Source organism: Chiroxiphia lanceolata, chromosome 8 (genome assembly GCF_009829145.1).
Source record: "Chiroxiphia lanceolata isolate bChiLan1 chromosome 8, bChiLan1.pri, whole genome shotgun sequence".
Lineage (NCBI taxonomy): Eukaryota > Metazoa > Chordata > Aves > Passeriformes > Pipridae > Chiroxiphia > Chiroxiphia lanceolata.
Genome location: NC_045644.1, coordinates 8805130 through 8949308, shown reverse-complemented (window position 1 = coordinate 8949308; position 144179 = coordinate 8805130). Strand labels below are relative to the sequence as shown.

General features: G+C 39.4%; 3 protein-coding genes across 15 annotated transcripts; 2 read left to right on the top strand and 1 right to left on the bottom strand.

The window, feature by feature from the left end:
• Positions 1-41126: 41126 nt before the first annotated feature.
• HABP2 (hyaluronan binding protein 2) lies at positions 41127-74119 on the top strand. Of its 8 annotated transcripts, XM_032694574.1 has the most exons (15): positions 41213-41292; positions 49245-49281; positions 53227-53373; positions 54272-54397; positions 55483-55590; positions 56019-56135; positions 56488-56607; positions 57610-57781; positions 58204-58292; positions 58417-58642; positions 59181-59323; positions 59662-59796; positions 61284-61429; positions 62304-62496; positions 63465-64613. In XM_032694574.1, the coding sequence occupies exons 3-14, from the start codon at positions 53289-53291 to the stop codon at positions 62478-62480; spliced, it is 1644 nt and encodes a 547-aa protein (XP_032550465.1). In that variant the 5' UTR covers positions 41213-41292; positions 49245-49281; positions 53227-53288; the 3' UTR covers positions 62481-62496; positions 63465-64613. The 8 variants fall into 8 exon arrangements, with proteins under 8 accessions (XP_032550464.1, XP_032550463.1, XP_032550467.1 ...); XM_032694573.1 differs by lacking the exons at positions 53227-53373; positions 63465-64613 and adding an exon at positions 73929-74119 and having other exon boundaries at positions 41127-41292; XM_032694572.1 differs by lacking the exon at positions 53227-53373 and having other exon boundaries at positions 41127-41292; positions 63924-64616.
• NRAP (nebulin related anchoring protein) lies at positions 63671-114147 on the bottom strand. Its single transcript, XM_032694569.1, has 42 exons — positions 113911-114147; positions 113550-113644; positions 112731-112818; positions 110463-110567; positions 109818-109922; positions 109048-109155; positions 108093-108197; positions 107457-107564; positions 105835-105939; positions 103031-103135; positions 101038-101154; positions 99191-99295; positions 98145-98252; positions 97342-97446; positions 94860-94958; positions 94247-94351; positions 92666-92773; positions 91743-91844; positions 91039-91236; positions 90712-90816; positions 88365-88463; positions 86755-86859; positions 86177-86284; positions 85243-85554; positions 84113-84217; positions 81946-82044; positions 80027-80131; positions 79528-79635; positions 78963-79076; positions 77416-77613; positions 75393-75497; positions 74290-74388; positions 73391-73495; positions 72921-73028; positions 71000-71311; positions 69304-69408; positions 68553-68651; positions 68331-68435; positions 66689-66796; positions 65730-66041; positions 65329-65481; positions 63671-64093 (listed from the first exon to the last, which is right to left on the bottom strand). The coding sequence occupies exons 1-42, from the start codon at positions 113980-113982 to the stop codon at positions 63992-63994; spliced, it is 5214 nt and encodes a 1737-aa protein (XP_032550460.1). The 5' UTR covers positions 113983-114147; the 3' UTR covers positions 63671-63991.
• A 5648-nt stretch (positions 114148-119795) lies between these two features.
• CASP7 (caspase 7) lies at positions 119796-143563 on the top strand. 6 transcript variants are annotated; one of them, XM_032695530.1, is made up of 7 exons: positions 119796-119816; positions 121230-121330; positions 138013-138161; positions 138987-139115; positions 139612-139787; positions 141270-141408; positions 141957-143563. In XM_032695530.1, exons 2-7 carry the CDS (start codon positions 121230-121232, stop codon positions 142178-142180), a joined length of 918 nt encoding a protein of 305 aa, XP_032551421.1. In that variant the 5' UTR covers positions 119796-119816; the 3' UTR covers positions 142181-143563. The 6 variants fall into 6 exon arrangements, with proteins under 6 accessions (XP_032551421.1, XP_032551424.1, XP_032551422.1 ...); XM_032695533.1 differs by having other exon boundaries at positions 121230-121334; XM_032695531.1 differs by lacking the exon at positions 119796-119816 and adding an exon at positions 119881-119937 and having other exon boundaries at positions 121230-121334.
• Positions 143564-144179: the final 616 nt, after the last annotated feature.

Sequence of the window (144179 nt, the reverse complement as noted above, 5' to 3'; positions counted from 1 at the left end):
TAGTGTAGACAAAGCCCTTTGAAGCTGTATTTAACCAGAGCTTTGAATCTAGACATCACCCAAGTTGTCATCAGACCCAGAGGAGTTTTTCATCCACTTGAATGGGAGACAAAGGTCTTGACCATTGTCAAAAGGTGTTAAGGCCACAAGTGGTATGACTTGTTGCAGACTAGAACCAGGCATCCTGAGCACTTCCAGTGCTGGCAGTCCTCTTCTCAGCTTCTGATCGCCCAGGTTGGACCTGCTATGGCTCCTACAAACCCACCCTCTTCTTCTGAGGCAGGTTCACCTGGCACCTGAAAGTCCTTCTTCCCTCACCCCTAGCATTTATCCTTATCTGTATGTTTTCCTGGAGCCTCTGGCTCTGTGCTGCTGGCAGTCCCACCGAGGTCCCACATGCGCAGCCGCTCCTGATTTGCATTTGTGTGCATCGCTGCCAACAAGCTGCTGCTCGGCCGCCTGCACTGACCCTTCTTGGTTGGTTTGGATTTTGTTTCTTCTAATGCTGCTAATCCCCAAATCTTGTGTAGGACGAATACAGGACAGCTAAAGAATGATTCTTTTTTTGGCGAGAAAGCCTTGCAAACCCCTATAGTCAGCATGTGAATGCTATCTGGATAAGGGAAAAAACAGCTGATCTTGGCTATGTCTCAGGGTGACTGAAGGTTTCACATTAGTCTGAGCTGACTTGTTCGGAGCTCTTTTGCACTCGGGTTCTTGCAAAATTTGCTATACAAACATCTTCTGTGTGCTTTTATGGACATGTGTTATTTTCCATGTTGCTCTTAAAAGGATTTCCCTTTGCAACTCATACGCCTCTCCCTTTTGGGTGTCATTGCCTTCTGCCATGCTAATTAAACGAAAAAGGGAGAAGGGGTCAAATAACTATACAAATGAAAAATATAGGCTTGTCATATTTGACAAAGGCATAGATGTTAAAACAGGTTTTCAATATCATAGGTGCTTCCTTGTTGCACTTAACTGAGGGAAAATGCAACTGATGTTGTGTTTTTTAGTAATTAAGTGGTTAATGATTTAATGAACCAAAAAAAATCTCATTTGTTGCATCCCTTGGACTCAGAAAAAACCTCAAAGAGCTGATTTTCTGTGTACCTCAGTCCAATATTGCTACCTGCTGGGATATGAACACAATCTCTAAATAAATTGCAAGTGGCCTTGGGCAAATGGAAGAGTTTCGCTTTGATCTTGCTAGAGAGAATGAACTCAAATGTTCAATCAATCAAATTCATAACTTCTAGCTACAATCGGCCTGACAACAGCCTATTATTTATTTTTAAAATCATATATTTCATTATTGCAAAACACACAGTCTCTCGTGGGGGGAAAAGACTAAATTATTGATAAGCCTTGTATGTGACTGAGTTTGTTGGTTTTGACATGCTTGTCACTAACTATTGTCAGAAAGAATTTACTAAGATGTTTATTCTGAAAAGTTGCCCAGGAATGTGTGTTGTGCCACATTTAAACTGGATAGAGGAAACTTTAATAGCTTCTTTCTTCTTGAATTCCTAGTTGGTAAAGACAGCTGAAGGCAGACTGGGCTTTCTAGTGTGAAAACAATGCATTAGAACAAGCACCCTTTGTTTTAATTGCTGCAAACCAGATGATTCAGCCTCTAAAATTATCCATGAGTAGGGGATATGAAACTTTTACTTGATTTGTATATTTCTGGAAGTAGCAATTCTCAGTCTGCAGAATATTTATACTCATAGAAAAAGGAAAACAATTAACCCCACACTACAAGACTGTTTTCACCAGTGTTTGTCAAAAGCTTCTGAAGAGAGGGTAAGAGAAGAGGGTATCAGAGAAGCCTGTGGGGAGACTGACTTCTCATAGTCATCCTATTGAACATAGAGATGTTATAATGAGTAGTTTTTCCAGCCCAGCTGGAGTTTGTGAGGTAGCTGTGCAGACACCTGGATGCAGGTCCCACATGGCTCAGGGGACCCCATGACTGACCTATTGCCATGTGCCTAGTAATGGATAGAGGTTTTGTAGGAGAGCCATGACCTCTTCACTCCCCTACTGCTATTTATGTGACGTGTAAGACCCATATGGGTCTGTAAATAAAATAGCTACTAGTTCTCAAGAGACCTAGGTCCCTGGATACATCTGAGAGTGCTTGCGGTAATACCTCAGCACAGCGGAAAGACAGCCCTAGCCCTTCTGAAGTCAATGGATTTTTTTTATAATGGACATCTTAAGGTTAGGATTTTGTCTGCCTGTGCCTTTAGTTGTTACTGGGCAGAGCAAGGAACCAAGGTGTGCTATGACCCCAGTCCAGTTAAGATCCATCAGCTTGTATCTTTAATGCAACAAGGGGAAAAACAGTAACCAGGATAGAGGAACTGAGGAATGGAGACTCTAACCACTATTAAAAACATCCACATATGTATTATATGTATATACATACATATTCTTGGTGCACTCCTTGTCTGCATCCAAAACCAAGTCATAGATAAAGTCGTAAGCATTTGAGTGATTAGTATGTAAAGCATCCAAAGCCTTAAAAAGGCAGTCAATACACAAGAGATGCAGCTTCCACTGTACCCTGTATAAACAATTAATGAAAATACAGCATCTGAATTTTTTTTCCAAAACAGAAATTGTTATAAACTTTTGCCTTGCAGATTGCCTGAACACAGAAAAATTCATTTCCTCCTTCTTGCTAATACAACTCCTGAGCAGATTGAGGGAGGAAGATTAGTAATACTGCTCTCCTTTTGCTGTAGAGAGTCAGGGTAGGCTCCCCCAAGCCTGCAGCCTGAGTTCAAACCCACAAACCTTACGTTCTTTACTGTGGTGATTTTCCATCATCCTAAGCAGTGCAGGCTGAAATCGTCCCTTCTAATCTGCAACAGACATCCTTTGGATCAGATGCTTACTCTGCACCAGTTCCTCAAGTAGAAGTTTGGTGCAGAAAAATGGGGCAGAATACACAGAAAGCATCAAAATGGTAGATGAGACCTGTTGTTTTATGTCCAATTCCTGTGCTCGTCCTAAATAAGTGCTAATTATTAGATTCTATTCTATTATTATATTTTTTATTTATATTATTATATTTTTAGTTCAGGAAAATGAAGCCTGTATTTGTAACAGGATTTTTTTTTTGAGCAAGTCTGTTTAAAAAAAAAAGACAGAAAAGAGCTGAGGTTAAGGTGGGCTACTGAAAAACTTACAGGTACTTCATTTCATGTGGGACTTCAGGGTTAAATTCTGATCCATGAGTACAATATAAGTATAAATCTGCAGAACTATCTAGAACTCTAGTATCTCACGCAGTCACAGGGCTTGATAGAGAATTCTGGAGATCATTTTAATGGGAAGGTGATGCTATTACAAAATCAAAGTGATTGGAATAAGACTTGCTTTCCATCTAAATGCTGCTCTCTCTGCAGAGTCTAAATAAGTAATTTCAGCTTAGTACAACACTGATCTATTTTTGTTTTGGTTTTGACATGTCTTGATTCGAAATGAAATATTTCAGGTCACTGAAAGAAGAAAAGTTAGATGTTTTTATAATCCCCAAAATGTTTTTTCAGTCAGATATTGAAATTATCATTTTAGTACTTCTGGCTGTACTTGTTCCCAAACAATTTGTTCCATGACCTCTTGGATGATATTTCATCATTTTCTATTGATTTCACAACAGTAGAGTTACACGGGTTAGAAGTTCCATGGGAAGGGAATGGAAAAGTTGAGCAAGAGGAGTGATTTAACCAAACTTTAATAATCTGAAAGCTGAGAATCTCACGCAGGTCTTCCAGGGTGCCTCTGCAGGGAGTTTGTCCTGTTCTGAAGCAGTTGAGCACCTTTCTCCACAGGAATGGAGATTACCATTAAAATTGCAATTTTAATTTTGACGTCTTTCTTAATGTCCTTGTTTTAACTGCCATTGTTTCATGGTTTGTCAGAAGCAACAGTGCAAAAATCTTCAAGACTTTCCAAGTCCCTCTGTTCAGACCTGTTGGAAACACCACCATAGGTGCAACAGGAAGCTCAATTAAATCTGGGTGGCTTTGGGAGCTTCCCTTCCTGGTGCTTGCTTGGCAACACTGAGCATGAATTCATACCATTTGCCTGGTTTGTGTCAGATATGATAGTCCTATCTGGACCCACCTAGGCTTGGGTCCAGACTGTGAGTGCCTTTTAAGCCTCACACCAATTCACACTTGTTGCAAAGCTTGGAAAATTAAGCCTTTCCTGAGTTTTACTCCTGTGGCATCATTACACCATGTAATTACAGACTATAATGTTATGTTATTATGAAGGTTTAGCAAGATGAGCAGTTTGGGACACACTTAATTCCTAACGTGCAGTTCAACTTGGCTTTGATTTCCGTTATGAGATTTATTATCACAGGGAATACACATTGCACTTGACACTGCCTTGTGCCTGTCTAAGCTGAGTACATAGACTTTTTAAGGCTAGAAAGATTTATCTGTTCTTTTTAATGTCTGGGACTAAATTTTTGCATGGAATGAATGTGTTGCCTAAATATGCTCTGATCCCTCCAGATATAAGAGTGGGATAGAATAATTTCCTCTATTTCTGTTTTTCTCAACCATCTGAGAAATATTTCAAAGCTCTTTCCTGTCCAGGTTTCCAGGGCTATGAGCAACTGTTGTCTGTTTTCAGAAGTTCACAGGTATATCAAAATGTACAAATGGTATCTCTTCCCTCTTAGCACACGCACAGGCTCAGATCATTGAGGGAGGACAGTGCCAACGTTGTGTACTTTGCCAGATGCTTAGCTGCTGTGATAATGAGGGCTACTAAGGAGCAGGGATACTAGCTGCTGCAATCTATGATAGTGGGGGACTGTGCTTGATGACTCAGAAAGGTCTCCTCGGCTGCTGTGTTCCTGTGTTTAAGGGAGGTGGTGTTTGTTACCTGCCAAGCAGCCTCTGATTTACAGTCTCAAAGCACTGTGAAGTGTCAATACCAAATTAATTTTTTCTGTGTCGGTTGTGATCTCAGACAGCCCCTTCTGATTCTTGGTGGTTGTGAAAGTGTGGTAAATTCAACTCTGAGGTTGTTCTGGTTTTTTGGCTCAGCTGAGCATCAGAGGAGATCCTTCTCTTTTTACTCAACTGTGCTATTGAGAAAAGCAGGGAAATGGCTCAGCTTTGCAGCAAGAGTCATTGGAAGTGTTTTCAAAGGAAAAATAGCACTTGTAAACTGGATTGTCTTGTGATTTCTCTTAACCAGGTATATTTTGCTGTTAACTATATTCATGCAATCCCAAGTAAGCCACTTACCATCTGTTTACCAGCTTTCCCATTTGGAAATGAACAGGCATCAAGCAATTCTGCTGCTGTAGGTGGATCAGCCGTGAGATCCCCAGAGACGATAATTATCAATGGCTTCTGTCTGAATTAAGATACCCTCTGTACCAGATCACAACAAGAGCAGATGTTGAAAGTCAACTACACACACCTGCACAGGGGACTATTAACATGGGTTTGTCACAGAGGACAGGATCCTGTTGCCATTATGTGGGTCAGAAATTTTTCATTGACTTCAGCAGCCACAGGCTTTCAGCCATGGCTTGGAGTGCACATAGCAAGGATTTCTTTATGATAGCAAAGCATACCTACTGCCTCTGGGTTTGGGAAATGTCACAGTTGGACATTTTTCCAGTGAACTTGTGTATGCTAGTGCCTCATCCTATGCTGGTTTTGCTTTCCCATTCTAGTAAATTATTGCGGTATTTCATGACTCTGAAACCTGGAGTTCAAGGACACCTTTTTGCCCAGGCAAGTAATTATGTGTCTTACACAAATATCATATTTGGGCACTTCTGAAGGAACCAGAAGTGCCATCTGACTGTTTGCTTCTGGATTTTGCACATGAGAGGCTTCCCATTTGTAAGTTGGCATTTTAATATACTAAAAAAAAGAATGTCTCTAGAAAGTGGAAATCACACAGACAACCTGACACTTTCTCCATGTGGAAAGTGGAAGCAAACAAACTAGGCAGCGTAAGATGGCTCAGGTCCTTTGTCTTTAGCAATGTCCTTGCTGTGACGACTTTTCTGATATAATTTCCTCAGGTTCTTGGAATGCTACTCACCTGCATCTTGTGTTTATCAACATGTAATTCTAGGCAATTATCCATTTCCTCAAAAATATAATTATTGATGCATTTAGTATCCACCTTTATAAAAGTCTGGCCAAAATAAACTAGGGAAATAGAACTTTATCCCTAAAAAGAAGCTGATTCATTTTAGGGCTGTAGTTGCAATGAGACTCTGTAAACTACTAACAAAGGGACAAAAATTAAGCCAGGAGAGCATAATCAGTGCACACAAGCTGGAGGAAAGTCCCACGCTCCAGGTTTGGAGGGCAGCTGGGCCAGGCAAATAGAAAAGAGTGTGTGCTTTAGGGTGCCCAGGTTCCCAGCAGAGCTCCTGCTATCCCTGCCTGTGACAGCAGCACTGGGTGCTGTAGGAGCAGGGTGTACTGGCACAGGCAGTGGTGGGCTCCAGAGTCTACCTGATCAGAGCACAACCAGCCCTTATTCTGGTTATGATGCACACATGAATTCAGGTGTGATATGCCATGCTGGTTCATGAAGCTCCCCAGGAAACCTTATTATGTGGCACCATTGCCTATGCTGGTGGGTTTCCCACTTTGTGGAAGTGGGAGACTTTGTATTTTTCTATTCTGTGGCGTTGCTTTTATCTGTTCTGCTTTCAGAGAGAACAGAGTCTGAGCACAGCACCACTCATCAGTGTCCATCCTGATCCTGGCACTCAGCTTGGTGTTCATCCACCAGTTTTAGATTCAGTATATTGGTGGGGGACATGATTTTACAGGGTCAGTGGAAAAGATTGAACTTCATTCTTGACTTTCCTAGAATAACACTGACGAGTGTTGATGGCCAATTTCTGTTGGTCTCATTGTGCTATTTTAGTTGAACTTCTTAAATCATAAAGTGCTTATATTCCCATTTTTATCCTTGTGGTAGTGTAAACTGCAACTCATCTTCTGGATATAAGATGTGATTATCTATAAATGCATGGGAGAGAGTGGATTATGCAAATATGCTTGTTATTCTGTTATGGTGCTGGTAGTGGTTTGTTTATGTTTGGTTTGTGTTGTGTTTTTTTTTTTTAATTTGAGCTCATTAACACTTGAGGCAACATGTATTTTTCCCTGCAGTCTGAAGACAAAATCATAGCAAAGACAAAATCATTGCCACTTCTATTTTGTTTGGGCTGAGACATAAAAATAAGAGGCTGTAAATTGTTGACCAAGCTTCTCTTAAATCCCTCCAGCTCCTTCTCCTATCAGTCCTTTTTTTCTCACTCCTGAGCTGAAAGTATCAACTGGGAGCAAACATACGAGGTTTTTGTAGTTGTTCCCATAGAAATTAGGCAGTTTTTCTGCTACACCTTAATTGCATATGTCGCAGATCACGTCATAAGTCATTCTGACAAAAAGGACAGAGAACCTTAATATTTTTGTTTACAGTATGTTAAACAGATGTTTTTTTCAGTGCAGAGATAAGACTACATTAAATATGATTTTATAAATAGAGGCTCTCACAGCTCAGCGCCTCTCGGGATTGCTCTGATTTGCTTGTTGGATGATTTTAATGGGTTTTTAATTACACCTGTTAGCCAAGGTGTATATCAGAACTAAATTACAAAGCACCTTATAGTCAAGATTTTTCCAGCGTACAATGAGCTGAAAAAGGCTTTTTGTCCATAAGGACAAAGAAATTATTTTTCACATTATTAAAATTAAAGAAGCTTTGTGGGCAAACATAGTGATAACATGGAAGATTAAGACAGGCAAACTTTTTATTTGTTTATTTTTATTATGTATTTATTTATTTAGGAAGGTGCTTAGCTATTTCTTCCAGGCAAGTTTAACTCCTCGAGAGCAGCTGACAAAGCCTTTGGTGGTTTTCATACTTGGTGAAGCTTGAAGCAGGTTACTTTGTTTTGGTTTTGTTTTCAAGATTTTTTTTCTCATAAGATTGAAAAAGGTCAATTGTGTGATTAAAAAAACTAAAACAAACAAAAAACCCTACCAAAAACTAAAAGTCTTGTATTTAGAAGAATGAGGACAAATAATTTTCATCCTTGAAGGAAAGACATTTAAAATAGGTCAGTCTTTTCTGTGTCATCTGCAGCTGTCCCTTAGGTTAAGGGGTTATCTCTAGCCACCATGAGGAGTTGGACAGCTCACATCACAAAGAAGCGGCTATTTAGGTCATATATAGATGCTCAATGAAGTAACAGGAGCCCAATAATTCCATATAAACATGATTGAAGTAATATTTAGAATAGACTCAGTTCTCAAATGCTGTATTTCAAACATAAATGCCAGCTTGATCCGAGTCCTGCTGAGGTTAGTGGAAACAGGCCCAGTTTCAAAGTTTTGGTTTTGATTACCACTAGATCCAATATCTTCTGAATTTCCTCGAAATATGGGGTGAAGTTCTTGAAACTACTGATGTGAATTAGGCTTCCAGCTGCAGAAGGCTATTGAAATATTTTTGAGCGTTTTATACCTGTTATGGTGTGCATTTTTGGGGAGGATTGTTGTGTATTTCCATCCATTCAAGCACATGATGGTTTCCTGCTGCCTTCAGGAACATCAGAAGATCTGGGAAGGCCAGAAGAGACTTTCACAGAAGGAAGTTGATCTATTTGCTTGGAGACTCAACTACAAAGGTCTTAACCCAGCAAAAGGCAACTTTGTTTTAGACCATGGCAGCTGCTGAATTCCAGACTTTCATCAAGAGAGACTAAGGAGGGCCTGCAAGCTGTGTCTCAGGAACATCCACATGTGTTTGAAAAAGCTCAGCTGCACTGAGGGACTTGACTGTTGGATGATTATAAGGTTCCTGTTGCTTTTCCTTATTCTACATAAGTTTTTCCAGTATCATAGTGGATCAGTGAAGCCATCACTGAGCTCTCATACTTGTTTTTCACCTTCCAGCGGCGTTCCCAGGTGGCCCCGCATGCAGGGACACTGCTGGTCATAGGAATGACACAAACTGCCATACCTGGGAGCCCAGCTGCATTGCTCCAAGCACTTGGATATATGGAGAGGGCTGTGCTGCCACCGTGAGATGGAACAATTAACCTGTCTTGAATCCTGGATTACTGTCAGGAAGAGTCATTTCACTGTGCAAGTGACTCTTTTGCTCTGTCTTTCAGAAAAAAATGGTTTTGACTTACTGGTGGCTTTAGTGAACTGATTACAATAATTAACTCTGAATAGTACAAGAGCAGGTGCTCCCATAGTTTGTCTCTTAAATGCACAATTCTGCTCAGACAAGATTCTTGTCTTGTTAGAGTGTAAAAAGACATATTTTTTTTTGCCAGTTTGCTTGTTATCACCTCAGTAATGCTGATGCCCACTGTTTGCCCCTTCAGCAACTCAATGCTGCTTAGTGAAAAAAACAAGAAATCTCTTTTCCCCATGTGTTTTGAGAAGGGGAAATGTTGTTTCTCTACAAAATTTTGGGAAAATAAGGACTCTTCTATAAAGAAAGAAGAGTTGATGTCAAACAAAGGACTAGTTAAATGGACATCTATAGATACCATTGTGCAGTCCAAGGACTTCACTTTAGTCCAGCACAGGAAGGGAAAAAGTGCAAAAAGAAAGCAGATGGCCATACTCACTCTGTTGAGTTTACTGCCTATAAATGCACACATGCACTAAGCAGGCCGTATCACTATTCTTGCCTCGTATATCTTTCGGAAAATGAACTTGCTGTGTTTCCGAAGGTATTACTTAATGGCCCAGGGGTGAATGGACCACTTGAGATAAGCCATATTTGAAGGAGCCTGTAGGCATGCTGTTCATGAACTTTAATTTTTCCCTGAGTGGAACTGGAAGAGAATAAGCTGAATGTTGAAAGGCAGTGATGGAAAAGTAACTCAAAAGCAAAGGATAGGAGGAAAAGCAGGGCATAAGAATATAAGAAGAGATGTGTCTTTTCACACACTGGCTTCACCCAACAACAGTGTAAATGCTCATTTGAATGAAGCACTTAGAGTTTCATAGAGAAGAATGGAATGTGATCCCATGGGCTCTAATCTGACAATGAACAGTGGTGGTGTCCATCATACTGACTCTGGTTCAAGTGAAATTCAGAGGATTTGCACATCTGGGGTGTCATCAAGCTTCAGGAGAAGCTCCTTTTAGTACACGGTCAAAGGCTGACAAAAAAAGAGGCCAGCTATGTTTCCAGGGTAAGCTTCTCTCTTGGAAATTCCAAAATAATGGCTGAATCCTGTTTGATTTAGATGTGGCACATTAGAGCTGCAATGGTTGCAAATGTCATTGTAGTTGGGTTGGGGAGTAATACTTATTATTATACACTGTTCTCAATAAGGCTGTGAACATTGAGTATAGAAGGCTAGATCTGTAACAGGTATGAATTTTCTATACATAGGTCTTTTATATTCCATTGAATCAAATAACTCTCACTTGGTGAGTATTCACTACTTCTTGCTGGATGTTGATAGTCAGGACTCTTCCCAGATGTTCTCCCCATTGCTCTGATGACTTTGGGCGGTTTGTAATGGCTTGTACAGCCCCTCCAAAGTGAACACAGCAGGACTTCCAGTTTTTTACTTTTTTAAAATTTATTTTTACAGGGGAAGCATCAGGGCAGTAACTGTATAATTTCTGTGATGTTGCTAACTTGAAATGAACCCAGGTAGCATGTTTATCACAGATAGCTTTCTTTCAGAAATCAAATTACCTTTGATCTCCAAATACTCCATTCATTATCACTCAAGACCAGAAAGGCTGTTTCATAAAAATGAAGATACAACCATGTTCAAGAAGCTGGCTATGGCCTCTGTTTCTCCTCCCTTTCTGACATATTTGAACCCATATGAGGGGATTCACATGATTTAGAGGCCTCTAAATGACAAGAGAGTGCACTTGCAGTAAGCAGAGCCACACCATAGGGCTGTGGCAACTGCAGTACACAGCATTACAACAAGAAGCTCTCCAGTTGCTGTCAACCTTGATAAGTGCCCTGTTGCAATGCAGATGCCTCGTTGTTGCATCCAATGCAGGAAATTGTTCAGCCAGAGTACGCTAATGTTTGGCGCTAATGAGAAAGGGGAAAGGACGTGTTTTGATAATAATCGTCTCAGGTTGTCTGTGCCTCAGGATAGAGCCACATCATGCAGGTGTTTTGCACATTATTCTGTTATGAAATTTAATATCTGGCCTATCCTGCCCAAAGCCCAGCTGGGAAGATGCAGGGCTATCTGAGGCTAGGATTTGTTTCCTATTTTTTGACTTTGTGGCAGTTAAGTGGGAATGACCTCAGTCTTGACAGAAGATAAAATTTTATAACCTTTTGCCTACAGGTAGAGGATGTTAATAAGTATTTCTGGCATTCCAATATCCTTCCACTTAAGCATTTTTAGTAAAATCTCTCTTCTTCCTTTAATCACCAGAGCTAGACATTTTTGAGCTTTGTCATCATTTGAAAAGAGACAAACACACAACAAATCGCGCTTGACTAATTTTGTTAAATTCTACAGAAAAGTAAATGTGAAGTCAAGTCTCTAGAGGTGGAGTCTTTGGCAAGAGGAATTTATAAGCGGAGAACTATTTGTTCTCTGATTATTTGCTCCGCTGACAGTAGATGAAGAAAGGACGAAGCAGAAGATTTGTGCTAATTTAGAAAAATGTTTGAAAACGTTTGCCTTGCAAATCCAAATATATTAGCTAAATGTTATTGAATAATAATGAAAATGGGCGTTTATTGACCGAAGGACTATGGAACTATGCAAAATTAATTTGTATTTATTTAACACTGCCTTTCAATGGATCTTTGTTCGTGTTTCTGCAGCTTGAATTTCCTTACAAGAGCTGATCTCTTTTTACAGCACTTTTTTATTTTAGTAACCAGCCTAAGTGCCTTGGTTCCCTAACAAAGCTTGAACAAGAAACGAAGTAAATATACAAAGCAAGGGCTCGCTTCTCAGAGGTGCTATTGTTTGTACAATGGTAAAGCGCCGGCATCTCCGCTGAGGCCTGGGCCACCTCTTGCTGGATGTGCACTAACCCCAAATCTTCCCAGACAAATGACTGAAAGAAAAGAACTCTATTATCTTTGACGTACAAGCAGTGAGTTGAAGTGGGGTGCAAGCAGGAGCCCTGTCCAAGTCTCTAGAAGCAGTGATCTGGGCTTCCCCAAGCCGCAACCCCTTACCCCGAGCCTGTTTCCCTCCTCTCATCCTATATGAAACTCTCCACCTGATACCTTTTTGTTACAAAAAGAGAAATGTTACATCAGATCAAAATGAAGAAGGAAGAGAGTCGTAGGTAAGGAGATCTGAGAAGGACTTGCTAGTAAAGACTAGCTATTAAAAGCAAAAAATCAAGATCCTGCCAATATTTGCTGCAAAGATAACCTCCTTGTCCAGTCCCTACCCACAAACACCATGCAGGAGTTGAATGAGCTGACTGCATCGTCTTTCTCACTCTTCCAGCACCCTGGGTGCTTTCCTGGTGTTTATGCATCCCATTCAGCTGTGCCCTTGAGCACAGCAGCAGTCAGCCCTGTGTAGTACTGTTCCCTGCTGAAGGACACATACCTGAATGTAATTCTCCTGCAGGCCACTGTAGAGCATGACCGGGTGTTGCTTTACAGATTGCAAAAACCTCCATCTCTCCTTCTGCATCCCATATAAAGAGCAACTGGGCTTATTTCATCCCTGCACAGGCTCTGGGCAATCTGAGGAGCCTCTTTAATCCTTCTCCCTCACTGAGATGGGATTGAGCAACTCCTAGATCCTTTCTGATCTTTTCCTTAATAGCTCCATTAAGGGCATCCTATAGCTTCCTGTTGCTTCAGAGGGCTGGTGGCTAAGACTCAACATATCTTCACCTCTCTGCAGAACACAGAGGATTGTTACTCATTCGTCTTTCTTAACAGCCATTCACATGTGGAAGATTTTGCCCTCTCTGCCTTTTTGTTTTAATGCTAGACTAACCAAACCCACGTTTTTTTACCTTTGGTGTGGATGGACAGTCTCTGAGCTCAAGTGCTTCCACTTACCACCTCTCCATCACTACAGAGCCTGTGTGTCCTTCCTGTACTCTCCGAAGAGGTTAGGATCCTCCTCATCCTTCCCATTTTGGAAAATGCCACCAAGGACTCTTGGAGATGTCAGTGAAAATATTTCACAGCTGCTGTACAGCTAAAAACAAGAGACTAGGCAGCATTTGTCAAAATGAACAGAGAAGGCAGAATGGCATGGCATGTTCCTGTTCTTTACAGGCATAGAAGTGTTAAAGGCTTTTAAGCTTTGCTGAGGACAAGTTAAATGAAGTCCTCGGCATGTCTGTAATGGTTGCACCATTGCCTGCACATACATGCACTGTCTGTAGCTACTCAATACTTTTGCAGAGGGCTTTGGGAAGTGTTAGAATGAAACAGATTCTTTTTAATCTCATTTATTTCCTCAGGCCATCTGGATTTAGTAAACACTCAAGACAACTGACAGGACAAAGTTGAACCTTAGCACTAACAGGTTCACATGTGCATTAAGAGCCAGGACTGCCTGCACTCCGAGTGCTGGCTCCAGCACTGGCTCACTATGAACCCTTAATAGCTTTTCTGCAGCTTATGTATCTTGAAGTAGGTGCAGCTATGACTTTTTGCCTCATGGGGTGTTGTGAATGTTTATTACTTATTGCTGAGAGTGGACAGTGTTACTGGAAGAAAAGCTAGCGGTCTTATCCAAGGTTCATTAAAATCTTGCAAATTTGGCTTGTGCAAAGTCATCCTCGGGAATTAACTGTTGAATATGCTTTACACCTTCTTGTGTAAGAATGGCAGAGCTACGCCTTTTAAATGCTTTTCAAATTAATCTGCTCTCGATGTGGTCAGGAGAATCTTAAAACTAGCTTCAGTGGGAGCATGGGATGTGGTCCAAAGTAAAAGAATCGGCACACTGGGAGTTTGAATGAAAACTAGTAACTAATAAATGAAAAGTACTTTTGTTTATCCATGCTGGCAAGCAGCCTGTCTGTAGTGGGAACACCAGTGCCCAAGTATGTTCTTTATCCATTTGGATTTATACGATGCTAAAATGGGAGCCTGGCCAAAGCATGAGGTGCCCCTGCCACAAAAAGCAAGCTTAGCTCTGAGAGCCGTTTGTGAAATCTGTGTGAAACAGAACTCCTAACTCCATGAAATCTTTTCCTTTGCTTGTTCCTGTTTCTGTCTGTCTTGCCTAGACTTCCATTAAAGATGCTGCTACATTACTGACCTCTGTGCAATGCTGAGAGTATGGTGGGTGTTTTTGGATGTAAATTGTAAAAAACGTGAGTTAGAGGCCTGGTTATTTTATGCTCTCATAGTCCTTAAAGTTCCTCCACTGGGAGGACTCTCGGGTGGTTTAGTGATCTTAGCTCTTTTACTGCCTTCAAGTAGGACTGTGTCCAACCCACCGGCACTTGTGTGACCCTGTGCCTGCCTCTCCACTCACTGGCGTCAGAAAGGGGATAAGTAAAACATAAGTCATGTTTCTGGGCTTTAAAGTAAAGATTTTCAACCTTGATTTAATTTTATGTGAAGGTAGTAGAAGGAAGGTTAAAGTGGTATTTTTCCAGTATTCCCAAATTATCCGATGCTTTATCCTTATCTACAGCCCTGCTGTGAGTCTTGTGTAGTTTTTGTTGAAATTTGTGTTGATGTTAAGTGTCTTTGAGAAGGAGATATTCCTGTTTATTGGCCCTCATCCAGAAAAATAAGGATTAAAATATTCTACTTAGACTTCATGATGTATTTTAACATTAGGCAGTGGGGTAGGAAAGAGTTGTTTGATATGATGCCTTTTCTCAAGGTTTACACTCAAGATACTGGGTAAAATGGTAGCATTTGGTCTGCTGGAGGGAATTTGAGAAATCATTCAACTGAGCCACACCTGAAATATCTGCCTAGTTTTTGTCTGTGAGCATCTTAATTACAAAACTCTCCAGAGCTAAAATCTGTGTAAGATATTTTATTCGAGTCAGGCATATATTAATAGGTGATACAGCATAACAAAATGTAATGATAAGACAATCTCTAGCTGCAACTTCATGGAGGGGCTTTTTAAATCACAGACCAAATACTCCCACCTACCACAAGGCATCTTGGTCGGCTACTTAACGTCTTCCACTCGAGGGGGAGTGTGTGTTTTCATTGAGGCTGGTAAATCTGAACTCTGGTTTGACACCACCTCAGAGGTTGAGCCATTTGAATTTCACCCGTATGCAAAGTGATTGGGATGGAAAGTGTGGGGAGAAGAGGTTTTCAGCTAGTTAGAGCCTTGTACTATTCTTAGTATGATGCCTCCTGATGGGAAGCAGTCTAATAAAGCTTCCATTTTCAAGTTGAGATAAAAGCATTACCTATCCAATAGATCTGTGTGTAGAGACTAATACCTCTTTGCTTTGTTTTCACGTATTATATGTACAACTGGCATTAATTGTTACATTTTCCTTATGTTTTTTCAGTATGTTTTTAATCTCTGCAGGCTGTATTGATTTTTTTCCTGTGTTGCTTCTACACTTGCCACCAGGACCTCCTTGTAGATAAGGTGTTTCAATTCAGTGTGTGATATTTCTTGGGAAAACACTCTAAAACACTTTTTTTTTAATGTGTTTTTTTCTTCTCTCCCCCCTTTTGCGATGTATTAAAAGGAAGATGCTGGAAAAGAATTCAGAGCACAAAGCAGGGGCTTGCAATGCCCTTTCTCTTTCAGCAAACTCTTTTATTCTACTGTGAGGAATGAAACGCTTCTGTTACAGCAAACACAGACTTGTGTTTTACAGCAAAAGCTGTTTAAAAGGTTATACAGACTGTACACAGAGTTGAGCTTGGTAACGAGAGTGTTTCTGTGTTGCTAATATTGAGAAGAAGAGACCACTTATTCTGAAGTCACAGTTATTATGGAAGGAACCTTCTTTTTAGTGCTTCTGTCATCTGTAGTTCAGAGCTGAGGAGATTCTGGCTGGAGAGCTAAGAGTTAAGGTAAAATGTCACACTGCCCCTGCACAGGCTTGGGGGCTAAAGAAGAGCGTGTCCTTGGCCATTCCTCTTGAGTGATGGATGATGGCAGGGAATAACAAAGTTTGACATGGGATGGACAAATCCAGTAACCCCATACAGATAAATCACAGTATTTTCTAGGTTGTTAAGGTTTATGATGCATTCCTTTAAAAAACGAAGTATTACAATTCTTCATTAGCACATCTTCATCTTAGCACATACAAACAGCAGACATGAAACAGCCTGCAAACACTGTAGAGGTGAACTCAGCTGCCATCTCCAGGCAAGCAGCACTGTCAGGGATGACTTGGGGTATATTGTGGTCATCAGGGTTGTGCAGATGTGATTAACGTCCCTGTCACGCATCTCCCACCATCCCACCACACTGGGTCATCCAAGTGGTTCTGCCAGAAGGCAGCTTTGCTCCCCAGCATGCTGCCTGCCTGCTGCCAGCCCCCACCTATGCCCTCAGCTCCCTAAGCATAAGCCAAGTAGTTGAAACTTAGTACTGGCACAATTCACTTTGGCACAGAACATCTAAAAAATGTGCCATAAACTCCAGACACAAACAACCTGGCTGTGAAGATCACACAGAAGGGCAGAGGTGTTTCTGTCTCACCATCCTGGCTTTGGCAGCCAGCTTTTTTGGCAACCCTGGTCCAGGGGAATGGGAGCCACTTTGTTCAGAGCCACTTTGTTCCAAACCGCTGTTGAGTCCTCTTCACTTACTCATAAATTGAGTGTTTTCACTTGTCGTGGAGGCAAGACCTTTTCTGCCCTTTTCTGCACTCCCCTGAACACACACTATTACTACCCTCTCTCTTTTCCTGGTGTGGACTGCATGAGCCTGTTGCCCTGCCTCCTACCTGGACAACATCCTACTGGTTCCTGGATATGGTATAAACATGCTAACCCACATTTAGCAGTTAGAAAATTGTGCTTGGAGCATCATGCTGTGAACTTCCCACAGCCTGTGTATATGATGTGCAAGCCAGCAGCATCATCTGCATCCGCCTTGCATCGTTATCTGGGCCCTTCAGATCCATCACTGCTTATTAGGTGTCTTTCTTTAGCACAGCAGTGTCTACTTGGGCACCCACAAAATGTCAGGGACCCTTTGGCTGATGCTGCCAGGGTGGTGGACACACACAGTAAACTAGTGCTCATCGGAGATGATTTTGGCAGGCCACTAGCTGCTAGTACAGCCCCAGCTTGAGGCTGCTCTTGGGAGCAGAGGACAGGGAAACACAAACTCCTCATTACCAGGTGCACTAAAGACTCAAACCTGTTTCTCTCCTCTCCAGGTGCACTAAAGACTCAAACCTGTTTCTCTCCTCTGTCCCCTCTTATTTATGCCCTGTGTTTGAGTGGGTTTGGCTGCTTATTGATCCCTCACAATGCTTTGCATCCTTCACTCCTCCCAATACTTATGCAGTGAGATTGCTGTTCTAGGCCAGAACAGGGCAAGATAGAGCAGAAGAAACTCCCCTTCAAAGCTCGAGATTCAAAACCAGACCAGTGTCTCCCATAGCACTTCATTGCCTAGGAAGCCCTATATCAGCTGCGCCTCATCAGCCTGGGATGCTTCAGCACCCAGCCTCCCATGAGTGGGGAGAGATAGAGGACATGAACTTCCCATCAGGGATCAGGACAAGGGAAAGGGCAGCAGCCTGAGCATCTCCCAGTGATGCTCATTCTTTCACGTGCAGTGAAAGAAAATGCCACATGTAGGTCAAAGAGTCTAGGCTCTGTTGTCACAGACTGTACCTCAGGCAAAACACAGCTGAAGGAAAAATCAGAAACCTTCCAACCCTATTAACTTAGATCCTAAGCAGGGTGAACAATGTTAGAGCAGAACTATCCATTTCCATGTGATGTCCCCGAATATAACAATGATCAATTTAGAAAAGAATTTAATATTAAAAATTCAGCCACCTTAATCAGAAATAAGCCCTGATTCAACACAGATGTACAAAAAATTGTTTTGAATTTTTAGGTCTACACCCCAACCCCAGAGAGCTAAAGGCTGAATCGTCACCGCTCTGAAATGCATGCTTGGAAAATTCTGCAAAAGGTGAAATGTGCTGCGGTTTGTTTTGCTTCCAGACTGATCTAACTAACTGTTCAAACTTTCAAAGAAACTGTGTAGGAGTCTGACATTTAAAATAGTGGGGAACAAAAAAAGAACATGGGGAAGGAATTTGAATCTTCCTTGTGAATATGAAAAGAGATTTTTTTACCCCCTCCCCAAAGGAGAGTGTGTCTAGAGCACTGCTGGGATGGTGTTTGCTCCCAGCGGGCGGAATATTACCTAGTGTATTTCCCAGCGGTGCAAGAGAGAAATGTGTGTAGATGGGGGTGCTGATGTTAGGTTTGCTTCACTGGGTAGTTTGGTGGGAGGAAATCAGTCAAGAGATTAACTCTACCTGTGTCGTGAGATACTGCAGTTAACACTAGGAAACATTTGCAAAGATTTTATGGGCCATGTGAGATTCAAAGCTGGAAAATACTAAGTGTGCTACAGACTGGTTATCTGCCCAGGAGCCAGACAAATCTCGTACTCTCCTTAATCAATGTAACCAGAAATGTACCAGACTAAACTGGGATGCATTTTCAGTGTGTTGTTCTCCCTCTGCAGTATGCAGAATTTCCATGCATGCACACATATACAGATATATAATAGAATCATATAGAATATATACTGCTCTGATATATGCAAGTGTTTTCCCTATCTGTTGATGTACCTCCTCTATATTTTCAGATACATTAGGTATGCAAATCTGTTGTTTGGAAGCACAAGAAAAAATTTTCCAGTGCCTACGTTGAAGCCACGAAGACACGTCCCTGATGTCTTTTTACCTTGGTACAGGCTTTCTGAGATACAGTACAAAACAGGACAAAACCTGTTTTTTCCTTGGAAAGCCGTGACCAGGCAATACATATCCTTAGAGAAAGATTGTTTTCTTTTTCCCCCTACCATACTGGCACAGGCACACTCGCATAAGTGATCGGGACTTAGATGTATCAAAACTCCTGAGGTCTAAAGGTTTCACAAACGAATGGCAAAGTTCCCTGTAATCCTGCTGAGTGGGTGACCACAGGTTATTTGGTACTGCTGCGATCCCAGTGCCCTCACAGCTGCTAATGGAAGGTGCAGGTCCATGCTGAGTGCCAGAATGATGCTGTTACAACCGACGAGAATTTAGCACTCAGAAATTGAAATAAATTCCTCATTCAGGCTGAATGCGGTGGATGTTACTTAGTCTCGAGGTAGTGAGATATGGAAACAAGCTATTAGGTTAAGTCCTGCACAAACATAGTTACACTGATTCTTCTCACTTATGTGATGCTTCTTACCGAAGTAAAACCAAACTCTGATGCTATTCCTTCCTCTGAGCTTCCCTCTGTATCCTGTCTCTTTTATTTCTAACAGAGGTTAGAAATGCAGGCTGTTTGGGATTGGGGCTTTCAGCACTAAAATTTATACTTAAACTATAAATAGTACCATATCAGTGAGATGAGAGACAATGAATATGAAAAAGAGATTAAACATTTCCAGGGATTTCAGTAGAAAATGCAATCCTAAGAGAGTATTAATTGATACAACTATCTGCAGAAATTATTTTTAATGAAGTTAATATTTGGATTTGTTGGACAAATGTGGTTCAAAATCTCTCTTATTCAAATAATTTCAATTTTAAGCTTTTTATTTCATACAAGAAATCTGTGAATCTCCTAGTTTCTCTTTCTTTTTTTTTTAATATAAGATGAGCTAAGGTTGCTTAAAAAAATTAAAAGAAACTTAGTATGCATGAAGTAAAATAAAATATATTGTGTAGAAAAAGACAGTAACAGGCTCTCTTTTCATTCCTTTTTTGTTGAGGTTGTCTCCTGGAAAATATAACCTGTAAGGGTATAATTTATTAAAATTGTTTTCATACTTACACCTTACATAATCCCATTACATTTTAAAATATTTCATACTGTTTTAGTGGCATATTTTCAGCTATCAAGAATGATAGTCATTCAGTTCTGCATGTTTTTATTGTTGGGGTTTCTTACATCTGGTTTATAGTTAAAAAAAAGGTGTGAACTGATTTGCACCAAATTCCCTCATAACAGCGAGAGTTTATAATAAAATGATTGTGAAAGTGAGGGGGAATTAGGGAAGAATTAAAAATAATGGCAGGATAATTCGTGTAATCACTCAGGATAGGATAAGCATGAAATGCAGCTATAATATGAATGATAATCTGAAGGAGGAAGTAACAGCTGAAAGACTGAAAGAATTTCAATTAAAACATACTAAGCTTAACTGATTGTGCAGATAAAGCCCACCGATACAGTAATGATGGGCACCACATACGTGCCAGTGCAGATTCCCAGAGCACACCAGTTTAATTAAAAATGAATTTCGATACAATTATCATTTCATCCTGACAAACAACTGCAACAGAAAGTCCTATTTCATCTTACGAGCTCCCGACGCACGAAGCGTTTCGTTGTCAGGTGTTTACCAACCCCGGTTTTGTTTCAGACCTGCTAAGGGACAGCTGAAATGTGCCGCAATGAACATATCCTCGTGTTGATCCTTTGTTCTGGAATTTTATCTAAAGATATAACGAGAGGGAAGGCGGTGGCACCGCCGGAGACCCCCTGTTTGGCGCCGGAGCCGAGCGCGGTTCATCCCTTCGGTTGTGTTTCAGTGCCCTCTCGTGGCTCGCACGCCGCGGGAACACGGGGGACAGGCGGCCCCACGCGGGGACACCGCCACCCAGGGATGCCCCACGCAACACCCCCGCTGGGGAACCCCTGGCCTTCCCGTGCTTTCGGCCAAGCCAGCACCCCGAGGAACCGTGCGTGGGCATTGCCGCCTTGGAACGTCCCCGTGGGGCCACACAGGCTGGTGGGGGCGAGCCGTCACCCCACGCAGATCCGTGTGCCCCGGTCACACCCCTGTGGAGCCAGGGCCACCTACGCCGGAGGGCACAAGCCTTCCCGGGAAGAAGCACAGACAATCATCGCGGTCGGTGAGGCTGCTCATCGTTGACCCCGTTTCGGGACTGGGTCTGCTCTGTCCGGTCTCTCGCCGTGCGGTGATTCACGCTCTTGTCATGTACCTGGACATCAAAGGATGCTGCAGCCCGAGCGGTACCTGCCTGCGTGGGGTTTCTGTAACAGTCAGGGGTTATGCACTGTGTGATGGCTACTTCAATACTTAATCGTGCATTTCAAAGTTCCCCTGTGATCTATACATACGTGCCATTTAAAACACCTTTCATGTCTGTTTTGTTCTTATAACAATTTTTTTTTTCCACCAGCTGCTTCTGTCTGCCCCTTCTTCTCTTCCTAAACCGAGCAGTGCCTCTCACAAACTTCAGTGCTCGGAGCTGGTGCAGAGGCTGCAGGCTCAGGAGCAGGCAGGCTGTGGGCAGCTGCCCAGGGAACATTCCACACTCCTCACTGTCTACAACTTTCTTTCTGAAATTAGGTTTCTTATTCCCTCCTAGTCCCAAGTGTGCTGCCAGTCACACTGATTTGTACCAAACTGCAGTACATGCGCTCTGATACAGAAAATTGCGCCTAATTCTAAATCGAAGTCACTTATCTAAGACTGGTTAGGAGTCAAGCTGTGACCATTACATTCACATCACTTATGACACAAACTAGATTTAAACACGTATCTCAAGAAGCATAAACCTGTGTCTTCTGACTTTACTACAGTTTTAGATGATGGTAGAAGTCAAAACCACCACCATAATTACCCATCTATTTCTCACTGTGTTTTCTGTAGTGCCCATCACTGTAAAACCTAGGATATGATGTTTGAAAGTTAAATAAATGTGAAACTTAGATCTTTGTTTCAGCTAGGCACTTTTTACAGCATCGGAGCTTGAGTGCAGGCTGTAAGCCTTGTCTGTGCACCGTCTTTTATTGCTTCCTTGCTTGTACGGTGCAGTTTGGGAATTTTAAGACAGAAGAGGGTGTATAAATTGCACAGCTCTGTGCTGCATGTGCTGTACTGCAGACGGAACTGATCCCCGTTGTAATGTTGCTGAAGGAAGAAGAGCTGTAAATGAGAAGGGCTTTTGCTCAATGTTTGGTATAACCACTTCACCAAGCTGTGCGTTGCCCAGCCCCTGAAGCCTTGTGCTGAGAAAGACACAGCAGGCGGTGAGTATTGTAGGTTTTTAGAAAAATTTAACTGAGCAAGAGTCGTCTTTCTTCTATTTTTTCAGGTCTCCATGAGACTATGTAGATATCACTTTTCATTTTGAGGGACACAACAAATCAAAACCATACCAGGTCTGGGTAGAGTTTTTCCTCTGTTTCTGGTGTCCTCCAAAGGTGTGGTAATTTCCCAGTAAGACGCTGTTCAATCACTGGTTTTATGTTCTGCTGATACTGAACTGATGCTCCTAGTGTGGGGAGGTTTCTGATAAAGGTGTTTTTGCAAAAAGGAAGAGGAGAGGTACTGGGATTCTCTATGCCTCTGTGGGTTCTTACTGGTTGGGAATTATAATGTGTCAGTGGAACTGAGGCAGGTTTGGAGACATCCTTAGGCGATGCCCTGACAGCAGCAGTGACTTGCAGGTAGTTGCACTTCTGCCTATTTTCCCAGCTTCTCCAACCATGTTAAAAAGAAATGTGTTCGGTCTTTGAAGAGGGTGGAAGGGAGCAGATGGGGCCACAGGAGCAAGTGAAACTTCTAATGGTACCGTCCAACCAGTCTGGTCAGACAGCTCTGCTGCATTATTAATATAACACTGTGCACACACACTTCTCAGTCCTGTATTTTCTGAATTATAAAACAGGGGGAGATACCCTTCCAGGTACATACTAGGAGATCTTATCAGACTTCAGTATTTCAAACATCTCTAGTGTTTAGTCTGAAGTGGATGTGGCTGGAGAGAGAAGTTACTCCTCTGCTTGTGAATAAAATCCCAAAGCACCAAGGGCTAAAAGATGCTGAGCACCCATTTCAATAGGTCTTCCCACTGCAAACCAGTCAAACTTGTAGTTCATGCCACCCAGATGTTGGGTGCATGCCCAGTGGTGGAAAAAACTGAGGGACTTTGTGGCCACAGCCTGTTCCTGTGACAGTGAGCTGAAGTGCAGCTCCCTTTGCACAGATCAAGCCAGTGAGAGTTTCTCTATTTGCCCAGATCAAGGTGAATTCTGTGTTTCTACGACTTTGTTTTTCTGTGACTCCTGTCATATCTTTTTGCTCGCTGACATTTCCTCAAATGCAACTGTTATATACAGAACAAGAGGTGAATGCTCAGAAATGTTTTTGGGAGCCAGCTGCAAAGGCCAGGTTAATGGTTACTTGTGTGCTAACACAAACTCTGACCCACACAGTGCAGCCAGAGTGATGGAGCACATTGCTATCATCTGCTCACACAGCACAGGGTGGCTCAACACAGAGACGACCTGGAGTAGTGCTGTCTCCTCACTTCGCCTCATCTCTCATTAGTAGCAGCCTCTACAGCAAGAGACGCTTCTTTTGAAACTTAAAAAGTGAGCGTGAATGCTGTTCAAAAGCCTGCTTGTTAGAAGACTAGAGACAAATGGCAGCCTGAGCTGTAGAGATATAGAAGACTTTATATATATATATACATATATATATATGAATCATATATGCCGGCCTAGAAGCCAGGATGTATAGAAACTGACCTTTCTGTTTCATCACTGCAGAGTAAACAAACTGCATAATTTATGCCATCCCGTGAGTACTCGTCCCCTCCATGCTGTCTCTCCCAATGTCACACGCTGCAGCTGCATTTGGCAGCTGCACTCCCTTCCTCTTCCTTCTATTCCTTCTGTCCTTCTCTTTCAGCCAGCACAGCAGGACACCCTTTCTTCTATATTTCCTGTTTCTTCACCAAAAATATGGTCCAGTTCATTCAGGTGTAAGGATGAGCCCTGGTCAGTTGGGCAGAGGCAGTGTAGGTGGAAAAACATAGAAATACCTTGTAGGAGGGCAGTCAAAACAGTCTCAGTTTTATTGTCTCTCTGTTTTAGATACAGAGGTTTACATGGCTGGATGCTTATCTGAAAAGTCAGAGTTCCTGCTGCTGGTGGAGGAAAATAAAGTTGTGTCCAAGGAGAGAGAGAAGAATATAAAGATTTACCATGCAAAAAATGCAAGAGAATGGAGCTCTCAGACCCAGGTTAATACCTCAGTGCCCTGTTCAAGTACTAAGATTTGAGGTCAGACTCAATATGATCACATTTTCACAGTCTTTTTTGAGAATATATCTGCTCCAGCTTGAAGAAAGTCCTCAAGAGTAGACAGGGGTTTACATTTGTATTCCCCAACGCTGGACACTTTCAAGATTTAGCTGGACAGGGGCATATTGTCTAGACCACGCTTTTTCCAAACAAGGTTGGACCAGATCCTTGAGATCCCCTTCTAACCTGGTATTTATGATTCTATGATTCTGTGATTTGCTAGCTAAATTGCACAAAAAGTTGATGTTCTCCAAGCTGAAGATCTACATTCAGTTTGTCCTTGAGATAAGCAATCTCTGTCAGAAAATATATGTTCTTCACTCACAGAAGCAAACAATTATTCTACATGAAACTGATGCATAAAATAAGCTAAGAAAGCACCCTCCTGTGAGTACAGCAGCCTGCTAGAAGTCCTGAGTAAGCAGAGCTAGAATCTACTACTTCATGGAGAATGGGAAAAAATTGCTTAGTATCTTTAACCCAGTTGACAGTTTTGCTAACCTCTCTCCCTTTTGAACATTTTTCATGTAAATATTTTTCAACAGTAAGTATAGAGAAACAGTGTGGTAAAGGAGCAGGGAAATTTAAGAGGAGCACATGAAACTGGCAATGGAGAAGCTGAGACCTATCATAAAATATCTGTAGCCTGATCTCCATCTGCTCTCAGTGGGTTCCCACACAGAAAGACTTCAAAGTTCCTCTGTCTACAAATAAATTTGATCTCCTCTGGGCTGCACATGCATACCTCTCACATAATGACAACATACAGTCCACCTCAATGCATTTAGCCAGGAACCCTGACCCCTAAACATGTCTAAGAGTGGGCTCATGTGTTGCAGACATGCACCTCAGTGGTGTCCCTGAGCACCAGCCCCGTGGTGCCTATTGTGGTTGAACCCTGAAGGGCACAGGTAGGGCTCGGGATAGCTGGCTTCATTTCAATTTGACACTAAGATGTAGTCATAAAATAGGAATATGAGCTTTTCATTTGTTCTTGACTGCCCATTTCAGGCATTCACTGAGGGACAACCATCCATATTCTTCCCACACATCCCAGAAGCTGATAGGCAGTTATTTATCCAGCCTTTTTCTTGTTGTTCCAAAAGACATTTTTTCATATGTTTTCAGATAAAGGTGAAACCACGGCCACAGAGAATTACACATTATAGAAAGACCAGGCTGCAGAAACACTCCCACCTGCAGGCCCTGAATCCTATGCAAAGTATTTCCTAAACCAAAAGAGCAGGAGGAATGGTAAAGACTCACTGTAATGGAAATTTTGGACGTGTATTACCCATCAGGTTTTAATAGAGCTTTAGGTGATGGGATCGGGGAAAAGCATCACTTGTGGGGAAATTATATCATAACTGGTAAAATCATTCTTGCCCCTTCCTTTGTGATGAGGTCCAACATTGCAGTGAGATCGACGCTGCAAGGGTCTGTGCCAAGAGGCTGTGATGTCTCCACTGTACGAGGTCTCTGAGAACCAGCAAGAGGAGATTCCATCAGTGCTAGGGCAGGGGACAGATTGATGAAAATCATGTGATTTTTTGTGATATTTGCTGTTTTCTGACAGATTGGGTTGTTCAATGATTCAGCTATATGTAAACCTCCACCTCCTCCCCGCTGTAACATCAAATTACCTTCACTTCTCCTCTCTCCCTTCCTATGCTGCTCATTTGGATGGAGGTTAGGTGACCTGGCATCCTTTATTCATGAAAGGAGCCCTGTAATATATGTACATTTGTTCTATGTTCATGGGGTTAATTTAGTTTTGGCAAAAAGTGTAGAGGAGCAGCCCTGAAGACAAAAATCCTACATTTTCCTTCCCAGGAACAGACGGTGTTGTCCATGCCACAGTGGTTGTCCTGCAGGATTGTCTCCTGCCTCATCTTGAACAGCACAGGAAATTTCAGATGCTTGTATAATCCTTGGCCTTACTAAGATCAGGATAACAGTTCCAGCCCTCAGTTTACAGCTTCTGCTGCCTCCTCCTAGCTATAAATTTGGTTGGAAGAACCAAGTTTTTCTCTGGGTAACCACAGAGACTCACTAGTTGGTGTCTGATGTCGTCGTATTCTCGTTGCCCAGCTGTAAACAGGGGGCAGAAGACTTGCAGTACAATTTATACTTCAATCCAAATTCAAAGGTGGTTTAAAATTGGATATCTATCCCTCTTATAGCAGAAACTGTCCCCAGTTTAATTGTGAACCTTAACCCCAACAGAAAACTCCCGTTCATCCCACTTGAGCTATTATGCAACTTCTCAGAGAGAAACCATATTTGTCACTAGGGAATAATAAGTCTTATTTATAGAGTAGCCCATGCATGAAATCCTCTGGGTAACTAACAAAATACAGTCTGGCTTTTAAAAAAAAAATAAAAAGAAAAGTCTGAGAAAACATCTCCATGTAGTCCAATAAATGCCAAGAAGGGTGAAATATCTTACTGTTTTTAGACCAAACGTGGTCAGCAGTAAATGAGAGTCAAATGGATTTTTAACAGACATTTTCTGGAGTTGCCTGGCTATCCCACTCCAAACAGTTGGTAGCTGTGTGGGATGATCAGAAAAAGAAGAGAGAATACAGCTGAAAAGGTGATTATGTCTTGACCTTCAGCTCGTCAGAGCACCCCTTCCGTCTCTCAGCAGCTTTCATCTAAAACTACTGAAAAAAACTAATATAGAGGTGTCTCCCCTGAACACCAAGTGACATTAATTTTACCCTCAGATGTGCAAAATTAGGAGAAAAGGCCTTCTGTTTAAAATATTCCTGGTGAAGGCTTGAGGTCCCATCCCAAGGGAGGAAATTTTGGATTGTCCCTTCAGTTCATGTAAGCGGGGCAGTCTCTCTCCTCTGAAGGGGCTGAAGTCATGAGGGGATCTGAGGGGTGGCTGTACCACCCTTGAAGATTTGCTGATCCTCTGTGTCAAGGGTGGGTGTCACTGTGCATTAAGCAGACACAGCATTGGTGAAAAAGTGTGAAATTGGACAATAATATCCTTTTCACCCCTGCCTAGAATATGTGTGAAGATCCAGGGAAGAGACTGGGGACCAGAGCCAGGGCTGGTCTCCATGCCAGGGTTCTCATCCACACTTACTGTTTAAGAAGAATAAGAGCAAATTCAGGATGCTATTGAAAACCAGATGATAATTTATGCAGGTACAGTATATCTTTTAATATCGTCCTTCCAACTACATTTCCTGCATGTTGCAGCTTTTATTTTAATTATTGCATTCCAAATGACTTGCCTTTCAGTCAGCAAGACTGAAAGATCTTGAAAGATCCCAGAAGTAATTTATGAGCAATTATCTGATTTTCATTTTTAGCAGCCTGTACTGTTCCGATTTCTGTCACCTTGGAATATTCTTTGCCACAGTCTAGATAATTTAACTAATAGGAGGGACACCCATTTAAAAGGGGGCTTTCTAATGACAGGCCCTGCTGAGCCTGCTGACACTGGTGCGGGTAGTTAGAATTATTATGGTGATTCTCAGCATTTTCATTAATCTCTTCTGCATTCTCTGGGGCTTCTGAGCTGAAACTTGCCAGGCAAGGTCTTAGCAAAGTAACAATTTTTATTCTCTTTCCTTAGGGTCTTTTTTCCTATTGTGAGAGTCTATTAAATAAGTTAAAAGTAGTTCACAAAACTACAAATGAAGATGGTGACAACAGGCTGAAGGCATATATATAAGGAGAGCAATGACTGTCTGCTGGAGCAGCGAATTCCCCCTCTCCTGTACCCTCCACCTGAACTTCTGGGTCCAGCAGGGAAGGGCAGGGCAGCTTTTGGATGCGAGGCACTCCTTGCTCAGGATCATGGGTTTGCTGAGGATTGCGCTGCTGGTTCTACAGGGAGGTGATGGCCAACAGCAGGTCGTTCCAGAGATTTCCCATGGCCACGTGTGGGGCTTTTTGATGCAGTCTGACAGCAATCATGCTTACCCCTGGGCTCCTCCCATGCAGGGAAGGGTGATGGAGTGGCAGTGTGTGGGAAGAGGAATGAAATGCATGCCAAGAGCCCTGTGAGGACTCATCAGCTGTGGGTCCCCACCCCACAGGACACAAAACGGAGCCCTCCCCCTCTGGTTGCCCAGGTACAGCTGAGGTGTCCTCCAATGTGAGTTGGAGAGTGGGACATGACAGACTGCTGTGTGGGTCTTCATAGTTTTCTGTCCATTTTCCCTTCTCTCTCTGTTCACCAAGCACCCACTAAATGCAGGAAATTGTCCAGTTTGCCCATGTTTGACCAACCCTGAGAGGACAGGGAGCTCACAGAAGAGCTGGTGGAACCAAAGCTCTTGTATTCCCAAAGCACAAGCTCTCCAAAGGGAGAGCTTGCACACAGAGTGCCACAGAGGTGGCAGAACCCAAATATCTCTTGTCAGCACGTTAGCAGCTGGGGAGAGGGTACCTACACCTCTTGCAAACCAAATTAGCCCCAGAGCAGAGATGCCCTGGAAAATGAGCATTTCCTCACTCTGGTCACTAACAGAAATCATCTGTTTTCATCCCTCTTGGGTCCAATTTGCCTGTTGAGACTGTTGATGATTCAGAAGACAAGAAAATCTGACCTTTTACCTTTACAGCATTGACTGCAGGAGGTCTCATTTTTGTGTAGAGCATTTGGGAACTACCACAATCCAAATCTAAATGTCATTTTTGTGTTTATCTTGTCTTCCCTTTGATCTTTCCCACATTCTCATTCCTGATAGATTCAGCTAGCTTAGAAACAAATATTTATTGCTGCTATGCTCTTCCATAAATAGCAATTGTATACTTTTAGTCAGAACAACTTTTAAATTTATTTTTGTAAAGTGTGTATCTGGAAGCTAAAAGGAAGGAAATCACAAGCATTTAGAAAGGCACAGGATGTGGGCATGTGCATATGTCCCATGTCTGCACTACAGTGTGCAGAGCTGAGCACAAATATGACTGCTATTCTCAGCAAACATCAGAGTCTTTAGACATTTAAACATTCATCATGCAGAGGAAGAAAAGGCATGGCAGCTACCAGCTATCTGGGAGGTTTTGTTTTGTTTCTCTCTCTGTTCCTCTTGAATGCACATAGAGGGGATGGCTCAGAGGATTCAAACTTCCTGCTTGCTTGTAGAGAAAAAAAATCATTCCTGCTTTGGGAACCCAACTTCTCTACCCAAGTGGGAAGTCACAGATATAGCACATCAGTAGGTGAGAAAAATGCTTTTCTTGCCCCCACCCTGACATATCAGAAGTGAAACCTAGGTCAAATCTTTTCATGTGTTGCTCATAGTTTCTTTAAAATAGTGTTTCCACTGATGCACACCAACGTGATGAACATTTTTTCATGTATTATTAATGCATTTCTTTGTACCATGTTCCAAAAAAAAAAAAAAAAAGTTTTGATTTATTCCACACCTTAAACTCTATGTGATAAACTAGTGAGATGGCAGCGGGCTGTCTCTTTCTTTCTCCAAGATTTGAAAACTGAACTTAAAAGTCTGGAATTATACTCAGATGCATTCCACTCTTGTAATATTAACATTTTTTTTATTACCTGAACTATTTTCCCTGTCTCCCTTGACTCCCACAGCAGGGACTCTCGTATTATTTCCTGCAGTGTTCCACCCCCACTTTCAGAGACCTGGATTTGAGGAGCTGCCCTACCGTTTATCAAAGCCTTTCCCTTGGTCATCAGAGAGAGTCTTGTCTGGTTTGGGCTCTATGAAATTGTCTGCTTCTACTTTTTTCCTTGCTTTTTCTTCCTCTTCTTTGTATCGAGTTATCTGTTCACAGCTGAGTAATCTCAGTAGAACTGCAGGGATGGAGATCTTCTTGCCTCGCGTCAAAGATACAGAACCTTTTTCAGCTGAGCCAGGGATTGGCAATACGGACAGGTATTTATGAGTGCTCACACAAAGTAGGGATGAGGTGTCAGCTGTGGCAATTCCTGTGCAATATTGTATTGATCATATATACCTCTGACCTCCTTTTCTGCCCTCTAACCGTAGAGTTCACCTCCACCAAGACTAACTACTTTCAGCCTTCTTTACTGCTCAGTGTTTCTCAAGCAACAACCACCTTTCTGGGAAAAACAAAAGAAAAGAAAAGAAAACCCAAACAACACACACATAAATCAGAAACAAAAAGGAAAGTCTTTGTTTCTTTTCTTCAAGATGTAGGATTTTCTCCCAAAACAGAGGTGTAAATTATATAATATCCATTCTTAGATGAGCTGACATGTTTAAAGCTCAATAGGTTGTAAAACAGGTTAAATTGTCACTATATTTATCCAGCAGAGATTTGGGAAGCATTTGTTTGAGAAGAGAGAAAAAATAATTTTTAAGATAGAGATAGGTTGTGAGATAATACGTTTGAAATTGTCAGTAGTGGTGTGCAGAGAAAAATCACAGATCATTTCTCAGTGAAACCATGGCTACCAAATTTGTAGATAGACTCATCAGGAAATATTTTAAGGATATGCTATTAGAGATCCAACTGCAGAGTGATGTGATATGACTCTAAGCAAATGTTTTGGTTGGACTTGCTTGGGGGTTAAATTCTTCATGAGGTTTCAGTTGTCCTGTTGGTGCTCTTTTTCTCTCAGTATAAAGCCTCTGTCCTGCCTGTGCTTTACTTCTGAAGGTCTTTAAAAACATTTCTCCCTGCAAGTCTTTCTGTTGTGCATTGAGTTCACACAGGTAGAAATTGTCAGTTGTTCCTAATCTCTGTCCATTTGTGTGACGGTCCTCTGAGCAGCAGCTTTTCAGAATAGAAATGAGTCTCTCCTTCCTGAGAGTTTGGAAATCATGTAGCCCAAATCAGCATCTGCAATAAAGATGCTGACACCAGTGTTGTGGATGACTATTATTTATTTATGTTCTTATAACAGGGTAATGGAGGTCTCTCACCTAATATTAATAGAAATATCTTTTTACAGCAACTATATATATATATATATACATGAGTGCAGATAATGGGGACATCATAAACTATACTAATCAGTTCCACGAATATTTTCTTGAGCTGAAATCTAAATCTACTTTCTCTGTATTTCTTTTTCAGTTATTTGAGGAAAAAAATACCACCACCCCCAAACACCATTGCCACATTTTCCTCTAAAAAAAACAGCAAGAGAGAAAAGACCCCTAGCCTAGGCACTTGTGGAGAAGCTAATCACTTTCTGTGGCTGCTCTAGCTGACAACTGTAATCACGTAGCATTGATGTTTGCTTGAGATCCTGAGATACGTGCAGAAAGTAGATTTTGAATGCTAAAGAGAATGTAAGGAAACAAAATCTCATTCTAAGAGTAACATTTGACAATCTGCTAATCAGGAAGTGAAAAGGAAATCCATACGGGCTAGATACACCAAACCAAGATTTACCAGCCTTGTTTGATGTACCCTTACCAGAGGTTTATGGGAGACTGTTTTGCTAATGGTTACAGAATACAAAAGCTGTAAGTTATGAATGCACATTTTGTAAACAGATAAAGTGGGCAAATCTACAGAATAAATTATACATACTTTTCCCCCACTTCTTTAGCCTGCCAACATAACTCTGCCCATACTGTGCTGAAAAAAGGGTTTTCACAGATTTGTGATGTTAACTGTTGAATCTATATTTATGAGTTGCCAAGATGTTTCTGTAATAATAAGATTATTAATGTCCTTTTTACTTAGTATGGGGCACTAAGGCAATCAATGCATAAAACTCACCTGCCTGTAACAATAGCTGGTTCATTAGCCAGGGATTGGGTAAAGACTGGGGTGAACATTAAGGAGTATGCATTTATTTTTAGCAGGTACTCTATATTCTGTGCAAATCCAGCATGAGAAAGGGGAATAAAATTCTCATTGGCAAAGAATCCTTCCCAGAATGTAATCTTTCAAACATTTTATACCTTTCCTTTCTAGTCCCATACCCTCAGGTGCTGGTGAAAAAACTTGAAAAGTACAGAGAAGGGTTTTTGGTGAAACTGGTCCTCCATTTTGAGTGTTGTCCCCTGTGTGGTTCTACCAAAAGCTGTGTCCACATAATGTTTTGTCTTGTTCCCATTTTTGGTAATTAACTCATGAGAACATCAAGTCGGGCTCTTTCAAAAGCCTCATGCTGTCTTCAAACATACCCTCCTCGTGTTGAATTCTACTCTGTCCTTTGTATCTCTTTTTCTTTCAAGTGAGATTGGGATAGATGGGGAGGCAGTCCTTGATGTGACAGACAGAACCTGGATTTTTCATGCTTTTGAGAATCCCCAGTTTTGGTGACACCCAGATCCTTCGGTGGGCATTGAGTGTATGGTCAAAGAGGACAACACGAATCACACCTTGTCACTGTCAGGAATAGTTGCACACTGATGGCATGGTGCTGAATGTGTCGTTTTAGCTAGGACAGGTTGTGAACATACTCAGTTCTTGAACTTTATTTAATCAGATTGGAAGTCTGCTTGCTCAACCAAAGAGCTTGCGACAGCATGTGAAAGTGACAGCTGGGGAAAATGCCATCATTAGGAGTATTTCCATAGTGTCTGTGGCTCTCCATCAGTAGGTAGACATCCCAAAGCAATGCACATAGCATTTTCAAATTAATATAAAGTGTATATGAGTGGCCTTTGTAAGCTTGCTGCATATTCAGGGAAAGCTCAGGCTGAGGCTCTGGCCTGAATTTGGAATTGAGTGGTCCTTTCAGTTAAGTAAAAGCTCATTTTTCATGACAAGAATGCATTTATTAGGTGAACCAAAAACCCCACAAGTAGGCAGTTTTAGGATTTCAAAGTGCCTTCACACAGGTTCTAGGAAACAACTTGCGAAACATGCAGGAATTTATACAGAGATGTTTAATAAATCAAAGAGACACTTACAACAATGAACATCACTCAGTTTAGGTGATTAGTTCTTTACAGTCATTAGGATTGGAGACCAGAGTGTGTGGACTAGTCTCTTTTTATAGATGATTGATGGCATGAGAGAGATCAGAAACAATATTGTAGACAACAGATGAACAGAGAATATTAAAAAAGCAATGGGGGGAGGATTGAAGCCCTGCTGAAAGATTAAAGAATAGAAAGAAGTACAAATGAGCAAATCAATTATTGTGTGAAGATTTCTAGGATGTTGTTTAATTCATATTGGCCTGTTCTATATTTAGTTTCCTCACAGTTTCTTTTTTTATTGATGTTTCTTTTAGTTCCCTCTCTGGAATCTGATTCTAAGATGCATCATTGAATGATCCTTTGAGGGGAAATGTTACAAAATGAGACCCAATCTAGCAAACATTTTCTGACATGAGCCGTCTTGCCTTAACTAAGCAAAATTCAATGATGCTGTTTCAGAGTACAGAAATCACTCAAAGAAGCAAAAAGTTTGCAAATATGGGGCATGGAGCAGGTATATCTGCTTGGGGAGGGAAAGGCAGAGAAGGAAAGGGAAGGGGTAATTTCAGACGTGCTTTTTCCTTCACCTGGAATTTATTTGAGCACCGAATATATGTGGCAGGTTGCTGGAAGGACAGACCCAAGGATGTACAGAGTAAAGTGGATGCATTTGCGGTGTCTGTCTGTCAGACTCCATGCAATGCGAGGAACTGGGCAGCTCTCTCATGGGAACAGAAGCACTTTCAGGGACCAGGGCAAATGGGTTTCCCAGTTCATCCTCCTCCCTGGAGCCTTCTCTTTCAAAGCATCCTGTACATGATGAGAAAGCTCCTTTCCTCAAGGTGATTTTTGCTTCAATTTTTTTGGGTCCCACTCAGTTAGGTGCACAAGTGAGAGCACTAGCTCAGGCAAGGACAATACGTGACAGGTTTCCTCTGGGAGCTGGAGATGTGAACTGAAGGCCTGGGCTGAGCTCTTCCTTGAGCTGGTCCCAGCAAACAGGGCAGCTCCAGGTCTGCATGTGGGGAGCAGCAAGAAGAGGAGCACAGAAGAGAGGGACTAAGATGTATTGCTGTGTGCTGGATTGTGAGAGCTGTGCACAGAGGCTCTTAGGGGAGAGGAGAAGAGAGGAGAGAAAGTCTGGGAATGTGTGAGAGAGGAGAAACCCCTGTGCTACTGGCAGGCACCATGGTAAAGTGAAAAGAGGAAATAAATACACATTTTAAAAATCATGTACTCCAAGAACAGACCACAGACTTTAGAACAGTGCAACTGTATTGCTTTGCTGACTTCAGGTTGTCACTACAGAGCCAAGATTAGGCTGTTCAGGAATCAGTTCTACTTTGAAGCACATTTGCATTAAGTTTAACAATAAATTATTCAGTTTTGCAATGCCTGGCTTAGGAATGATTATAACATCACTGTAATTACTTTTAATGTAAACACTGGTATATGCTGCCACCCATACCAGCACCTCAACATTGAAAATTTGCAGTGAAAGCTTAGGGGCCTGTCTAAACTTACTGTAAAAAAAGTGCTGCTTTACACATAAAATATCAACTCTTTCCCAAAAAGTTCTTTTTAACAGCTGAAAGGATTCACTGATATCCTTTTAATGAAGCATTATATAGAAGCATAGTAACTCTTACCTCTTTCCTTCTTTTTAGGAGACTATGATGCATCACAGAAAGATTGTCAACAAGGATATTCACGTTACTACCAAGGTTTAGGAGAGGAGGCACTAGACTACTGTACCAGGAAACATTGTGATAGTAGGCTCATATAAAAGTTTCTCAACCTTAAAAATACTCAATTTTTGGTTTAGGACTCTGAAGCAAGAAAAGGACACTGACTTTCTGGTGAGCTGATACAGCTCTTGGCTGTCAAAAGGGGAAGTCTCAGTGGACACTGTCTGCATTTCCCTTTATGAAACCCAGTTTCTGATTTTTCATTGTGCTGGGTCTGTCCATTCCCAGTCTGGCCCTTTGGAGACTGTGCTGGTGATGTGGGCACAGAAACACACTGGGCTGGAAACATCTTTCTCCCATCACTTTCACTGGGCTTGGCTCTTGGTGCCTTCCAGTGTATCTTTAAAGCCTGCAAGGTTTGATTGCAGTGAGAAGAACAGAAAGTGGAGAGTGGAAAAGCGAAAAAAAGATATTTGAGAGCCACTTAGTTAAAAAGGGCCAGTTAAAGAGGATCAGAAGGAAGTAGGTAAATAGTGCTGAATGCAGTAAACAAGGGAGAGGAACAGCGGTTGAGGATTTCAAAAGAAGGTAAGGGGGAATTCAGTGGGAATAGGACACAAAATCCCTTAGGATCTGCTCACAATTCCAGTGACTAATTTACGAGCTATTAGTCCTGCAGTTATTGATCTGGAGCTCACGTTTAGTATTGCTGCTCAAGAAATAACTTTCTTATCCCAGACAGTCTTATAAAAACTATAATCAATTTTACTTGTGGTTACCACTGACACATGGAGAGAAGTGCAAACAGTGGTGTGCTGCTTCTGTTACAAGTTTCAGAAACTTAAATTAAAAAAAATACCTGTTTGACTCCAACTATGTGAAAAATGAGCTTGAATACTGGATCAGTGTCCTTAGAAAAATAGCTTTACAGAAAGAAAATCCAGGTCAAAGTATAGATCTGAGAGGATGGAACAAAAAGAGGAATTGTAACCTGGGAAAGCTAGGTTTGAAATGTAATCAACCTCTTTATGCTCAACTAAATTGACCCTGCTCATCACACTAGGCCAGCCAAGTTAAACACAAAGCCTAGGTAAACACGACATAAGTACTAGAGTTGTTATACACGTCATCACATCCATGTATGAGAACAAGGAACTAAGGCAGGGTTTACAACAGTGTGCATCCTTTTGGCTGGCCCTTCAGATGAGTAACTCTGTCAATGTTTAGTGATGACCATTAGAAAATAAATGAAAATTTAAAAACTGCTGTATATTCTTATTCAGAGTGATGCACAAGGAAAATTAAACACTTAAAGAGAATAAAATATTTGTATAGTTCTTACTCAAGTAAGATTTGTTGGCTCTATCAGAACAGCACAGCTGAACTCATAAGACTTGTACATCACTGCATCTGAAGTTATTTGTCTCTGTTATTTCAGTCATTAAGGCAACTCATTGAACAGCATACTAAATTATTCTGCTGAAGAATTCCCAGATATTTAGTGTATGTATTACTGTATGACCTCCTGTTGAATTCCTTTACTGAAAACAAATCATGTCCCAATGAAAAATGTGTGACTCTTCTTTAAAGTAATAACACTACAGTGAAGGGGGAGGGATAATTAAAAAAATTACAATAATTATTTTTTAATTATGTATTTTGGAGGCATGTCTTGGGTTTAAGGGTTTTTTGGTTGGTTTTTCTGTTCGTTTTTTGTTTTTTTTTTTTTAATCTAAATATTTCTTAATTTGTGCTTGCCTCTAAATGAATGCAAAATAGCATGGGGGTCATACTTTGTTGTGGCTTTTCTTGTATGAGTTCCCTTGGATTAATGTTCCTGCTCTTTGTCTGGAGAATGACCAATGCAGCCTGTGGAGGAGACTGGAGCAGAGAGACTATGTTAGCTCTACCTTTGCAGTCTAAAAATATCTCTGTTTTAGGATGGTTGGACAAAACTTGACTCTTGGGATTTATAGCCTAGGCAGGTTAAGTGAGAGCTGTGCACATTAAATTCAGACTTTGAGGTAGGTCGTCGCATCTTTCCTAAAATGATGTTACCCTACGGTCAGATTTTGTTTGTTTTTAATACTCTGTAAATTTACTACAGGGGCTTTGATGCATGTTTTTCAGCTTGAAAGCAAAACTGTCTTCCTTCATCCACCACTTTACAATTTTAATGCTTTTAGCAGGCAGCTCCAAGACACAGAAATGGGCTCAGAAAGTAGCACAGCTAACAAGAATATCTGGAGCTGTTACAGGAAAGATTTAAGAGAACACCCAAGAGGCCATAAGAGGACAGAAAACCTTTTGGCCAGGCATACATCAGTCTTTGACTGAGGACACGGACAAAGCTCAAAACCCTTCTTCAAGGGCTTGGTGGTGTTCATGTACCTTTAGAGGGGGGAGAGTTTGGTACCAGATCAGTGTCAGAGAGAGAGAAGTTGCTGGTCCTGGTGTGAGATTGCCTCTCTCTCTAACTGGCTGAGCCTCTTGTGCTGGCTTTGAGCTTGCATAAAGCCTTTGATAACACAGCTACTTCTGTGTTACAGCAGCGTGGGTGAGGGAAGAGTCCTCTTGCATGTCCAACAGAACATTCTGCTGCCTGCATTTATTCTGTTTTTTGTTTGTTTGCGTGCCTTTAAATTTTTTACTGTGCTTTTGATCTGAGCCCAAGAATTGAAACCATCACTGGGAATGCACTGCTAGAGAGAATTATGAAACAAAATGCAACCGCAACACTTTAAATGTTGATACAAGTGATGTCTAGACCTCATGCTGGTTTTCTGCACCAAGATGAATTTCACATAGTGAATACCCCTCCTCCCCTTTCCAGATTTTATATTAAGAGTCAGTTCCCTATACTCTCTCTCAACTCTGGTCCTTCTGTATAAAGAGGAATAACAGGGCTTCTGCTTTCTCATTTTCATTTGCAGTTTGAAAAGGGCTTGTAATCAATGGAAGTGGAGAGAACGCTGAAAAGGAAGCACAAACGTATAGGGCTTTTGAGTTACTAGGTTAATTAAAGAAAACCATAGAATAGTAGCAGTGGAAAAGACTAAAGTCAAATCATCCATGCGTATTCCATCACATTGCTGTTGACTCTGAAGAAAGATGTCCTTTCCTTTGTAAACCCTGGCTTATGCCAGCAAGTATTTCTAAAACTTCTGCTTTTATTGAAGTCACATAGTAGATGTTTTTATTTTGCTTTTATCTTAGAAATTTTCTCTCTTCACTCACAGCTGTGGTGATTTGTTTATTCTGGTGTTAATAACTAGAGCTGCAGTTAGTGTGTCTAACAGCGCAATAATCCACACACACCAGACACATGTAGGTACATCCAGCACAGAATATTCATTTGTGTTGGAGGATGGAGAAGAGTTATCAGCCAGAAAGGGTTTGAAATGCTTTCCAGGTTCAGAATTCAAGTATTTTGTACAGTGGCAGAATAATATCCAAGAGAAATATTTTTCTGTGGAAATTCCCATTTTAGCGGGGGGGGGGAGGGAAGAAAATGACAAAGTAGTGTTTCTGCTGTTTATTCTGGCAACCAAAGCTTCTCAAGCATTATAGAGTATAATACTTAGTAGTAATTCCAAATGAATCATTTGAGACTACGGTCTTTTAGGTTATTCTTTTTCTTCTTTTATACTAGCCATCACAGCCAAGACAGGGCACCTCTTCTGCCTGAAGCTGCTCATTAATATAGGAAAAAATACTGAACCAGAAGAGTTTACTATCTAAACAGACAGCACATAGTGAAAGAAGTTACTACCCACACTCTTCTGATGGGAATGAAGGAATATTAAGAGTAAATGATTTATTCAAGGCAGTATCGACAGCTATGCACAAAACCCCCAGTCCACCACAGTTCTGATCCACCACTTAAAACATTTTTTTTCATCTATTTATTCTCAATATAAAAGGATTTGATGGTTCTTATCTGTTTTTTTCTCTGCATTTATTGTTTGAAGACACCTAAATTGTCACAGAGAAGTTCTTCATGTCTAGTGTGCAAGCTGTGATCACTATGATGGGCTTGGAGATGTAGGGAAAGGGCCCATTACCAGAAAAAGAGAACATCTGCACCCAAATCCTGCACCAACATTGAAGCCTTTTGCCATGCGCAGCAAGAGACTTTATGCATTCCCTTGCCCTGAAAGGGTTGACCATGTCCTGATGGACAAAGAAAGCAAGATGATGTATACGGGCTCACAACTTTGAAGTATTAAAATGGCTCCAAAGCTTCTTTTTAGTTACTGGGAGCTCCCTGTTGACAAAATATTTCCACATACAGGAAAGTGAAAGAAGGACTTTCACCTGTTTGAACTTTTTGTTTGAACTTTGGTCCCTCTCCTGAGATTAGCAGAAGTTGCAGAGAGGTTTGCCTTTCCATGGGGTCTGACATGAGGACCACTTTGCCACAGAGGGCAGAATGAAATGGATCCGTCTGACATTCTCACTGGCCAAAATCCCCATGGGAACAGAGACCAGCAACCTTGTTGCTTACATCTTAATTATGTAGAATTATGTGGCACAAAAAGATATGAGTGTTGCACTAACTCTCTATACATGGTGAGATTTCACTCAGCAGCTTGAGAAGGTCAATTAAGTATTAAATAGCACCCAGGATAACAGGGTAAGATCACTATGTGCCATGTAACATTTTTTTACTTATCATGAGCTGTGCACAAGGGCATATCTAAATAAAATGCATAGGAAATAACATCACACAAATATGATCTACATTTTTTCATGATCAAAGAGGCTGAGAGAAAAAATAATTAAAAAGTAAAAGCCTTATGCAATGAGATTTAAAAGAAAACTTTGGAGGCTGACAAGACACATCTGGCACAACTTCAAAGTCCATCAAAGTACATATAATCAATGTTTGTCAATAGCAGTTTTGCATCCTTTAATTTATCTTTCATGGATATAAAGCATGATGTTATTAGGATCCAGTCCATACCTTAATTCTGTTTGAGATTTGATGAATCAGGGGTCTATTAAAATTCAGTGCAAATCAGCTTACTCAAGGACACATTACATAAAGTCGTGCATTATCTAACTCCTTTTATCTTACTGTCTTTCTAACTAGTTAAAGAATCTGAAACCTCATAAACTTAAATATGTTGGCTGGCCACCAACACAATAAATCTCAAACACAAATTGCTTGTAGGCACCTTCTTAAGGTACGCACATGTGACGTAATCAGCAAACCTTAATTCTTTGTGTATTTTTTGATATATGAAATCTCCTTTAGGATTGTTCATGCTTCACAGTAAGGAATCATCAGAAACAAGGTTCTCTGGCATCAGAATTTCAGCACTCATCACAGAGTCTGTAATCAAGTGCTAGCAACTGATCTTTTTCACCAGAAAATCACATTCGGGATGGGAAACAATGAAGTGCTTGGGATTTCACTGTTTTCTTCCTCATATTCCAACATGTGGGCACCTCTCCCATCCATTTTATTTACTGTACTATAGTCAGGTCCTCCTGAGTAGACAAGCACATTCATTTTTCCCCTGGTGCAGTGTAATGTGCTCAGCATTAGCTTATTTAACTGTTTTATCACAACAGAGAAAACATTGATAGGGAATTCCTAGTGAATTGGGGCTGTGATGTAAAAACACTATTGCTTCCTTCCTTTTCAGGCTTTAAGCTGTCGAAGAGAAAGAATTGTCTTTTCATTTGTTTTTGTAAGACATAGCACAAACAGTATCTGTTGAGCAAAAGTTTTTCAGCATTTCTGCAATAGTGGATTATTCTTTCAGTAATGCAGTAATTTCCTCAGTTGCTGCTGTTGCTACAAATGCTTCAGCCTCAGGAGACTGGGGGTTACTCAAGAATTTCAATTTTTATTCAAAAAAAATTATTACAGGTTCTCACATTAGTGGGCAAATGCTGGACAACATGGTCTGTGTATGTCTGAAATTTAGAAAATAATAAAAAAGTACGCTTTTATATTTTTTAAAATTGTATATTAGATCTCACTATCTAGATCTATACTAAATCTCACTATCTAGATATCTACTAGATCTCACTATTTTTCAGGTGGGAGAGAAGTTAAGTCTGATTCATACTTTTTTTTCCAATTGATAATAATAGTTGAAAGATTATTCTAATACAAGGAAAATGTATGTTTTCATTGTTAATTTGTACCATTTCCATCTGACACTTACTGATTTGAAACATTTGCCAGAATCAATGCGGTGATTATCTGGACAGGATGCACTTATTTGATCAGTACGATCTGTTGAACATTAAACAATATTTGAAGCACGGTTAATTATTTGCACTGAATTGGCTCACCCTCAAGATTGTGCCTTGTCTGAAAAAACTTAGGCAAGAAGAAGAAGCTAATTTCAAGAAAAAAAACGAGCATAAGGATGGTTAACAGTGCTTTGGCCCTTCAGGTTCTCCCATTGGTCATTCTCCTTGGGACCACACATTTGTGCGTGAGTATGTTTTTACACTGCTTTTCTTTCCATGTGCCAGCTCTGCTCTGTGCTGAGCCCTACCCGGGCAGTTGCAGCACTTAGTGGAGTATCCATATTTCAGGACACTGAGGTGTCCAAGTAAATGTAGCATAACAGGGAAGCCCTATGTTTTTTTGGAGCAGACATCTACAGTGTCAGGGAATGGTTCATCTGGGTACAATCAGCTCAGTGGCCACCCCACTCCCAGGGGTGTGCAGTGGGGAGTGCAGTCACTCCCCCGGCCCTGGGCACTAAGAAATGCTCCAAAACCCTGGGCTGCAGCATGGGCAGCTCAGCTTAGAATCACAGAATGTTTTGGGTTGGAAGGGACCTTAAAGATCATCTAGTTCCAACCCCCCCATACTGTGGGCAGGGACATCTTCCACTAGACTAGGTTGCACAGAGCACCTTCCAGCCTGGCTTTGAATGTTTCCGTGTGTAGGGCATCCACCATCTCCCTTGGTAACCTGCGCCAGTGTTTCACCCTCACCGTAAAAATTTTCTTCCTTGTATCTAGTCTTCATGGTAAAGAAACTAAATATTGGATTATTGCCTTGGCAGTTTTGCAAACTCTTCTGTCAAAGGTGAAATTTCCCCCAGCCATATGTTTTGGATGATTGAATTATCATTGCCACTAATGTGGGAGGAAGGCTAGTGGCAAAATATTCAACACAGCAAGACATGGCCAGAGCTCTACTCAGAAAAAGCTTGATATACTTCCCCAAACCTATTCATCTCCTCTTAAAAGAAGACTGGAAGAATGACTTGTAACCAAAGGAAAGTTAAAAGTCGGTTTTTAAAAAATTCTTTTGTTCTTCCAAGCATGGGGATCAAGTAGATTTTCTCATGAAGGAATCTGAAGTTCTTTAAAACAACTACTTTCTTAGTGATATTTCCCATGTGTGCAGGTTCACATTTACTGAAATATATTGCAAAAATTCAGATGTTGACAGGTTAAGATTGAGTTCTTTGAGGAGAACACATAGTGAGGGGCTTTAATGGGTTGTAGATCTTTTTGAAGAGATCGGTGAATTGGAGAGCAGTGATTTTAGGAACACAACAGAGTAATTATTAATTAGTGTCTACTCTGTCAGCACTTGGTCCAGCAGAACATGAAGCAGCTTACTGAGGGATCAGTTCTAGGGTAGTTCAGTGCCAGTTTTACAGACATTGTCAGAACCCAATCTAATATAAATAAGCTCATAATGAATTGGTTGTGTTAATTCATGTTCAGTGAAGAAGATGTATGGACAGTCTTAGACAACATGAAGTCTTGCACAGATTTTTCCTAACTAGTCCTAAGTGTTAGGTTGATTCATTAGCTTTAACAATCCTAATCTAACTTTGCCCTAAATATTGCTGTAGAAAATGTAGCGTATATCTCCCCCCACCCCTGAAAATTCATTAACATTGCTAAAATGCATAAGCAATTCTGCTGTCACTGAAAAGCAGCACGACAGAATATTCAGCAGGCTAGTTTTTAATAAAACATGCTTTTTCTTCATAATTAATATAACAAGGTTTTCTGGCTTAGCACTTGGCATGGATCCCAGGAAAAAAAAAAAAAGAGGGGAATGAGTTGCCATGATGTGACCATTGCATGACAAACAAGTTATGAGAGGACATTTTTGCCTTAATGATTTGTCCCAAAGAAAAAGTTGCACTGAAATAGTTTGAATGAAAAAATAATAGATTTTGCACTTTGCTGAAACCATGGAAAGCAGTCTCAATTACTATTTCCATCTTATCCCAAAACTATCTATCTTCATCATTTTTATTTGAATCAGGATTTAGGAGTTTTTATACACACTGATTAACAAATATTATTGGTGAAATATAGCAGAAGTCAAACAAAGGTTTAAGCAGAAACTCATGTTAAGTCAGTCAAAACACTCAGACATTCAAGGATCTGGTGGGTTTGGAGCAGAACCCTATGCCAAAAATTTCCATTCAGTTCTTTCATATTACCTGAGGATAAACTGATTTCACCTGCGTGAATCCAAACTATTTCCATAAAGGACATAAAGCTGCATGGTGAGTGCCAGCGAGACCAAATTTAGTCCTTTATTTTAGCATATATGATGCAAGCACACCAAAGACTGTCTTCAAACATGGCAGGTCTTCTCTGATGGTTGGTTTTTTTCCTGGTTTTCATTTCACTTCTGCTCAGCAAGACACTGTAGTAGAAATGTTCCTACTTGGGCTAGAGAAATCTGGAACAGGACAAGACCAAGCTGGATCCCCCAACGCTCCGGTGTAAATCAACAGGTGTTCAGATCAGGCTTTTTCCTTGTTTCACAGTTCTCTGTAAACTCAAACACCCCTGGCAACAAGAAGAAAGACTTGCAAGGGACAGAGTAGAATTGTTTGAAACTTCAAAAAAATGTTGTCGGCTTAGTTTTGATGGAAAGTGTTTTGAAGTCACTAGCCATGCCCAGTGCAATAACCAAGAGCATTTAGTAGTGAAAACAGATGAAAGTATCACATTAAGATCAAACAATTGCCAAAAAACTTATCAATAGTGCCTATCTCTTACCTGGCCCATAGCAAGCAGGAAAGTGTTACCAGCAGTGCAGGTCCTTCCTTGCCTCAGGTCCTTGGAGACCAAGATTTTAGGGTGTCCAAAAGTCAGCACTGTCTGATATCTTTTCCTACCAATGGATCTATTCCTGTAGAAAACTCCCACTTCTGCTCCCCTCACCCTCACTCCAGGACTACACTTTTCACACAAGACCTCCACCGTGTTGAGGACTGATCACTGTGAAGAGAAGTGAATGCTGTCAGGTCCGTCTTGGTTTGTGGCCCATCAGGTGTGATACCCTTCTGCAGCACTCGCCTAAATTTGCCTGATGCAGCAGGAAAGCAACAAAGCCCTGGGAGCGCCCCCAGCTAATTTTGCACCGTGCTCTCAGAGAGGGAAGCGTTCAGCGCTGACCCCCGAAGGCAATCAGCTTATGCCCTGCAGCATGCAGGTTGATATCCCGTGTAACTAAAGGGACTTAATGACTTTGCATAAGCTTTAAGTCTAGCAGTATAACCTGCATTCCCAGCACTGGCTGCAGAAGCGTTTGATAGCGCAGCACACTCGTGTTAGTGTGACAGGCTGGTTCCTGCAGCCCCCTGACACAGATTGTGTAGCTTCCCCTTTCTGTGGCATCCAAGGCTGACTCCGTTTCTCACATGGGAGCACGAGCACACCTCACCCATCAGTGAGCAGGTTTAAAAACAACCTGCTGCTACCAGACCACCTCTCACAGTGCAAAGATTCATTTGAAAACTTTGATCTCTTGGAAAACAGGAGCAGGTAACTCCTGAGCGGAGAACCAAGCTGGTTTCAGCAGCACCTCTGAGGGATCTTGCTTTTTTTCCTGGATCCTTGTGGTTTTTTGTATCAGATGCTACCATGGGAAAGGTTCACAATTAAATAACCAGCAAAATAAAGGCTTTAAATGTGAACCTCTCTGGGTACCCTGGGACCAGCTGATAAGGACACATCATTTACTCTGAGGCACACATTGCAGCTCAGTGTGGAGGTAGATGTCTTGTTAGTAGGGAGGTGAAGAAGTCAGAGGTTTTGGTGGAATCCTTTCAGAGAATGGTTTCCCAGGCTAAAACTACAACATATGTTGCATGTGTGCTCCAGATGATAGTATACCCTGCTTTCATTATACTGCAACCATGGCCTTGGCTGAGAAACACAATGTCATTGCTGGAAAAGCCACTTTCCCTTGAAGTTCAAAGACAGTCACTACCCAAGATGGTTGCAGGCAAAAATCTGGCCGATTGTAAGAGCATCAGAACTGTCGATTCCCTCCTCCTTTGGCAAGCAGCCCAGACAAAGGTTCTTACTGAGAGCTGTCAGTGGGATCAAGGGGTTCACTACGAGAAGGCAGTAGTCGTGTTTGCCCTCGTGGCTCCTTCATGCCTGATGTCAGTTCTGGATGGAAGCTGAACAAATATACATCTTCATTCTCCAGTTCAACCCCATCCCACCTCCTTCTTGGCTACAAAGCTGTGACTGCACAGGTGAACAAATGAAAGTGTAATCTTTGTTCTTCTGCCATGGAGGCCAATTCATGACAAGTTGCAGGAGAATTTGCAGGACTTAATGCAATTAAGTGAATAGGCCAATTCCTACTAATGTAGTTTGATGTTTGAACTCCTGTAGTGCTTTGTTGCGAAGTGTGTGCATGTGTAGAGGTAGTTATCACCTCTCTTGCTAGTCTGTCATGCCAGCTTGAGTAGCTACACTGTTTTCTCTGGAATTCTGTTTTGCACACATGTAAATTCATAGCCTAACCCTGGACTGTCAACTTTTTGCTCTCTTTCTCCACCTGTTTGGTTTTTTTTTTTTTAGTTTTTTGTTTTTGTTGTAATAAGGGGTAGCAATGTACCCAAGACACAGCAAACAGATCAACTGCAGAATGCCTTTGGCAGCTGTAAATAATTTCCCTTGAATTTGGGGTCAAATCTTCCTGGGTTTATTCACAAAGAATTGCCAGATATTAACTGGGCATTTTTGTCTGAGAAAGAACCATAGAATTCTGTCCTGAGCTGAAGAAAGCTCATGGTTCTGGCATTCCTGTTTGAAATCTATTACATTTCATTAGTCTCTCTTTCTTGGAGTTGAAATGGAAAAATTGAGAACATCATATATCTGCAATATTTAACCTTAGTACAAAGTCTATTTAGCAAAATTTTGATGGTTCCTTGGAGAAATGAAGTTTTAGTGAAGTGCTAATCATTACAATGATGACAGACAACAAAGATCAGGTGATATTAGGTTATTTTGAATTTCAGCCATTTTTTCACAATTTTTTCTAGAAGCCCTATAAATGTAATTGTTCCACAGTCAGCAATGCACTGATACCCATATAAAATGTTTCTCCTTGCCTTTTTTTTCTCGGGGTTTCTTTTTTATGAGCCTAAAGTAATAAAATTTAAAATTGCTCTGTGCAAATTCTTCCAGCTTTGTCCCTCATCTCTGCAGACCTGCTACGAACAGGATCCAGTGAATTTATTCCCTCTTGAGAGAGCACACAGAGTATCAGTGTCGAGCTGCAGCAAGGAGCCTGTTTGGTGAAACCAGCTCCACGGTCTAATTTCTTGACCCCCCCTTCACTCCTTTTGTTTGAATCTTGCTCCGTGTTAGGCTTAGTGTTGCACCTCGTCAGAAGGACAAGATCCTCCTCTGCTGGCCATGAGCAATACGGCACTGCAGGCAGCAGGCCCTGCCTTCACTGCCCCTGCCTGCACCCCCTCCTGCAGCCCCCTCCTGCCCCCGCACCGTGCACCTCTCTTAACAATCTCCTTCCACATCCCATATCCAACACCTTGCACCACAAATCCTACATCCCGCACCCCCTCATGGTGCAGAGGAAGGGGGTAGCTCCAGCAGACAGGAGGGAAGGAGATGGGCTCTGCACACCACCATGGCATGCTTCATGCCAGGAGCCAAAAGGATAAAATTTGGCCCTGTGTTGGCTAGTGGGGGTAAAAATGCTTGAAAACCAGCGTGGTCCAGTAAGTGGTCCACTGGACCTCAGGAAGGAGGAGAAAACTCTCCACCCTGAGAAGTCAGCTCTGCCCAAGGTTTTGTCCTCTGCTGCAGCTTGTGACAGGCACACAAGGAGGGAAAGCTGCAGCACAAAATAAGATACAGGAGCCTTACAGTGAACATTGTATTTAACTTTTTGACACCATGCTGGGTGCTCCAGGAGCTTTTGTTCCCAGTAACATTTGTGCTATGTCAGCAGATAGAGACTTTCATCCAAAAGCAGGAACCAAAATCTGGGACTCAGTCACCCCAGAGTCCAAGCCACTGCCTGTTCTGATGGATGTTATCGGAAACCTGAACATTGTCTCGGGTACCAGTTTACTATAAGAGAGAGTTTAGGATATTGGCCCTTTTGCAGTCAGCTGTGCCCGTGCTTGGACAGGAGGGGCAGGTGGGTCACCTGGAAAAGAAAGCAGTGTAGCAAAGGGCTATGTCTTTCATCTTTCTTATTTCCTTGGGGTGTGAGCATTGTGAGACTCTTATCTCTGCTCTTCAGCTGGGGAAACTGAGGCACGGAAAAGTGTGATACAGTCATGTCCTGCATCTCTCTCAGCCTGGGCTGAAATCCTCTGACATTCCCCTGGGGTGCCAAGGGCTGCCCCAAGTGCAGGGACAAGCTCACTAAAGTCAAACCCTTCAGATCCAAACCTTTTCCAACCCCATCAGGCAAACAGCACAACAGGGCAGCGCAGAGAGCTGGGGGAGGGAGATGAAATGTTTCTTGCTTTATCCTGCTTCCTTGTTCTTTGTTTCATCTATTCCTCCAAAAGAAAGGAGTACACTTGCAGGGTTTTTTTGGTCTGTTTATGGATGAACGCTACTACTAATTGTAAATGGAGCAATTAGACCTTTGCTTTATATAGTCTCCGTCGGGGTCTGGCAAAGGATCTGACGAACGCTGTACCTGCACTCAAGAAACATATACACCAAGGACAGAGCTTTTACAGCCTTCTCATTTACCATCATCTCTGCATTCATTCGGGGGGGCGACTGTGTGAGGATGTGTCCTTCCAGCTGCAAAGGATTTAGTTCTGTATGTGTGTGGCTCACTTAAATGCACCTGGGAAGGGGCTCAGCTGAGTGGTTCAGGGGACATTGCTCTCATTAAAGTCAGTGGGAAGGGGGGAGCTGGAGTGTCTGTTCTTCCTGCCTCAAACACAAGAGGGATACAAACGTGCCTGAAGCAAAAACTCATTTATATATTCCAGATAATATTCACAAATGTGAATTCTGAGCTTTTTTTGTTCTGTTCCTTATTCATTGCTTCTGATTCATTTGTTTTTAGTCACAACCAGTGTTGTCTGAGAATGTCTTTCTTCTATATATAATGTACAACTAAACAGGGCATATATTTACAGTTAATTGTATCTGTAGCAATGCATAGGTGCACATAACAATCGTGTATGTATGCTGTCTTTATTATGGCTGCTAAATTGTTTGGAAATATGTTTTCTTCAAAAAAATCATATGAGGAAAGAAGAATAGCAGCTCCAAATCTCCTTCTTTACACCACTGTTAGCGTGTGTATCCTCTTTGCAGGCAGGTAATCCTGTCTGCAGCTGGGATTTAAAACAAGAGGGAAAGCAAATGGAAATCGTCATGCTGGGGATACATCCTGGTGTAGAGTCAGTGTATCTCCTTTCAGACAAACCTCACTCGAACTCTTCAAAGGCTGAGAGCTGTTTTCCATCATCTTCTGTTCCCTTTTGTTGCTTGCCCTTGACCATGAGCCAAACCGGAAAGGCTGTAGCCCCACGTCCAAGGTTCGACACATGGCATTTCCTAATGGAAAGCACCAGAAATATTCTCCTGCATCCAAAAATCCAAAACTCCATAGGCATCAGGCTGTAGACAGCCTTCCAGCTCGGGGGTCCAGATCCCACTGGCTGCACCAGGCATAGGCTCCTGGGCCGTGCTGCAGTCCTGACCTCCACTCAGGTTATGCCACGTACCCTGGCATGTCCCAGCCTCCAGCTTTGTCAGCCAGCTGGAGTGTGGCCCCTGTCAGCATTTCAGAGAAGCTGGATAAACAGCCCATGTGCCATCACTTTGTAAGCTAAGAGGCAATTTAACTCGCTCAGGACAGGTTTGCCCCCAAACACACCAGCCCAGCAGCTTGGGCTGTGTGCTCAGAAAGTCACACATCCCACGTTGATTGTTGACATTTTGTTAATCTTTTGAAAGAGCTCTTAAAACCCAGTCCAGTTAGCTCCAAAGTGGGGAACAACCTTATCTGGATGTCCAGCACTAGGGGCAAACAGAAACTTTGCACTGTAAGCAAAGCTCTGCGTTGGCTTTTGGTTTTTTTCAGAAACTTTTAGGTTTTTTCCAGAAACAAAAACTTTTGGTTTTTACCCTTTATTATCTCATGCAGGCTTCCCAAGTTTCCCTCTGGGTCCACCAAATGCAAGGTAAGTGGTTTCAGTTTCTTCCTTATAACTTCTGAGTACAAAACTTAAAGGCTGGCAACTTGGTTCATCAAGAGCCTCCACTAGTGCCCAGTGCTGAATTTTGCTAACTTCATCCAGAGCCTTACTGAGCTTAAAGTAAGGCCTGTGTAGAAAGTCAGTTTACCTTTGGACAAGTAAAATGACGAGCACTTTCAGACCTGCACAGGTGCTCTATGTGCAGGAGACAACGCTGCATTGTGTCCCCGCTAGGAGTGTGTCTGGCACACTGGAGCCCAAAACAGAGGTACAGCAGCAGTACCAATGAGCAGCTGATCATGGGATTCTCCTAGATCACACCTGCAACTCTCAGTTCTGTTCCAAGCCAGGACTTTTCTGCAACTCTGTGCCTTCACGTGCTTTAGGGATCTGTGGGTGACACAGTGGGTGACAGACTGGAGGAGAAGTCATGGTGCTGGGGTACAAACCTCACAGAAGGATAAGCAGAGAGCGTAGTTGTGGATGAAAACTGAAGGTCAAATAAATGAAAGCTGACTTTCCCTTGCAGCTTACAACTAACCGTGGAACTTATTTCTGCAAGGCTCTGTCCAAAGTGCAGGAAGGTTCAAAAAGTGCTTATAAGCCCATGCATGTAAAAAAATCATTAAAGGTTAATATTTAAAAATCATTAAATAGCATTAAGATGTTTTAAAGGAAAAGTTGTGATGATTTTTGTGTGAGGATGCGTAAATTGTGTGAGGATTTGTACATCCTTTTGCAGCCTACTTGGTCTACGTAGAAGAACTATGTTTTTATTGATAAGTTTAGTATTTTTGCAGGTAAGCTCAGCTCCTCTTTTTCTTGATTACAGTGGATCTTGCATCTGAGTTTATAATGTGTATCTGATGAAGTATTACATTAATTTTGTTCATTATTCTGCAAAAAAAGAGTGTGGGTTTTACTATGCACTCGTTATCCATCTGCATTCCTGTTCATTCCAGTGGCATTTTGGCTTTCAGATCAAACCTGGAAGTCTAGAAACCTTGTAGCTCATACAGCAGTGCTTCTTTCCACAAATCAAGGCTGCTGTTCTAACATGTGTGTAGAAAACAAATTTCCGAATCATTTGTGTGTCTGAGCTCAATATTTGACTTCTGCAAATATTTGGCCCTAGAGTCATACACTTGACTTCAGGGTTTGCACACCTTTTTACACACAAGTTTGTAGCCTTGTGCAAACTGTTTGATTTGCTTTTTAATGGTAGAACATCCCTCTCACCATCTCTCAGTTCATTCCCTCCCTTGTGGTGTACAGTCCTTGCATCTGTCCCTCCACTGTACCTACTCTCTTGCACTCTCCATCCCCCTGCAAGTCTCCCCTCCTTCAGCCATCATGGTCCACCTTCACCCATCATCCATCCCTCTGAGTGAAAAGGTGCTGCAAAACTCCTTTTAAGTAACAACCACAAAACTATTTGAAAGGCTTCTTGGCTTTGTTCTTAGCTGATCTCCCTTCTTTCTGAAGCTGCAGATACTCCCAGCCACAACCTGCTTAGAAGGGAGGAAATACCATGAGGTCTCATCTCTGCAGAAGTAAATGGGGAATATCTCATTATTTAAAGCATAGTCAGGATTTCAGCCTCATAAAAATAACACTACAATAACCTCAGAGCTGGAGACAAAAAGTATTTAGAGAGGTGGTAGGAAAAGTCAGCCTGCTTAAATTAGGCCAGATTTCAGTCAGTCCCCAGAGGTTCAGAGAGCTTGAATAAATGGTGGGTACTTTCTGGTGCTCTTGATGTGTGTTGGCAATAGGCTTTAACTCTGCACATCACTCATCTTGACAACTGCAGTCCAACAAAGTTACCTCGCAATTCAGGTCACCCGATGGCATCCTAATGCATCACTTTCCCACTCGGAACATTAGTCATGACTTGATCCAGTGAAGGTTTTGAAAACAGTGTGACTGCCAGCGTTGAGATATCTGTTCTCTCAGTAACAGAGAGCTCGTGTAAGCTAATGAACAAGGGGATATTGATCAGAAATCCATTGCTTGATTGACAGCACTTGGCAATATGAAAAACTGCAGATGAAAGCTTGAGCAGTTTAAAAGATCACCCAGACCTCAAAGCTGATTTGAAGCTTTAAAAGTCAATCTCTGTCTATCAATTATGGGGGGATTTTTTGTACTACACAGAGGAAAGTTATTCTTTGAAAATTTGCATGCAGGATGTCTAATTTAATTTCATGTAATAGTCACATTGCAGTGACAAATGTCAGATCACTGCTTTTTTAAAGCATGTTAAGGTTTTCCAGCACTTACAAAGAATGAGCACTCTGATTTAGTAATATGTTTAAATCAACCAGGGTATCAGACTTTGTGCTTTAATTATGTGTTGTTTTTACTTTACTAAACCTATGGCTTGTTATGAATAATTAAAAAAATGGAATGGGAGCACTTCTTAAATAAGAGATGTGGAAGCCAAATAGCTATTTAATATCAGAGCAGTGATAAATAAGAAGACATCTTTCAGTTTGGTGTCATATACCCAAGTTAGGGTTTTCTGGTCTTTGTTTTTCATTGCTTTGTGCAGCTGGAGAGGACACAGAGTAGCTGGGAGGTGGGAAGCATCACTCATGTGATCTCTAGAAGCTATGTCTGTTTTGCAGTTTCATAAAGATCTGCTGCACTCTCACATCACTTTGGCTGGTCTCCAGGGCAGTCCCTTCAGCTTCCAAATTCCCACTATCCACGTGGGGGCCAGTGTATCCAAAAGGGTTTGCTGATGACTTCTGAGCCCTTTCCACATACACCCGTAACACCATGACTTGATCACAAAGTCTCTTGAAATGGTAATTGCCAGTCCACGAGGGGGCTGCTCAGTGCCACCTCTTTGACCTCAGCCCTGGCCACCTGAAATGGTTCTTCTTGAGGTGTGCTGGAGGCCAAACTGGCCTAAGATATGATCCAGCCTATCCCAAAACTGCCCCATCAAAGTGGGAGGTTGTGCTCCTTCATATCTCAGAGCCACTAGAAGCAGACATCTTGCAAAACCTGAATTACATCCTGGCCAACTTGGGGTTTACTGCAGAAATGCACTTAAAAATACTCTATAATGTGAGAACAAGTAATTTCATGTGTATTGTTAGTAAACGATTAATCCGTTGCTAAGAAATTATGCCAATGTTACAAAGTCAAGTGACAGTAATGTCATTTCTTAACACCATACTTGTACTAATGATTTAAAAAAACAGAGTAGATGATTCTACAATGACTTAGCAATTTGTGCTCATTTGGGGCACTTATTTTTTCAATACAGTCCTCTCCAGCCTCTGTAAAGCATGCTGGTGTATTTACAGTCTGCTTTTGGCATCCATAACTCCCCTCTTCATCCTTCATAACTTCTAGCAGGTATATTTTTCCATAAAAAGGGCTACCCCATCCTTCAGAATACTTCTTTAAAGCATCTGTGGAATAAAAGTCAACATGCCCCACTAAGATTCTGAAAATAAACAGGAGAAACAAAATCAGACTCCTTCAGACACTTCCTTCAAACTCCAGTCGTTTGCAAAATCTCCTCTCCAACAAAGTGAACTTGCAGGCTGTATTTCAGGCAAAACTTCCTTTTTGTTTTTCTTTCTTAACTACATCACATTAAATTTAATTTTGTTCACTATAGACAATGTCCTTATCTTCCAGCAAGATCCTTCTGTTCCTCAGCAAGGCATATACTTCTGCAACACTTGCACATAGTCAAGACTCGGCTCCTGTGGAAATAATGAGCTGAGGAAAAGGAGTCTTGACTTGACATAGCAATAAATGAGGTGAAACTTTCCCCCTTTTTTTTTTTTCGGTGAGAAACGAGAGTTGGCATGTAGGAAAAAAAAAAGAAGAAAAAAGACAGTTCTATTTTAATATGAAATATAAAACACCCATTGTACAAACGTGGAATTTCTTTCTTTTTTTCAGAAGCAAAGAAAGAATAAAGATAAAGGCTGCAAGTGAATGAATGAGGAGAGAAAACTAAGATAATGCAGTCGATAATCAGTTCAAGGCAGAGCATTATCCATGGGGCCATCGGTCCAGCCCTAGGGAAGAGCTTTTTAAAATGTCTCTGTACGTAGCTTAGCTCTGCTCATTACCATACCTTGTCTTTGAAACACTGGAGTGGCTTCCATCGACAACAGCTGTACCTGTGCAAGGAGCTGCCAGCCCACTTTAATCAAACGATCCCCCCAGCGCAGCTGGCAAAGCTGCAGGTCCCAGCAGGCTCCCATGAGGACACTGGCTTCTGGTGGCTCTGGGCTGGTGAGGGCGAGGATGGGCTCCTCAGCACATGTCTGCTGAACCAGGCCCTCACTCCTTGAAGGGTGTTTTGTGGGCAAGGAGTCACACAGACATGCAGGTGCCTCAGGCTCTCCATGCCCCCTGGCTGCCCTTGGAATAGGACTCTGTGTCCCCACACGCAGCAGGCACCCATGTGCAGGGGAGGGTCTTCCCTCGTGCTGCAGCAACGATGTGCTGGTGATCAAAGCATCTGGACAAAGAAAACCCCTTCTTCTTGTAGAAATCTGAATCTCCTTCCATCACTGCACTGGTACCAGCCTCAGCATCTTCTCTGGCTGTGCTGCCACATGAGGGGCTCTTTAAGCCTATGCCTGCAGAGCCCAGGCCTGCATCCCCTCTGGGGCATCCCAGCTGCCACCACAGGAGACAGCTGAGCAGCCAGGGACCCAGTGCCCTTCCAGAGGGTCAGGGAGGGCAGCACTGAGGCCAGTGGTGCTCAGGGTGCCCATGCTGGGCTGGCTCTAGGTGAGCTCTGCCTATGCCAAAGAAGAGCTGAATGGCACCTTTGGTTCTCAAGATGATGTGGTCTCTAGACCCACCAACATCCCAAATGAGCTGAAAGAGATAAGGACTGTCCATCTCAGGGAATAACTTCTTTTATACCTTGTCTCCTTCCAACAGTTTTGATTCCTCTGTTCTTTCACCCTCTTCTCACCCCACCCTGCAGACAAGGATGATGACTTTGAATACTATGACTCCACGGAAGAGGAGCAGGACCCCAGCCTTCAGCACCATTCCTGGGAGCAAGTGAGCCTTATTGAGACATCTATAGGTGACTTCTATACCATGCCAGGTACCTCTGAGGGGTGGGCAGAGAGGCAAGGAAGGGGTAAAATCCCAACCCTGGCTTGCAGTGTGAGTGTGGCAGGTCTTGGCTGCCAGCCTGCTCTCAAAATGCCTGCATCAAAGGGATGAGTTAGGAAGATCATTTGCAGTGTTCTTCTTTGTATTTCTCTTGTAAGGAGGCTGTGTTTTATCTCCAGGTTTCACAGGATGGATTGTGATCATGCAGAACATTTCTGATTGCTACTACAAAAAAGCACAGGCTTATTTGTCTATAGACACTGTAAGATGTAATTGCTGTTTTCATGGGATATATGTTCTGTATTTATGCTGGGAACCAAATGTAGAGCAGGTTTGTTTTTTTTTTTTCTTTTATCAGTTGCAGGATTTTTTTCTTTTCTTTTTCTGTTTTGCCAAACTTCAGGAGAACAGGAAAGGATCCTCAAGATTGCTCAGGAAACACAAAAGGCAAGACAGGGAAGTTGCCTGTAACATTCCCTGAGTTATCCCCCCGTACAAAGAAAGCAGAGCTTATATTTGACTGTCCCCAGTATCAATTACTCCTGGCAGCCTGGACTGCAGTAGGGAGGTTGAGCACGGTGTAAGGAGCAGTGTGCAAGTGACTCTCAGCAGGCACCTGCTCCCTTGAAGCAACAGCCACCCAGGGGTATTGTAGAGTCTAACAGTGATGCATGGCTTTTCCACAGGACATTCAGCACTGTGTTCCAAACAGAACAATGCCGAATACAGATACCTCCAGACTAAGCACATGAAAGCAGACAGCCAGAGGCAATGCCAAAGAGGCAAATGTATCCCTGAGCAAAGAAAGGGGTTTACCCCATTACAGCTCCATAATAGACATGGTAAAGGCAGCGCAGGAACTGCAGACCCAAAGCCATGAGCTGTTACAGCTTGCAATAAACTCTGCAGCAATTCACACCACTCCTGTGGCTGCTGAACTGATGCATAAGCACAGCACATGTTATACCGGATGCTGTGCCCAGAAAGGCAGCCTTCTGCAGTCAGAAAATGTCAGAAGAAAAAGCAGGTGACAAAGGCTGAGAAGCTGAAAGATCTTCACCCTTACCTCTGCAGACCCATGCCTCTCTGACCCCTGCAAGAACGGTGGTAGGTGTGCATCCAATGGAAGGGACTTCAGTTGTGCCTGCCCCAAGCCATATGGTGGGACCACATGTGAAAAAGGTAATGGCTCTTTGGCTAACCTACACTTTTTATTTTGGCAGTTAATGTTGCTTTTACAGCTTTATAAACCCACTGTTTGCTGGGCTAAGGGTTCTGACAGCCCACAGCAGTCATGTTCATAGATCTTATACTTAGTGCCTTGTCCAGACCAAAGTCTGTCTGGATAGCATCCAGTAAAATGGACTTCAGGAGTGCAGAGACTACTTGTCTATCCCCTGCCAGGTAGGCAGTGGGGAGCTGCTTATTGGTACCACAGATATTTTGCCATAAATATCATGAACATGAAGAGAAATTGCAAGTCCACACCTGTCAAATGAAAGCTTCCTTGGGGCACCAGGAGAAAGCATCTTCCCATGATCCCTGCAAGGGCACAGCTCCTGTGTACACACAAATGCTGATGAAGTACCTTGTGTCTCTGTTTTCCACAGTGGAGGACATGTGCCTGGACATAAACTGCCGCGTTGGTGACTGCCTGGTTCTATTAAGCTCGCCTTATTTTCGGTGCAGCTGTAAACCTCCATACAAGGGATCGTTCTGCCAACACTGTGAGCGCTCAACAGGACAGTGAGAGAATTGTGTTGGGGACTGCACCATGGCTGGTCTGCAGTGGGAAATCCCTTGCAGCCCACTGCAGAGGGTGGTGCTGCCCTAGTCATGCAACCTGAGTCTGCCGCAGCTCCCACCTGCGGGGCTGGCCAGTGATGAGTTATGCTTGGTTTGCAGGGTGGTGGTTCAGTCACTGGTAAAACACCCAGTGCTGGGCATTTTGCAAGACTTCATAAGAACTCAAAGTCAACAGGCTAAGTGGGAGCTCTCTCCAGTTTCCATTGGGCATGTGAATGGCTGCATAGTGTTCAGCAGATTAACAAGGCTGTTCTGTGTTTTCCGCATTGACAGCATCTAAGCAGTGCAGTCCAAACCCTTGCAAAAATGGAGGTACCTGCATACGGAACAGAAAGAGATCAAAATTCACCTGTGAGTGCCCTGAACCTTTCAGAGGGAGATTCTGCGAGATCGGTATGTCACGGCTCCGGGGGAGGGGGTAGGGGAGAAGCCTCCAGACAGCAAGGGCTGGCTTCACCCTGCAGCCAGACTGACTGATGCTGTCACTACCCAACTACACCTGGGCACCGACGTCCTTGGGGAGAGGGTCGGAGGAAGAGGCTGACTTGGTAAAGGGGCTTGAAACAGTTCCCATACTGGTGTTTTCCAGATGTGCTTTGGCAAGGTCCCACTTGGTACCTTTGGTAAGGTACATAATGAGTGAGCACGCATTTCCCAGAGGTTGCACATGTCACATGGAGAAGAAATATCAAGTTTTCCTTAAACACTTGAAATCTGATGTAGTGAAGATTAACGCCTGTGATTCCACAGGCTGAGGGAACTGCTTCTGATGGGTGGCCAAGGGTATGGGATTACCCCAGCTTGCTGCACAGAGAGCCTTCTGCCTCTGCAACATCACTGTGGGCACCACACCCCACACAGGTTTCCAAGGAAAAGGATCTTTCTCTTGCTCTTTTAAAAGTTGATTGCACTTCAAACTCCATCAAACCCCATGTACCACTAAATACTTCACGTTGCAGGTGACTTTTCCTTCTCCTTACCTACAGGTTAGGTTTACAGCCCCATAACCTTCCTTTTGGCACATAATTTGCCCTGGCATGATAGCAGCAGTGTGCCCACTTCCATGGGATCTGCCTAGTCCTACTTAGAATCAGTTCCTGCACAGACAACTCGTGGAGGGATTCTGCTTTGAAATTAAGATATCTCTCAACTGCTCAGTCTTTACCAAGCAAAGAGATTTTAGGCATTTGAAGTAAATCAAGCTAAAAGGTGGACAAATGCCAGGACATTGGTCTTATTTCTGGACTGTGTACAATAAGGAACATCATTACTTGGCCCAGTAGGTTCTTCTGATCCTCCATAAAATTATTGTAGGACAAAGAAGGCAACAGAGAGACCACTTTGGGCAAGGAACAACACAAAAGTCATTTTCATATGAGTATTGTCTTCCTACAGGACCAGATGATTGTTATGAAGAGGACTCCTCTAACTACAGGGGAAGAGTGAATCAAGCAGTAGATGGCAGGACCTGCCTGAACTGGAATTCCCACCATCTCTTGGACTTCCCTTTTAATGCCTTTATGGAGGATGCTGACTTTTATGGCATTGGTGATCATAATTTCTGCAGGTAATATTTTGAAGAAGTAGCTGTAGAGATCTGTATCAAAGAGAGCACTGAGGGCAAACTGTTCATGAGTTTGACAAACTGATGATGTTAAGATCTCACATCTTTCTAGACACTGCCTCATACCAGAATGTTAGAGATGTCTTCTCTGACTAAACTGATGTGTGGCTTCCAGAAGCAGCCCTTTTTTCTTTGAACCAGTCTCACAGTTTTCTTATGGTTAAGACAGGTATGGGGACAGCAACATGGAAGAAGGCCCCCCCTTCATCTCAAGTATCTTTGTCAAATCTTAGGAAAGAGTATCTTTGGAAGTCCAGATCCTATGGGAGCATGAAACTGCTCCCCTAAGCATCCTCAGCTCCTTCACTGGTTTCATGGAGATTCCCCCACTCCTGCTGGCTGATTCTCTCACCTGTTCCCTTCAGGAATCCTGATGAAGACGAAAAACCCTGGTGCTATGTCAGAAAAAATAAGGAAGTAGATTGGGAATTCTGTGATGTTTCACCCTGTTCAGGTAAAGAATTAAGAGTGAGCCACTTGGCAGTGCGTAGGTGGTCCAGAGCAGTGGGTACTGCTACTTAACTCCCCCAGTCTAATATTATCTCTGCATTATACATCTACTGTCACTTCCAAAACAGATGTAGAGCCAACAGACCCACCTGAATCAAATGAAATATTCGAAACATGTGGACAACCAGAAGTTCATGGAACACTCAAGAGGATCTATGGTGGATCCAAGGCTACAGCTGGCAAACATCCCTGGATGGCATCTGTGCAGACGAAGACTCCAGATGGGAGTGAACATTTCTGTGGTGGAGTGCTAATTAAATCATGCTGGGTTCTTACTGCTGGGCACTGCTTTGAGTAGGTACATGCCCTACAATTAGATTAGATAAGTGTATAAAAATTAGAATCAGAATTAAGTTCTTCAAAACAGTCAAAACATGCATTTTGCTTTCAGTTGTCACTGTGTCAGCTAGCTTTAAATATTTCCTTCGATATTTGCATTGAATTTGTTGGAAGCCACCTAGGAAACAGATAAATTACATTCTGGAGATCATTCCAACACAGATAATTTTAAATACGCCCAGACAATATCCAGCAATTGTACTCCCATGGCTCCAGCACACCACTACTCTGCCCTAAAATGAAAAGAAAAGCATGTATGTGCAGCTTTAAATCTCTTTATTTCACGATTGCAACAATTAAGAGCACATATATTTTCCAACACCACTGCTTTCCTAACTAAGCCTTCCTATAATGATCTTAGGAAACCTTCTGGCCATGCTCAACAACAGGAAGCAATATCTTGACTGCCTGGTACTGAAAGTGCAGGTTTTCACCACAACTGATAAACAATGTCTGTATGTAATTTACTTTTTTTCTTTTTTTTTTTTTTCAGAAACGGGAAAAGAAATGTCCAAGTAGCCCTTGGAAAGCAAAACCTCAAGAAGAAAGAGCGTCATGAGCAAAGATTTGATGTGGAGAAAATAATTGTACATGACGAATACAGCGACAGAGATGGTGTCCCATACAATGATATTGGTAAATCCCTTTCACTGAGTACTCACGTGTCTCACCTCCAGCCTCAGTTGTTTGAAGCTGTTTGTCTCCAACTAAAATTCTCATTGAGACTATTCTCTGGAAATAATTAGGATGAATGTGATCTACGCCCATTTGAATCTTTGGGATGTAAATTGTAATGGGCAGGCAGAAGTGACTCTGTAGGAGGAGCAGAACAACCGGGACAGGTCCAACATGGAGTGCAAATGGAACGTGGGGTACACACAGTTTTGCACGGGGGTGTGTCACGGGCTGGTAACAGTGGTTAGGGGTTAAATGTCGCCCCAAATACTTTTTGCTGTTGTTTATCTCCCCTCCAGCGCTACTTAAATTGAAGCCAGTTGATGGTTACTGTGCAGTGGAAACAAAATATGTGAAAACAGCCTGTCTCCCTAACTTCTTCTTTCCCGCTGGTACTGACTGCTTCATTTCTGGATGGGGCGAGACAGAGACAGGTATTTGTGGGCTACCTGGATTTTGGTGAGCATTTTGGTGCCAGGGTGGGCTGGTACTTTCAGTAGCAATTGCCAGAACCAAATGTGAACTTAGGCCCTAGTGAAACCATGTCATGGAATTCAAAAGCTAAAACATGCCAAAGAAATTACTCATTAGCAGAAATCTCTGCTAAACCAACAAATCTTTCAGAGGCCTGAAAAAATTCCTGATGCATCTTTTTGCTTGTCAAATGACTCACTATGTCATGGTTTCTTCTGAAGCCAGCAACAGAAGCAAGAAGGTACCAAGAGAGGCTATTGTATAGCTTGTGTGTTTCAAGATTGGACCAAGAAAGACTTTCACGTGGTTTTCCAGCCCATTGTGTCAGATAAAGCTTTTCAGAAGCAGCATCTGGATCTTCAGATGTACTGAAAAATAAAAAAAAAAAAAAAAATCCAAAGCTTTTCAAGTTCAACCAGCTCTATCCAAAACCTTTCTTGCCTGCAGTAAATCCTAAGGGACGAAATTACTGTTCTTAAAACAAAAGATAATGGCAATTTTCTAAAAAATGCATTTTCTCATGTTCTGATTGATGTGCTGCTGTAAAGCAGCAGAAGGAAAACATGTCACTGAGGCTGCAGTAAGTGTCCTAGTGCTTTGTGACTGATGCAGTCTGATATGATACATAGGACTAAATTCTCCCTTCTGATATAACTCCCATTGAAGTCTACAAGAGACAAGCATGTTCATTTGATCAGAATGCACCAACAGAATTTAAGGGACATTTTTTAAAAGTTCCAAATAAAAAGTCTTCCTTATAAAGGGTACAGGGAAATTTATTTTTTTCCCCCAACAAAAAGTATCAAGTACCCTGTACGTGTTCAGACTAGATGGTTCCTTCTTTGAGCACAGCTATTATTAGCATTTCAGGAAATCACTGCAGAAATGGAATATTTCCTGAAACTGAAGCAGAACCAAACTTATAAACTACCTTTAATTATCTACAGATGTAGTGCTTTGAAACTCTGGCTACTGCCTTTAGATGTCAAGTTATGTCTTTAGATTCACTGTAATTAATCATTGCCCTTAAATATTGTATGATTTTCAGTTTTCATCTGTTTCATTAGCTTGCATGTTAAAACATCTAATGACACCAGTCTGAGAAGTGCTGAGCAGCTCAAAGTCCCATGGGGACCTGTGGGAGCTGCAGACAACCAGTACCTTGGAAAAGCAGGATTGCACGGGTAGAGCTGATTGGAGCTAAATTCTGAATACATGACTTTGCTTTTATTCAGGCAACAACTCGGTGTCCTGAGGGAAGCTTCCAGCCCCCAACTCTAACCCTTATCATTCTTGACAGATAGTTCTTTTCTTCCCAGGCTAGCACATGCATCCCCCCTGCTCTTCCCCATCCCATCTATATGGCAAGGAACCTCGTATTTTGAATAAAGACAACACATACAGTACTGGGAGGAAAGTGACTACTTTTTTGGTGCACATCCCATAGGTAAACCATCTGATCAGCTGTTAGATGCCAGGGTCAAACTAATTTCACAGAGGAAATGCAATGAACGTGAACTACATAATAACTCACTGGATGAGAGCATGTTTTGTGCAGGAAAACTTCGAAAACCTGGAATTGACTCTTGTCAGGTTTGTTGCCTTTTCTGTATTAGAACACTAATTTTCTGTGTGAAGAGTCAGGCTGTGCAGAGTAATAGCTTTGGCAGGGTGCTGCATGTGTGTCTGTTTCTCACATCAATGTACATCAACAGCCTTTCTTCAATACACTTTGAGATGTACATCCCCAGAGCTGATATTGCCACTGTCACCTACAGGCAGATCTATGGAAGCTAGATACCAGCCTGGAAAGTTTGGCTTCTGAGACAGTTCATCATAATAACCTGAAAACTCACCTTTTTTTCCTCAAGTTTATTATGGGTTCTGCCGTAAACACTAATTCTAATCTGATTTTCACTATCAGAGCTAAGACTTGCAGGAAGTCAGTATTGATGTTTCTTCTCATTACAGCTGGCACAAATGGGAAGCAAGTTCATTCTTATACCATTGAAAGGTAGGGAAGAGCTTGAACAACACTTCCAAAGGTGCAAACTACCATTGTAAAGCATATATTGCAATAGAAATCACAAATAAACCAAAAATTAGACCAACCAACCAACCAATTCAGAATAAGTCTATTTGAGGGATATGAGACAGATTAAGGTTTCATTTGTGCCATCTTTATCGTTCTGAGTTCAGGCTCTGAATGCCTGGTACTTTCATGCCTGGGAAATTTCATGTGACCTTGTCAGATATATGTCACAGACTGGAACAAACAAAAACTTACATCCAAAAAGTCTGGTATCATTAGACCTAGTTCCAGAACTGCAAGTCTACTCAGGGATTAAGCAGTATCTGATGATAAATCCAATAGGTAAACAACATCATTGCAGTTTCAAAATTTTATGATGAGAGAGAAGCATTCTGATATTGCTTCATGTTTTGAACATGTGCTTTCCTTCAACAGGGGGACTCCGGAGGCCCATTGACTTGTGTGGAAAACAGCTCCCACTACGTATATGGCCTTGTGAGCTGGGGTGATGGCTGTGGGTTAAAAAACAAGCCAGGAGTTTATACCCAGGTGACAACATTTCTCAGTTGGATTAAATCTACAATTCAGGCTGAGTCAAGGTTACGTCATTAGGAGAGAATGACAAATGGTAAGCTGAAGGTATTTACTATTTTTATCAATTCCCCAAATACCTCCTCTTTGACCAAAGATATTTCTGATATTTTCTCATGGCCTACACAGGGCATCCTTCACCACCTCTGTTGTGGGCTTTGAAATAAGCCCACATTTTGTAACAAAAGAAATCAGAAAGTAAAGCTGCTCCAGTTCTTCCTCAAATAAATCTGAGCCCCTAATATCAGTCTTTCTAATTCTGCTTTTCAAGCCATGAAAATTCTGCAGGCTCAGCTGCTGCCAGCCATTCCCTCTTTCCCTTATGCTTCACTTGAAGATGTGTTTTTTCTACACTCATTGGACTCTTACACCCCAAAGCTATTCATGTGTGCTCTTAAAGTCAGTGCAATTTTTCACAAACATAAAAATCACCGTGTTCATGAATGCTGCCATTGGACTTATCTGAGGAGGGAGGATCAGAGAGAATTATTTTTAAAAGTACTTTGGTAGGGCAAATAACCACAAATTCCATCAGTGATGCCTTCCAGATTGAAAAAAAAAAAAAAAAAAACAAACCCAACTTTCAATATAAGAATTATCCACTTTATTCCAGATTAAAGGATAATTACTTACTAGGCTTCAGATCTACAATGGTATATGTGCTTAACAATATCGGTGAGACCTGGTGACTACTAAATGACATTAAAAAAATTTGGTTCAAAAGCTATTGGATAATATTGAGGTTTTCATAAGTTTTGCATATCAAAACTGTGTAATTTTTGCCCAATAATTCTGCACAGCCATATGAAAAACAAGGGATTGGTATCAAATCAGTATATAAAGAATATGCACATTTGTGAAGAGTCAATTCTTTAAAATAGTAATGTCCATCTCATTTGAATTCCAGATTTTACAACGTTCTCTAAGCAGCTACCTAATCTATCAATAGCTACCCCTATTGTGATAATTCCTAAAATAGCAGTTTTGATTTTTTTGCTTTGGAAGGTTTGAAAAAGACTGAAGAACTAATTGTGATCTGAATACATCCTGCTAATCTAGAGCAAATTCCCTGATGTCTGCTAGAAGACCTGACCTTGGCTAGTCAGTGATAACTCTGCTCCCGCTGGACTTTGTCTCGTTCATATTTTTGTATTCTCTTAGGTCACCGGCGCCAATAATCCAGGAACATAAAATTCTCCAAAAATTATAAGTATGGAATAAGATTCACACAATTTATTCATTAGAAATTATTTCGTATTCTACCATCCATGGTACAAAGCTGAGCCTGCCAGTCACCTAGTACTAATTTCATTTACAGCTTCAAATAAATAGCAGAATCTGTAATACATACAGTGATAAATCATAAAGTATCCACACAAAATAAAATTATGACTTATAAATTGCAGCATTTGGGTTGCATTTTAAAACAAAAAGTTCTTAAATGCCATCTACTGTGTTTTCCAGAAAACTGGAAAACCTACAGGATTTTCAGGGCAAGATGAAAATCTATTTATGTTATGTCATGTTTCCATTTACTTCTGATACAGCTGCATCTGCCTTCTCTTGAATTGCAGAATTTCTGAAGCATCAGGGTTGACTGCGACTTGCTGAGATCTTTCTGTCTCCAACTGGTCCTGTAAAATCATATCCAAATAGATTGTGAAACCAGCCAGTGGACAGAAGAGGTCTTTAACTATAATTCTATAAAAATATTTGCATATTAAAAATTGCCACAACTGGCAAATGAACAAAATCTAAATCACTCTTCCGCGCTGAGTGAATTTCTACAGTGGAGAAGTGCAAAAAGTGGATCTGTTCATGTAAGTTAGATACCACACATACCAAAGGACTAAATGTGCTCCTAATTTCTAATTTGAGCCTAAATAAAGAGCAAACCAGAAAACACCTGAGTTCCACATGGACTGCACACCTGTAGGTTTCCCTTGGACCATCAAATCATTATCATACCCAGAACTTAAGAAGATACTGCCTGTAGTTCCCTCTGCTTGCATTACTCAACCATAGTTTTCATTTATTTCTCGAGTAACTTTTCAGATGGAAATGCAAATCACGGATATCCACTGTTTCTCTTGAGCACGATTATTGTTTGACTTGTTTCCAAAGTTAAAAATTAAATGAAACAAGTATTTGAAATGCGGTGCTTCTCTTTTATTGTAACTTAATGCTTCCTAACTCCAAGGGCTACAAGGTCCCCCTGTATGGACTTCTGCTTTCTAGTGCTGGGGTACTGCACACTGGGAGTCATTCCTGTGGAGGTAGGGAGAAGGAAGCCTGAAAGATTCCAGTCTGTAATTTCTTTAATCTTGAGCTGGACAGAGGTGGAGGAGGGGAGCATTCCCTCTTTGCAAAAAGCCTCCCACAGCACACATTATGCTGTTAGGAATCTACACTCAGTCTGTCAATATGGTTGCCAGTGGAGATTACATGGCATCACATAATTATATTGCAACACATGGTGTCCTACTTAAATTAGGAAAAGAGAAGGGGGCTTGCACAGGGAGTTCCTTCCACCTCTACTTCTGCTTTCCACAGAGGTACCAGGACACTCGGAGCTCTGACAACATTCACAAGTCAAGGGAAACACATCCCATCACATAAGTAAATCCCATTCCATGGCATTTCCTAGTCCCTACAGTAATTTCTCAGCCATGACACTGCTGAATTCCCTTGAGAGGTTCCTTCAAATTAATATGTACACTATGCCACAAAGCATCATGAGGGAAGTGTACCTATCCTGTTCAAACAACAGAGAGAACTGTAGACGCCAGGGAGCACTCAAGAGTATTAAACAGGATGTGCGCCCATAAAGAACAGAGCTCTTGGGATTTGTGGGGTTTACTCTACTTACAACTCCAGGTCTATACTGAGCAGCAGCACCCTGCAATCCCATCTCTCGAAGGTAGGCCAGCTCAGCAGCTCTTCTTGCCATTTCCACCTTGTGAGAACCTGGGGGAGTCCAGCCAATGCCTCTGAGCCAGTTCAAGTCAGACTTGTATTTCACCTGAGAGAATGAAACATACCCCAGTCTGTATTCGTTTTGTTGAGCTCTAATCAAACCACACGCCCTGGGTATTCAAGAGAGAGCATATAAAGAACAATAGAGTTGGTAATAAACAGATTATTCATTTTTAGCAAGTAGATTGTAGTTTTTTCAAGAGCTTGATGTTGTTGATAGGTAAGTTCTGCAAAGCACATTGCCACACACAGCTCCTAGCACATGGAAGGACCACGTCACTCAGCTGTACTTACATCACTCTGCAGCTTGTAGGCCTGCTTTGCATGTTTCACATTTAGCTGCTCAGGATCACAAGTGTAGTGGTGCAAAGGCTGCCTGTAGTTAACGTTGCTTGCAAGCTGCTGGCTTCTTTTGGCATGGAGGAATCCTGGCTGGTTGAGGTGACTCTGGAACTGTCCTCTGTTTTGGGCGTAATCACTCCTGTATTGGATGTCACTCTGGAGTTTCCCCACTCTGAGGACATGTCTGATTTTGGGATCATCACTTGCACTGAGGAATCCAATTTGCTGGCCTCTGTCTCTCAGGAAGGCTTCTCTGTATTTGTACTGCAGGAAGTGCAGATGAAAATCTTGTTTTCACATTCAGATTACCTTCAAATTCCATTACTGTCCCCTAGCTATCAATCATGCTTCCTGCAGTGCACAAAGACCAGGGGTTTGATATCAAACTATATCTCCTAATCTTACAAGATGCTTTAGAAGAATGACCTTTTTGCTCATTTTTAAAGCAGTGGAAAGACTTAGGGGGGGCAAAATGCTCAAAAGCAATCAGAGATCCCCTTATTGTTGCACTCTTGGGCACACCCAATACACAGCTCAAGCAATGAAGCTCCTTCATCTTTAGCTTTCTTGCCTACTGTGATCTTCCATATTCAAAGATGACCCACTTTATTCTAGACCACGTTTTAACTATTCATAGCCTAGTACCTATTTTGTTTGACTACATCATAATATGGCTCCTTCCCAAGAAAAAGTCTTAGGACATGAAAGAGGGCAGCCTGGTATTGGACATTATTAACGGTAGCCTTTAGTTGGGAATCTTTACACTTAACCCTAACCAGTAAACAGTTTCACTGGATCACCAATTTTCCACACCAGAGCAAAGTTCACTTATGTCAGAATTCACCCATTTTTATAGGATGGGATGGCATGGGAAGAGGGCTGGGAAGTGTTTGAAGAAGAACAATTCTTACATCACTGGCAATCTCTCTTGAAGCCTTTGCTGTCTGGAATGGGATGGCATCAATTCTAAAATCATAGCCAGATGCCCTTGTCTGTTCCCAAGATATTTTATACAATTTCTGTGTTGAAAAGAAAAGAACAAAACAGTCATTTCCCCCTGCAGTTTCTTAAACACAGTCCCATAACTGCAATAATAAATGTTTTATCCTACTGGGCTTATTTGTATCAAGAGTCATCACTGCCATCTCCAAGGTTTTGATCCAGTTCTATAGTACTTCAACTTCTTTTCTATTCACCATAATGATAAAATGCCTCATCTGAAAAGTGCCACCAGGGTTTCCTTTTGTACTTGAATGTGGTTGGTTTTGATGTGATTTAATTTCTATTAGAAACTGTGATGCATCAGTCACATCAATATTGCATTGATATTGCCCTTATTCTCTCTTTTGATGCATCCACTCGCAGTGTCTTGGGTTTCCTGGCATCATAATTTCAATACCAGTTATTTCAAGCTTTTCAAATGATCCCTGTCTCTATCCCCAGCCACATGTGGCTTCATTAACTCATACAGAATAACAGCCAGTTCTAACATATTTAATGTGACTTTGAGGATGTGTAGCACATTTACATCCTGAAGAGAGATTGCTCTAGATTTGGTTCCTCTTCCATTAGTAGCTTTCTTAAAATAGCTTCAGGTCTGCAGGTCCTGCTACATGGTCATGGTATCTTAGCTGACACTTTTGTCTGTCCCTTTGTGATTTTATTCCTTTGCTTTCTGCAAATCTTTGATTCATCCTTTCTGGATTTTGTGACCATATGAAAACAAGCACAAAATCCACTCCACATTTAAAAAGATAACCTTCTGTTTCACTGGTGAAGTAGTGCTAGGTGGTGTTAAATTTGAAGATACGTTGAGATGCTAGAAATCCTGCAAGACAGCCTAGATAGAAGCAATGCAAGCATCACTGTACATCCCACTAACAGCCTGACCTTTCATTTGTGTGCAGTCTTTGCACACAATATTTGCCTTTTTACCCTCTCCTATATCACTTCAAAAACTGTGAGTCCTACTTGTTTCTTTCACCTGTATAGCATCTATCACCAAATAAACTTCTTACAAACTAAGCTCATTCTGACCCTACAGGTAAAGACAACAGCTATTTAATCAGGGAACAGGACATCAGGAATAGACTGAGTTCCTCTGTATGAGATAATGGAAACAAATTCTCTTTACACCAACTCCACTCACGGATTCAGTTACATCCATATTGATGACAACTATGACTATGTTCAACACAGTGATGCAGCTTCAGAAAAGCAGATTATATAGTCAAGGAAAGAGGATTCTTCCTCCTTCCTCACCCAAACATAAGCAAAAATATTTTAATTTGTAATTAACCATAACTATACTGAAGGTCTGAAATCCTTAATAATAGCTTACTGCCCTGGAAAGCTAAATGAATTCTCAAAAGAAAAATGAACAGACTTTTCCTGATTCCTCCAGCCCAAAACTACAAACAGGTTGGCTGTTCACAGCCTCTGGCCTTCTTTAGATTTGCTCAGGCTCAGAGAACCCGGCTTCTACATACATAAAGGTTTTTATTCCTGAGCAAGCTTACCAAGTGACCTCCTCAAAGGAAAAGGTTTACTTACATCACTGATTTGAAGTGCATTCTGTCGGGCTCGGATAAAATCTGGATGATCAGGAGGCAGAGTGTACCTGTGCCTGTCTTCAGAGCCTCCAGCCTTGTACAGTCTCTGTGGGGTCAAAATCATTGAATAAAACTGATACTGGAAGCAATGTCAAGATCACTTCTTTTATGCATTATAGTACAACAAAAGTTAAGATCACTTTTACATTAAAATGAAACCTACATCATTGCACTGGAGGTAGCTGGTTTTGGCATGAATCAAATTTGGAGAGTCAACCACGGCAGTGAACTTCAAACTTTCTGGCTTCTGACGGTACTTTATCTGAGAGGTGGAGGAGGAAACAAACACAAACAAAGGAAAAAAAACACGAGATGTTTCTGTTAATGCTATATGACAATTCTGAGTCACTTTCTTGACACTTTCTTGAAGCTACTGTTCTGCTTAAGTCTCAGTTGCTCTTTCAGCTAGGGACTGGGGATGCCTCTGTATCATTCCTGTGGTGCCCAGGCACCAAACTTCTTTTTGTGTGTATGTGCAAGAAGGACTTCCCACTGAAAACTCACATGCAAAAAGCTTTTGAACACTACACTTTTGACAGCTCATAATTTTTCTCCATTAATACATGATACTGAGCAGGCAAATGCCCTTTCAGTGTGGTTGTCAGTGCTGTAACTTTCTATATAACTTCCATAACCACCTGCTTAGAATTTCATAATGGAGTTTACTGCATTTATTTATTGCTACATGTTTTGCTTATACTCTTGTGTTTCATTTGGAATGGAAAATATTCAGCAGGTGTCACACAGTGGACTTGCGTCTCCCGTGCTGCTTCTTGGTAACTTACACCTTGTATAAACAGGCTCCCACATCAAAAGGAAATGATAAGCTACATTCGTAAGTGTCATGTAACGAGGAGTCTTGATGGTAAACAATTCCTACAGACTTGCTATCCCATGAAAGATTTATCAGTTACCTCGCTGATGAGCTCTCCAGCCTTCTTTACACTTTCTATCTGAGGAGATCTCAGAGCCATCCAACCAACTCCTTTCATGAAGTTCAGGTCTGATTTATAGCGAAGCTGTTAAAAATGAAAATCGTTAACTATCAGTTTTGAATCCACAGCTATTAAGGTTTTTTAAAAAAACTCCCTGATTCATATTCACATTTTGAGGTTTTTCATTTGCCATGCACATATCAGATCGTAAAGCCAAACTGTTTGCATTTGCTCATTCCACCAGGAATTAAATAATGTATCATATGCAAGTTACAAGAGAAGGCCCCATGAGTGAATTAGTATGACTCAAAGCAGTAAGTAATAACCTGTTTGTACTGGGCGTAAAAGAACCTCTTTTGAAATAATTTTCTGAGGTGAGTTCAAGTCAGGAATACTAATTATTTTATCTGGTTCATGCTTCCTCATTAACCCCATTTCTAGGAGGACACATTACTACTTCTCTACTCACATTAAAGTCTTGCTTTTACCTCCTAATCTAGTAAAGAAAATCAGGTAGACCCAATAAAAAGTGGAAGTCAGTAAAGTACCCACAATCCCAACAATCCTGACTTCACTTCAAAGTGATGGTGGCTCATTGTGTGACTTTAATCCAATCATCCATTTTTTCAGGTTTTTTCTCCCCTATATGTAAAACGACATGACAACCAACTCACTCATGTATGTAGAACATTACTTTACTAGATAGTGAGGGTATCAGACAAAATCATCTTCATATTTCACTGGATTCCTAACCTGGGGGCTCTAAAGGCAAAGAGCCAAGTGCTGAGGTTCTTACTTATCTCTTATCCTGTCCCTCTGTAGGCAAGGTCTGAAATATGTGCTGTTAGGGTCCAAGGACTAGTTCCCTGGAAATGCCACTTGCATATCATGTGAGCCCCCACCACATGTCAGTAAATAGTAAAATATCCTGCCTTCCTGGATCTAACTACCTGCATGCCATCTGTGAACCATTACAGGAGAAGGCAGGAATGAGAGTTGGAAAAACAAAGAACTACATTTAGCAATAGCTTTTGTACCATCCAAAGAGTATCCCAAAAATTCTGGCAATGAAAAGTACATTTGGTATACCAGATAGCAGGTACACTGAGTAAGAAGGTTACAACATCCCCAGTGCTTTGAAGGCGAATTGAGTATGGATGTGGCCCATGCTGAGATTTCATCACTTTTGTCATTAAAGTTTGTCTCAACTTACATTTTTGTGTGAGCAACTTCTGCAAACACATCTGGGGAACTGGCTATTTGATATGACCACTTTGGTTTGAAAAATTACCTTCTTAATATCTCTTCTTATGTATTTCAAATCAGCATTTAACCTCCTGCTCAAAGAGTTCTGCATGCAGAACGGTGACCATCAAACACCTGACTGGCTGTGATCCAAACAGCTGAAAGACAATTGTGTTTATCCCTCAGCTCTAGAATAAGTAACATGGACCACTGTGATTTTCCATCAGGTTCATAACATGAGAACCTCTGATTCACATATATTCCATGTGTGAGGAGCAATAAGAAATCTTGCTGCTGCACATACATAAATTTACAAACAGTCTTTCTAAAAACACCTCCCGATGTCAATACACAATTTGTGCCAGTCACTCAAAGCTTTGGTATATTTTTGCTAAATTCAATTTACTGTTAACAGAAAGAAAGACTTTACCTCACTCTGTAGCATGTGGGCTCTTTTGGCCCACTTCATTTTCATGTCTTCTGGGAGTGCTGTAAATTCATGCAGTCTCTTCCTGTAATCTTGATCACTCACTAAGGCCTGGGCTTTCCTGGCATGGACAAGATTCACCATATCCATGGGTAGATGATACTGAGACCACACTTCTTGGGATCCCTTCTTATACTCTTGTTCACTCTGCAATTTGGCAGCATGCAAGCAATGCAGCAACCTGGTGTCATCCAGAACACTTCTGGCACCGATATGTTTTCCTCTCTCCATCACGAAGTCGTGTTTATATTTGTACTAAAAATAAAAAAAATAAGGCAAAAGTGAAAATATGTCAAACTTAGACTGGATACTCTAGCTGACTAACTTAAGTCACTGAAACATCTATGTTTTCTGTAAAACCAGTCAAGGTACATAGCACAAGAAAGCAACTGTTTGAATATCGCATTGATCTCAAATTTAAATACCACAGTAGTTGCAACATTAAAGTTAAGCACATCTCAATACATTTTCTGAATATGCCCAAAGCATTGATCATATTTAACCTCAAATCATGTACTTTTATTATGTCTCTGAGAATTTTATTCCCATCACTAGGGATGAGAACATAAGAGAAACAAACAAAAGACCGAAGGAAAAAAATCTACACAAAAGCAAAACACTGTGCACTCTGTAGCCTTCAGATTTGCAAATACCACCCAGCTATTTTAAAGAGTAAATTCAGTTTTCATGGAAAGAGTAAGAACCAGCAACCCCTCATTCTCATCTTAGCTGGGACTATGACTCTCTCTATGATCTTGCATTTATCCTCTCTGTGAAATAGTGATGATGATGATAATGCTTATTTATATAGCATCAACAGGGTGCTTAGAACTTTAAAGGGAAGGCCTGGGCCCTGAAGAGTTCATAATGTAGTTGAAATGGGATAATAACACTTATCTACCACACAAGAGAGTTGTGGGGATTAAATTACAGCAGCTAATGTTTATAAAGTGCTTCCAAGATGAAGGGCCAAATTCAGATTTGTTGTAAGTGGATGTAATTCTATTATGGACTTGTACCCTCTAGAGCAGATCTGAAGCTGTAACCAAAAGCACTCTGTAAAATATGGTTAAGTAAACATTATAAATAAGAGCTAGAAATGGTTGCTTAATAAAACAAACACATGTGAAATATATTCATATTTAATCATATTAGATATAAAATATGCCACTAAATACTACACAAAATGAGGAATTTTTTTATTAAATTTAACTTCGTCATCAGCTTTTCATAGAATTTATTAAATTTCTCGTGAAGAAGAGGTGAACTTAGGGTTTCTGAGAAATGGATACCACCATGTCTGAGTGTTTTGTAAACAACAATCCAAAAGATAGGATATTTTTGAAGATAAGATGATTTGTTTCCTCTATTTCAGAACTTAAGGATACATATTTACAGGAACTTCCACTGATTTCTACTTCCTAACTAGAGAGGTAACTCCTGATTTTCAGAGATTAAAAGAAGCCTCAGCTTTTTCTGACTTCATTTCAATTTGGAATAACTAAGCCAAAAGTCAGCTCAAAACAGAATGGACAGAGTTAGTGGGCACTTTATCATATGAGGAGTTGAAAGCCTGAAAAGGAACAGATTCCTTATTTTTTCTGTTTGCAAATACTGTAATTCATTAGCTATTTCCCACTGGAAGATGTTTAACCTGGCTTGGTTCCCGATTAGCAGCGATTCTTCCTCTTCCTTTTTTTTCTAATTCACACAAAGAATCTCATTCATAAGTAATATATTCTGTCCCACACTTGTCTCACATGGTTATGGAGTTGCTTTAATTCAGTAAAATCTGCTTTAGACATTGTTTTACATGAAGTTAACAGAAATTAGGCAAGAAGGGAGGTTGAATCATTCAACTCACATCACTGGCAATTTCTCTGGAGGCCCTGGCAGTCTGGAATGGGAGTGCTTCCATTGTCAGCTTGTAGCCTTGAGCACGTAGATTATGCCAAGATTCTCTGTATTTTGCCTAAAGTAGAAAAGGCACATGTAGACTGCTGTTCCACTTTTAAATGCACAAAGGAACAAACAAAGGAACCCTCTTTCATTTGTTATTCTGTGTTACAGTCTCATTCTTTATAATCAAAGGATTTTTTTAAACTATCTTTGGGAAATCCTACTAACTCAGACAAAACATGTCTCATTCTTTATGTAGATTTAATTTACTCACAATCGCATATGTTCTAATTGAGATAAATATCATTATAATCAAATCAGGGAAAGTATAGATAGAAAAGACCTAAAATGTTCTCTACTTATCCATCTTCTTTGCCACTGCATAGTTCATATTTCATCCTAGGTAACTATAAGAAATACAGGACAAATTCTCACATCACTGAGGTTGGCTGCATTTATTCTTGCCCGTGTAAACTCAGGCAGACCCAGTGTTGGTGTATAGTGATGCTGAATGTCCTCTCCTGCTGCTTTATACAGGCGCTAGGAAAGAGATCAAAAACACAATTGCAGTTAATTTTCTCTGTTGTTTCAATAATATAAGAGCAGTGCTTAAGCTGTTAATGATTATGACAACTATAGTCAGCCATCATTAAAAACAGCTAAGATTTTACCGTTGCAGTTGCAAAGTTTTTCTTGGGCATAAAGATGTGGGGCTTTTGCTGGGCATAAAACCCATTTATGTTAATTTTTATAAATATATTATGATGATGCCAACCCACTGCATTCTTATCCCCTTGCATTCTTATGTTCCCAGCAGGCCAAAAGTAGACCCAAGAATGTTAAGAGCATCATGAATGTGTGTTAAATAAAAGGGCAGCTGTTTCTGGTAGACTGGCTGTATTTTCTAGTTTGAATTTTTTCCTCATATATGATTTTGATAATTTTTCTATGAGTTTTCTCTTGTTTTTTGCAGAATTTAGAAAAGTGATTCTTTATTACGCAATCCTCAAAAGTGGACCACACTATGCAAATGAGCTCCCTCGAGAACACCTCATAGTCCTGATTTTTGAGTCTGTTTCATGCAAAAAACTTGATAATGGGACTCTATTGCATAGATACTATTTAAGCTTTTTCAAAGAGATTGAACTGAAAATGTATTAAATGTTTGGAAATAATAAAATGTGATCTAACTGTGAAAAAGCACAGACAAGTAATGCTTGCTTTTGTTTGATGCATTTTGCTTTCAGAACAGGGTTGTCTCTTTCCCACTTCTCCATCCCCAGCTTGCTGCATTTTGAAAAGCATATTTTCTGATTCACGTTAGGAGAGCCTACCTCATTAGCAATCATATTGCTGAATTTTGCATGAAGGAGGCCAGGAGAGTCTGTCACCGATGTGTACTTGAAGGAATGTGGCTGCTGACGATATTTACTCTGAGTTCACACACAAAGAAAAATGAACAGAATAACTAAATTGTCTTGTCAGACAAGGGACTTTTTCCAATACCAGTGGTCTAATACTACTTCTTGTGCTTAAAACTCTAGTTTGTTTGTTAATCCTTAGACTAATTTACTTTTTGCTATTCTGAATTTGGTGCATTCAAGTCTCATAGGGGAAATGAAAAGTAAATAAGGAATAAGATGTAAAAAAGAAAAAAATAATGCTGCTGTGCTAAATATGCTGAAAACAGTAATGAGGTTATTTCATCCCTTGGTGTCATTAACCTGGGCTAGTGGAATTACAGTAAAGGCAATCTAACCCAGAGAAAGAAGGAAATGCATAAGCCCACTGAACTTTTTTGTAAGAAAATCAGGGTTTCACCTGGCCTGTGGTCCTATGTAAGAACCATTAACAAAACAACTGCAAGCAGTGATCTTCACTAGAAGAAAACTCCTATTTTTTCTCATTTCACATCTATGTGAACATGGGCAAAAGATCCAAGATTTGAAACTAGGAGACACTATACAAAGAGAACATGACAGAGGAAATAAAAGAAAAACAATAACACACAAAAACAGCAAGTGAAAAACAGATTAAGATTGTAAAGCAGGAGCAGAGCTGAGGACAGTGGAATATACTGGGTAGTCCACAGCACAGTCTAATTTTGGAGAAACAATACAAGGCAGTTATTATAGATACGCACAGCCTCATGTTTAGTCAAAAAAGTGCATTTTAATTCTAAAATAAATAACATAAAATAACTACCTCCTGGGTCTGAAACACAGGAGAAAAGATTTGCAAAAAAAGTTAGCAAAGTTTGCAAAGCCTTGAACTCCATCAGGTTCACCCGTTTGCAGTTAGGACACAAATGGAATGATCAAAGTAAGGGGAGGGAATCTTGCATTATCCAGTGAGCCACTTTGCCAGCCCAGTTTAATAGAAAGACATCTGGCAAACTCTTGTTCATAGTGGAGAAATCAAAACCCTCTTTTGTTACCTCACTGATGAGTTCAGAAGCTTTCTTCTTTCCTTCAATCTCTAGAGCCCCTGGAGTAATACATCCGACTCCTCGCATAAAGTTCATGTCAGAGCGGTATAAATTCTAAGGAAAACCAAGCAGAAGTAATTACAGGTTTTCATTTGAGGTGCCCTATATTTATTCACCCAAAAATACACAATAACCATATTCAAACAAATCCATTAAAATTAGTATCTACCACAGAGAGTTCATATGCATTACCCTACAATCTTGTGTTTATGTATGTTGGTGTGCACACAGCTCTGACAGATCTACAGTAGAGATGCAAGATTCTGAGGACTACTGAGTCTCAGTAACATATAAATAGTATATATATATAGTATATACTCTATATAGGAGATATATAGTATAAAAATAATACTTCAACTCCTAGCTTCCATTTGTAACCTTTAAAAAACCTTTTCTAGGTACAGGAATCTTTTTCATATATAATATGTGAATCACAGCTAGATATTATTTATTTATAAATATATCTATCAAATAAGACCAGTTTATAAAAGTGTAAGAAAATATATTTAAATAAAAGCTATTAACTTTTAAATAAGAGAAACTACAGACAAAATAGCCTTGATTTTTTAATGGTTCGGAATGGTCATAATATAAGTAATGAACACTAAGGAAAATTGCACTAAGCCACTGTACAATCTTTGTTAAAATATTTTCCAGACCAACAAATCTAGCAGTGACTCACTGTAAATATTAATTTTTCAAAAGTTATAAATCAGTTACTGATACATACATTAAAACAACATTATTTGATTTGATAACAAGAAGGAGGAGGAGGAAGATCATCTTATTTTCTGCTTCAAAAGATCTGTAAAGACCAAATAACTAGTAAAGAGCAGATTTGCCTACTTGATGGATATGTAGAAACTGCTACTGCTTACTGAGGGCAGAACCAGCTTTAGTTAATGAGGTGTTTTGGTTCAGTCAACCACTTATAATGGAAATAGACTATGCCTTTATTTTATTTAGCTGCCTAGGAGAATAGAACTACTTCCTATTCCATCCAGGTCTGTCCAGTGCTAATCCTTAGACTCAAAGGCACCATGATGCTGTTTATGGGAAATATCCTTTGTGAATAAGAAGGAAAAGAGAGCACAAAGCTAGAGCGTGGACCTCACCTCTTGTCAGCTATTAGCACCAGCTGGTAAGAGAGTAAATTCTGCAACTCTAAAATGTGTTGCTGCCAATTAGCATTTCATACTCAACTCAAAGACAGGCATGGATGGAAACCTTCCTCAGAATCTCTGATTACATGTGTTTTCACCCAAGTTAGGGCAGCACAACTGGCAGCTGATATTTACACTTGTTTGAACACAGTCTGCCCTCTTTAAGTCTGTCGGCTGAAAGTGCTAAACTGATACACAATAGCATGTTCTGCCCAGACAAGTTTTTAAGATATATCCCCTTCTGAGGTCTCCAGAGACAATGTGATCTATGAAAAGGCCTTTGCTCATGGCTCTGCTTATTAATTCATAAGGCAATATCCAGCTAATTTTACTAAGACTACATAGGGAGTTAAGTTCATACTTCTTAGAATTTCAATGAATATGTCTTGGGCCAGAGTTTGTAAGTCTCTTACAAATCAGATTTTTAACAACAGGCATCTTTCTTGTGGGAGCACACATGAATTTCACCCAGATGAAAACTAAGTTGTAAAATACCAGTTGGTAAACACTTTGCATTGTTAACAAGACCTTAAAAAGAGCATTTCACCAACAGGGCAATCACTCTCACTTGCAAACACTCTTCTACGAATCATCAAAGACTACTATACTTTATCTCTCAGTATAGTGTGATCACACATACTGTACAACTGCCTAATAAGACAAATGTCTCGTTCCTATATGTAATCAAGGGAGAACAGCCATTGTTTATCTCTCAGCTGCTGCTCAAACACATGTTGTCAGCTGTCATGATTTGGAACAGAACTGTCTCGCATCAGAACCAAGCGGGAAATATCACTTTTTGCAATTACCTCACTCTGTAGTTTGTAGGCATTCTTGGCACACCTCAACCTCACATCATCAGTCAAAGAGGTGTACTGGTGTAGCAGTTGCCTGTATTCTTGTTCACTGACCAAAGACTGGGCCTTCTTGGCATGTACCAAGTTTATCATATCCAGTGGCAGGTGGAAGTGAGACTTTGTATCCTCAAAACCTTGCTTATATTTTACCTATTAAATTAAAAACAGACCACATAGATATCTCAACATGATAAAGAGAATTCAGGTTTTGATCAGAAGAGACATTCTCCATATTTCCTCCATTTTCAAGTATAAATTATTCTTTTTAAAAGTAAGTTCCCTAACTTGTTTAACTATACTGTGAAAGATCAACAGTTATAATTAGAATATGTGGCAGCCTATTCTTCATCACAAAAGTAGCTATCTACATTATATTCAATTAAGCTGAGATTTTTTTTTTTTTTGTTAAAACTGGATACATCAAATCTATAGAATTAACCAAATTGGTGAATGAAGTCTTAATTCACTTCATTTCTAGAAAGTACAAAAAAAAGAGGAAGGTACTGTCCGAAGATAACATACAAACAGCCTTACTTATATTAGAATTAGTACAAATCCTCACTCAAAATATTTGTTGATTTGGCCAGTTTCATTTCACTCTTTTAAATGTAATTTTTAGTGGTGGGGTTTTTTTTCACTTATTGTCTCTGTCCAGGAAAAGAAAGGCATAGAAATCTTCAAAGAACTTTTTTCACATGACATTTCTCTATTAGATTATGCAAATTCAAGATGTTCAAGCTGTTCATTGGAATAATGAACATACAGAGTTATTGATGATCATCAAACTGACTTAAAGTAACCTGACAGACGGATGAATTCTTCAGACACTTACTGTTACCTGTGTGTCTAAGCATACCATCACACAAAAAAGACTGCCAGTACAAGACCAACACTTCTGAAAACCATGAACACACTCCCATATATCCTTCTGGATCAAGCCACAGTGTTCAAAATGCACTGAACAGTTGCAATTCTTATAGACAATGAACAAATGATGTGACTCTTAGTGTATCTCAAGACCAAGTAGAAACCATTCCCCAACCAAAAAAGTCCAATTTGATGTTTCATAAATTCATTCAACCTTTGGTCTTTCAGGAAAACAGTAAATTGAAAATAAACACTGAAAAACTTTGTATCTCTACCAAATTCAATTTACTTCTGTACAAAGACCACTGCTAATTCCCAAATAGACCTGCCTCTGAGTGGTAGCTTTACAGAGTAAAATATTCTGCGCTAGGAAACAGTGGCATGCAGCAGGGGGTAGTGCAAGAACACAGCCTTTTTTTATTGTCAAATTATTGTTACTCCAAATGACATAAAAGAATGGCAAGAATATCATGATTATATTAAAATATCTGGAAAGTGGAAGAGAAAGCCCTAAGTTTTAAATAAGTAGATAGTCCACAGCTAGTCCACAGCTAAATGCATCTTCCATGAGGAACTACTTACAGTTAGGAAATCAATTAAAAAAATGCCCCCATCTCATTTCTCCTACTTACATCACTCTGCAGAGATGTTGCATGGACTGAATGAGCAATATGAATATCACCATCCAGGCCACATGAGCCAGCCATCTGTCCTTTCATTTTCTGAAATGCCTCTTTATACTTGTGCTAAAAAGGAAATAAGAATACAAATGTGGATAGGAGTGAAGAGAAGCATTAGTCTGATTGTTGAAACCTGAATAAAAAAGCACTATGGACAATAAATTCTGATGATACTCATTGTGATAACAAATCTGAATCAATCTTTAGCAGATGCTCAGAAGACCTCACCTGACAGCTCCTGAACAATCTCTGTGACCACCCAGTCACTACAGCAGGTAAACTGGTCAGCTTTGCTAATGGATGTTTGCTTTCACAAACCTTCCTTTGCTTAGTTACCAATAACACTTCATTATGGCTGTGCCTCCAAAAGCACAACTAACTAGTCCGAGGCCAGATGTCTCCCAGATGTAGAGTTGGCTGGACATGCTGCTTCCATCAAGAGTCACTCGACAGAGCAGATACAGTCTGGAATGACTGACATATCCTACTGGACAACATCAGCAATAAGTTCACATACATCGCTTATGATTTCACCCGAAGCCTTTGCTGCCTGGAAGGGGATGGCATCTAGTTTCAGTTGATAACCACCATCTTTCATCTTTCCCCAGGACTCCTTGTAACGAATCTAGGAAATATGGAACAGGAATAAAGCAGAGTTGCTGTTCAGAGGGTTGACAGTGCAGCATTACTGAGATCCTAGAAATGTTATTACATTAGTTTCATTCTATTCTAAAGCAAAGGCTTAAAGTAAACAAAACTATCAATGCACAACAGGAATTATCACATGACAAATATCCATTATGAAAATATATTTGTTTGTTCATTCTTAATCTTTCTAATGTAGGAGAAGTTTGATAAGAAATTTGATTTCCCATATTACTTCAGAAATATTTAGACCACGGAATGATCAAATACAAGGGAAAGGAAAGGAAAGAAATTTACTTTGATTTCCTGTGTAGGACAAACAGCAAAGCGCTATCAACCTTCCTTTAAAATATTAAAACTTAGATTTATACCTCACTGATATTCATAGCATTTAATTTGGCCTGAAGGATTTCAGGAAGATCTGTCGTTGGTGTATACTGATGCTTTATACTCTCTGCATGCTCCTTGTACAGCCTCTGCAAATAGAGATGAATTTCAGTAGCAAGTACTAACTACACATTCAATCATTACTTACACTAAAACATTAACAGATAGGTTAATGAAAAGCAAACACTACAGAAAAGTGACAGTAGCATTAATAAATACAGGCAGTTGTATCAGTCAAAATGTACTCAAAAAGCTTTGGGAGTCTGATACACCTATCAGCTAGAGTATGCTAGAGAGGAACTCCTTCTAGTTTTGAGCATGTAAGACAAGGTATATGAAAATTGAGATATTTGAATATTAATTTGATAAGACTTCCAACATATGTGAGTAGGGAGAAGAAGAATAAACAGCAATTATTAAGGATGTGCAGCCATGAGTGGCCCACCAATGCTCTGAAATTCCACAGAAGAGAGAGTTGAAGTTCCCCAAACACATCTCTCCAATGTTTTTTTTTTTAGCAGATGAATGTGATGGTAATTATCTGTGTAATTACCCCAAATTTATTCCAAAGCTAGTTGCAAGGGGGTGTTCAATTGGCAATGGCAAGAGATCTAAAAAACATCAAAAGGTGACTGATCCCATAATAAAAGAAGTGTATGTCTCAGACCTCTAAGGCTATTTGTATCAACCTTTGCAGGAACAATATAGGGCTGGCCCAGGACTATCTAACTTTCAGATGTCTGCAGACAGATGAGTTCTGTGCAATTAACTGGATCTTTGCCTGCAATGACTATGCAGAGTTCTCATCTTTCATATTAATTTTTCCTAGCTTAGTTTCTTCTTACATTGACACCATAACTTTCAGATGAGTACAGACAGACACCGTTTTTTTGGCCTTAGATATGACCTCTGTCTTGACCACCTGACTTGCCTTGCCCAAGCTATTATTTCTGCAGAAGAGTTTGAGACACTCTAGATTAGAATGAAGCATTTCACCCTGCTGCCACTTTTTTAGCAACTGGGCCCACTTGTATTGCAGCTCCTTAAGAGGAAAACTAATAAGAACTCGACATGTGAAGAAGTAGAGCACCAGACTGATTTTGACTGAGGCTCAGTGGAACAAAATGACTTATATTTATCCTGTCTGAGATGTAAGCCTTTTGGATCTTATTAATTAAACCAAAGGCACAGACACTATAAGTATTACAATAGCATATGTTTTACACAAAGTCTTTCATCTTCTCCTTCACTTTAAAAATATCTGTTTTCACAATAAAACATCCTCTCATGTTTGAAACTTGTCTTTTTTGAGTGACTTTTGCTTATTATTCACTTCTGCATTATCCCAGTTAAGTCTACAATATTTTTAAATCGCTCTTCTATTAAAAATAAACATGTTTAAACACCAAACAGCCTCAATTCTTTCTTTAAGGTTTCCCCTCCTGGATTTCTCTCTCAGCAGGATGACAGCTTGAAATAATTTATTTTTTCTTCCTTGTCATGCTGCCTTACATTTTGTTTCTGAAGAATATGCAGAAACTAAAATTTGAAAGATTTGTTTGAAAAGGGGAAAGAACCCCAAATGTGTTCTTCCTCAATGAATCTCAAAAGGCCAGAAGTCTCTGAAGGTCAAAGGTCAGTCTTACTCCTAAGTTTTGCTTCAGAAAAAGAATTGGACAGAAAGCTATCTCTATTTGAAAATCCCATTCACTTCAGTGGGATGACTTCCCATTCCAAGTTAGAAACATGCTCTTTGTGGGATGCACCACACCAGAACACAAAAGTTTCATGGTTCCCAAGGATAATCTCAGAGAAAGAAAGAGAGAGAAAGCCAGTGCTTCAATCAGGTCGTTCAAAGAGGATACCACTCTTATAATCATAATGTATATACATTATAACTTACATCCACAGCCTGGTTATAACTAATTCTAGCCTGGATCATCTCAGGAGTGTCTTTAATACTGGTAAACTTCAAAGCATATGGATGCTGACGGTACTTCTTCTGTTGAGCAGAAAAAGATCAAAGCTGTGAATTTTGTGCTGCTCTTTCATGCTATTTGAAAGAGAAAAATCATAGGTTGCTGGAGATTAGAGTGAATTTGTGAACATAATTATTATTCCTCTTTCCTCATCTTTATGTCCTAGGTACTTTCAGATTAATATTTGTTTCAATTTAACAATAACCTTTTGCCAATTAATATTGAAGTATTTCTCTCTAAATATAAGGAAAACATTTCAAAATCAGATTCTGCCTACCCAAATACTCCAGAACCTAGGATTTTAAAATATTATTAGATTAGTTCAAATAGAGTATGACTGATTATATTTTTCATCCATACCTTCTTTAAGCAAGAAATTATATACAATTGAAGTGTGTTAATAATGTCAACTATTTAACTTACCGTTTGGTGATTTAGGTTTCCTTCTAAGACCTACATCAAATCTGTGCAGCCATTGGCACTGTACCTTATTGTTATGGCATATCTTCTAGATAATGATATTAACTTTTCTTGCTGTAAAGGACTTTTTTTATATATATATATACATAATTAAGACTAAGGCTGTTCAATCGCCAAATGACATTTTTTTCACATGACCAGGTCACTAACAGTTTCCCTTCCTGCAGGAGTTTCCTTAAACACATCAATACTCTTATAACTTCTCCAAATAGCACATACTAAATATTCCAAATGCCTGTGATGAACTCATGGTATGTCGTTTTCCTTTAAACTGAGCTGTGATCTACAGAAGTTTACTTGAGGCAACATCTTGACCCTTCAGTGACTCAAAATACTAATGTAAAACACATAAACACTTTTAAGGTATTATAAGCTTATAAGCAATGTTTTGGTTTGAGAAAGAAATCCCTTTAAAAGGAGCAGTAAGTGTAACTGGGGACAAAAGTGGTTTATGCTTTGTCTTGATTAGATTTAGAGACGAAGCAGAGTTGACCAGAATATCTCTACATAAAATTCCTAAAAATTGTATTCTGGCAATTGCCTTCTAGCAGTTTTAGGAGTGTGTATGTAAGAAAGGACGTGGCTCATAGCAACCCAACATTGTTTAACACTCACAAAAAGGTCAAGATGAACAACTCAGCAGGTGAAATTTCTACTCAGCAGTTTTCACTACTATAACATCAAAATAGAATACGTATCCAGATTCACTGTTACTGTTCCAGCCAGCATTACTGTACTAGCTTTTATGAAGTTGCCTTGCTTTACACTACCTGAGGATCTCATTTATTTTGTGTAAAAAAATCATCCTTCTTCACTACAGATGATTACATGGGGGAAAAGTAGTGTTAGCAATCAGTCAGTTGTGAAAGGATGACTATTTTTCTGAGACAGGGTACCCTGTTATGCTGTTCTGTTATGGTTATGCTGTTCTTCTCACTCAAATGGACGGATGATTCCTGCATCATGGATATCTAAAAATCACAGGATTCAGTCTCCTATGGCAACAGATTTGGCCAGTAGGACTCCCTGCGAAATAACAGAATATTTTAACCATTTCCACCAAAATTTCATTTGAAGGCCTCATGGGATGGGCACTAAGGATTCTAGACTTTGCCTTCTCCTGTAAGTGATAATGGTTATAGGGAGAAATAAGAATAAAAACTACTTGGGCTGATAGGTTGCTACAGACAGAGACATCTATTTGAATTTCAATAGCTAACATGAATATATATGGAAAAGGAGCAAGAAGGATCATGTATCTCTTACAAAAGAAGGTTCTGGGTCCAGTGACTCCATCTTTTCATCATCTCTCCTGTTTTGCTTCATTAAAAAGGTAGGCTAGTGGGTAGCAATTGAGCACTGTTTGATTGCCATTATTATTCATAATATCATTTGTCACCTACGTTGTTTTTGCAAAGGCTATATGGACTCCTACTGCTATGTGTTTGGTATCTAGTTTCCCTCTAATTACCAGTCCTATCCCTGGTTTTGAGGCCTTTCATGTGGTACGCCTTTTTCTTTCCCCTTTGAGTGGAAATTATTTTAATTTTATACAGACATTTTGCACGCATTATGCAGCAAATTCTGATACATGCTGTCATGAAATCTCACCTCACTAATGAGTTCTCCTGCCTTCTTAGCCTGCTCCACATTTAATGACCCAGTGGCTATCCATCCTGCTCCTTTCATCCAGTTCAAATCTGCTCTGTATCGGTTCTGACAAAGAAAAAAAAAAATCCTATTGTTGATGTTCATACACTTAAAATGCCATTAAAAGATTCAGACATCTCAGGAACAACAACCAAGTCAAATTAGCACCTGGTTTTGTTTTGTTCACTACTGTTTTAAGGAAAGCAAAAAAAATACAGAATGAAATAAAAGTATCAGGACTCACCAACACTTGCAAAGTAATTTTTAGAAGTAGTCTACACCTTACTGTCGCTTGCAATTTTTACTCTAACTTCAGTTTTATAGTAAAGAGAGCATTGCTTAAAAGATAATTCAAGATTTGCAATTACAAGAAAATGATCCTTAGCATTTCCCAAACCCTACCATTTTCTTTTACTGGAGGGAAAGCATTTTGTTTTGTTTGGTTTTCCATGTGTCTTTAAGGAGGAAGAGTACAGGAGTACTTCTCACTTTCCTCACAAAATCTCTCCTACCAACAGTACTGAACTTCAAAAGCTTGACTGTAAGTCTGGTTTCTCAAAGGTGTCAAAAGGGTTTCAGCAGCCATACCTCAACAAGACCTGTACACATTTCTATCTCAGTCTTGAAAAGTTCTGACTTAAAACCTCAGAATGGAAAATCTAACATAGTAACTGTTTACAGTATCACATAGTTCATCTGATGGTTACAGCTGAACATGTTGTCTCTATATGGAATTTTATCACCAATTTTATCACTATACATTATTTAACTGCCCTGCACATTAGGAAAAAAAAATAAATGTACATCACATATGAATCCTAGTGTGTTATTAACATTTGAAGTAGGTTTTGAAGAAGCCATGCTCATAAACAGAATCATAACTCTCCTCAAAGACACTGTACAATTTAAATATATGTCTTGAGAAAATAAGTGGTTACTGTTTTAATATTAACTGTTCAATAGCTGAAAAATTAGGTACATGAACATGTCATGGTATTAAAACCATAAATGCCTGAAGAAATTCAGCCCTAACTGGGGCTGAGAGTGGGCTGAATGAAAGGGTATTGAAAGACATCAAGCTCTGGACTTACATCACTTTGCAATCCATAGGCCCACTTTGCCCACGCCACTTTCCTGTCAGTAGGCAGGACTGTGTAGTGATGGAGGGATGTCTTGTATCCTCTGTCTGTGGCCAAATTCTGAGCCTTTTTGGCATGGACAAGGTTAACCATATCCATGGAGACCTGGAACTTATTCTTTGTGTCCTCAAAGGCCTTCTTGTACTCCAGATCACTCTGCAACTTTGACATTTGCAGGGAATGAGCCATCTTCGAATCTTCCTCCACAGCTTTTACTCCAATGAGCTTACCCTTCATCTTCTCATACCCTTCTTTATATATAATCTGTGAAGAAAAATAGAGACTGAGAGTAAACTATCTAAGCTGCCAAACTGACAGCTCTACCGGTGTAAAACAATAGTCTGTCACTGTTATGACACACTGGGTCCTCGATAAAGTAAGTAAGAAGATCATTTGCAAAGGAGAACTGGAATACCTTAGAAATTAGTGTCTATAAAGAATAAACCCTTTCTCAATAATAATACGTTCACAAAAAGCTGTAAGAAATCTTTTCTTTTTGGTTCTCTTTAGGAAAAACAACATTCTTCAAGCTCTGAGGTCAGAAGGCTCTTGCAGGAATTTTCTGGCCAGGCACAGACATATTAAGTTATGATGTTTCACAGGAGATTTCTGCTTCATTTTGAGTTCTAAAATTCACCCTCGGGTCAAAATGAGAATAGGAAAACATAGTCAGCATGTGGGGAAAAGCTCTGAATTGCTCAGAGCAAGCCTTCTGACTAATTATGGAATGCCAATCACCCAGACAACTCCTCCATTGCTCCTTAGCATGAATCGAGTGAGGGTGGCTCAGGGCACTGAGACATATGTGACAGATCCCCAACACTAGCAGCAACCAGGACTGTCAGCTGTCCTAAGAATAAAGAAGGATGATGGACTCCATACTCACATCACTTGCCAGATCCCTCTTTGCCTTCGCTGTCAAGAATGACAAAGCATCCAGACGAAGCACAAATCCTTTTTCCTTCTGCTTCTCCCAGCTACTCTTGTAGAGTTTCTAAAGAGTTGACAATAACACAGTCTCTTTATTACTATAAAGATATTCTATTTGTTCTATATTCACAGTGAAAGGTCTCAAGTAGTATGAGTCCCTCATACATTCCATGCCCATCAACCATATGACTAGGGATCAGATCCTGGTGTCTCCACTTACATACTGTAACTGTGGATACTATGGTTACTGTAACCCCATTATCTCACTGGTTCCAGTGAAATGTCAATGTGCCACTTCTCTGGAAGCATGTGAAAAATGCACAGCTTCAAACTCTAAAAGTGGCAAGTCTTCAGAACAGCAGATGTGACTGGTATTTACTAAGAGCGAGTAATTAAATTTAGATATAAAGTTATTACATCTAAAACACGTGGGCCTTCTCAGAGAAAGAACCTTTTACCTACAGAACAAATATTTCAACAGCAGCTGTAACTATTCACAGGAGTGAAGGAATCCAAATCTCTCTTACACAGTACCTCACTGATATTGGCAGCATTTGCTTTGGCCCGTATGAAGACAGGGTCATCTTTGCTGATGGTGTACTGATGAAGAAACTGCTCTTTTCCTGACCTGTAGGCAACCTGTCCACAGAAAGCAAAGCATGGTCAGCAAGCAGTAGTCCACATTTAATGTTGAAGGAAGACTAATTAAAACACCCCAAATATTCAGAGATTTTTTAGGGTTAATTTATTTGGTTATTCTTTAACGTCTTGAATTATTTTTTTTAATCAAATATTAATTTAAAAGCTGACCTAAAGAGTCAGGTTGACCGAACTACTCATGGTTAAATTTCAGGGAAACTGGAAGAAGATACCTAACTTAGCTGGCTGTAAAGCTGGCAGTAATTTATACTCTGTATGAAATGTATGCAAGAGCATATTTCATCCAATGTTAAACTGCAGCTACTTTTTTAAGTACAATTAAAGTCTTTAATAGGACACAGAAACAGAATTTTAGGCATGAAATGAAGAATACTAAGCAATTGAATCTGCAGAGAACATTTGTGACCTAAATGTAATTGCTAACATAATACTCCAGTGAGGACGACTGTTCCAACTTTGAATGAAAATATCAAGGACCTTTTATGATCCAAGTAGCAATCATCTCCATCTCCAATCATCTCGCAGGGCTATGGCAACAGAGAAATGAATTGCTCTGTTTTAGCATACAAAGCTGTTGGAGGAGCTGTTGAAAAACTATGAAAAGATGTCCCATTTCACAGAGTATTACATTTCTTACATCTCACAGAAAAGGAAAAAAAAAAGTCCCTACTATAAACCTCTAAATCCGTGGTTACTATTCTGACTTCAAAACACGTACAGAAAGGTAGCATGTCCAGTACACAGGAGATAAGTAACAGGAGTCAGGAGACCGGTGCTCTCCTCTGATCCAGTCTGGTGTCATATTTGACACAACGTTCATTCAAGGAAGTGCCAGGTTTTTATTGACACAGAGGAGTCAAAAAAGGAAAATAATAACAGCTGAAGAATGAGTGGTCTAACAGGGCTGATACAACTTTAAGTAGTCTGACAGGGCCCTCAGTGGAGAGGAACACAGAACCTGGGATGGATGTATATCAGTTCCTGTGCTAATGTCTACTGTCAGCTGGGAACACTGTGTTTTCCCTCCATCTTCCTTCCTTGCTTTAATACCCCATGGATAACAAATTTTTGTGCAGATGACATTAATGACTCTGGAATACTCAGGTATCCTGTCAAGAATACATTTAAGCCATACTTGAATCCAGTCTGCACCACCCACAAGTTTGTCACCAAGACTGTCTGTAGAGATATCCCCTCCTTTTCTGGTCTCATTTATGAGAAGCCTCTGTTTCCATTCTGATTGGTGTTTGGTTTTTGTCATTGTTGCTCTAGTTCAAAGAATTCCATGAGAGTATTAAATATAAACAATAAATATCAATATTAATAATATTAATAAATATTAGAAATAAATCTAAAGAAATTTTAGACATTGAAAGGCTTCGTGACTGGGTTCTCTTCCATCATCACTTTGGTGTACCTATGTCAGGAATGGCCACATTATGAGTAAACTACTTGCAAAGAGACAAATTCAGTTAAGGACTCACATCACTTTGAAGTTCCTGGCTTTTCTTGGCATGCTTGATCTGAGAACTGTCAGCCACACTGGTGAACTTCAGAGCATCAGCTTTCTGCCTGTACTTTTTCTGCAGTAAATTAAAGCAAGTTACATACAATTTTCTGCACTCCTTGCCCTCCCCCCAGAATGTAGCACTTTCAAAAAGTACATGACTTATAGAGCCAAAAGTACCCTGTAAATTCAGAAGATATTTGTAGCACAGGTGTCAACAAAATAAGCTGCCAAATACTACCCAGTGCTGGTATTTTGAGGTGAGAAGGGTAGTACAAGAGCATGCAAAATGCATTGTTGCTGACACTCCAAGCATGGATACTCTTTGGTGCCAGATGTACTATCTACATATCTTATAAGACCTAGGTTGCACACCAGTCAATGACTGGGGTTCACAAACTGGGTATGGTTAAGTCAGGACCCAAGAGAGCTCATAAGCCACATAGTCTGTATTAGTATCTCATTTTCTTCCATGAGGCTTCCCAAGCATGTGCATGTGTGGTTCAAATCACTGAACATATGCTACTGAGATATTTTTAAATTATTAAGATAACAATTAAATTAGAGTAAGCAATTTCAGTGTCCTGAAAGTAATTTGAATTCAAAATCTTCCCCATCATGTCACAGTTCTTTTCAAAGCAGAGCTCAGCATAGACACTGCAGTCAAGCCTTTCTGTGGCCAACAGCTACGAGAGGCCTCCTCAAGGCTCAAGTCTTGGCTATGGGAAAAAACATTTTCCTTTATTCTTCTTCTGGTACCAGCACTTATATAAAATCTATTTCAATGGACAAATGTGCATAGAGACTAAGAGTTTTAGTTTGGTGAGACTAACCTTACTTTTATTCCTTTTTAATTTTTGTTTTACATCTGAAACATACCAAAGGGAACAGAAAACTTCAATAGACTTCATCAGGATTTAGATCAAACCTGTTTGTAACCAATGTCTTTGCCTCAGCCTTCTGCATCACTCGTGAGAGTGGAATAAGCATTTCTTTCTCTTTGTCATAGCACAAGGAAATGCAGCACTGTATTTCATGATAGGGGAGACCAAGCAAACACTTTTTGTATACTTTAGGCAAATTCTTATTCTAACCATGAAGTGGGGCATTTCATCTAGAAAGGTTTTAAATGCATTTTTTTTTCATTATTCGGCATTTCAGGAGAGAAATTCTTCTGTTTGAACTGATGGGTGAACAGATCAGTTTACACTGTGTCTCTGCTAGGGGAACACAAAACAGAAGTTAAAAAAGCATGCAGCACTTCAAAGAGGTGCTCATAGCTTTATTTTGGGAACCTGGAAGGGAGGGAGGCAGATTAAAACCAGCATGTTTTGTCACATTGCATGGAACACAGTGTAGTGACATTCTGCAAAGAAATGACAAAATGCCAGGCTTTGTATGGCAGTAGAGATCTCTCAAATAATATCCACCAGTCTCCAGTTTAAGTGACTGTCAGCCATCTCTTGGCCTTACACAGCACTGGAATGTAAAGGCAGATCATTATGGATTAATATTTGTGGAAGTGATTATTACTACTGCACCCCCCAGCAGCAGATGTCAGTCTGTCCCTCGCAAGGCACCAGATCTGAGAGTAGCTGCTCTTCTTTTGTTTCCAATTTTTTTTTCCTCTTGCAGAAGTAGTGAGAGGATGTCAGAGACCCAAGGTATCAGAGTGTGATCCCCAGTAACTAACTGGCTTCTGTTTCTTCTTCCAGAACTAAGAGGTATTTCATCCTTCTTGTCAAACTTCCTCTAATTTATTCTTCTCTCTGTCCTCTATTTTTCCTGGCACTAGTGAGACAACTCAACCATAGCTAAGCAGCTGAGGAAGTATACTTCCATAAGGTTAATGGCAGTGCAAAACCATAAATTAATCAAGAGAATGTAATGAAAATCAGCAAAAGCTGAAGCTGCCACTGAAGTCACAGCCCTTACTTGCTAAAGAGTAAGGAAATTTTCAAGCACGGCTAACAAATATCTAATTTTTCCAATATTACTCCTTAAAACCTCTCTCTGTGTTCTTCATGTAGCATGTGCCATAGGAAATTCAATGCTGTTCTGCTCCAAGCATGGGTGAGTGAAAAGAGGTGGAAGCGCAACTATGGGGACTTCTGCCTCACAAATTGATGCACTAATCATGTAATAGGAAAACATAATTTTAATCTTTAATCGAAGAACTCCTAAATGATAGAATAACTAAATTATGTTCAACAGTTTTACCATCAGATATTCCTTATTAGGAATTCCTTACCTATTCCATGTACTGTAGTGGTATGAATGTGCCTAAACCTTAGAACAGGCAGAATCCTGAGCATTTTGCTTACCTCACTGACCAAATCTCCTGCCTTTTTGGCTTGTTGTATGTTAAGACTTCCTTCTGTGATACACCCAGCTCCTTTCATCCACATCAGATCTGCCCTATATTGAAGCTGCAGGGGAAAATTACATTTATTGGCACAAGGTCCACAGGTATAATATTTCCAAGTGAACATGTGCAACCTTTCCAGTTTCAAAGACATTGCAAAGACATTTTAAAAAGTCACAGTACAATTAGACAGCGTTGATACGAAATGAGAACTAACATGAAATGGAAAAATTCTATAAGCTCTCTTACTGTTTGTAACATTTAAACTGAGTGTACATCATCTTACATCACTCTGGAGATCATAAGCCTTCTTTGCCCATTTAGTCTTCATATCCTCTGGAAGCACTGTGTACTCATGGAGTCTCTTTCTGTAATCTAAGTCACTAGCAAGTGCCTGAGCCTTCTTAGCATGTCTCAGGTTTATCATATCCATAGGTAGATGGAAATGGGCCTTACTCGCCTCAAAACCTTTTTTGTAGGCAATCTAGAAATAGAAGGAATGAAAATAAGTTGTTTGTATCAGTAAATTGCAAAGCTGTCTTAAATCACCACTCTTGTTTGGGTCCTTGCGCAAATTAAGAAAAAAAAAACAAACACATGTAGAAATCAGCTCCTATAAGGGACAAACCAGATGCCAGCATGAATTTTCTCTATCACATTACGTCCTACTTTTAAACATACCTTTCTTGACTTGAAAGTTCTATGTAGAAATGTTAATATTGTGGTTTTAATGAGATTTCTTTTTATATTGAGGTTTTAATGGGGTATTATTTTCCTACCCCAAAATAAGGACACCATAACCCAAAATGTCTTATGAGAACACATATACTATGCAGTCACTGCAGATTAACAGAGGGAGAAAGGAAACCAATTTTGTTAAATGCTTCCAACAATTTCTTACAGTGAAAGCAGTAACAGTGGCAGCTGCATATTGCTGCTGAAAGATTCATAATTATGAAAAACACCTTTGGAGTAAGAGGAATAATTTACCTCACTAAACATCTTGGCCACCTGCAGAGAGTGCAAAAGCCTTGAATCTTTGGTTCCAATTGCTTTTCCTTTTGTTTTTTCATATTCTTCTTTATATTTAATCTGTGAAAAAAATAGTTCAAGTCAAAGGACATTTCCTATTACTCGAAAGATAAGCAATATATTTTTCAATAATGATTTGGATGGTAAAAATTTAGAAGGGCTTAATCTGATTCTCACTTTGACACTTCAGATTTCCTAGATTTTCTCAGAAATTCCAGAGGTACGAAGCTGGTCTCATTTAAGAGGTGTTTAACCTCATTCTTTAAGGCTCAGTTCTCTGAGGAGGATATGCTTAAAAACTTAAAGTCTTCTGATTAGCTAAATTATCTGGTCCTTAAAGGCAAAGATAAGAGATCAATTCAAGCAAGGAATTCAAGATTTGATTTTCTTAATGAGGTGAGATTTCATAATCTCCATCACTGCTGAACACTTTCCAGCTGCAGAAAAAAGTTTCTGCCTTTTCTGCCTCTCCAAAGGGTAAGAACCATGATATAAGTTGTTTAGAAAGATTTTGTTTGGAAATTTTTTTACATACATCTGTTTATGTTAAAGAAGCAGATTAAAGAAATATGCGTTCCCTTTACAGTGAATGATAACAGCAATTTTGAGGCTATAAACAATTCGAAACATTGAATTTTACTAGGGGGCTATTGTGCAAACTTTGCTTTGCTCTGTACACTTGATTTAATAGAAAATAATTTTCAGAGAGTGAAATTTGATAGCAGAATCTGAGAAAGTTTCCAACTGTTCATTAGCCAATGAGAAAGACGGACAACCAAACGCAGGACTTAAAAATCCAGATGAAGCCAGCTAAGCTTTATTTCCCTGGGCTATAGAGACTTATATAAAGAATAATTCCTAGGTAACTAAATATAACATACATCACTGGCAAGATCCCTTGAAGCTTTGGCAGCAAGTAAAGGCAGAGAATCAAGTTTCATTTCAAAGCCCCGGCCCTTACTCTTCTCCCAGCCTTCTTTGTACTTAATCTGAGAAAGGAAAGACAGCAATATGTCACTAACACATAAACACACAAGATCTTCAAAGAAACATGAAAATTATTAAGAGCAAAACAGAAGTTTAAAAATGCTCAGTCCACAAACTGGAATATTCTTAAGTCACAGTTCATTATCATTTTGAGCTAACTAATTGTCCAGGATTGAGTCGAGAATTTTTTTTTCTTGGAGTTTACAGGCACTTTAGATTCCAGAACATGTACCAACAGTTCTCATTTTCAAACAGACACAGGGGAGAGAAGGTTTTTCAAAAGTGCCTCTGGTTATGTCTTCTTATGCAAGTAGTGTAGACCTACAGGAGCTGATCTATTGGACAGAGCAGCTGGTGCTAAGAATCAAACGTCGCACTGCCCATTTCAGGATTTTTCATTCCCACTCCCCAAACTGGAACTAGTCAGGTCCCATGCACTGAATGTGTATTTGTAGCTGCAGTTCTTTATATGAGCTGCTGGAGAGCATCTTTCAGTTTGGCTGCATTCAGCTCGTGTGCTCTGAGACCATCCCACAGTGTGAAGTACAGCTCAGTGGAGCAGCCCTTACGATCAGATTTTCTTCAAAATCACACTCATGAGCCACACAAACCACAAATGTAGATTAAATGCACGACAATCATATGCTTAACTTCTGAAAGTTAGTGGAAGTTAAAGGAATATTTTTTAAGCTCTTTTTCAAGATTCCACTTGAAATTCCGGTAGAGGAGGATCACCCATGCGACAATGGGTGATGCTCCACAACTCTCCACCACTGCAACTTTTTATTTGCACCACTGCAAAGAAAACTTGGTGAAGAACACAAGATATGAAAAACTTCCAGTAAGGCCAACTCACAACTATGAAAAATTATGAAACTGGCTAAAAAATAAGTCAAACCAGGAATGCTTGGAGGTTTTTTTCTCATTTTGCTCTTATTTATCTTATTGGGTTTTTTGCCCTCCAAAACTATCTACAACAATGGAGGTTTGAAAAATGCTTTAAAAATTAAAGAGAAGATCAATTTTTCCTGCAAGCACTTGATTTTAGCACTCAAGTCTCTAAGTGAATTGCTATATATTGTCATGAATTATGAATGGTAGCAACAGCGGGTTTGATCCAAGTTTGCTGAAGTCATTGTTTCTTCGCATTGACTTCAGCAGGCTTTGAGTTATTAGAACTGTGAAAATGTTGGTTCTTCATGCAAACATCACCTCAGAGGCAGTTAATTTTGTGAACACTGATTTACTAAAGAAATTCAAATCATCTGAAAATGTCTTGAAAAAAAAAAGTCTAGTGGTTTCACTGTCCTTGAGATTGGATTCCTATCTATTCTGGGTACCATATTTCATGTTGTTTAGTATAAAGATGGATGATAAATGCTAAATGCTTTCAGAAACAGTATCATCATGTTTATATTCATTTCTGTCTGTTAACAGCATCATGAATGCCAACATTTCCAAGTGGCTTGACTTACCTCACTGTATAACTCAGCGTTGGCTTTCGCTTTCAGTAGCTGAGGTACGTCCTGAGGCAGAGTGTAGTTTGTTTTCGTCTTCTCATACTCAGCTCGGTAGTTCAACTGCATATATTGAAAAGGTCAACAAGAACCTTAGTTATTTTTAACTCACTAAAAATATGACCATTAGACTGATTGATTGCTGTTAAATTTAAGGCCATTAGTGCCACACATTCTAGATACTCTCATAAGTATGGCTGATGTAAATATGAGGGCAATAAGGCAATTATAACTTCATAACTTCATCACTTCTAACCTAATAGTAGGAAGCATAACATTATTCTATAAATGGAAGAGCTACTGATTATCTATAAGTACAAAAGATATTATTAAAAACCATGTATTAATAAATACACAGGAGATAAATTTCTAACAAAGCACACTAATACAAATCTTAAAAATGGAAACAAGCATCAGACCTACTGGTATGCTTGCTGTATGGTTGGAAGTGATTTCATTCAGTATGTACTCTTGTTTTTGCGATAAATCTGCTGATGAACTATAAATGGTCTGAAATCAAATTATCTCATAATTCTAATAAATGATGGTGGCTAATGATGACAGAACTTACATCACTGAGCTGCTGCGCATTTATTTTGGCTTGAGCAATTTGTGGAGTGTTGGCAACAGAGCTGTACTTCAGCTTGTCTATGCTTTGCCTGTAATTTACCTAATTTAAGATAAAATAAAAAAAAAAGATTTAATAAAGGAAGAAATGGTCAGAGTGGAAAAAGAGAGATTGAATAGACAAAATTTTGTTAAATAACACTCTAGATAAAACATTACTTAAACCGTAATAAACTGAGATGAGGAAAAATGTCAAGATCTTTTGGGTTAGATCTGAGCTAATGCTCTGAGAAATTCCTAGTCTGAGATCACAGTTTTTATCCCACCTTGAAAATGAAGTTCCTTATAGCTCCTCCCCAACAAACCCACAAATTCTTAAAAGATGCAGTACTAGCTTGTCCCCCAAAACATTGCTGTAAGACTGATATTCTTAACCATCACTTAGTCCATTTTTATCTTTCTCAGACAAGGAATATTACAACTGTCTATTAAGAGGTCTGTTCAGTGTAATACTGCACGGAGCAAATGGACTTTCTTACCCTTTTTCTTTACTGAGTTGTACTGTAATAATTAATCACAGAATTTTTGTGTATGGTGAAAGTTTTGTGTGGATGATGAGAAAAGAAAAACATATGGTACCAAAAAAAAGTCATTTTAACATCAGCCATCAGAATTGGAGCCCACTACATTCCTAACAAATTAACAACAATTCCTAACAAATGTAGCAACAATAATAAGCTAAAGAAGCCCAAAATTATGCAAGATTAAATAATCATAGCAAAGCTTTCTTTGAAACCTGTTGCTGCCAAAGAACTCAGTGCTATACTACAGAACACAATTATTATTCTCTGTAGGCCATAATTAATATTCACTGTAGTTAATCACCACTTTGCAAACATTGCAAATCCCATTGCGTAAAATCATTTCTCAAGAGCACTTTTTGCCATTAAAGTGGAGTACATTTCTAGAGACTTTGAGTTACTGAAACTATTTTAATGAGAACCTTCTTATTTCAGGTATTCTCACATAAACTTGCTCATTCTGCCAGAATGACAAAAACTAGGAAGAAAGGGTTGAATTATCTCACAGGGCCAAAGTGATCAAGGTACTTAAAACAGTTCATTTGCTTCCTCAGAGACAGAGAGAATTTTAAATCCACAGAAAGGGATCATTTCTTTTTAACTGAAACTATGTATTTATTGCTACTTGTGATTGCTTAGCGTGTGAGAGAATTGTATTCCTAAAAGAGTTCAGAGTAACAAAGCTGGTTATCAGGGAGCAGATGAGTCCTGTGACTATTTCAAAATACTAGATGATTATCATGACAAGTGCAACTCAGTCTCTGTGGCCAATTGATTTCCATATTTCAAACCCAGATGTTGACTATGAATTGTAGAGTCACAGGTAGTGCTGAAAGGTTTTGTACATTTTGGACATGAATTCATACTTTCTTTGAATTCTTTAAGAATGCAGCTCTCTCAAACACTAAGCAATCAAACCTTGAACTTTACTTTTTTAAGCTTTCACAAAGACAAAGCTGAAATTACTACTGAAGAGGCAATAGGTCATCTTACAGCTGCACTATATCAAGTACTTCCTCAAAAACATGAGAGTTCTCAGTTCTGGCTATTCATGCTACCACCTCTTTCTTGGAAGAGGTATTTATGCCCAGATAAGTCTCATTTAATGTTAATGACCTCTCTAAGGCATATTGCTTCTGTTTTTTTCTGCGATTTCAATGGCAAGAAACAGGTTATGTACATCTTAGGTAGTCAGAAACACCTTGCACAGCTGCTGCTCTCTTCCTGCTGATTTTATATGTGATGCCTAGTGCCTATGATCCTAACTAAGGCCCAGGTTAAGTTCCCAATCACAGATGAGATCAATTAAGCTTTTAATGCTTGTGAGAGGTGAAAGTATGTTATGCTGTGCAGTCTGCCATCCTCCATTTTTCTGTAGAACATATATAACCACAGCAGTATATGAATTTCCTCACCCCCTTCCATCAGGAACTCAACCCCAAGCACAGAGGGCATCTCTTTTGCATGGACTGCAGGCTTATGGACATTTATGTGACCAGTTAGTTCCCCCTCAAAAGGGAACATGTATCTTCAGGGAACTTACAATGGATGAGACAGCTATTTCAGTCTCACCATCCTTTCAGTGCTTGATGCTGCTGTTAAAGTTGTCCGGGATGATGAGACGTTTTGCAGCACAGAGCAGGGACAGGACAGAAGTCACTTATTTCACATCACTGTACAATCTGTGCTGAACTGAAGCCAACAACAGGACATGGCAGCACTTCCTCCTCCTCTGAGACCCCTTGATACTGCAGCTTTTGCTTTAACTTTGTTACCACTAGCTGTTTGCTCCCATGATTAAATCATTGTTTGACATATACAATTTATCACAATCTCTCCTACAGAGAGATGATGAGCTGTGCAAGTCACAGGAAAAAAAACCAAATCAAACATGAAATTATTTACATCTTTCAAAGGGACCAACTTCCTTGTTGTCTGGTATGAAGGAGTGAGAGTAGCTGGGTAATTGTAGTCAACACCATCATGTTTGTAATCAGATTTATAGGCTATCTGAAACACAAGGAGAACAAAAAAAAAAATCATTTTTTTTTCAGCTGTCATTTGTTTGAATAATAATCAGTCAAGAGGAAAGGAGAAACAATAATATTAATATTAAATGCAGGAAACAAAGTAAGTTCAATGTCATGAGTGACAAAGAAAATGAAATTATTTGCATAGTTTAGCCACTAATTGATTCTTTTTCAGCTCCTCAATTAATCCAATGCCAACAGTGGGAGCATTAACTTAACTTCCACCTATGACACATCTCTTTTATCTTTCTGCTTAGTTCTTGAGCTTCTTACAGATTTGTAAATAATGTACTTGAAGGAATGGTATGTAATGAAATAGCTTCTTGACTAACCCAGTAAATTAAATTGGAATCCAGAAATCTTCATTAAAGACTGTTTTTTTAGCAAAGGTCTGACCCTGGGGGTGGTGACAAACAACTTTCAGCACCCTACTGATGTCAAAGAAAACCGAAGGATCTCAGTATGTTGCCAGATCACTGAAATTTCTTATTTTAACTTCTTCCACACAGTAAGCTATAAATCAGTACAAAAGGGTTTCCAGAATCTCCCCTCTTCCCAACATGTCTGTTCTTCAGATCCCCAGTAAAATATGATCTAAAGTTTTCTATCAACTTAATTCTGGAAAAAACGAAAGACAGGCAGGCACCAACCATCCAGGTGTGATTAAAAGAGACTTACATTGCTTGCCAATGTGCCAACTTTCATGGCATGTAGCATTCTCTTGTCCATGCCGACACCTACATAATGACCTTTCATTTCATTCTCGTAGGTTTCTTTGTATTTAAGCTGTACCAAAAAAAAAAAAAAAAAAAAAGGCAAAAATACTCTGAGAAAATAGGTTCAGTTGTACTATTCCATATTTCACAGAAGGGAGACAAATTATTTCAGCTGTGGTCTGCTAGTGTTGCGTCAATGCAGAAACTCATTAGTCCACAACCTTGGTACTTTAAAAAATTTTTAAAAAACCCTCTGTGAGTTTCCTGTTTTACAAGATGTCCTTTACATGTTATTTGTATCACCCGGATGCCACATAAAGAAGATACCTCTGCATTTTATTGCTGCATATTATTTCAACAGAAATAAATCCTAGGGAAAAGTTCCAGGGAGGCAATATTTGTACATTAACAAATAAACAAAATTTGGCTGCTTTGGTGCATCTTTCACCAAACCCAGAGTGGGGAATTTGACAAGAAACATTAATCACTCTACCATCTAAACTGTATGGCAAACAATTTGCTCTTCTGGGATTTCAGAGAATGGTAGGAGGCAGTATGAAACAAAATTATATTTCATGATCATGAGATACAAGTTATATAATTATTAACACTGATTACTTTAACACAGTAATTATGTTTCTCTCTGGCATGAACTCTGGTGAAGTATCTTCTGCCTAACTTTCCAGTCAGGACACGGACACACACAAAGAAAGAAATAATAATTATGACAGAAAACAGTAATAACTCACAACTACTTCTCTAGATTAGCAGTCCATTGTAAGTAACCTCTCATCTATATACCATAGAAGTTCTTTTCATAATCCTATTTAAAATGAGTCCCAGTTATTCATCAGGACACACTAGGATAGGTGCTGTACACACATGGGCAAAAATCAGTTATAATCACATTTTCAGTGCACTCTTCTCTGAAACACACACACACAGATGACTTGTGATTCCGGTAGCTGCCAGGTTAAGCAAGCCACACACGAGGTGCTGAAAACTTACATCACTGGTGAATTTTGAGACCTTGCTCACATTCTTGAATTGTGGAGTATCACAGTAGTTCATGCTGTAGCCTTTGTTGTTTTCAAGATCCTTCTTGTACTCCACCTTAGTAAAAAAAAAATGCAAAAAGGGAAGATACAGTGAAACCTTAATCTGCTCTATCAAGATCCTTCGCACAATTTTTATTAGCCAGACCAACTCTTCTGAGATTTTGATACGCAGTTTTCATCAGATGGCATATGATGAAAATTAATATGAGGAGAATTTTCATATACTCATTTCTCGTTTTATAAGCAAAAGAAATGCAAACAATTCCATCCATTTGGACCTCTGCAAAGTGTATGAGACAGTGACATGAGGAAAATTATTAACAAAAACAATGACAAACAAAGGAATTTTAAGGTGAGCATGGAGCAAATGAAAAAAAAAAAAAGAAAAAGCAGGAAGGATTGAACAGGGGAAAGTTTACCAGAAGAATCCTTCAGAGTAAGTTTAAATACAGAACATACAGAACAGGTTTGATATTTTCATCAAGTACCTTTGCTCCGAAGTAGGATATCGGGGGGTGATATTAAAAGGGTTACTGGAAATGGGACTAAATTCAGTAATGTAGAATTTAATATATATGGGGAGTAGTCATAAAAATTTCAGCTACGAGAGCTCATCACTTGAAAAGGCTAAGAAAGAGAAAATTGTTCATGTGTAGGATGACCACAGAAAGAAGTCAAGGTGCAAAAGTAACACAGACATGTGGAGACCTTTGAGCAGGCACTGGGAATGTGCTGTGTACCAGGTTCCAGCAAGACCTCATCAAGAACTTATGTACTCTTATAATCCTTCCTGTTTAAGGAATGTGTACTCAGCCTGTGTAACAGCTGCAGTGACAGACTGTGAGAGACAAGAAGAATTTAGCTTGCTTAATCTGGGAAATCAAAGGCAGAGAGAAGAAAATTATGTATTTGTAAACATCTCAAAAAGGTAGTCATGCAGGGAGAAGAACTTTTAAAACTAAAAGGCAATGTTAGCACAAAACACAGGAGTAATAAAGTGGACAGGAATAAATGTAGGCTAGGAATTAGAAGAGGAGGATAATATGATACTGTGTCAAAACAGCAGGAACCAGGAATCATTGGCCCAGGAGGCCCCTTCTAGTCCTAGTTCCAGGGGTTTTTCATTATTGAAGGTTTTATACTTTGACATCTCAAGAGTATAAGTTTTTAAAACTGCCATGGGGAAGTTCTAGAAACTCACATTTATTAATAGCTTTATAGCTGATATGACACTATAAATAAATTAATAATTCAGAATCTACTGAGAATTCTCTAGCAATCTTCCCTTGCCAAGCAGAAAAAGAATCAATTATCAGTAACTCACAGGTTTTCACATTATGGAAGAAAACAGAAATCTGCGTTAACAGAACGGTATGAATTTTGGCTTTGTTCATGTTATTTTTTAATTAATAGAAAAACTTTCTTTGAAATACTCTAAGGTACACACACAAGTTATCCTAAAGCACTTGTGATTATATTTAATAGCACATTAAGAGCACAGTTCAGGTTTGGGGTTTTTTTTCAGATTTCTATTCTTCATAAGGTCAGAATTAGAAATACCCTTCCGGCATTAGTTTCCCATGTTTTCATGCAGATCATTGGAAAGGCCAGGAAACAGCATCTGAAGATCTGTTCTTGAACTTTTCTCTCCAGTTACTGTGCCACACACAGATGATTTTTGTTGCATACAGTGCAGTAAGAACAACATCTTTTTATATTTGTAGTCCCTACTCATCAGGCACAAATGTTTGTATGAGCTGCTCTCGAACTTGTTAACAGATTGATTCAAGTCCTTACCTCACTGACAAGCTTGTTAACACTTTGGGCTTGTTTAAGAACTAGGTTGTCTTCAGCTGTTAGGGAGTGAAAGTGAGCTGCACCTTTCATCTTGGAAAGATCTTTCTTGTATTTTATCTGAAAAGAAGTAGGGAAAATTATAAAATAGATGTCTACCTTCTCATTATTACTATTTAGACTCACTTCATGAGTCAGGATAAGATTTTTCCTATTCTTGCTTTGATAAGTAAATGGAAATTGCTAAGTCGAATCACTGCAAGTACTTACTTCCTGAAATAACCCAAATATAACCCCACAGCCCTAAAATCCCTGTCAAGACATTTTGCTAGAAAGCATTTTTTTAAATCCATTTTATATGTAGTTTGAACAACACTGGTTGTTGTTCATAGTTTGAATAGATAACTAGCAGGTTCTTGGCTATTATCTAGTTGGAGCTCGTCTGTTCTTCTATTACTGAAGTTAATTCTCAGTACTTTGATTTTAGACCTGTAGTCAGAGAACTGCAGATGGTCATCAGATGTTCAGCAAACTTTTCCTTTTGTAGAAACCAGCTTTTTAAAACAGCTGCACATTTTTGCACTCTTAGTGTTCTTAGGGGCATTGTATTTCTCTATCAAATAGAGATTGAAATAAGGGAGTTGTTAATTTAATTTAGACATCAGGTTATTGACTTAAATTGGGCTCAGATGGGTGAAAAGAGATAATACATATATTGGCCTTTTGCCAAACTTTGTCCAGCAAAACCCCTGTTGGGAATATATTTGAGTAGTTCTTGCATAGGAGGAGATGCTTTATGATCTACATCTTATGTTACTGCTTTAAAAATAGGATTCATAATTTACAAAATATTGAGTTATTTTATGTGTGCTGAAGTGCAAAGTGTTTGGGGTTTTTATTTTCCAAGCCTGCACATAGTTTCTCCAGCTTTAAAGCAGTAAGGTAGCTTTATAAGAATTTTAGTGTGCAAATCTTACCTCTGTGAACCAATCCTCCTCCTCACTCCAAGTATTACAAACTAATAAGGAAACTACTGATCATTAGCATTTTGAAAACCTATGAAACCGCCATCTTTATCTGGAAAGGTTAAATATTCCATGTTTAAACAAAATAGGGATTGTCACAGAGGGTTTGAGGTTTTTTATATTCTCTCAGTCATAAGCTCAGGTAACAGAACATGACTGATCCTTTCACTCTAGTTCACTGCTCACGTCTGGTCCAGGCTCATGCAAGCTGAAAGACTCAACCATCTGTTAGCTCCCCAGAAAACAGACTGAGCTCATCAGCTCAGACAACCCTATGGGGGACAGGTGTCCACACTACAAAGGTTGTCATTCACAGGAACCCTTCAGAGCAGTCAGAAGGTAGTGACCTACAGACTGATCCATTTTTTGCCACTGCCAGAAACAGTCTCCTCAAACAGGACTGAGGCTCTTTAATGGATGGGCTGTATGCAAGAATCACACATCACCACCTTTTTGCCAAGTCTTTAGTTTACCACTCAAAACTAAAAATCCCCAGCCTAGAAATAAGCTCACTTTAGTGAAGTGACAGTGTCATACTCTATGGTTTCTTTTCCTCCCTATGACTTGCTTTGTGCTAGAGGCATGATACATCAAAATATCAAAACCAGTACAGTTCATTCATCCTCCATTTATTCACTACTGGGAATACCACAGCAGTCCACAGGATGATTAAGGCAGTTGAAGGTTTCATTAATAATACAGGTGCAGATTTGCCAGGAGGGTGAACCTAACAGTAGGGATCCCCATTAGTTGCTATATCCATCTCCTCCCTCATGCAAGTTGGAGCTGTGCCCCCTTCTATTAATGGATATTATTAATCCCCTGAGCCATTCAGTTCCCAGCAATGCAGTGAAATGTCATTTTTGTTTACTTCTCAAGTGTAATTTTAGCATTCCCCTCCCAGGCACTGCTCTGACAAACTGCTGGTTTTAATTGTTTATGAATTGTATTGATTCAGGTTTCATACTTACATCACTTGCCAATTCATTTGCTTTCTTGGCATTTTGATAAGCTGGAGTGATCATAGCAGGAAAGCTTCCTTTCCCTCTGCGTTCTTCAAATTCATCCACATATCCCTGAAGAAAATTCACACTGTTTACTCATCATACATGAGCAGGTAGGGCCATGGGTGATACTACAAAGCCCCGTAGACCTTGTTAGTAGGAAGGTTCATTGCTTCAATTATTTCTTTTTAAATGAAGAATATAATAAAATTCCTAAATGTAAGAATAAAATTATCTGTTTAAATAACTACACTTGTAAAATTAGTTATGCTTCATTGCAAGAGAACTTTAGGTAGATAATAGCTGTGGTCAAGACAGCATTCAAGTATACAATGATATACATCTTCTAATCTCACCTCATTTCTTACAGAGATGGTATCTACTTGCCCCTCTCTGTGTCAACATGTTTCCCTCAAATATTATAAAAATACCTAATGGTTTGGGCAGACAGGAGATTTGCTTATATTTAGCAAGTTTAACGTAGGGTCAGCCTTCCTCTGTGGTGTTACAGAGGTCACATGATCATTCCATGGCCATTTTTCACATCATAACTGACCCAAAATAAAACTTCTCTGATGCAGTGACATATTTTGAAGAGGGATTGATTAATGAAGCATAAATACCTAGATATTAAAATGGTAAACTCCTTAGGGAATTTTAATGCCATTTGCTTGATTTAAAAAAAAAATTGTTGTGAAATTAATGCTCTTAAATCTATCTATAGGTAAATTTTTGTGTAAATGTTTGACAGTTTGAAAACCCTTTTGATAATTTAGTAACAAAATACTCGAGCTTTTTTCCAAATGGTAGTGCCCAATGGCCACTCCAAAGCTTTCCATGGCAAGATCTGGGGAGAATATGGTAAATACACAAACAAGTAAGATACGCTGTAATATGTCTTCTCTGCAATATTTTGTAAGTCTTTTATAGTAAAGAGGCAGTTTAAGTGAAAATATAACATGTGGCGTGTCAAGAATGTCAGAGAGAGCAGAGATAGGAAAGACTATAAATATTTGGGATATCCATTTTGTGAATTCTCAGTGCAAAACAATCCATTGCAGGTCATTCTGTGCACCATCAATCACATGGTAAGACAGGTCATACCATAAGTTTGTGAATAATATAATGTAATCATAGCTATCTCGCCTAAATTATTCTATAAACAGGCATAGAAAATACAAAATATCCCTGAATAATCAGCTGAGTCAGTTTCTAAAAATACCATTCATGAGTTTGAATTCTTCAGACTAATCAGTCTTTTTCTTCTTTCTCAAATAAATTTTTACATAATTTCTAATATTGTTCATATTACAAAACAGTATTTCCAATGTTAAGAAAATTATTCTAGCCACTTCTAAGATTTTTAAGCACAAACAAAACTGGTGCTTAGCACACAGGAATTTTACAGTAAGGTTACTTAAATTGTCTCATGTTATATATATACGTGCCTAATGATCTCGACAGTTAGAAATCTAATCCCTTTGCCCATCATAAGTCACAATTTACTCAGAAAGATCCATTAATTTCAGTGATTCTATGTTATTTGACTAATAATATCAGTATCCAATCTATGAAGATTAAAACTCAAATTGAATTTGAAGTCTGTGACTGAAGTTTCAAAGACACTTTCAAAGAAAAAAACTTAAATCAATTCTAAAGACAGAAGCATTCTAATGCTTGAAAATGTAATTAGTGCCTTCTCAAATTCATTTTATTTGTTTATTCTTATTCAAACTTGTAGTAGTTCAAAAGACAGAAACTAATTGAAGGCTTTATCGCTACAATTCTAAACTCATATTCTTCAAGGATGGTTTTCTTTTCACAGATTACTAGATGTAGATTGGGACAGAAGGGAAGAAATGTAAAATCCCAAATATTTTAGGGTAATACAATCCCTGTTCCTTCATTTCTCCAAAGTATATGGATCTACTGAGGAGCTAGGACAAAAAACCCTAAGATTAACCACATAGTTTTCTTTATACAAGAACACTATTCAATTTCTTTCAAGTTCCCTTTTGCTGTATTCAGTTCTGTTTAGCTGTGCTATTTCCCTAGCTTAATTGGAATAGAACTTTGCATGCATTTTGGGAGACCACAAAACCAACTATATTTCCTTAAAAATTAAACAAAAGCAAAACAAATGCCACAGACCAAAACAGAACTAAAGGCTATTTGGTTCCACAAATACAGAACTACAGCTTGTCATGCTCATAATATCCCTTCTGTAGAAGAGCTAAAATCTAAGAGATTTAGTGCTGCTCACACGTATTTAGAGCTGCAAAGCTCCTAAGATTTGTAAAAATACCAGCAGGGATAAGTTGCTTAGCTATCTACCAACTTCCCACTATTTCATAACCCTTTGACTTTTCTCCTGACTGAATTTACATTTTCTTACTCATGGAGTGGGAGCATTTCCACAAGTAAACACACTTCAGTGTGATATATATCAACACTAAAATAGAAAGGTATAGTGCATACATACACACAGATAAAATTTGCCAAGATAAAGCCCACCTCTTGGAATGACTCTACCACAAGGGTCAGGCAGAGACAGTGCATGTACCTTGTGGTTTCACCTTTTAAGAGCCAATGCCAAACATATTACACGTTAGGAGCATGGTGCTGTCACACACCACCCTTTCCTTTGAGACTTTGTTTTCTCAGACAGGAAAACAACGTGACAATAGGTCTCACTGTAGTTTCTAAATTCTGGAGCAATCAGCTGTAGTAATGATCAACATCAGCAGGGTTATCTCTTGGATGTTGCATACCTGGCCATACTGATCTACATTTTCTCTTGCAGAAGTAACATCTGTTCCAGCTGTATGACTGGCTTTTCCCTTGATCTCTTTTTCGTATCTTTGATGATACTTTACCTAACAGGAAAAAAGGAAATGAATAATCTGCGTGAGTTTAGTCTGGTACACAGATGCTGCATGATAAATAACAATCAACGACATGCGCATGTTGCCAATAAAGGATTGTCAAAATTCTCATTGCCACCAATCTACACAAGTCAAATATGCCACTTGAAGGTATAAAAACAAAACTAGTGATGTCCTTTTTAATAATGCACTAGGAACACAGGACTTGCCATTTCAACCCAGACCATTAGTTCAGTGTGTTCAGCACCACCTGCTTGTCAGTGGTTAATCCCTGATGCTCCAGCAGTTTAAAAAAATAGAACTGATTGTAACGTAGTTTCATGGTTACCACAGAGCACTTTTTTACTGGGGAGTCATCTGAACACTATCAATAAATGCATTTGTTTCTGAAAGATGCTGATCTCCACAGTAATCAAGGGAATTTTAAGCATCCTTCAAGTTTAGACCAAGATTTGCACTACCTTTGCTGAAGTGAAAATAATGCCTGTACTTGATGCTGCCCTTTAATCACTGTGTGTTTGCTGACAAAAATGAACGGTTTTCCACAGATCAAAGGCAAATTTTTTAAGAGTCAGTTGCTTTTGCCTTCAGAATTACAGATCTTCTCTTATTTTCCTCAATGACTCTTAATAATGTTTTAAATTCACTTCCATTGGGTTAGCACAATATATTATCTTCTCCAACAAAAAGAGCCTTTCTTTCAGTTTCCAATAACAAAGCACAATTAACCGTATATTTTGAAGCAATACTGACGTCCTTTTACAATGCTTATTTGAGAGTACAGTGGTGTTGTGGTTTTGTTATGTTTGGAAAGGAAAATTAAGCCAATAAAGATCAGTATACCAAAGAGCTTAAAAAAAAGCCATGAAAAAGTAAGGAGAGTAAAATGAGTGGAGTAGAAAGCTATAGTTTATAAATCTATACCCGTGCCATGTGTTTGTGTGTGTACCTATGTCATGTGTTGGTGTAAAGGCAGTTTCTTAAGTTCATATTCAAGCCTCATCCTGCAACAGCACAAAGGCAGGAATAGGAAAATGAACAGTAAGGATCCACTCAGAGCATAGAAATACATGCAAAGCAGAGCTCTGCAAACACAGCCCTCCCCCGATAAAAGGTCACCCAGAAATATTGTGACTGTGTAAAAGAGCTGCACTTCAGACTTCATAACTCATACTGAGTTGGGGAGAAGGAAATCAAAAGAGCTCCAGCTGACTCGTTATTGTTGTTCTTCTCAGCTGTATGCAACGTGAGGCTGGGTAAAGGGGACATTTTTGCCCACAAAAATCCAGAGTGTTGATTCACAAATGCCTCTTTTTTCTTTTTGTGCATAAAACTCACCTTTGTCCCTGCAAGAAGAGACAGCCACTGGAAAAATCTGTGTGTGAAGTGCACTGATAACATAACTCCACAATGCTTGTGGAATTGCTGCCAGTAAATGTTTTAATCCAAAATTTGTATGACAATTTGTTGTTTTCTTCCCCAAAAGAGACTTTGCTTTGGACACTTACATCACTAGCTAGTTCATTTGCTCTCTTGGCTATTTGATAAGCTGGAGTGATCATAGCAGGAAAGCTGCCTTTTCCTTTCCGTTCTTCAAAGTCTTCTGTGTATTTCAACTGTAAAAATTCAAGATAGTTCAGGAGAAATTAGATCAAATGTATCTTGATTGCACACTTAGTCAATTTTCAAAGTTGCAAAGTCAGGCGCTCCATGGCTGTCATCCACCAAAAGGAGGATGAACCATGAAGTCTGAATCTTTGCAAGGTAGTCTTTAACTACATGATCACGTATCTTCTGAAGGACAGTTGTTTAAAAAAAATACTGAAGGTGTCTGCAAGATGCCTGCTCTATTTATATTAGAGTCAGGCATCTTCTTTCTTTACCTTGCATGGCACCTAATTGTTGGGTATAGCACAAACTAGTTCTCTACCTTCAGTTCTGACAGCCAGCTAATCCCTAAAATGGCCTAAAACTGAATATGGTCTTTGTAACTGGAAGTATTAAATACTTTACTGCAAAATGAGCCTGCCTTTAAAATATTATTTTTTTATTTTTCTTTATGTTCATATTTTTAAGTCATCTATAAATATCCCAAGAATCAATTGGAGAGTCAGAAAGAGGTCAATCTGTTTTGCTTCACTTACATCACTTGAAAGCTGTGATCCAGCCTTGGCATGAAGTATATCTGGAGTGTCTACAACGGAGGTGAACTTTGAAACTCTCTCTTCGTGTCCACGCTTGTATTCTACCTGAAGAGAAAAACACACAAATCCATATTACAAACAATAAGCAGCAAATATATATTTCCTATCAGAAAGCTTCTAGAGAAAATGAGCAACAGCTGTCATGGTACTCCCCACTGTACAGTCAAGCTATCACTATATTTAAGGCCCAATTTCCTTACAGTTAATCCCAGAAGTAGACAGAAATAGACCCAAATAATCAAATTTTCAAATTATATGAGATTGATGTGAGCCATACATTGATCAAAATGTCATGAGAATAGTCAATAATGGCCCAAGATTACAGTGCAATGACAATGCAGACAGTGTTTACAGAAAACAATGCAATACTTTACCAATACTTTAAAATTACTTCTGTAAGATTTATTTTTACTTGATTTTTTTCAGTTGAAAAGTTACTTTTATAACTAAGCAATTTTCTGCACATATATTTAAGTAGCTTTCATATAAAATAATTTTAATATTACAGTTATTTAACTTCAAATAATAAAGCAAGTGAAAAATTTCAAATGTAAATAATGAGATGAATAAAACCATAACGTGAAAACAAAGGTAATTAATTAAATTAACATTTTAGAGCGAGTCAAAATCTTTTTCAGATTGTGATAAACTACAGCAAAAGTCACTACATTTTTCAGGAAATACCTATATTGTCATTTTTTCCATATAACTGTCTTCCCAGGCCAAGTAATTTGTCAAGGTTGTTTTCTGCATCATGTTAAAATTTTCTCATTATGTAGAGTTAACAAGACAACAGCTATTCATCATAGAATCTAATGTCTAAAGTGAATGGCCTGAATCCAGGATTGTCCAGCTTCAGAAGTCTAAGACTTAATTAAAAACCCCTGTGACTTACATCGCTGCTTAGCTGGGTGGCTCTCTTAGCAACCTGATAACCTGGAGTGATCATAGCAGGAAAGCTGCCTTTGCCTCTCCTTGGCTCGTATTCTTCTGTATACTGAAACTAGAAAATGAATTTGTTTTCTCATTACAGAAGAACCCACCATAGTTTAATGTGATTCCTCTTTTAATGCCTGCTTCCTAAAGGTATGTATCACTTTACTTGAAAATAAACAAATTAAAGAACTTACACCTTATAAGTTTATTAGGTAAAACTATTTCCTACATAGAACAGAAAACAGTTCCCATTCATATCAATTATCCACTGTTAATTTGCTATGTTGACTGGGTCACTAACCCATTGTATGGACACAGACAATCAGTCATAATTCAGAAGTGATTTTCATCGGTCATGGAAATACAGTCAATGGAAATAGGATGTTTTCCATCATGAGTTCTGCTCTACTGAGACAGCATCACTTGCTAGATCAGGTCACCTCAGTTTGGTCATAGTTGAAGCGCTTCTCAATTACAAAAATATATAAATGTATGATATCTAGAATGGGCAATAGAACTGTTATGTGACTTTAATCACTTCCATGATTAAGTATTGTTATTGACAGAAGTAAACATGTCAGTCTTTCCTACGGTAACATCTTACCAAAGATGTATTTCATGCAAAGGCTGGAGGTGAATCTTACAAAACACTGACTTTGATGCATTTGTAAGTCTTCAGAATATGGTAGATCATGAAAATAAAGCTATTCCAAGCATCAGTCCACTTACATCACTCAGAGTTTTCTGTGCCTGCGTTATCTTGACCATTTCAGGATCTGGGATAGTTCCTGAGTACCATGATTTTCCTCCCTCATAGGCAGCATAGTAAGCATTCTACAAAACAAAAATTAAATAACTACCAATCTTCACCCTTGTTTTAATACTCAAACAGCTGATCTGACAGGAAAAAAAAGAAACACACATAGTGCTGTGGAAGTGAAATCTGCGGATGTACAGCACAAGGCCTACATTCCAAACACCTTCAGAAAATGCCAAGGCAGAACTTATATAATAGAACTGACATCAAGATGACAGGATCTAGGATCCTGGAGTGAGACTCAAATAACGATCCCTGGGAATCAGATCACTTGCTGTGAAGCTCCAGTGCCAGTAGAGAGAAGATACATAGAGCATGGCTGTACATGCAGCAGTCCAAACAGTTAACTGTACAGATACACTCCCTCCTCTTCTGATTCTTGCGTCCTAAGCTATAGTTGAGCTGTGTTACTTTAAAACGTTTAGCCAAATGAGAAGCAATGGCTTTTTTTTAGCACTTAAATCCTGTGACTAAACCCCCTAACAGTGAGGACTGCCAGTGCCAATCCTTGGTCTCCTGCAGGCTAGTAGCTTGGAGACTTGAGGGATATTTCTTACTTGGGTAGCCAGTTGTTGGGCTTTATAGACACCTTCAATTTCTCTGGACCTTACATCCCACTGAAAGACTGATTTGAATTGTTCACTCTCTTCTCGATATTTTATCTGAAAAAAAAAAAGATGATTACTTGTTTTAGTAGCTTATTAGTAGATAACAACACTCCTCCCCTTCAGAGAAGAACATGAAGGGAGATAAACCGGGTGAAGATTGCATTTAGCCCTAAGGTCAAAATTCTGCTTTCTAGTTCACACACAGCTTCTACCTAAGATTTCTGCTAATATTGGAGAGCTCCTCTAAAGGAGCAGTGTATTACACCTGAAATATGGCATGACAGTCTGAAAGAATAATTTGATAATTAGATGATACTTTTGGATGAGATAAAATATGAGAATAATTAAGAGATTTTAAGCAGGACATGTCAGTGTAGCATTAGATGAAAGAACTTTTACCAGATGAGCAATATTCTATTCTCCTTTTTCCCAGCACGGTGTCCACTAAGTATCCTGGCTCTGTATATGTAAATGGCTACTATATTTAGTCCTGGGTCATTATTTTCCTACTGCTACTTTTAGCATGATAGCATATAGAAATCCAACTGAAATCACAGCTCTGGTAATAACTCACTCTTCAGATGTAAAAACTCAAAGACTACAAAACTTAAACTGAGTGGACAGAAATATTACTGACTATATGTACCATTATTCCCATTTATAAATTTAGCACAGAGGTGCAGAGAGCTAAATGATTCATCTGCTCACACAGAAATTCTGTGTTGAGGGAATGAGTTTAATTTTTATCTCTGCATTCGAGTTGACATCTCAGCATAAGACTTAAGTGAGAACATCATGTTAGGATTGAAGAAACACCTTCTATTTTTTGCATCAAAAATAACCTTACATATAAAAACCAACAAACTACAGCAGTAAGTGAAACCTTTTCCCAAGTTATCATTATTTTATACATTAGTATGAAAAACTTCTCCTCCTCACAAAATCTCTACAGAAGCACTCCCTTTAAGTAGGTTCTGCAGAATCAGCTTCTTTACTCTTAGCAATTTTCTCTCTGGAACAGAACCTCATTATGTGATTGAAAAGGACAGAAGGTGTTTTAGGTGTATAGAACAAGGGAAAGTGATCTTTGAGCTATCATTTGTCTGCCTGGTATATTCACATGCACTGGAAGTATCAGTCTCATATCACTGCCTAAAACCAGAAATAGAACCTGCAGTAATCCCAGACTCATTCCTGACCAGATCCGTCACATACAGTTTAAAGTGTGATAGTCACTGCTGGAGTAGTTATGGCCCATGATATTGCAACAACTGATGCACAAGAATTGCTGTACAAAATGATAAAAGACACAACGTCTGATGAAGGCTATTAATGTGCATCAACTTTGCATAGCTGACACAGAACATCAGAACAAATTCAATATGCTATAATATAAGAAATACAACAATGATGGTTAATCACATTAAAACACATTGTTTTGACAATATAAAAAGACGTGATCTCCAAGAAAATACTATCACGTGGAGAAGTGAGATATCTATCGGATTTTGGCCGTTCCTGTAATTTTAATTTCATTAAATCCTTAGAAATGCAAGTTTGAAACCGATGTGTTTGTAGGGAAACAGCGCAGATCCAGGGATGGCGTTTGGGAAGCCGGCGGGCCGTGAGCGCCTCTCGCGGTCGGTCGGGGCACAGCAGCCCTGGGAGGGTGGATGTGGCTGAAAGGGCGCGGGAAGCGCTTCCATCCCTACACCTCCAGCAAAACCGCGCAAAGATCCCTGGACTTCGTGTTTACGCGCCTCAGGTTTGCCAGAAATACTTCCCAAAGTATTTGTGAGAACTTTCGCCTGCGTGCCACCTGGGTATAATTCATTTATTGTTTCACATCAGTTTCTGAAGAGATCACAAAGCAAATAGGTCGTTCCTGTTACTGAAGCCTGTGTAGCCCCCCTTAGTTGCTAAGTTTACAAAGCTCTGGGCAGTTTATGTGAGCAGTGATTCCATATAGGTTCTCAGATATGGCAGGTGAGAAGCTCCTATCCATTTTTCCTTCTGAAAACAGAAGCAAATTCAGATCTAACCTTTCTTTCTCGTGAGTAATCACATTTAAAAAATTATGATTCAAACATAGCTGAAATCTTACTGCTCAAAAAGAACGCAGGGGGTAAGTAAAAGCACGTATTTATATTTATAAAGCAAGACACATCATCAAAATATAGAACAAAGACTAACACATTTGACCATCGAGATTCTTACCTCACTTACAATTTCTGACAGTTTTTTCGCATTCATATTTACTGGTGTGTCAAATACACTTGTGAATGCATTGTTTTTTGGATTATGCCTGAAAAAAATGGGAAGTGTAAAAGGATATTAGGAATGTACCAGGCAGCCCACGAGAAAGGTTCTCTCTGAGCACTCAAGAACACAATACCAACCTCCACCCCTCTATACATAACTTTTCTCCCACTTACACAGAGATCTCAGATTACATTCAAGTTATTATTGCATGGAGTAGGTGCCTAGAGCAAAATTAATTTTAATGATCGTCATATCAATGCTGTGTTTCTAATAACAAAAGAGAATAATAGAATAAAAAACAACTGTCATCTCTCCTTTTTCTGCTGAGAAATTTGACAGGAATTGATCATTATAAAATAAAAACTTCCTAGAACAAACCAATGCAAAAATCTGCATTTTATATATTTTCTTTATGATTAGCTCAACCTTGTTAACTCTTAACCACTGATTTGGAAAGCACTGAATTTTATGGTTTGGTTTATTTTCTTCCCATAATACCAAAATGGGACTTAATTTGCCATCTTTTAACACACTGAACAAATGAGGAAGCTTTATGTACAGTAACAAGTGTTTCCCATCATTTGTGATTCATGAAAAACCAAAGATATGCACCAAGGCAGTAACAATACCTAATTTCACATCACACATGGAACCAGGCTGAGTCCAAACGGTGATGTTCTATTACATTAAAATGATTAGGGAAATTAAAACTTAAAAAAAAAAAAAAAAAAAAAAAGAGAGAAAGAGAAGGGAAAGAGAAGGAAACAGACTTACGCTTGACAGTAAGGTTTTTTCTCATGGCTAACAAAGTTGTTTACTGTTAACATCATCTTGCATACTTCGCAGTGAAAACAGGCTTTATGCCATGTCTAGAAATACCACAAAACAGAAACCAAACAGACATGATTTGTATTTCATTATTATTCTGTTAAGTTTTAAATCTCAGGTTTGATCCTTACCATTCATTTAACGAATTTGAAGCATTTTTCTTCAAATATATATGTATAATTAACTCATTTCAGTTCTGAAATCAGTTGTGAGTAAAGAATTTTTGGAACCAAGAGATTTGCACTGTGTTTAAAGTGCCAATCTGTACATTTATTATACTCCAAAATGATAAAGAAAGAGAACTGACCTGATCTATACAGTTAATCTTCTCAGCAGGGTAAACCCCATAGCCACATCTAGCACACGGCTGCACATTCATCTTGAAATCCACAGAGTGAAAAATATATAGGTTTATACAAAAGGTTCAAAGAGTATAAAAGTGACTTTTTGGCCTGTGCAAAGAACACTCTAGACACTCCAGTCAGGGCCTTTTGCTGTGGTCAATGGCTCCCATTAAAGCTCTGAATTGAAGTCTGCTGCTCCTTTTGCTGACCTTCTGTTTCAAAGTCAGCTGCAGGCTGGCTTTTAAAGCCGCCAGTTAGTAAGAGTGGTTATTTTGGCAACTGTGTCAGTGCGTAAGGGAGGGCAGCAATATCTTTCTCTAAATAGAAGAATGAACTCACAGAAACGAATCATGTCCATGTGAATATTAGAGCCTGATCATTTAGTATTTCAGCTTTGTTGTCATAAGCCCAGGATGAAGAGAAAAGTATACACAGCAGCAGCAATTTATCATAGTTTCTCCTCATCCTCATATACAAGTGACCTCACGGAGGACTACTGCATATTTAGGAACAGCCTCATAATAAAAGGTACCATCAGAGATACAGGCCAGAGATGGGTTTGGAGCTTCCTGGACCTTTGGTACATCTAGAAGAGGTGCAGCACCATTGTCCCAGATGAGTCATTACTTTTTTCCCTTGGTGCCAGCTCAGTTTCCCTTTGTGTATTACAGGCAGCAGAGCAGGGCACACTCATTTCTCATATCTTTCTGTTTCATCAACCTGTCACTCCATCTCCAGCTGTAGGAGGATGCATTGTGAGACAGGCAGAGCCTGTTATCTCAAATAGTTCTAAACATGATGGGCACAAATCCAAACTTCTATCTACTACAGGAAAAACTTCAAAAAGGAACCATTTACTATTGCATAGAATGAACAAAGCAGCTGTTTAGCAGTGTTCCCAATGAGTAGGCTGGCACAGATCAGAATGTAAAAATTCCTTCACCAAATAACAATAAGGAATTATTATATCTGATATTACGATTCAAGCAAGCTATCAAGGTTGTGAAGTCTTCTCTGAGCAAAAGAAGCTATTAAATTCTACCAGCTACAAATGGTCAGGATTTGAGATTTATATCTCACCTAATCATAATACTTCCAGCTGCAGGGCTCCATAACCCTGGGACACAGCTAAGAGTTATCTCAATCTGATTAAAAGTCTACTCAGTCATTCATACATCTGCACCACTTCCCATGCCTGCAGCAGTCCTGGGATATTGCTAAGCACTTTTCTTTTCTATAAATTACAAACAATTCCATCAAAATAATTTCTGGCTAAACCTTCCAGGTATGCTTACAGAGCCTCCTATTCATCTCTCCACAGAGATATGCAGTTTTGCTTAACTTATTATTACTCCTTTTACTGAATGCTGACAATGTCCTGGCACAATGTACTGTCAGCAACTGGTGTGCTGAAAATAGAGTCTCTAATCTGAAGAGCAGTGGCACAAAGTCCTGAAAACACTTGAGGCCTTTCAAAGTGATATATCAGTATATAAACAGATGCATTTTTCATTTTAAAAAAATGCCCAACACAATTTCTTGTATTAAAATAACGGCTGATTTACCTCCTGTTATTCCTTTTGGGATCAAGAGCGATTTTTGTTGACCAAGTTACATCACAATAATATTTATCCCACTCACACCTGTGAACAAAATTAGTTTGGAATTCTTCCAGTTCCCTTCTCACACAGCTTTGCATCTTGTCCCACATTGCCATTCTGTTTATGCAAGTGACCTATATTGGAGTCACAGTGGCCTGGCTGTCCCCTCCTTCTTTAGCACTTGGCACACTACCAATTGCTGCCTCTTTGTGTTCGTGTACTCTAAGAGTCACTATATTGTATATTTTCTCGATAGTCCTAGTTGTCTTCACACTACCTGAATCCATGCTAGAGCCCTTATCTCACATTTTAGCAAGAATAAAAGATGCATGGCCTGCTTCTGTCCCAGCACAGGCAGTACATTGCTTAAGACCCCCTGAAATGAGTTTGGAGAGGTGCTGAAAGCAGGACATCCCTGAATCACACAAAACATAAAGTCTTGGCAACTACAGAACAAATAATTTATTCAGGAGCCACATGAACAGTGATCATCCGGACAGGACTCCAGCGTGGATCATAAGTGTATAGACCCCATGTATACTGTGCACCCAGAGAGCTTATTAGTGGTCCCTGAAAGGAATGAGACCATATGTCCCTTCCAAGAAGCCTCTCAGACAGCTAGAAGCCCTTTATTTCACAGATAAATAGTATTTCATTTCAAGTTATACAAAGACTGCTTCTTTTCATAGCAACAGACACTACCAGCTTGGCTGGAAGTCAGAAAATACATTTTCCAAGTTCTTCTGCTTCTCCCAAGTTACAGCATGTTCAAGAGGAGAAGCATGGTAAGCCACAATGTCCTACACAGCCGCTGTCTTTCCCAGCCACACTACTTCCCTCATATCCATTGTGCGCAGTTTCTGCTGGAGTCTATTGAAGATTTCCCCATTTCTGAGCACCTCAAAACTGTCCTGTTGCCTGGTCTGTTCTTCACCACCCTGGATTAACACTGAGTTGCTAACAGAAAAGAGAGAGTATTGAAAAATAAGCATTGTACAGTCTCATTACAAAGTAAGCACTGCATTTTGATCATGCAAGGAATTAAATCACAAAACCGGTGCAAGTTTGTTATCTTGACAAATCTTAGCAAGACATTTTCTCTTCAGTTAAAAGCTCATTGTGGCTTTTTTTCTCCTTTAGTAAGGCCCCATAAAGGCTTTTTGATATCACTGAAAATCTTAAAAGGCTTTACTTAACAGTAGAACCTTAATCAATGTGGTTTAAAAGTACTGTAGTTACACATAAAGTACAAGGAGACAGTACCTTGAAAGTGCAAATTAGTAGGAAGAAACATTGTTACCTCTCCAACCTCTTTAAATTCATTGAATTAACTGCATAGAAAACTTGGAGCACGTCTGCATCCTCAATCTGAATCTAAAAAGCACACATTAGTTACACAAAGTAACCTCGTGAGAGACATTCAAGTCAAGATCACCCCCTCTGTCCCTCCTGAATAGGAGCTGTGCCCTTTCAACCACATGAATAGCGGGAAGTCAGACACCACAGATTATGGCAACCCTATCCTCTCTCTACTTGTAAAAAAAACCCCAAAACTGGTGCTAGTTCACTACACAAACTGGGAGTGTTACGCACTGTTAAAAGCTGCCTGTAAAATTTCAAACACTAGATCAGCCTCTTTATAATCTTTCCTGAATCCCGTGATTGATTAGTTACCTGGACTCAGGGTCTTTTGCCTCATACAGTCTCTCCATGCTAATGAAATTTAGCATAGTAGCAAATCCAGCTTGCAAAAATATTGAAAGAAAGCTGGAAAAGATTTATCAAGACCAAAATCTCCTAAGACTCAAAGAAAAACTTCTAAGGAACCACCTTCCAAATGGTTTTTACATTTTTGCTGTTTTGGAAACTAATCAACAGCTGCTTACATTTCATGACTAAAAGGATTTATGCTTGCACTTTCCCTTTGTTGCCACTGTCAGGAAAACCTGAGAGTGTAGGGATTTTGCAAATGCTTTTAATAGAGCAAGACAAAGTAAAAGAGAAATTGAAAAAAGAACCAACAGGAGAAGAAGGCATCACTGTTACAGAGCAGAGAAAGAACTGGTGAGGATGTGCTACAATTTAAGCTGAAAGCTTGAAGAAATGTGCGTAAAGCATGCACAGCAGAGCTCATGTGCACACAATGAGACTAACAGTGTCCAAATATGCCAATTTATTGTGTATCATAACATAAAAAAGACCCAAGTTTAAAACTCATAAAACATGGCACGTGCAACAGATCATCTCTGCCTGATTACAGAGAAATCCCACCAAAACACATACACCAAACTGACTGAGATGCATTATTCTATGGAATTCCACAAAGTCATGGTGTGCCAAATCACACCACGCTGCCCCCATATTCCCCACAACACATCAAAACCATCCATCCTTTCTTGCAAAATATATAAAAACCTAACAATTGTCATTTGGGAGCGAGCACCTTGTGAGTCACTCAAATCCTCCATCCTAAAAGTATTCCCACACCTGTCTCCCAGGTCTCAGTGAAGCCCCATTCTTGTTTTCACAGACTTTGTGCAGAACACAGCACACAGTTATTATTCCAGACAGGTACTATTCAATTGCCTCGAGCCTTGTACCTGCCATCTACCTTTCGATTTCCCAAAGGCATACTCCACTGTCATCCTGCAGCTGCTTACGCAGTGGTTAAACACTTATTTTCTACAATGCATATAGCCAGTCAAAGACTTCATTATTAATGTTTTTAGGGAGTAGAGAGAGTCTCCAGGGATAAGAAAAGGAATGCTGATGGTATAGGTATCACATTGCTGGCTCTTCCCCCTGCCCAGTAATGCATATGGCCAGCTGTGCAACATTACACATGAGAAGTTTTTTCTTCCTGACCCTTCCCTAGGTGGCAATCACTCCACGCCCTGAAGCAAGAAACTTTCTCCTATTTCTACTGTCTTTTTAATTTCTCCCTTACTCCATACTGAAAACAAGCAAGATTTTGTGGGAAAAAAAAATCTAGCATCTTACACTGCATTAAAATTAACATGCATTGAAAAAAGGTATTGCAGCGCATCGAGGAATCAAATTTTGTCTTTGTGAATGCCAGCTACTAATGTGAAAAGAAAAAAGAAACCATTTTTTAAGATGTGTCCCATACCCAATTCTATTGGCAAACTCTTTAAAATTGGCAAGGATTATCAGGCCACTTTTTTGATAACAATACAATAACCTTTACAAAAAAGCCATTTCTAAGGTCTGTTAATTTGGCTGTGGTGGTCAGATGGTAATGGATAAACATTTTCATCAAGATATAGAAGACAACTGCTTCTGGATTTCCTAGATAACTCCCATACACATCCCTAGGAAAGCATATTTGGATGTTCTGAAGGTCAGGTGCCACTGCCAGTCATCACTGGTGACAGCACTCTCCCCTCCATGCATGTACTTGAAATCTATGGATTTCCAGTGTATCTGTTTTCCATGATGACCGATTACAGATTCAGAAGTGATGCTGTCTTCTTGAAAAGAAGCAGCTAACAGGTGGCGTGAGAGGAACCATGGAATTCTGTCTGATTTTTCAGGAGAAAACTTTGGCTATGTATCCAGTCAGGAGCTACAGGCACAACCCCACGAAGCAGAGCCTGGTCCCAGTGGTAGCACGCAGACACACGGCAAGAGCCCCGTGCTGCTCAGATGCTCCTCCACCACATCGAAGCAGTGACCTGTTGTGAAGAAAAAGGCTGTTTGTTACCATGCCTGTGTTTTGTGCCAATTATGAAGCAGTTACACTGAAAAATGTCTCTTTGATGTAAATCTCTTCAGGTAGTGAATGTTAAACACCACGCACCGCTGGGTAGGTGTATGATTTTGTAGGATCGGAGCCTACATCCAGGAGTAATTAGCAAGACTGTGCCAGTCTTCAGTCCACGTACTGGACTGCTGGGCCTGATGCAACAGCTACACAGTAGGATATCATAATTAGCAGAGATGCAACACACAGAATAATTGGGAAGATGGGGAAATGCCACTGAAGTTTATACAAGGGGATAAAATTTCCTTAGATCTAGACAATCTCGTGTCACCATGAAACTTAAGGCTCTTCTTTCTCGGGGGTGTGTCGTGGTATAGTTATTAAAGAAGTGGTAATTTCGGTTTCGCTGTGATGTAGCCGTCATTACCTGGGAAGCGAGGACGGCCTGGGGAATGCCCCCGAGACCCTCTGCCACGGGGAAGGGACGGGGACAGGGACAGGGATGGGGATAGTGACAGACACAGGGAAAGCGACAGAGACAGAGGTACGGACAGGCCGCCGGAGCTCGCCCCGCCCCGGGGGCACCACCCGCCGCTCTCGCTTTAGGTTTCGCTTTAGGTTTCGCTTTCGCTCCTGCTCCTTCCTCGGCGGACCCCATCGCCAAGGCAAGACCCGGCCCCGACCCCCTCCCAGCCGCGGCCCCTCCGTCGCTCCTCCTGCCCCGTTCCCCTGCGCCTCCGTCCCGGCGCTGGTTTCCCACTCGCATTCCTGGCCGTGGATCTGCTTGCCCGGGGCAGCCCCCGCGCTTCTCCTCCGCACTGCCCCACCCGCGGCCTGCGTGCTCCTCGCTTCCTGCTTTTTAACGAGGTGATTAAAAAGTGTATTTGTTGGTCAAAGCCGATTCTAGATCCCCACCTTTTGGGAGCTGCAGTTACTCTGAGGGTGCTCCTAAACCTCAGCCACCCGGCCGGAGAGGTGCTGGCATCCATGGAGTCACTGGTGGCCCCTGAGCTGCTGCTGCAAAGTCTCCGGGGTGGGTTTCAAGGTGGCTTTAAACTTGTGGTCGTCTCAGTAAATGGATGATAAAAGCAAGTTTATTCAGCCTAAATATGGAGAAGGGGTAGGAATCACTCTTGCTTTTCCTTATGAGAATCTGGAGCCAGAGTTGGACAAGATGGCTCAGCGCATCCTGCTGGGACTGAAGTTGGGAATCCTGCGTTCCCAGCTGCCTTGCACTTCTCTACCTGCGCTGAGCTGGTGCAGAGCATTGTGCTATCAGAAAAATTACTCCTTCTGGTAGTTTTCTGCCGGCGTAATGATCTGTATTAAATTAAAACCATCCATGGAAGATAACACAGGGTTTTTTTCGCTTATACGCACATTTGACTTTATATGTAAATGAAAACACGAGAGCTCTCTGGGTGATTTAGTCCTGGATAGAATTGCAAATACAAATATTTTGATGTTAGTTGCCCTTGCTTTCATCCCAATTACTTCTTTTCAGGCCATGAAAAATTATCTGGGAATTACTCATAAGATTTTGTCAATGCTCTGAGGCACATGGGGTGATTGTTGGGACTGTCCTGTGCAGAGCCAGGAGCTGGACTTTGATGATCCTAGTGTGTCCCTTCCAACTCAGAATATTCTATGATTTTATTCTGTGATTCTATTCTATGATTCTGTGATCTTTCACCGTAAAATTAATTTTAGTTCTGCTCTAATCTGCATTTTTGAGAGTGGTATTTGACGTGTTCTTCTAGTAACTGCCACAAAGCAATACAAATGGCTGACCATATGCAATGCCATCTCAATTCAGGGCCAAAAGTCTGTAGACACTCTTACTTGATGGAATATTATAAAGTATATAACTAACAACCTCACATGTGTCTGGTTTAATGGTTTGGTTTATAGAAGTATTTCACTGAGAAACATTACATTCTTGCACTTTTATTTGTAGATGTCGGAAGATCAGCACAGTGACCACTTTAATCAGGAGGGAGGTGAAGATGTAGTTGATGCAAGGCCAGACAGAAGTAGCAGATTCTCACTTTTTGGAAAGTAAGTTACTGCTTTTATTCCTGTTCTTGTTGTTGTATCAGCTGTCATGCTAGCCTTCTAACCATAGAAACATAAAAAGGATGGATTTGGTGTTCAGTTTACCATGTCCACAATGTCATAGATGGTCTGGATAGGGAGAAGGTTTATGTTGTATGAATTTAATGTATCTGGTCTGTACCTTAAAGCATTTTGCTATAGTATCTCCCTGTAGGAAGACCTATAATATCTCCCATAAGTTTTATTTGGCAGTCAAGAGACCACTAAGTTCATTTAGCATCAATTATAATCCTTCATCTTAAACATCACCCTTTGGTGGAGCTGGGAATTAAATATGCCATTAATTTTACTGCATTCAGCTCAGCTAATCTGCAGCATCACTGAAATCCCCTGCTGACTATTTAAGTTAGTTTAAAGCCTGGATGTGCCATCTAGGTTGTAGCACAAAGAAGCCTCACCAAGTCTAGAGATGTAACTCCTTACAGAATACATGAAAAGCCTTTCATTCTAAAGCATAGTAGTCTCACTGAAGCACAGACTTTAATTAAATCAATAGGAAGCAAGAACTATTTACTGCTTGATGTAGTCCTGAAAACATGAGATCAATGTGATTGAAAATGCAAAAGATGAGAAATGAGCATGCGAAGTTTATAAATATACTATTGAGTGTAAGCAAAAGGCTACTTCGCATTGGATTTAGTGAGATTTTGTAAGAGCTTTTTAATGCAAAGGCTAATGTATTTACAGAAAGGTTTTGATTTTTTTTTACTATTGGACGCTTACATTGAAGTGTAATTCAGAGAAAGTACTTTTATTTTTGCTGTTTATGAGTTTAGTAGGGGTAGCAAATCTGTGAGAGAAGTGAAGATGCTTTAGTCTTGGAAGACTTTTCATGTGCTGTTAAGAAAATCACTGTACTTTCTCTGTCTCATCTTGTTATCCCTCAAATATATTTCATGATGTGTATGTCTTATTAATTTAAAAAAATAAATAAATGTAACATTTGTTTCTATATCTTGCCAAAGATTTTTCAAAGGCTTCTTTTAAACATTATGAAATGTGTGGTTTAATATTTGAATTGATCTTCTTTATAAGAGGCGATATACTAATACTATTATTAAATTATGCAACTCAAAGTTAATAATTCCCGAAGGAAAGGCAATAATCAGCATTTCTCTCTTTTTTTCTATAAGAAATTTTTCAAATAATTTGGCTATTCATCAGTTTGAGGCATTCATCTTTTGGGAACTCCTTGAAGATAACAATTTGAAACATTTTTGTTCAGAAGTAAAAAATTGCTCAGATTAAGTATGAGGTGATTGAGAAGTTTCAACTTGGATTTTGTAGGAAAAAATGAGAAATCTATCACCTTGAAGAAAGTGATGATTGCCTAAAGAGTAATGAAGTGCTTGACAATGAAGGTCTTAAAAATCCAAGCACAGTGACAAGGTCTTTGTCTTATAAAAGCTAAAGCTCTTTGAAAGATAGGAGAACAATGTGGGAGGATAAAGGAAGATGAGATATGATCTAAAATTGTGACTGTAATGAAGGAGAAAGTGAAGAGAGAATGATCATTCTTTGTACCTCACAGGAAATCTAGGGGACATCCAATCAACGGTTCATGCAATAGGGTTAAAACAACTGGTAAGATGTGATTTTCACATAGTGCAGAATGCCATTGACTTAAAGTCATGGGATACGCACATGTCAAGAATTTAGATAAGTTCAGAAGAGATTAGATGTATTTGTGGAAGAAAAGTCCAGTGGGAATATCAATGTTAAAATCTTTGGTGCAAGATGTTCCTAAATCAGGTTTCTGTCAGAATAGGTTCTATACTCAATTTCTTTTCTTTCTTTAAACTCTTTACTAATCAGTACCAGATAGTAGGATAGATGTACTTTTACTTGAAGCAATGTGTCTCTGTGTCTTGATTGCCAAAGCTTCATTTTGGTAACATGAACCTGTAAAATAAAATGTCTAGAAAGGCTTAGAGGGACTACAATTTTGTTGTCCCTTATTTTTGTTTTAGCAACCCATTATTTACCAGCTGTGCAGTACTTTCGATGAAATTCTGCATTGCATTACATTTGTATTGATTAAAATATATAAGTCCAATAAGAAAACAAGTAACTTATGTTGTTAAATAAGCACATCAATTTTAATTTGAGAGAACAGAGTGGTGAGAAACTGAATTTAAAGCTGTGCAGAAAGACCAGCTGTTTCCAGTAGCTTCACAGCTTCAATTTGTCACTCTCTGGCTGTGACTGGAGATCCATCTTGCAAGAGCAGTAAATAGAATTGAATTAAAATCTTACTCTCACTACAGCATGTCTTTCTGAGAAGTCTGTGAGCCTCCTTTACCACAGAGGCCATAAGGCTCAGAACATGCCAGGGGAGGCAGGTTCTTCTGGCTGCTCAACAGTTTTGTTGTATGTATGCATTTCCTTCTCTTTGAAAAAGTGCTATTACTTAATTAATATTGCAGAGGAAAAACTGTTTGGTGGGGGAAAAGAGCTGGAAAAAGTTTTGGATTAACATCTGCCAGCAGTGTTTGGTGCCGGGTTTCTTTGACCACTAGATGGCAGGAGGGTATCAATTTTCTTTGCTGCGAAGAGCGAACAAAAATAAGGATGACTTGCAGTTGAGCAAAAAGTTACGTTTCAGAAAGCAGAAATGGCAAGTCTGTGCACAACGAAAGTTTAAAACACAGTTAAACAAAGATTAAGCTGAGAATTTCAAAACTGTATCTGTTTTTATGTACTAGTTAGAAACTATTAGAATTGTTCCCATAGAAATTTTTGTTTTCTATGCTGTGTGTGCTCCTGTTACACTTTCAAGGCTTTACAAATAGTCTCACTTCTTCACAGGGTGATTTAATATCTTCCATTTAGTATCATTTGGGTTTTATTGGGCAACACACTTGGGGAGATTGATAGCAGCAAACTTACTTTAGCATCCAGGAAACAAAATGTAACATGAAATGGAATAAAATTGCAGTTCCACCGTATTAAGTAGAGCTAAGGTTTCTCTTAATCCTAATCAAAGTTGTTTTTTAAAAAAAAAGCTGCATCTGAAAGTTCCTGAGACTTGTTAGACTTGAACTTGCACTGTCAATAATCCTGACTGTTCATGGGCTTCATTGACAAAACATAGCACAGAAGAGCATGATTGTGAGTAGTATCAGGGTACCAATCTTATTCTAATTTAATTGTATAGAACCATTTGTCCTCTGATTACTTTTACCTGCTCCAGCCCTACTGTCTTGTATTACAATCAATATTCCCCTTCTCACCTGGAAACAGAAAACATAATTTAGATATATATTTTAGAACTCTTAATTGTAACTTATTTGGTTACAGCTGAAACTGTGAGATTTTGTAATGCCCTTAATGGAGGCATGTGAAATACTGTAAGAAAATCCCACTGAGGATTTTGAGAGGCTTGTTACACAGCCTTATAGTAGTCACCAAAAGCGCTTCAGCTGTTTAACACTGCAGGCTTTTTGTTTTGCTTAACTTGAAAGTCTCCTGGAAATGTCAGTGTGCATCTTGCCTTCTATAGTTCAATGCTTGTGATTGTTGTATTGTTATGATATCTACCACGTTTGTAAACTAGTATTTAGATGAAAACGATTCATGGATATATAAGTTTTCTTTTCATGTGTCCAATGTTTATTTGGGTCACAGGGCATCCAAGTGGGGAAGCACAGATGTTACTGAAGCTGTCTATTTTAACTTCATGGCCCTTCTCTCAGTATAGCCATATTTCCCAAAATAAATAGCCTCATCCTTCAAAGAATAAATATTCATTTTTGAGATTCAACGTCAGCTGAACCTCAGCTTTGGAGTTGTAACAGGTGTGGAAAGTTGTCTTTGTTTCAGCTGTGCTCATCTGTTGTTCCTTGCTCTTTTAGGGAGCTATTTTTCATCCACTTTTGTTTGCTAACAGCTTATTTTTATATGATTTGTAAAAGAAACTGCTTTGCAGGTAGAACTTTACAAAGAACAGTTTCAGAGTGCTGCAGATGCATATGTTTTCCAGAGTTGTCCATTTTTTATTTTTTAGACCATTTCAAAACCGTGGGCCTGATCTGTGGTGTGTTTATCCTAACTGGACACCAGGTACCCACCAAAGCCACTTCATCACTCCCCATCTCAGTTGAACAGGAGAGAGAGAAAATAGTGTAAAAGACTCGTGGGTCAAAATAAGGACAAGGAGAGACCACTCAGCAATTACTATCTTGGGCAAAACAGACTTGACTTGGGAAATTAGTTTAATTTATTACCAATCAAATCAGAGTAGGGTAATGAGAAATAAACCCAACACACTGATCTTATAAATTAATTACTTGTTTTGTAGAAAAAGTGCTACTGCTAGTACTGTCTGTTTACAAAGAAACTGTATTGGCCTCCACTGTGTGAATATCAACTGTTCCTGCCTTAAAATTAGTGTGTTCAAATACAGATGATTCCTTGAATCATAGCTCATCTTTTTTATTGTAACTTTCACAGTTTTAAAATTAAAAATGCAGTTCTGTTATGGGGTTTTTGGTGTCAAAATATTACAGACCTCTCAATTATTGCTTAGAAAAGTATCTCTTTTATCCTTCGGCAGACTAAAAATAGCAAGTTACTTTGAAACAAATAACAGCTGACGAATCATTATCTGAAGTTATGCTCTGGGCTGCAACTCACATATCTGAACTGACCTCCTGTTTCAGCCTCATGATTCCTTTATGTCTCTAAGCAAATCACTCTGTGCCTTAGTCTGTCCTGCAAAAGGGTGATGATCTTTCCTTTTATTTGTCATAACTCCAAAATCTATCATAATGTAATTTTAATTTTGTTTGGAGTATGTTGGTTCTGCTTAGCAGAAGCTAAATATCTGTATTTTATGTTCACCCCAAAACACTGAACATAAAATTTCAGAAGTAATCTATAGCCTGTTCTTACAAAGACAGTAAAGAGATTGTAACGTGGAACAACAGGGATGTTTCATTTTTCTTACTCTCTTTAAAGTCAAAAGGATTTTTTTTATTTTTGTTAATGCAATGTTTGTTAGATCTGGAATTCGACTTCTGGGAACACTGTGGGAGTATTTAACAAGTGGAAATTGTGGTTGGTACTTGTACTTTCCCTCAGACACTTACTGGATGCACCCTGTAGGAAATGCCCAAGTACCTTGAAATAGTATCTAGTCTAAATTACAAGAACTCATTAATCCACAGTCAACATTTGTTTCTAGTCTCCTTAGAGATTTTATATTGTGAAGAACAGCAAACACTGGGTTATCCAGGAACAGTATCTGCAGCACAGTCAAGTATCCAAATTACTTTTTAGTGTAGTAATTTATTTCCTTCAGTACAGCATACTCTGGGCTGTATCATACAACATTTGGAGGACAGCTATTATGTGGTGTCATGTTTAAGCTTTCAAAGCAATCCGAACAAATTTAAGCCAAATTTATAATAAACCGAAACTGTTTAAGGGCAAATATTTAGGAAGTAAGTTCTATGAATTAAAGTACATAGAGGTTTTGTAAACTATGCAAGTTAATTTGCATTAGTTTCTTAGAAATATTCATTGAGTAAATATTGTAGTAATGGTGGATCAAAAGGAAGAAGGACATACCACAAAGGGAAGTCTGCTGTCCCACCTCCATCTCAAAATCTGCTCTATTTTTCTCTACTCTTATTTAGGAGCAGTGATAGAATCAGGGCGATGGGAGCGTGTTTTCCACTTGTCAGCAAAGGTAGCTCAGGCCTGCATGACCTCAGCCTGCAGGGTGATGGCTCCGGGGGTTTGAATAGCCCCACAGAACAGTCCAGCGTGACCCACTGCTGACACATGCGAATCCTTGGGCCTGAGCACACACAGCACCCTGTTTCACTCTGCAATGTAACCCTGAGCATGGTGGGCTCCTAGCATTAGCAAAGAACATTAGACTTCCTCTTGAGGACAAGCTGAAGCTGTTTTCAGATGCAGTGTGGAGTACCATTTGATGATGAGCCAAGGTACTGTAGAGTGTTATTCATCTCCTTCCTTCTCTGCCACCTGTTTGGAAATCTCATGAATTGGTACTCAAAAAGAGTTTAGTTTCAGTGCTTACAGCAAGCTAATTGTAATCCCACTGGCATTTTGCAATTGATGATCCTTTCCAGAGTGTTCTCTGAGAAAGAGCATTTGAAGAGGTTGGTTTGTTTTGAGTCATTTTCCAAGCAATGCATATATACCTGTTAACTGCTCTTAGTACCTATGATAGGTAAGAGAAGCTTCTTTTTTTTTGCATATAGTTGTCAGTTGCCTGTGTGCATTATATTGCCTAGGATATGAACATGCAAGATTTCAGTTTCCAGAACACCCACGTACGTGCAGGTTTTCTAGAAATGAGCAGAAAGCCTTTCAGCAAGCAAAATTCTTTATTTGTAAAAAATTATCTTTTGAATGTTATTTGACTATTATGTTGGATACAATATTGTGAGGCCTACACAGTAGATACTGTGCAGCTAATTGGGAAGCTGAATCTGGATTACCAAGTGATGATTGAGAGTTTAGAACTTACTCTGTTTTGCAGGCATTACACCACAAAATTGACATGTAGGTTGTAAGCGATACTTAAAATATTAAGTGCACGAAGAGTAGGGCTCTGTTACCTTTTTTTTTTTTTAGCTTTTGTGTCTTTTTGACTGTTGTGAAGTGTGGACAATATTAGACATAAGTCTGTGTTGAAACCTTTTGTACAAAGTGCAGCTGGCTTAGTCCCAGTGAACTTAGTCTGCTTCATTTGTATATAATAAATAAAATTACAGCCATGGTTTTGATTTGAATTATATTAAGGCCATCACTAGCACATAATTAAAAGGAGAGGAAGACATATTTAGATGTAACTATCAGAACTCCAAAAGATATTTACAAAGTATGCCAGAAGTTGTGGTTTGAGCCTTGTTCTTTCAAACAGCTCAACTCTTTTCATTACACGATGAATTTTCAGTTGTCCTGGACTTAGTTTCTCTGTTTTCCAGGTTCTTAGAGAAGGTTCTCCCTCCTAAATGGAGATGGGTCTGAAACTAAAATGGGACAAAAAAGCTACAAGAGAGTCTGAAAAATGTCTTATAATGAGGGATTTAAAATGTATTTAGTTCCTCTAACTAAAGTTGAAAGATAATTTGCTTGTACTATACAAATATATAGTGTGCAATATGAAGATATAAGTGATGGAAGGTCAGAAGATAGGAGGCCCTTTTTCTAAGCAAAGAATTCATAAATTAATCCATAAATAGGTCTTTTTCAAAAAAAAGATTAGGTATAAATCTAAAAGATATTCTGCACATTAAACAGAAGCTGCAGGGGTGTAGAAACTAGTGAATTTTTGTTTGTGGCTTGCTTTGCAAGGGATCAAATGAAAAGTGTGCTCACACTCAGGTGAGTCAGTTACTGCAATCAGCACTATTACTGCAGCTCACTAGTTGGTTTTCTTCACAGCTGAGACTGTTGCAGTTCTATGTCTTTGTGATAGAGGAGGCCTTGTTGGGATTCAAGCTAATACACTTCGGATTGTGCTTTCAAAGGAATGTACAAATAGCCATTACTGTAGTTCAGCTGAGTAACTGCAATGTGATGGGCTGTGGTAGCTTGCCTGTTAAGCCAAGGTCCCAGAGACCTTTGGAGCTGTAAGATACTTTGGGGAAATACCATATTCTGTGAACTGCTGCCCTGTCATTGTTGCAGCTGATGTTAAATAATCATGTGCAGGTACTAGCAGTTTTCTCTCTTCAGGGAGGTTAATGTGCAGGAATCAAAGACGGGAGTTTGTTTCTGGACTGAGATCCACTGTAAATCTCCACAGTGGACAATAAGAATGCCTTTGTTTCACAGATTTTTTTTTTCCAGGAGGCATGTGTCAGTAAGCTAACTCAAACAGTGGACATAAATATTGTACAGGTGTACAAAATAGTGGGGTTTAAATTTATTCTGTAGTTTACTGTACAGAATCACAGAATGGGTAAGATTGCAAGGGACCACAGTGGGGCATCTGGCCCAACCTCTCTGCTCAAGCAGAGTTATCCTAGAGCACGTTGCACAGGACTATGTCCAGATAGTTCTTGAATATCCCCAGAGAGGGAGACTCCACAACCTCTCTGGATAACCTGTTCTGGTGCACAGTCACCCACACAGTAAAATTCTTCCTCCTGTTCAAGTGCAACTTCCTGTGCATCAGTTTCTGTTTGTTGCTTCCTGTCCTACTGCTGGGCACCACTGAGCAGAGCCTGGTCCATCCTCTGACCCCTCCCTGCAGATACTGACAGATGTTGTTGATGTCCCCTCTACGTCGTCTCTTCTTGAAGCTGAACAGGCCCAACTTTCCCAGCCTTTCCTCATAAGAGAGATCATCCAGTCCCTTAATCATCTTTGCCACATTCCGCTGGACGCGCTTCAGTAGCTCCATGTCTCTCCTGTGCTGAGGAACACAGAACTGGACACAGCACTACAGATATGGCCTCACTAGGGCTGAGTAGAGGGGCAGGAACACCTCTCTGACCTGCTGGCAATGTTCTTCCTATTGCACCCCAGGACACCATTGACCTTCTTGGCCACAGGGACACACTGCTGGCTCAGGGACAGCTTGTTGTCCACCAGGAACCCCAGGTCCTTTCAGATCACCCCCAGCCTGTGGTGGTCCATGAGGTTATTCTTCCCCAGGTGCTGGACTCTTATTTTCAATTTCATACAGTTCTTCTCTGCCCATCTTTTCAGCCTGTCAAGGTCCTTCTTAACAGCTGCACAGCTCTCTGGGGTACCAGCCACTCCTTCCAGGAAAATATTGACCACTATTATCCCCATGGGAAAAAACCATACTATCTTCTATTGCTTTATAAAATAAGTTTTTTTAGGCTTCATTTTGTAATGGGAAAACTAAGACCCAGAGATATGGAGTTACTTTCCCAATGGTACTCAACCGTAGAAGCACAATTTACACTCAGTTCTCCATCCAGAGCACAATCAGTTGAGTCTTAGTGGATAACAGAACATATCCCCCCTGTTGAACATTTTGGTTTGTATGATACTTTTAACAAAGTTCATTGGGCAAAGCATAGCAAGCATATAGCCATAATAAATATATTTTATTTTGCGTTCTGCTGTTGGAGGTGATATAGCATGCTACAGGAAACTAAGGGAATAACAAGGATTTCTTTAAATAAATTAAAATGTTTTGTTTTGCAAATTTTTTGTGAAATCTGTAACAGTACTGCTACATAAGTCGTAACAAGAACAAAAGTAGGTTTTTAGTATGATATGGTTTTACTGGACAAATGAACTCAGTGCAGTCTTGGGCAAAGAATTTTTTAATGATAGCTTAAGTTCATCCCATCTCTATTATTATCTCTATTATTATTATTATAAGTTCAAGGAAATAATCTCATAGTTTAACTAACTCCTTTCTTTCAAGACTGCTACAGCAATATATTCTGTTCAAAATTACTGTGTTTACAATTATTAGAAGAGCCTAGGACATGGGTTTCCAAAGGAACAAGCAGTGCTGCCCTAGCAGCTTCCTAGCTTTGGGTTCATTCAAGCAAAAGGCTTTTCAAAAAGAAACTGAAGGGTAAATAATTCTTATGGCCCTGTTTTTGAGGACATTTACAGATGGTCATTGTTTTATTGCCTGACTAGTCCTGTTGCTTTTAGTAGGCCAGCTCCCAAGAGGAAAGTGGAGTGTGCTCATCACTGTGGTGTTCCAGTAAGCACACTGGCCATTTCCCTTTATTCTGCCCCTTCCCAAAACCAACTTGGAAAGTTTAGGAATTTCACCAGAATAGCATAAAAATATGCAAGGGCTGCACAGACTTTATATGTCATTGATAAATATGAACTTCAGACTCCAGTATTATCAGTTTAGTATGTTTCACTGTAATTTTAAATTTCTTTAGCAGGCAAAACAAGACCAAGAGAAGGAACAGAAATCTAGGACCACTTCACTGTTTTTTTTGTTTTAGCATTCTCTGTGTATGTTTTATTGTGCTGTTTACGTTTATGTGCTATTCTAAATCACAGCTGTCAGTTTTCATGCAGTTTTCATGTTTCACTTTTGAGTGAGACATCTGCTTGCCATAGTATGCAAAACTAGGTGAACTAATGTTTAGATGTTATTGAGGAGCTTTTATGTGCAGTTTTGTACAACCACTTTTCTTCTCTCTTCTAAATGGAGTCTTTCTGTTGTATTGAAATAATGACATTGATTTAATATTAGAAATTTTTAAAATTTTCTTTTGACATCTATCTGGAATATTTTTAGAAAAAGCCTTCTAAGGACTGATTATTTTGTTGGTGCTCATCTATCAAATTCAGTATTCACTTGCTAATAGCTTTCAGTAGGGAAACTGAAAGTATGCAATACTTACTTGAACTTCTTTCTATATAATTAGTGTTGTCTCTTTTTCCTCAGGAGACTTTTGTTTCAGCTATTGAGCTGTTTTTCAAAAGAGTCTGTGTTAAAGTGTTATCTTTCTGAAAAGAGATGGAAATTGCACCTGTCATATGAGTATATTCAGGAGAAAAGGTTTGAGAGATCATAGCATGTGACAGTTTGGAAACAGAATTGAGGTCTCTGAAATGCCAGTGTCTTTTGCAGTGGATCCTCAGGGTTTGCCTTTACTGTTCCAGCATGTTGCCTTTTCAGTGTGCGACCCAGGATCACACCTTCAAATGCACTGTAATGCGGTTTTGGTATTTGGTCTAGACCTTGTGATTTAGTCTTTATGCCATATAATTTATGCCTTCTGGTTTTCAATAGTAAAGGAATATTCATTTTTATAAAAGACAATTCAAGTAGTGACACATTCTTCTTGTCCAGAAATGTTGCTGCTGCCAACCTGATGCAATATTAATAGGAAGAGGCAACAGGGTAATCTATTATTTGCTTGCAGCTCTAAATCTACATGACACTACCAAAACGGATCTGACAAAGAACAAAGAGTCTGCCTTAAAGAACTTAAGATCTAAAAAGCTCTAGTCAAGTTTAACAAGTGTCTTTTGCTTGTTATTGCCAATAGGTTTCAAGATTAAAAAGAAAATCAAGGAGGGGAGAGTGCAGAGTAATTAGGGGTGTACTAAATACAGTGAAATTAGACTGCATAAAAGTATTAAATATGGATAAAAATGTTAAAGCTGATGGTTTGGAGAGAAGGTTATCTAGAAGTAAGACATACTAATGTGTGATTATGCGAAAGCATCAGATATACAAATAGACAAATAGTTATTGAGGCTAAGATAGAAACATAGAACAAAATATTGAATATATTGAAATATTGAAAATATTTGTCTGATTTATGAATTCTGTTTACTTTTTTGAAGAATAGCTTTAAATTGGTGAATTTTAAATTTGTGAATTCAAACACATTCCTCTTTACATTTTCATTGTCTTCTGTCTATCCTTTAACTATCTATTTAAGTAAATAAGTCCAATCCAGGATTTTTCCCCAGCAAACAGCACTTATGATGAACAGTAGTCACTAACATAATTTATACTCTTTGTGCAACACTGGAAGGAGTGGGGGTTTTTTAGGCAGAAAAAGCAGCTTAGAGCCACACAAACTGCATAAAAATAAATCAGCAATACAGGCTATGTAAGTTTCTTCAGAGATCTTAAAACTAATGTATTGTCCCATACACTTACTCCATAATATTGTAGCTTAATGAGGAATTTATTTAAATGAAGCCTATAAAGAGGTCCCCAAATGTAAAAATCACAAGAGAAACATCTCAGTTGTTTGTAACAGAATAAAGAGCATTGCAGTTTTAAGATGCCTTGCATCCCACAACAAGAAGTGTATGAAAGTCCTGGTGGATGTTGATGGATTACCTAAGAATATTTGTCCTGTGCACTTTGTCACTGTACCACTGCTGTAATCTTGCCTGGACTCAACAGACGGGCTGGCAGTGTGACAGAAACTGGAATAGAACTATTCTCCAATGCCAAAAAGCATTTGGACTCTAGAAGGGATCCTGAAATAGTGAGTTTTCAGAGACACCATGTTTTTAAAGGCAAATTTTCTTTTTAAAAGGAATCTGTTATCAGTCATTCAAAAATTATATATGATTGCACATTGTATTAAGGACAGAGTAAAAACTATCATAATGTTCTGAGATATTCCTTATCAAATAAAACTCAAATTTACTGAACTGCATAGAGCAGAGTAAGACAGAGTTCTCTTCTTTTGTGTCTGTGCACTTGAAATAAAAATGAATGGAATCAGTATAGCCTTTTCCACCCATCTCTGAACGTCAACTTCCTTAAATTGAATAGTGTCATAACTGTAGAATTTTTGTTATCTGCTTACATTTTTCAGAACAGCGACTAAAGTCCCTAACTTTCCTGGGAGATAAGGGTTTTGAAGCCTGGGTATCCCTCTGCAAAATCATTTTTAGAGTTCACTTTGATTGAGACATTAATTTCCTCTTAGAAAACCAAACAAACAGAAAAAAAAAAAAAAAACAAACAAATAAAGAGGAAAGTCCTCCCATTCTGTGATTGGGCAGTAATGATTGTAAAATTTGTCTTTATTCATCTAATCCTCTACCTGAAAGACTATTTAAGTGACTGTTTATTTTCAGGGAGAGCTGTTTCTTCTGTGTGCTAAGTGTCACATTGCTTGTGTCACAACACAAGCAACTCATGTTTAGAAGAGCTCTATTGTCTGTCATTTATTATCATCCTCTTTTTAATCATTGTTAATGTTGAGGTTAATTGAATGAATTGGTGTAGCAGTATCTACCCTAGAGATTGCACTCTTTTCCTAATTTTTCCCTTTTTTCCACTCTTCTCTTGAGAACTTTCCCTACATTATGCTGGTATTCTTCCAAGGGGAGTCCATGTAGTTACAGCAAACCAGAATTGCAGGAAGGTGTCAGTAGAAAGGAAGCCAAAGGAGAGAAAATCTCATCTGCTAAGACACACTGCTTTGTTTTATTTTTTCTAGATAATATTTAGATGTAGTTAAATGTTATTAGTGGTATTTTTATCCTTAAAGTTTGAATCATAATGAAATCATAATTTACCCAAAGTATAAGAAAAATGAAAATTTGTTGTGATAGCAGTCCTGTAGACAATCAAGTCCACTACAGGTGCAAGGGATATATCTCCATGGACTGTGACAGAATTTTAGCCACTCATGTTGATAAGAAATTTGACTGTTACTATTTAAAAGTTCAATAACAAGATGATAAATGGTATGGATAACTTTAGGTTTATATTTGGAAAGTGAGAAGTTGATGATAATAATTTTCATAGGGTTGACACTGATTGAGTCTAGACTTGATGAAATCACATTCCCAGACATACTGTTGTCAAGCCTAAGGCCTGGAATTATAGACACTGTAAGGGTGAAAATGTGCAAGCTCTATGAGAGTACCAGAGTGGAGTTTCACTTTTGCTGAACTCTTGACCGAAGGGGGAGGACATGAAATATGTGAGAGCACTGATAGGAAAAATATTTCTGTCTAAGGGAAGGATCAGTGACCACTAGTGGAGTGAGGAGTTATGGCACAGTTGTAATTAGGAGCTGAAGAATGAGTTAACAGTCATGAAATTCAAATTTTTATTTCCCAAAAGAGGGAAATAAAAGACACTGGATGTCAGAGAAGCAGAATGAAATAAAACTGAGGGCACACAGTTTAAGACATTTTATAACAGCACATAACTAACCTATGGAAACCCTTTCAGAAAATACAGTGATTAGAAAGCTTAGTAAAAACAACAGCAGTAAACATTTATATTTACAGGTGTCTAGTTCAAAGTTAAGAAAATAAAGCTTTAGGCTTTCAGTCATAAGCCAGCCTGTCACTGACAGAGCATTTCCCTTAAGGACTCATTATTTACAAGGTCTGATTTAGCTTATTGAAACTGAAGAGGTGGACATTATACAGTCAGTTTATTCCAGTAAGGCAATTCCCATATTGCATTATGTTGGCACAGGAAACAGAATCTTCAAAAAAGAATTTCTATCTGGACTGGAGGCCCAGGATAAGTACACTCCACAACCTTTGCTTCCTTATCCATTCAGTTTGGACTGATACCAAAAGATTTCTGGAACTTTTTGTTGTCTGCCAGTAAAGAAATGATAGGCATAACCCTACAAAGCATGCTGTGGTATTTTAGTATCTCATTAACCTGTTCAGCTTGGGAGGAATCATTAGAACAAAGCCACAAGTAGCCCCTGTAAAGGAATGGGGAAATTATAGTTGTGTGCACTACTGTGCTGCCAAGGCTTGTCTGTGACATTTGACACTGACCAGCACAGAGCCTCTGGCGTGCCTTTGAGAATACCTGCAATAGTAGCTACATCCCTTAAACTCACGAGTATTTCTGCATGAATGAGTGCAAACTATTGAACTCAGAAGTAAAGTGGTTTCAGAGAAGTTGTGTGACTGTGTTATTACGCCACTCGACCCCAGCAGCTATTTTCAGTGAGGCTTTTTGTGGGGTAATGTGGCTGCCTGATTTCTGGACTAGAATTAGATTACTTCCAGCATTTTAGGACAGCAGACAGTGCAAACATTATGCCATACTGCTCATGTGGATCTGTCTCGAGTGTTCACAGCTGTTCATGAGTTGGACATAAACAGAAATGTGTCTACAATCCCCTTGAAAATATCCTATTGTGTTTTTACAGCCACTGTTAGTCATAGAGCTTTTTCAGGAAATCAATGAAGCCAGATAAATCTGTAGAAACTTGAATTTGTGGACTGAGGAAATGCCTCTTCATTGACCTGAGTGCTTATTTGTTGTTTTGAAATTTCTTTTTCTCTCTTTGCCAGAGTGCTGTCTGATGATGAAGGGCTGGGGGAATTTTACGTTAAAATAAGAATCCAAGATCTCTTTGAAAGCCAGATGTAATATTAGCATCATACAGCTCTGAGTAGTTCTTGAAAATGGTTAAAATCTTTTCTTGAGGCAAAGCATATTTAATTATTGCTCCCAGAGCGCTCAAGAAGCAGTATGCAAGGAGAATACCGATACTTGCATTTTGTAAGAAAAAACCCTGTGTTTCCAGAGTATCAGACAAAATCCTCAAGTAGATATGATTCAATATCTTGTTTTGTAGTCTCTCAGAGAAGTCTAAAAGAGGAGATGATATTAGGATGGTCACATGTAAAGAGAGTGCCAGATGCAGCTATTTAATTTGGCCCTGTATAACAGAACATGACAACACTCAAAGATAAGAAGAAGCTGTTTTAAAATTGAATTGCTGTACCATTTATACATGATGAATCATTTAAAGAAGGATTATTATAGATTCCAATTAGTCTTGTTCATTAGTAATAAAAAAATACAATTAAAGCTAAAAGACAACCATTGTTAAATCAGGCAGGTAAGAAAATAGATTACCTAATCAACATTTAATTGGTTCACAACAATCTCATGTCTCTATGCTATTATTGAAGCAAAGAACTTAGTAATTCTTTAGAAAGGTGTCAGAGTTAGAAGAGTGAAAGTGTCTAAATTAATTGAAATTATGGAAAAAATCTAATTTTGTTAAAGCCAACTGTATTATACAGTTCTTTGTGCTGTGAAACTAGGTCTTATTTTCCTCTCAGACATCAGCAATAAATACTATTGGAAGCAGGACACTGGACCAAATAAGAGAGATGCCAGTAACTTCTCCTGCCCTTTTCTGAGCATTCTTTCTAACTGGGTTTGCTACAAAGCTTGCTTATAATTCTGAGGTTGAGCCCTTTATAGGCTCTCACTGGCTTCAGTTCTGCTTGAGGAGATCTTACTGACAACTGAAGCCACCTGCTTGGACCAGAAGTCCATTTCTCAAAGCAAGTACTGATGAGTTCCTCATGCTTATACATCAGACATGCATGCTGGCTGTCATTTATTTGGTTTTATTACTTCGTTTAGAATAAATTGGTGACTAATGTCTGTGCTATCCCTTTGCATCTCTTTCTAATACAATCTTAAGACTCCTGTACACAGCAGAAAAGTCATTACACAGTCATATAACCAGAGAATATTTATTAACATAACCAATTAATATAATTCATTTTGGTTTGGGCTGGTTTTTCATGGGTTTTATTTGAAGTGAATTTCAGGTATTGATGATTACATTGAAATGTGCCTAGGTTTTGCATGAGTTCAGAATGCTGTTTGGCAAACTAAATTAACACATGACTTGCTCACATTTGTAGCCTTTATCAGTAGAAACTACCTACTGCTTAGTCTTAATTTTCAGAGAATTCAGGGATGATGGTGACTGAGTAAACAAATCTTACCATACCTTTGAGTAAACAGCATGTCTTTATGTGCTTGGAATAGTTAGTACAGGAAATCTGTTTGTCCCTTCATTAATTACTTATAATAAAAGTAAAATATGTCCAGAAACAGTTTGCAAAAGGTTACTGCCAGTCTGACTTCGTGTTTGAGCCATTTTTTTATCTGTGGGTCAGGATCTGCGTGTCCTGGTGCTGGCTGTAGTCCACTCTAGAGTTTTTTTACCTCATCAGAATCCAACCACAGACACTAATCACTTCATGGAAATCACAAGATCTTTATGCCTTGAGGGAAGAAAACAAACATTAGAGAAGGAAAAACATTGGGTAGGGCTGCACGAATGGTTTGAATTACGGTAAATAGGCCATGCATGTGACCAGTCACTAACAATAATTTCATTTGGTTCACCTAGAAAAAAGAAGAATGGAGAAGAAGAGCAGCCAAAGCCCTCCCTCAGTAATCAATACCGAATTGTTACACCCACATTCCAGTATAATATGGACTACAAGAAAGTTGGTAAATGTATTATTATAAACAACAAAAATTTTGAGGACAAAACAGGTAATGTTCTTCCTTTGAAGATACACATTATAGAGCATAATCAATATGCATTTTAGTTTTAGGACATGGAATTTTAATGAATGTATTTATCCTTTCTGATAAATGGTTGTTCCTAAAACTTTTCCTGTTCTTTAAAACTTACATTAGAGTAACTCTTTTCAACTTCCTTGAGGTATATGTTTCAAAGACCATGTCTCCTTGCTCTACCAACTTCAAACTAAACCTGTGTTGTTAAAATTTGAACTTTGGCATCTGCAACCCATGTTATAAATTCTCTGTTCCTGAGCTACAGCTATGAGCTACAAAAGCTAATAGCTGTAGCTGTGCTCTGTTCACACTCCTGCATTTAACTTTTCAGACCACATATGGTTTCAAAGTGGACAGATACTTGTGTTATAATGAGCTTTATAGGATTTTTCCTATACATTTGGCAAACACACGGATTTGTTTTCTGCAAAGATTATATATCAATTCTTTTTATTGGGTATCACAGGGACTCTTTTCAACAGTTTTTCCATGGGGTGCTGTATGCCTGTGTTATACTGCAAAATCCAAAGGAGATGAATCATCCACAGAGGTCTATGTTGCAAGGTGCTGGAGGCAAGCCAGCATTTTTCAGGATAAGATATGTGTTTACATTGAACATTGCATTATTTTTAAAGTCTCACGATTTGTTCTCTTTGCTGTTAGAGGATTGTTTTAAAAATGTGTCACCATGACATTGTTTAGGTTTACCAATTATAAACCTAAAAATTTACCTTTGAACACGTGAATTATTTTGAGTTGTGTAATGTGCAGTCAACCATATTCTTTGTTTTCCGGCAGGAATGGGTACACGCAATGGCACTGATAAAGATGCTGGAGATCTGGCTAAGAGTTTTAAAAGCTTAGGTTTTGAGGTTTATACGTACAATGACCGAAGCCGTGATGATATGGAGAAATTACTGAAGCAAGGTAAAAATTTAGAATCATAGAATAATTTAGAGTGGAAAAGACCTCTGGAAGTCACTGAATCTTCTACCTTCTCAAAGAAGGTTACAGTAGAACAGATTGCTTGAGCCCCGTACATACAATTTTCTGTATAGAAGGATTTGGTTTCTGAAGGGATTAGGCTTAATTCCCTACCTCTTTCTCCAGCATCAATTCAGAAATGCACAGTGTTCTTGTGATCACCTGTCCTGGGTGTTAGGTGAAGAGCCTTGTCATATTAGATAATGAATCCAGCCTGTTGATCCCAGTGGGCCAGGCTCAGAGTCAAGTGAAGGATGTATCCTTGTATTCAAGGTACTCATCACATTGTAAAAACTGGGTTGTGTCATCTTTATCCACTCCTTCCCGTGCCTTCCAGTAGAGGCCCAGTGTATATTTAGTCTCAAAAAAATGTGTTTGCTAAATATAGTTGTCATTTAAAATGTTGCTGCCTTTTGACTAAGAAGTATTTTATTTGTAGCTGCTGAGGAGAATCACAGTGATGCCGCTTGTTTTGCCTGTATCCTTCTGAGCCATGGGGAAGAAGGACTCATCTATGGCACAGATGGACCCATGGCTATCAAGAGTTTGACTGCGCTGTTCAGAGGGGACAAGTGTAAAAGCCTTATAGGCAAACCCAAATTATTTTTCATTCAGGTAATAGCCCTAAGGTAAATATAGTATCCTACCTGCTGCAGTGGGGAAAACATGCTCTGTTGGTTGTCTGCTCTAGAAGAGCCTCGTAGGTTAATTTACTGAATGTCGCTGGAGGTGTTGGGAAAAAAATGTGCTAAGAGAAGTTGTCTATGGGTGACTTGTATTGTTTGTTTTTAAAAAGTAATTTATATGCAAGTTTCACAGATGTAAAGAACATTATCACTGTAATTTTGTACGTGGTTTCTCCTGGTAATATATGAACTTCAAAGCAGAACGATAAACTCCTCTTGTGCAGAGAGAGCTAAGGACAGTACATGATTATCAACAGCAATAATACTGTCCATGTCTCTTTGAATTATGGTTACCTCTACAGATTACTGAATTCTGCTAAAGAAATATTTTTCCCTTCCTCTATAGCCTAAAAACTTATATTGCATTTTTAAATTATCATATAATAATTGCATATTAGTTAAACTTGTGAAGACCACTATTTCAGACTATTAACTGACATACCACAGGGATGAAGTCTCTTTTTTGTCATGGTATTATAGATGTATAGGACTTGCAGCAGATGTGGTTTTCCCTAAGCTGTTCCATCAATTAATCCTCAACCTCAAAGTGAAAACTGTGTCTATTTAGACTCTTCATACTACTAAAATGGTGTTTCTTTTAATTATAAGTTTGGAATGATTACTTCATAGCCTTTAAAATTATCCTGATAAAGGCAACCAACCCTATTACACATGCCAGTCAGACTGTTATTCTTTTGCAAGAGCTGTCAGTCAAACTACTGATCAAGAGCTGAAACTTAACAACCTGGACTGTTGTCCCAGTGTGCCCTTTACCTGAACCCATGATTAAGAGAAAATTAAGAATAAAAAAAAATATATGGAAAAATATTAAAAATGCAATATACTTGAAATGGGTGGTCAAACACTAGAACTAGTTGCCCATACTGTAGAGTCTCCACCTGTGGAGATATTCCAAACCCAACTGTACATGCACTTGGACAGCTGTAGCTGTCCCTGGTTGAGAAGGGGGGGGGTGGGACTAGATGATCTCAGGATGTGATTTTGTGAAATGCAGTGCTTCAGCAGTGCATGTCAGGAACCAATGACAATGTGTAATGACCAGAAGTCCCGCTGCACAAGGCATTATGTAATAACTGAGTTCTGAGAATGACTCTAGACTAGTAAAAGTAGTCATGGTTACAATAAACTAATGCTCCCCTGGCGCTTTGACAAACAACTGAGCTTCAACACCTTTACCTCCCTTTACTGTATGGGATGTATATTTTAGAATGGTTAAGCCAGTAACTTTATCATTGAACAATTAGGTATCCCCCAGAATTGCATTTCTGCTTCTAATACATGCAAAATACTGCTTAAAACTGAATCTATTAAAAATATTGATGAATACTTATTGGTATAACACTTTTTTTCTCCTTATTGGGCAAGTTCTGTTTGTCTTCTCTGCTTTCAGGCATGCAGAGGCTCTGAATTTGATGAAGGTATACAAACTGACTCTGGACCTGCAAATGACACTCTGGAAACAGATGCCAACCCGAGATACAAAATCCCAGTAGAAGCAGATTTCCTATTTGCATATTCCACAGTGCCAGGTAAAGAAAAGAGAGTCAGGGTGGAGATAGAAGCCAATCATCCATACTGGTTGGATTGTAGATGGACCCTCATTGATGACACATTGCACATTGATGGACAAAACACAAAGGCCCAGTGTACATTGGGCCAGTGTGTTGTGTCCACCCATTTTACACTGGCTACATAGGAAATGGGAGATTACAGATGGCAAAGGCAATACTGTTTTCTCGGAATCCTGTCCTTCCATATCCCAGTTTAGTAAGTGTGTTGAATATGTGATGAAGGCAGGATGAGGAACTGTTACAGCACAAAAATTATTCTTGGAGAGGAAACCTGTGAAATTTTACTTTTCACAGTTTCCCAAATGCCAAAATGTAGAATGGTGCTTTAGTAGTGTGAGGTTTGGAGAGTTAATACACATTATTCTCAACTCTAATGAAGTAGGATATGTGACACAAGTGATAAGAGTTAAGCTTTCTTTGTATGGATATTTAATCTTTGCCCAGAATCTTTCACACAAAAGAGCAAAAATAATCCCCTGTACTTTCTTACTTGTCTTTCCTGTAAGGTTATTACTCCTGGAGAAATCCTGGAAGAGGCTCCTGGTTTGTGCAGTCTTTGTGCTCTGTTCTAAATGAGCATGGAAAACAACTTGAGATCATGCAGATCCTCACACGAGTCAACTATGTGGTTGCCACCAATTTTGAATCCCAGTCGGATGATCCACGCTTCAGTGAGAAGAAGCAGATTCCCTGTGTGGTCTCTATGCTCACAAAGGAACTTTACTTCTGAAAGTGTATTTTAATGCAGCCAGCAATGAAAGATCAGGATATGGTGTTGGGTGGAGATTTGACTATAAACAGGAGTCAATACATTTTTAATAACAGAAATGTAATAACACTAGATTTTTATATTGTATAAGCTCGAGTATCTGATGGATGGACAATATGCAATATTTTAAAGAAGTAAATGCTGGGGGACAGCCTGACAGCTGTTAGGAAGAAGAATATGGTTGACTGCACATTACCCAACTCAAAATTATTGTATCTTGATTTCCGTTAGTGTGGCTGTCATGATTTTTGGCTACTAAACAAGTTCTGAGAATCACCTTCCTGACCCATAAAGGTTTTTCCCAGAAAGCAGATTGTAAATTAAGAATAAAACAAAAGTTCATGAGACTCCTTCTCTTTTACTACTAGCTCATGGAACCATAATCTCCTCAAAAATTTCCAAAGACCATCATATTATTGGGTATGTCCAGTGACAAACAGTTTGTAGCTACTTAAAAGGGTGTTTCTTAGTCTAATTTCCTTTTAATGAACATTAGTAATGAAGGCTAATGGTTCCTCTGTGTTTAACCTGGAAGTCAATTTACTTAGTTGTCACTCTAGCATAAGATGAATATATTAAAAAATCAATATTTATAGGTGATTTACCTGGACAATATGGAAATGTAACAAATAGAAAAATGAAATTCAAAACCCTTGTAAAAGATTGGCAAACTTTAATTGGATGATGCCTTATTAAAGTGCCATTAAAAAGATTTTTGCTTTGCAAATGGCAATTGACTGATAGAACAGTCTGAAACAGTGGTATTGCAGTTTTTCTGCTTGCAGAAAGGAGAATGTCTGCTTGTTGATTCAGAATTTTTGGACCCTCAGAAGGTTAATGGCAAGGCTTTGTTGTAAAATATTAAAATTTAATGTTGAAATGATAGAATTATTTGTTCCGTTAACAAATGTATGTTTAGATTTAACTTCTATTTGTGAGGAGTTTTGCCAAAACTGTAAATGCTTACTTGAATCAGAAACCAGAAGTGCCTTCTTAGTTACTGTATGGTCTTGATTTTGTGTTTCAGAGTTACGTTGGTGATGTTTATATTCCTACTTTTTATATACTCTTTATAGTTGGTAGCTAGCTCACAGAAGTGAATTTAATTATTTGGTTAAACTGATAAATGATGAGTTGTTCACTCTTTTCCCAGTTAATGTACTCTATACTCTTTTGCAATCCTCTAAGAAAATAAGTACATACTATTAAGGCCAAGTTACAAAATTGTTAAGTTTATTTTCTTACAAATACTGTGACATAGTGAGACATATATTTTTTTCATAAGTCAAATTTACAGTTGTTTAAATTAAATAAATGGTTGTTTTATGAACGTATTGAGCATGACATCAATAAAGGCCTTTTTTTAGTAAATTTCCTGTGAATATCTGCATGTTTGTCACTCAGTCTGGTGAAGTGAAACCAACCAAAGTACATCCCAGTACCTTTGTCATTCAAGAATGCAGATGGTCTCTGGCATCTTTTCAAGACTAGGTTTAGTGTCAGTTGAAAGGTAGAAAAGTAACTTGGCATTGGGTGACTTACCTCGGGCAGGCCAAATTCTCTCTTAGGCTAAACCAAAGTTACTGAATATATATTAATAGAAATACCCTGATCTACCAGTGATCTACCATCTTGCCCTTTTTACAGTAAATTGTACAGTGGTGTAGCAGTGGATATGAAAATATTCTTCCCATTACTTCTGGCAAATAGCTCCATCTTAAACTATTTTCTGGCATTCATGGTTTACCATGGGAAATGAGTCCAGTCAACATTTTGGTATTGATTACTTCTCTGGAAGCTCTTTCATGTCTTTATAGTTCGTTAGTGTTTATTTGGTTGAAGTTTAGCCTGATTTTAAACTTCTGTTAACAATATTCCCGTTTCTAAAGCCATCCTTTTATTCAGATACATTGTAGCTCTGAAGCCAGAGAGCCTTGGGAACAGTAAAGGAGCGAGTAGG

Bases quoted from the DNA above. Each gene is read 5' to 3' on its own strand.
- HABP2 (XM_032694573.1), top strand. From the start codon at position 41,224: ATGGTTAACAGTGCTTTGGCCCTTCAGGTTCTCCCATTGGTCATTCTC. The intron at 57,782-58,203 runs GTAATATTTTGA...TGTTCCCTTCAG, and splicing joins GGTGATCATAATTTCTGCAG to GAATCCTGATGAAGACGAAA. The intron at 61,430-62,303 runs GTTTGTTGCCTT...TTCCTTCAACAG, and splicing joins CTGGAATTGACTCTTGTCAG to GGGGACTCCGGAGGCCCATT.
- NRAP (XM_032694569.1), bottom strand. From the start codon at position 113,982: ATGAATGTGCAGCCGTGTGCTAGATGTGGCTATGGGGTTTACCCTGCT. The intron at 90,817-91,038 runs GTAAGATGATGT...TTTCCCCTGCAG, and splicing joins CTTATGATCTCCAGAGTGAT to CTTCAATATAGGGCAGATCT. The intron at 73,496-74,289 runs GTAGGCTCTCCT...TCTCTTTCCTAG, and splicing joins GCAATATGATTGCTAATGAG to CGCCTGTATAAAGCAGCAGG.
- CASP7 (XM_032695530.1), top strand. From the start codon at position 121,230: ATGTCGGAAGATCAGCACAGTGACCACTTTAATCAGGAGGGAGGTGAA. The intron at 121,331-138,012 runs GTAAGTTACTGC...TGGTTCACCTAG, and splicing joins AGATTCTCACTTTTTGGAAA to AAAAAAGAAGAATGGAGAAG. The intron at 138,162-138,986 runs GTAATGTTCTTC...GTTTTCCGGCAG, and splicing joins AAATTTTGAGGACAAAACAG to GAATGGGTACACGCAATGGC.